Source organism: Leuciscus leuciscus (genome assembly GCF_965113295.1).
Source record: "Leuciscus leuciscus genome assembly, chromosome: 10".
In the NCBI taxonomy this organism is placed as follows: domain Eukaryota; kingdom Metazoa; phylum Chordata; class Actinopteri; order Cypriniformes; family Leuciscidae; genus Leuciscus; species Leuciscus leuciscus.
This window is the reverse complement of record NC_138734.1, coordinates 39,728,868-39,838,931: the sequence shown is the minus strand read 5'-3', so window position 1 is coordinate 39,838,931 and position 110,064 is coordinate 39,728,868. Positions and strand designations below refer to the sequence as shown.

General features: G+C 37.6%; 4 protein-coding genes and 1 long non-coding RNA gene across 6 annotated transcripts in view; 1 reads left to right on the top strand and 4 right to left on the bottom strand.

The window, feature by feature from the left end:
- Positions 1 to 4,657: 4,657 nt before the first annotated feature.
- LOC309507481 lies at positions 4,658 to 6,137 on the bottom strand. The gene is made up of 3 exons (XR_014209155.1): positions 5,859 to 6,137; positions 5,380 to 5,535; positions 4,658 to 5,176 (listed from the first exon to the last, which is right to left on the bottom strand). It is a non-coding gene; the product is annotated as an uncharacterized lncRNA (long non-coding RNA).
- Positions 6,138 to 11,419: 5,282 nt separating this feature from the next.
- On the bottom strand, positions 11,420 to 14,434 carry LOC309507347 (uncharacterized protein; the record flags this gene model as incomplete). The annotated part of the gene is made up of 7 exons (XM_082181515.1): positions 11,420 to 11,902; positions 12,104 to 12,259; positions 12,472 to 12,747; positions 12,949 to 13,104; positions 13,316 to 13,576; positions 13,780 to 13,896; positions 14,087 to 14,434. The coding sequence occupies 7 exons, from the start codon at positions 14,432 to 14,434 to the stop codon at positions 11,834 to 11,836; spliced, it is 1,383 nt and encodes a 460-aa protein (XP_082037641.1). The 3' UTR covers positions 11,420 to 11,833.
- Positions 14,435 to 17,607: 3,173 nt separating this feature from the next.
- Positions 17,608 to 24,411, top strand: LOC309508694 (uncharacterized protein). Its single transcript, XM_082183167.1, has 4 exons — positions 17,608 to 17,806; positions 19,762 to 19,835; positions 19,954 to 20,127; positions 24,281 to 24,411. Exons 1-4 carry the CDS (start codon positions 17,635 to 17,637, stop codon positions 24,341 to 24,343), a joined length of 483 nt encoding a protein of 160 aa, XP_082039293.1. The 5' UTR covers positions 17,608 to 17,634; the 3' UTR covers positions 24,344 to 24,411.
- A 2,885-nt stretch (positions 24,412 to 27,296) lies between these two features.
- Positions 27,297 to 67,850, bottom strand: tspan18b (tetraspanin 18b). Its single transcript, XM_082182625.1, has 9 exons — positions 67,439 to 67,850; positions 48,234 to 48,306; positions 34,646 to 34,741; positions 30,336 to 30,530; positions 29,782 to 29,856; positions 29,590 to 29,688; positions 29,276 to 29,452; positions 28,519 to 28,602; positions 27,297 to 28,127 (listed from the first exon to the last, which is right to left on the bottom strand). Exons 2-9 carry the CDS (start codon positions 48,234 to 48,236, stop codon positions 28,080 to 28,082), a joined length of 777 nt encoding a protein of 258 aa, XP_082038751.1. The 5' UTR covers positions 48,237 to 48,306; positions 67,439 to 67,850; the 3' UTR covers positions 27,297 to 28,079.
- A 36,101-nt stretch (positions 67,851 to 103,951) lies between these two features.
- The window catches only part of cd82b (CD82 molecule b), a 25,499-nt gene continuing 19,386 nt past the window's right edge, over positions 103,952 to 110,064 (bottom strand). For both annotated transcript variants that reach the window (XM_082182626.1, XM_082182627.1), the window contains exons 6-9: positions 109,877 to 109,975; positions 109,433 to 109,606; positions 107,085 to 107,168; positions 103,952 to 105,795 (exon numbers count right to left, since the gene is read on the bottom strand). In XM_082182626.1, coding sequence (XP_082038752.1) covers positions 105,718 to 105,795; positions 107,085 to 107,168; positions 109,433 to 109,606; positions 109,877 to 109,975 — 435 coding nt within the window. In that variant the 3' untranslated portion in view covers positions 103,952 to 105,717. The remainder of the gene's footprint in view (positions 105,796 to 107,084; positions 107,169 to 109,432; positions 109,607 to 109,876; positions 109,976 to 110,064) is intronic.

Genomic DNA, 110,064 nt, shown 5'->3' with positions numbered 1-110,064 from the left:
CCCCGTAAGACCTTCGTTCATCTTCGGAACACAAATTAAGATATTTTTGATTAAATCTGAGAGCTGTCTCACTCCTCCATAGGCTTCTAAGACACTATAACTTGCTGGCCCAGAAAAGTTATTAAAGAGATCGTTAATATTGTCCAAGTGACTACAGTGGCTCAATCTTAAGTTTATAAAGCGACGAGAATACTTTTTGTGAGGAAGAAAAAACAAAAATAACGACTTTATTCCACTATTCATTTCCTTCTCTCTGGGCCTCGAGTTTTTTCACGTAGTGTAACTGCGTAGCGCTTCTGTGTTGCACGTCATACGCATCACACACATGACCAGCGTCGGCCAATAGTGAGCCTACGTGTGACGTACAACACAGACGCGCTGCGCTAAAACACTACGTGAACTCACTCGAGGCTCAGAGAGAAGGAAATGAATAATCACTGTAGTCACTTGGACGATGTCTTTAATACATTTTCTGGGCCAGCAAGTTATAGTGTCTTTGAAGCCTATGGAGGAGTGAGACAGCTCTCAGATTTAATCAAAAATATCTTAATTTGTGTTCCGAAGATGAACGAAGGTCTTACGGGGTTGGAACAACATGAGGGTGAGTAATTACTGACAGAATTTTCATTTTTGGGTGAACTAACCCTTTAACTTTACTCTTAATAATAGTTGCAACTTGCACTCTTTGAAAATTGCTAGCTGATAAAACCTGTGCTCCAGGGACCATATTCATATAACATAAAAGACTTAATGTAGCCTAGCTCTTAACTGGCTGAGTTAGATGGTGATTAGCACTATACAGTAGAAAATCCCCAGCTGTAGAAGTCATTGGCTGTTAAAGGCTTGTGTTGCTTACAATAAATTGACAGGTTGATGACAACACATCGCAGTCTTTCATAATGCTCTCAAATACTGTACATGTAGATGCATACTGTATGCATTAGGGACGGGTGAGTATGAGGCCGGGAGGGGAAAATCCCAGTATACTCACTACAGAAATGTATGTCCATTTATAACAGTTCGTACTGTTCTAGTTGTTTTGAATGACTGTTACTGGTTCACTGCCAACCAGCACTTCGACACATCCGTCGAGATGTATTGACAGTACAATAATGGAAATAAAGTATTGTTAAACTGAATTAAATGTATGCCATATGATCTGAGATGACAAATGGTTAGCCTTCTTATGCTTGTCATTATTACAGTAAACCAAATAGCATACTTAAAGCTACACTGTGTAATTTTTTAAGTTGATTCTTAGCAAAAAACACTTTGTTCTTTCAAAATGATATGTGCTCATTAATGTGTAATTACTTCTACCAACTAATCAAGTATTCTCGTAAGCGTAGAATCTGCCATTTAGAATACATACGAGCGAGTCGCTATGTTGCGCCTCCATCTTGAAAATACATTAGCCAAAGAGGGACATACTTGGAAATTCAAGCTTCGCCTTTTGCGGTTTTACACTCAGTGGCACCGTGACGAATGCGAGGGGGAGATTACTCGCGACCATAGATATCATATAATAAAGGCTAGATGTCTCGTCCGCGCTGCTGGCCAATGGAGGTCGACGTCCGCACACGGCGGCCATCTTGCCACAGGGAGCTCGCTCACTCGTAACATCGTGTTTTAATGGTGCATGTACTTTTAAATAACTACAACTTGCAAAATTTTCGACCGATTTTCAAACGGTTTGGTTTGTTATAAACGTCAGAGATGTAGTTATGACACTGCATACATATGAATAATTAAGAAAATCTGCAATTTCAACATGTTCCAGCGTTCAGAATTATAGCCACGTTAAAAACGTTTGTAAGAAACCAAACCGTTTGTAAATCCGTCAAGATTTCAGCGAGATAAGAGGATCTGAGTTCGTGCTGATCACTCACCTTATTTCAGATACCACAGAGCTCGCCAGAAAGTTTCCCTGTGACAAGATGGCCGCCGGTGATGCTGTTCGAGACTCCGCCTTAAGACATCTAGCCTTATATGGATATCTATGCTCGCGACTGCCGGCAGATTTGAAATAATACGGCCACCGTAGGAGTTAAAACGCCCTCGGAATGGGAGGGGCTAGAAAGTCATATTCAGTTGGTAGTCATAAACAATTTCACCACTAGATGGGAGAAAATCGTACACAGTGTAGCAGGGCCGTGCACAGACATTTTGAGGGGCAGTGGCTTAAACCAAAAAATGGGGCACTATAAGGAGTTTGAATGAGGCAGTATCATCTTAATATAGAAAATTAAAAACAACTCTTTTATATGGGCAACAAGATTACAATTAGGATTTAGTGCAAAATCAATTTATGTTGTTATAATTACTCTTCCAATTAAATAATTCAATGTCAATGCCAGTTTAACTGTCTGATGCTCAGTGGGCTCTCACTCTCTGAGCTGCCTCGTCCTATGGAAGTAGTATAGACATTTAATTTAATATTATACAGTTAAAGTATAAATTGAAATGATATACACTATACAGGTTACAACAGTTATAAAGTCACACCGGGGTAAAATGCGCATTTGACTTAATTCTCTTTTATACCACTCAATGGCACAAATTCTGCTCAGCACTTTTTTTCATAAACGCTTTTGATGATGGACTTGGAAATTTGGCTGATCAATGACTTGATCAAAGTTGATTCTGTGCTAATTTAATCTACTATTTTATATATTTTTTAATGTTTTAGACTTATGTAGCAATTTAAATACAAAGATCTCAAGAATCTTGTTTCTGTATTTTTTAAATGAAAATTATGACAGATAGCCTATATTTATTGAACAAACATTTATTATTTAATTTATCAAAATAACTCCAAATTTTTTATAAACTTTGCTAAAGTGATTGGTTTGAACAAGTATCAACTTAGACATTATTAAAAGATTACCTTTCGATTTATTTTCACACAAAATCTGTTGCTCCATCAATTTTCAAACATATATTGTTCTGCAATCATACACTGGGAGTAGTGAAAATTAGAATTCTTGTTCAATCAAATTATTTAACCTGATCTAATCTAATATAAATAACACTAATAAATAAATCACGAATAAATAAATAACATTTTCTGTTGTCTGCAGATTTTGTAGACAAAAAAACAATGCCTTCACAAAATTAGAAGAACAGAGTGAGAAAGAGCAAAGACAAAGCCTATTCAACATTGCAAAAATTGAATCAAAGTTCTAGAAAGCCAGAGGGTAAATCATGTATAGAATATTTAGCAGACAGTTTTTCACACTTTAACTCCTGTAAATATATTTCCCATTATAATCAGTTGCCTTAGTTGATATACTAGTATCTATCTATAACATACATCATATTTATAATATTTTAATGAGACCATATTAACATTATACATAATAAAAAGGTAATATACTATATTATCTAAATGTGTTATAATCTAAATGAATAGAATCCTACCTTAGCATAGTAGGTTACAAGGGGGGCTAACGGCACGAAACACATTTGCTTTTCTTCCAAGAACATGGATGTTGCACGAGTTGTTATTTGAAGACCAGGAGCAAAACATTTTGCGACAGAAATACAAAAACATATTACCAAAATACTAATTTTGTGGATCGACTACTGTCTGTAATGTGGATTGTAATTTTTAATCGAACTGTGAATGGGACGACATTCTATTCTGAAATGCTTGTCTACGAGTGACGCTGCGGAGCGAGCAGGAAAACATGGAGCGGATGAGCGGAATCAGTGGATCTTTAGCGGAGCGATAACAGAACGTTTTTATGGGAATCTTCTGGAGGGTTAGGGAGGGGGGCGAGAGGGGCACCTCAGCTGATGAGGGCAGAAGGGCAGTGGCTCTAGCCACCGGGCCACCCCCCTGTGCACGGCCCTTAAAGTGTGAAAAACTGAAACCCTCTGGCTTTCTAGAGCTTTGATTCAATTTTTGCAATGTTGAATAGGCTTTGTCTTTGCTCTTTCTCACTCTGTTCTTCTAATTTTGTGAAGGCATTGTTTTTTTGTCTACAAAATCGGCAGACAACAGAAAATGTTATTTATTTATTCGTGATTTATTTATTAGTGTTATTTATATTAGATTAGATCAGGTTTAATAATTTGATTGAACAAGAATTCTAATTTTCACTACTCCCAGTGTATGATTGCAGAACAATATATGTTTGAAAATTGATGGAGCAACAGATTTTGTGTGAAAATAAATCAGAAAGGTGGTTTGTTTAAAAATCGTATTAATGTATGAGGTGGCAAGGAGGTACACACGGGGTAAAACCAGCACGGTAAAGACACACAGTATTGATACAAATACTTAAGCTAAATTAATATGCTTTTAATAATGTCTAAGTTGATACTTGTTCAAACCAATCACTTTAGCAAAGTTTATAAAAAAAATTTAGTTATTTTGATAAATTAAATAATAAATGTTTGTTCAATAAATATAGGCTATCTGTCATAATTTTCATTTTAAAAATACAGAAACAAGATTCTTGAGATCTTTGTATTTAAATTGCTACATAAGTCTAAAACATTAAAAAATATATAAAATAGTAGATTAAATTAGCACAGAATCAACTTTGATCAAGTCAATGATCAGCCAAATTTCCAAGTCCATCATCAAAAGCGTTTATGAAAAAAAGTGCTGAGCAGAATTTGTGCCATTGAGTGGTATGCGCTCAAGTCAAATGCGCATTTTACCCCGGTGTGACTTTATAACTGTTGTAACCTGTATATCATTTCAATTTATACTTTAACTGTATAATATTAAATTAAATGTCTATACTACTTCCATAGGACGAGGCAGCTCAGAGAGTGAGAGCCCACTGAGCATCAGACAGTTAAACTGGCATTGACATTGAATTATTTAATTGGAAGAGTAATTATAACAACATAAATTGATTTTGCACTAAATCCTAATTGTAATCTTGTTGCCCATATAAAAGAGTTGTTTTTAATTTTCTATATTAAGATGATACTGCCTCATTCAAACTCCTTATAGTGCCCCATTTTTTGGTTTAAGCCACTGCCCCTCAAAATGTCTGTGCACGGCCCTGGTCTGAATTGAAAAGGATATGATTTGCATCCCAGATTAAATTATTAAAGTATTTAGTTTCTAAATCTTAGTAAAATTGAGAGATAGGAGGACTTTGATTTCCATCCGCTGCTTTTTTCGTGGGGGTGACCAGTCCTCTCCTGCACTGTCCTGTTGAAGGAACAGACACAATCATGTAACGCTGACCAGATTTAATAAATGATTCTCAAAGAAAATCTAAAGAAAAATTGCTTCTACCATTTTGATATGAGGCGTCTGAATTGAAAAGGATATGATTTGCATCCCAGATTAAATTATTAAAGTATTTCGTTTCTAAATCTTAGTAAAATTGAGAGATAGGAGGAGGGTCTAACCAATGCTCTTTTCCGGGTCAATTGGGACCCGGACTGAAGTCTGTTTGGAGTCCCCGGGTTCGGTTGTGAAGTGGTTATCTGAGGGGCTGGAGGGTTGTTGCGCCTCAGTTCCACACACAGTTTTTGTGGAGGTGCCTGACACAGACCTGCGTTGTCCTGTTGAGAGAACAGATATAATCGTGCAATGCTGGGCAGGTTTATGGCTGCTTCTTAAGCCCCTTTCACACAGAGATTCCGGAAAATACACGGATAAAGTGACCGTTTGATTTTGGTTCATTCACACTGCCAGTGATTTTCCGGAATCAGAGAGTGCGTTCACACACAACCCGTAAAAATCCCGTAAAGACACGTGACATCGATGTGACTTGTAATGTCTCAGCAGCGTCTTAAGTTTGCTTATGAGCTGAGATTTCTCTCTCAAGAAACCACGCTTGTGCATTTTTTTATCTGATTCGATTATAAACTTGTGCATTACGTACCGTTTCACAGCTGGCGAATGATCCCGGCTTCAGTGTCATCACTACGACACAGCATTATTACGGCTTTTGTTCACACAGCGCACGTTCCGGGACTGAACACGGCAATATTACTAGGTCCCCAACCCGGCATCGATGCCGGCATCAATCCCGGTATGGAAGCTTATGGGTAGCAATATTCAACTTGAAATGTAATATGCAAAATGACAATGCAATATGTAAAATGGCAATGCATTTCTGTATTTAAATTAAAAATTTTCCATCATTTGTGCAACGTTTGGTGCAAAATGAAAATTCAATTATATAATTTACATTTGCCATTTCATACACTACTTTTAATATGGAAATTGAATACATATTTTAACGCTTTATAAGTAGCAAAATTAAAATTTAAATGTATTACAGAAATGATTAGATATGTTTAACATGTTCAAGCAAAAACTGTGGCAAAATTGTAATTTAAATGCAATTTTTTTCTTAATTGCATTTACACTCACAGTTACGACACTTGCGATTGCATTTCCATTAAGTGTCCCTCAATGAATGTAGCAAAATTCAATGTGCAATTTGAAAATGCATTCTGAGCCGATCACGTGCCCGCCCCGCCCTGTCAATCACTGCGTGAAGGCGGGGCTCGGCAACAGGTAAACACACGCTATGGTGCGTATTTTGAGGTGTTGGAAGGAAACAGGGCGGCGGCAGAGCTGATACGAGCGTTAAATTCACTAGCAGATGAAGTGGAGCGTGGACAAAGAAATGTATTCCCGAAGATTATTACGCGCCTGCAGGTGATAGAACCAGTACGATGTTGGACCGTCTGGGTCTGGGAGAATGTTCTGCCTATCAAGCGTCGACACCCATGTCAACATTCTGCTGCGCTGCTGTTGTCTGATGCTGGACTGTGTTGATGTTTTCGTTTTGTATAAAATATTATCATTGTCTGATACATGCTTATCTTTATTATTAGCCTACTATTAACTGTAATACCCAATAATGTTGGAGATCCTATAGTTTTTCCTTCCAAATGCATAGGCCTATTACTCTGAGATCACAAAGCTCCGTTGGTATTCGGTATTAATAGCTAAAAATCACAAAAATGTGACCGCTCTTTATTTATAACTGACTGTAATGTTCAATAAAGTGACGAATGTGATGTGTGACCATCTCTGTTTATTCAGCTGTATAATCATAAAATATGAGGCATACATGCGAGTCCCTTTCCATTTTATAAAGCATATTGATAAGGTATTAATACATATGAACATGGTCACGGAATCTGACGGGTCAAATTCATCGACCTAGCCTTTTTTGGGTGAATGTGGAGCATGTCGAGGGCGGGTGACGTCATCGTCTATAATTCAGTGTCTAATATTTTAAACAACGAAGCAGCACACGATCTTTAACCGGCACAAACTATCGCACAAACAAACGAGACTATTTTGGGTGAATGTGGAGCAGGTTGGGGGGGGTATGGAATGCCAAGTCTGCCAATATTAAAAATAAATAAATACATAAATAAATATACAAATAAATGTAAAAACGAAAAAATAAATAAATAAATATATAAATAAATATACATAGAAAAGCAAAAAACGAAAATAAATTATTATTTATACATTTATTTCCTTATTTATGTATATATACATTTTTTTCCATATTTATTTTTTTATTCTTTTATTTATTTATACATTTATTCATTTATACATTTATTTATTTTTACATTTATTTATTTCTACATTTATGTATTTCTACATTTATTTATTTAGTCATTTATTTCTTCCTACATTTCTTCCTGCATAGGGTAATGAGGAGGGCGTGGTTTACCTCAGACATAGCAATCGAGCTCAGAGTAAGCGAAGGCGAAGGGTTGAGGCCACAGTGACACCCTGTGGCGAAATACAATAAGTATTACTCACTGACGTTGATACGGTCTGTGACTGCGAGGTATATGGTCAGAATCCTAAATCTTACTGTGTGACATGGATAGGCTACTCTTTATTCCGGACATGGCCGTAGAACATCGTTTGGTCTGGATTTGTAAAATGTCCTGGGCTAACAAACATGAAACAGGGACTCTGAAACGGAATTGATATTTTCCATTTTTCGGTCAGAACTCACAGAAAGGAAGCAGGGCACATATAGGCTACAGTGAAGTCGACGCAAGCATATTGACCAATGCTTTTGAAACGAGACCATTGCATTTGAATGTAGCCTAATTTCCAAAAACAATACTGACAGCAACAGAAACCAGGGCCGCGGGAAGAGGTTTTAGGTTGTGGGTGCTCACCACTTTTGAATAAGAAACAATATCAAGACTATAAAACTCGTCAAAAAACGTGCACACACTCCAACCACCTGCCGCACATTACATTTTTGACTTTATTGATTCTGCTTTTATTCGTAATGCAATGGACCGGTCAATGGGACATAAATTAATCCTTAAAGGATGGGACTTTATGGGACATTTGCACAAAAAGAATAAATAACTTACCGTAGCCTATTTTATAAGTCGCTCCGGAGACGCATATCAGTCAAAAAATGCGCCACGAGGAAGAAAAAAACATATATAGCCTAAGTCGCATTGGACTAAGTTGCTTTTTAAAAAAACAAATTATTTCACAAAAAAAAAAAGTTACAGACAGTTCTCCGCTACGGACGTGAGCGCTCTAAAGCAGCACTAAAAGAATGTTTTAAAACTTTCACAGAGACCTCAAACTGAAAGCACAAAGCCTGTCTTTACATTTAATTTCGTTTTGTATTAATTGTATCTTAATTTTAATCGATGTTTCATCAAAAAATTGTCTGGTTTTAATAAATAAGAAGGCTATTAGAAAATAGATAATCAGGACACGGAGGCGCTGGCGAACCTGAAGCTCGTCTCATAATGAACCGAAACTCAGCGTAGGCCTATAAGGTAGCCTATTGCCTCACAGACCTGAGACATATAGATAGCTTGAAATGTCTACTTTTAAGCAGAACAATTCAAAACGAAAGAAAACAGACTGCGCTGCTTATTTTTTATGTCAGTGTCGGCTAGACAGATGAAGTTGACGACTCGCGATCTTCGCAGCGCCATCAGAGAGAAATGCACATTTCATACGAATTACATAAACAGCGCAGTCTGTTTTCTTTCGTTTTGAATTTGAATTTGTAGACATTTCAAGCTATCTATATGTCTCAGGTCTGTGAGGCAATAGGCTACCTTATAGGCCTACGCTGAGTTTCATTATGAGACGAGCTCCAGGTTCGCCAGCGCCTCCGTGTCCTGATTATCTATTTTCTAATAGCCTATATTTAGCTACTTCTTATTAAATTCATCAAAATTTGTTGATGAAACATCGATTAAAATTAAGATACAATTAATACAAAACGAAATTAAATTTAAAGACAGGCTTTGTGCTTTCAGTTTGAGGTCTCTGTGAAAGTTTTCAAACATTCTTTTAGTGCCGCTTTAGAGCGCTCACGTCCGTAGCGGAGAACTGTCTGTAACTTTTTTTTTTTTTGTGAAATAATTTTAAAAAAAAATGCAACTTAGTCCAGTGCGACTTAGGCTATATATGTTTTTTTCTTCCTCGTTGCGCATTTTTTGACTGATATGCGTCTCCGGAGCGACTTATAAAATAGGCTACGGTAAGTTATTTATTCTTTTTGTGCAAATGTCCCATAAAGTCCCATCCTTTAAGGATTAATTTATGTCCCATTGACCGGTCCATTGCATTACGAATAAAAGCAGAATCAATAAAGTAAAAAATGTAATGTGCAGGCAGGTGGTTGGAGTGTGTGCACGTTTTTTGACGAGTTTTATAGTCTTGATATTGTTTCTTATTCAAAAGTGGTGAGCACCCACAACCTAAAACCTCTTCCCGCGGCCCTGGTTTCTGTTGCTGTCAGTATTGTTTTGGGAAATTAGGCTACATTCAAATGCAATGGTCTCGTTTCAAAAGCATTGGTCAATATGCTTGCGTCGACTTCACTGTAGCCTATATGTGCCCTGCTTCCTTTCTGTGAGTTCTGACCGAAAAATGGAAAATATCAATTCCGTTTCAGAGTCCCTGTTTCATGTTTGTTAGCCCAGGACATTTTACAAATCCAGACCAAACGATGTTCTACGGCCATGTCCGGAATAAAGAGTAGCCTATCCATGTCACACAGTAAGATTTAGGATTCTGACCATATACCTCGCAGTCACAGACCGTATCAACGTCAGTGAGTGATACTTATTGTATTTCGCCACAGGGTGTCACTGTGGCCTCAACCCTTCGCCTTCGCTTACTCTGAGCTCGATTGCTATGTCTGAGGTAAACCACGCCCTCCTCATTACCCTATGCAGGAAGAAATGTAGGAAGAAATAAATGAATAAATAAATAAATGTAAAAATAAATTAATGTAGAAATAAATAAATGTAGAAATGAATAAATGTAGAAATAAATAAAAGAATAAAAAAATAAATATGGAAAAAAAAATATATACATAAATAAGGATTTTTAACGTTTTTACATTTATTTGTATATTTATTTATGTATTTATTTATTTTTAATATTGGCAGACTTGGCATTCCATACCCCCCCAACCTGCTCCACATTCACCCAAAATAGTCTTGTTTGTTTGTGCGATAGTTTGTGCCGGTTAAAGATCGTGTGCTGCTTCGTTGTTTAAAATATTAGACACTGAATTATAGACGATGACGTCACCCGCCCTCGACATGCTCCACATTCACCCAAAAAAGGCTAGGTCGATGAATTTGACCCGTCAGATTCCGTGACCATGTTTATATGTATTAATACCTTATCAATATGCTTTATAAAATGGAAAGGGACTCGCATGTATGCTTCATATTTTATGATTAAAATATATACATAAATAAGGAAATAAATGTATAAATAATTATTTATTTTCTTTTTTTTGCTTTTCTATGTATATTTATTTCTTTTTTTCTTTTTTCTTTTTTACATTTATTTGTATATTTATTTATGTATTTATTTCTTTTTAATATTGGCAGACTTGGCATTCCATAGGGGGGCTGAGTGACCTCAGAATGACCAATAAATATTATTTTAATATTTAAGAAACCGAAGCAGCACAAAATAAACGTTTATCGGCGCAAATTAGAACAAACATATGAGTCTATTTTGGGTGAATGTGGACTAGTTTGCCGACGTTTTGCATTGGATTGGGGGCGGGGCCAACTTCACGCAGTGATTGACAGGGCGGGGCGGGCACGTGATCGGCTCAGAATGCATTTTCAAATTGCACATTGAATTTTGCTACATTCATTGCGGGACACTTAATGGAAATGCAATCGCAAGTGTCGTAACTGTGAGTGTAAATGCAATTAAGAAAAAATAACATTTAAATTACAGTTTTGCCACAGTTTTTGCTTGAACATGTTAAACATATCTCATGATTTCTGTAATACATTTTAATTTTAATTTTGCAACTTATAAAGCGTTAAATTATGTATTCAATTTACATATTAAAACTAGTGTATGAAATGGCAAATGTAAATTTTATAATTGAATTTTCATTTTGCACCAAACGTTGCACAAATGATGGGGAAAATTTCAACCCGATCTCACGGGAAAACGTACAAATTCTACGAGGTGGCTAATTCGTACGAATTCATACGACCTCACTCGTACGATTTTTGCAAAATCGTACATATTTTACGAATTGCCCAATTCGTATGAATTCATACGAATGACCTATCCCTGACCCCGCCCCTAAACCTACCCATCACGTGGGTTTAGACAAATCGTACAAATTCGTACGAGTGAGGTCGTACGAATTCGTACGATTTAGCCATCTTTTTATCATTCGTACGAATTCGTACGAATTGGTCGTGAGATAGTGTTGGAAAGTTTAAATTTAAATACAGAAATGCTTTGCCATTTTACATATTGCATTGTCATTTTGCATATTACATTTCAAATTGAAATTTGCTACCCATATGCTTCCATAATCCCGGGTCGTGTTTGCGTTCACACAGAAGGCGTTCTGTTGACTTTGATTTCCATCCGCTGCTTTTTTTGTGGGGGTTCTGCACTGTCCTGTTGAAGGAACAAACATAATCATGTAACGCTGACCAGATTTAATAAATGATTCTTAAAGAAAATCTAAAGAAAATGTGCTTCTACCATTTCGATATGAGGCGTCTGAATTGAAAAGGATATGATTTGCATCCCAGATTAAATTATTAATGTATTTCGTTTCTAAATCTTAGTAAAATTGAGATAGGAGGAGGCTCTTACCAATGCTCTTTTCCGGATCGGCTGGGGCCTGGACTGATGCCTGTTCGGAGTTCCCGGGTTCAGTTGTGAAGTGGTTATCTGAGGGGCTGGATGGTTGTTGCGCCTCAGTTCCACACACAGTTTTTGTGGAGGTGCCTGACACAGACCTGATTTGTCCTGTTGAGAGAACAGATATAATCGTGAATGCTGGGCAGGTTTAATGGCTGCTTCTTAGACTAAATCAAAAGGCGTATCTTTTTTGATCATTTTGAAATATAAAAGGATTTTAAATTGAGGACCTAGAAAACATAGTAGCATAGTTAAAGGCAATGTTTACTTGTCTGAATACATTTTAAAATAAGTAAAAACAAGAGATATAAGGGACTTACAGAAGCTTCTGTGCTCCTCTCTGAGATCATGTTAATAACAGGTGCTCCCTGTGAGCAACACACAGACATAGCTATCTGAGGCTCAAGGATCATTTGTTTTTGCCTCTCTGAGATGTTGTCAGGCATGGTAATATCTGAAATTACACAACATTTTGCAAACATGCTACATAAATCGTCAATTTGGTCTAAGGTGCCTGGGTCCGACTGTTGGCTGTTGACTTTGATTTCCATCCGCCGCTTTTTTTGTGGGGGTGACCAGTCCACTCCTGCACTGTCCTGTTGAAGGAACAGACATAATTATGTAACGCTGACCAGATTTAATAAATGATTCTTAAAGAAAATCTAAAGAAAAATTGCTTCTACCATTTCGATATAGGGCGTCTGAATTGAAAAGGATATGATTTGCATCCCAGATAAAATTATTAAAGTATTTTGTTTCTAAATCTTAGTAAAATTGAGATAGGAGGAGGCTCTTACCAATGCTCTTTTCCGGATCGGCTGGGGCCTGGACTGAAGCCTGTTTGGAGTCCCCGGGTTCGGTTGTGAAGTGGTTATCTGAGGGGCTGGATGGTTGTTGCGCCTCAGTTCCACACACAGTTTTTGTGGAGGTGCCTGACACAGACCTGCGTTGTCCTGTTGAGAGAACAGATATAATCGTGAATGCTGGGCAGGTTTAATGGCTGCTTCTTAGACTAAATCAAAAGGCGTATCTTTTTGATCATTTTGAAATATAAAAGGATTTTAAATTGAGGACCTAGAAAACATAGTAGCATAGTTAAAGGCAATGTTTACTTGTTTGAATACATTTTAAAATAAGTAAAAACAAGAGATATAAGGGACTTACAGAAGCTTCTGTGCTCCTCTCTGAGATCGTGTTAATAACAGGTGCTCCCTGTGAGCAACACACAGGCGCTATCTGAGGCTCAAGGATCATTTGTTTTTGCCTCTCTGAGATGTTGTCAGGCATGGTAATATCTGAAATTACACAACATTTTGCAAACATGCTACATAAATCGTCAATTTGGTCTAAGGTGCCTGGGTCCGACTGTTGGCTGTTGACTTTGATTTCCATCCGCCGCTTTTTTTGTGGGGGTTCTCCACTGTCCTGTTGAAGGAATAGACATAATCATGTAACGCTGACCAGATTTAATAAAGGATTCTTAAAGAAAATCAAAAGGAAAATTGCTTCTACCATTTCGATATGAGGCGTCTGAATTTAAAAGGATATGATTTGCATCCCAGATTAAATTATTAATGTATTTCGTTTCTAAATCTTAGTAAAATTGAGAGATAGGAGAAGGGTCTTACCAATGCTCTTTTCCGGATCGGCTGGGGCCTGGACTGATGCCTGTTCGGAGTTCCCGGGTTGCACCTCAGTTCCACACACAGTTTTTGTGGAGGTGCCTGACACAGACCTGCGTTGTCCTGTTGAGAAAACAGATATAATCGTGCAATGCTGGGCATCTAAAGGCATATCTTTTTTTTTTTATCATTTTGAAATATAAAAGGATTTTAAATTGAGGACCTAGAAAACATAGTAGCATAGTTAAAGGCAATGTTTACTTGTTTGAATACATTTTAAAATAAGTAAAAACAAGAGATATAAGGGACTTACAGAAGCTTCTGTGCTCCTCTCTGAGATCGTGTTAATAACAGGTGCTCCCTGTGAGCAACACACAGACATAGCTATCTCAGGCTCAGGGGTCTTTAGTTTTGGCCCATCTCCGGAATCAGCCTTCTCAGATGCATCACTGAAGACCAGGGATGTGGGACATGATGTTTCTCCTGTCTCCACTGTTTCCCCACACTGCCCTGAGATGAGGTACCCATACTCAGGATGCTCAGATATGAGGACTGAAGCTTCCACTATCGCCCACCACCGCCCCGCAGCAAGGGCCGTAATGAGCTCATCGGAGATTTCAGAAGAGGAGAACTCCTCTGCACTCTCAAAAAGGGTGTGCATGGTTGACATACTCATATTGATGTTGGATATGATGTAGAAAATGAACTAGAAGTGAACAACACTTTTTGCAGTTTATATCTGTAAAACACTATGAAAGAAAGAGAAAGGGAAGAGATGATTTGAGTAAACATACAGTACAAGAACCTGAAATCTTGTTGTCTTAAGCCCAACTTAAACTTATGTCATCCGCATTCTGCAATTTTTGTCATCGGAATTTCCACGGACATCCGTATGTAGCCCAATTTTTGTTCACTAACGGTGCGTGCACAACAACGCATACACTAGGTGATTGTTAAGACAGAGGAATGTTGACACGACTCTGTACTGCTCTTTGACATCTGGTAGAGTAAAATTAAGAAATTGTGCAGTGTCAAACTGGTCCACCAACTAATAGCTGTGAGGACACGACTGTGCTCGAGATGGAGCGGAACGCGGAAAATCAAGTATACCCGGGCCTTTAATTTTCTAAAAATAAAAATAAAAAATGTATACAGTGTAGGCTATGCCCAGTGGCAATCCATCAGAAGAGGGAAGGGAGGCTGAGAGCCTCCTTAAAATGCATTTAAAATGAACAATGAAGCTAAAAAAGTTAATTGTTATTTTTATTAATTTCCTTACTAATGTGCATAACTCAGATGCACACAATGTAAATGTAGCCTATAGCCTATAGGGATGGGACGGTATGAAAATTTCATATCACGATAATAGTGACCAAAATTATCATGATTATCAATATTATCACGGTTTTGTTAAAACGAGATGAAAGTGTTCAAAAATAACTGATGCTCACACTGAAAACATTTTAACAAGTTTTATATCTGAAACTTTTATAGCCTAGAAAACATTTCATCAAGTTTTATATTTGTTGAATCAACAAACAACAAATAAAACAAGCAGCTCTATGCCCTTTTTTAAGCAAGATTATATTCTGTGGCATTTCCTTCCTTAAAATGACCGTCGTCAATAACAACGCATTATAACACAGCGCACATCTCGTTTAACTTGCCGTCTTGCGTCTCCGTTTTCGATTGTATTGAAAATGAAATCAGAGTTGATTTATTGTTTACTGAGTTTGATCATATTTTTGTGATCATGTAAGATTTAAAACATCAATCTGCCTTCCACCATTCCTCCTCGAATAAAAAAACAACAACATTGCGCGCTGCACGGACAGGATTTACAGTGAGTTATTAAAATCACGATAATCAAACACGGTTTATAGTGAAACCTGTAGCACTAATCGTCCCATCCCTAAAAGCCTATAGTCATTTTTTATTATGCCCGGTTGTCCAGGCAAATTTGATTGCTAACTCGAATCAGCTTAAGGCCAAGCATATCACTTAAGTGTGTCATCAGATCTGCTATCGTTTTGTCAATGAAATATAAATTATCAACAATTATATATATAACTGTTATATATATATATATATACGATTTGATCAATATTGATTCACATATATCCTCTCATTTCCACAAAACCCACCACTCTGTAGCCTACCATGCCTATATTTATCAAAATGTAGCTACAGCAAATCGAGACAACAACATATCACAGTTTAAGCAGATAAATGCAAATTATGAAAATATTAAATTCAGATCCCCAAAACCCTGCATACTCACACAATCGCCAACTTGCTACTAAAAGAAATAATCCGCTACACTCATAATAGCCTACTCACTGTCTGAAGAAATTAGAACGCGCCTATGACGTAACAATCGACCACAAAAGTTTGTGAGGGATAGAGACAGAGCGCAACGCGTCATAATCTGAAGAAATTAGAACGCCTCTATGACGTAACAATCGACCACAAAAGTTTGTGAGGGATAGAGACAGAGCGCAACGCGTCATAATCTGAGGGGGGGGAGGGGGGGAGTCCAACGTGAAAGTTCTCCCCCCGGGTGTGGGCGTGGCCTAAATACGCTCTGTCTCTATGGGAGACTGTTTCGTTGTATTAAAACTGAGCATGCAATACAAGCAAAGACTGACTTAGCTTTTTTAATTCATGATTGTTGATACAAAAACTAGCGCTGTTTATTATTTATTTTTAGCATTTGCAGCTGGTGCACAAACGGGCGCAAGTGAAGCTGCGGATGGGCATACATTTTATTATTAAGCATAACGACCACTCAACCAAACTCAATCACCAGATATGGCAATAAAAGCCCATTTCTGAAACAGAATAGAATTCACAAAAAAGTTCCCGTTGGCTGTCCTTGTTTTTTCTATTTACAACAATAGCCTAGTAAGCAACTAATCAGACCAGGATTAGGCATGACATTGTGAGTTATTTTGTTTTAAGTTTGATAATAATTTAAAAATTATTTATTGATCAAATCTAGTAATTTAAAGGTAAATACAATAAAAAAGAACAAAAAATATCCAAAAAAGCGTTCTAAACAAAAAACATAAGTAATTGTATGGCTTCGGGTCATTTTGACCTGCGAGGGAAACATATGTTACAAATTGCGAGGGAAGAATGAGGGAACCTTACATTTTTGGGTGAACTATCCGTTTAAAATGTAATCGGCTGGGGCACAAAACTAACCATGACCTGAAATGATAAAAAGTGGAGAACGCATAGAACATAAGCCTATTGAAAAACAAAGTATAAAAATTTGCAAAATCTAACAAGATGTGTCTGGTTTTGAACTGATGAGATCTATGATTATACCTATGGATTATACGGACGTGTGTATGACAGCATATGGAGCTGCAGCCAAATCAAATTTAGAGAAATTACAAGTAAAACAACATGACGTTTTAATAGAAATATACACTTCACTTCCAAATTTAGAAAAACTAGGTCAATTGATCCCAGCTCAGAGGAATTCAAAGATATGAAATAGATGAAAAATTGAAGTAAATCTACATTAGTTATAAACTAACAATGAAAAATACTCCTACTACAGCACTTATTAATCTTAGTTAATGATAATCTAATCTCACAAATTTTGAGATCAAAAGTTTATTAACATTAGTAAATGCACTGTGAGTTACCATAAACATTTGTAAAATTAACATTAAAGTTAATAAATGTATAATAAAAATGTTTTTTTGTACAATACATAAATAACTTAAAGATCGTTTTATCAAAAATCACCAATGGGAGTTATGGCATACTTACATTTGTACATGAAACTGTTCTTATTAGGAGAAAATAAGCAATGAAGCCTTGCTTTTACATACTCCAGTATCGTAGATGGCAGTATGCTATGGTATGCACATGTCACGGTCCCGCCAAAAGAAGAAGAAGAATATCGCGGGAATAATAAATGTGAATTTTCGCGCGCTACAGATTGAGTTTAAACTTAAACTGAAGAAAATGCCGAACGCCGAAGTGCAAAAGACAAATGCCAGATACAGTCTCAGAGGTGAGACAAACGTGTTTCATTAACACTTCATAGCATTTAACTTCATGACAAATGATTTTAAATGCAAGTTTACGAGGAAAACAGATAAGCACAGATATAAAAACGAATGCAATGTGTTTTCTTATGTTACGAGTATCTTATTGATCTTCTGTGTGCGAACCTACTTTGTGATACAACAGAGATAATATATAGCCTGTTGTGTTTCTCGATGTCTTGCTATAAAAACTTGAATGGAAAGCAACAGGCTAATCAAAAATGTATTTCATTTCGTGGCCTAAACATCAAAAAAGCAGTGAGAAAAACGTTAATTTCAAGTAAAATGTCATTTTCAACGGTTAAAATGGTATTCATACATAAAAAGTGACTTAAAGGGAAAGTTTCCCAAAAACAATAGTCCATTCCAAACCCGTAACGTTAAGTCTTTCATCTTCGCAACACAAATGAAGATCTTTTTGATGAAATCTGAGAGCTTTCTGACACTCCATTGACAGCTAAGTTACACATCTGAAACTTTGACGCTTCAATAAGTTATTTAAAGATGAACAGATTTAATTTAGGCTTCTATTCACATTTCACATAAACATTGATCAGTGAACATAAACATAAGCTCAACCAAACTTGCTTGACACATGAGAATGAATAAACCTCATTGGTTCTCGCACGTCAAGCGAACATGCTTGAGCTTCCATTTACCACAACTGATGTGTGAGTTGATGAATGTTTATGTGAATAAAGCCTAAATTCAATCTGTTCATCATATAAAGAGATGTGCCTCTTCAGACAATTTGGACTAATCCGTTCAATTCATATGAATTAGTTCTGTCATCAAATTATGACAGAATTTTCATTTTTGGGTGAACTAAAACCCTTTAACTCTGTAAAGTCTGACATATGAAATACATTTTTTTATTATTATTTTAAATGGAACAATTTGTTGAACATTTAGACAAAAAATAAAAAGATATCTTTTAAAAAAAAGTTTGCTTGTGGTTTTTGTTGAGTATCATATACAAAAGCCTTTTATGGCTCATATAATATGATATAGGCTTGTGAGAATATGGAGCTCATACTCAAGGAGGATAAAACACCTCGATTTAAAAATCAAAAGACCCAAACTGAGCAAAAATATGCAATTTGATGCAGTTGCTGATATGGTCAAAAAGTAAGATGAAATTCTGATAGCATGTAATGTATAGCGGTCTACTTGCATAAAATGCATATAAATATCAGTTGTCTCTATAGAAATAAATATGTATACTGTATATTGTATACTAGGTATATATAGGCTATATAGAGAGAGATATCTATGTAAATATGTCTTAATGTATGTAAATGCTTAGTTTTATGATCAAAGCTCTGTAGTTTTAAAACAATGCAATACAATGATGATTGAGAGATGAACAAATAAATGTGCCTCAAAAACCTAATGTATCATATGATACTCACATTTTAACAGGATTTTTACAAAAAATGTTGATAATCAAGTAAACCTATGTTGCTTCAGTCCAGTAAGTGTTCATTGTGAAATATTAACTATATATATATATATATATATATATATATATATGAAGAGTTCAGATGCAAAAGCCTCTAAATGCCATCTGAAATTTTCTCATAGAATGATCATTTTTATCAAGCTTGTATATTTAAATTCAATAATTTCACTTAAATGGCAATGAAGATTACCTATTAATTGTAATTTAAGTGAAATTACTGAACTTAAATATACAAGCTTGATAAAAATGATCATTCTATGAGAAAATTTCAGATGGCATTTAGAGGCTTTTGCATCTGAACTCTTCATATATATATATATATATATATATATATATATATATTCTTATGCACAAGACATCATCATCATATCATTTGAGAGGCTCTATAGGATTAAAGGATCAAACTACTGTTGAAATGTTATCATAATTCAAAAATTGGTTTCATCATGCGCCTCGCAGATCAGTTTCCTTTGCTGACGACCAAAAGGGTTTTCTGGAAAGGCATACTGGAGGAGCTGCTGTGGTTTATCAAGGTACAATAGGAAAATATTCCAAACTTTTTGTATCTTATTTCTGTATATAGTATTTTTTTTTCTTTGGTTTTTGTTCATTTCGCATTTTTTAAATGTACTTTTTGTTCATCCAACTTAGGGTTCAACAAATGCCAAAGAGCTGTCACAAAATGGTGTGAGAATCTGGGATGCTAATGGCTCCAGGGAGTTTCTGGATAAAATGGCTTTACTGATCGTGAGGAAGGAGACCTGGGCCCAGTGTATGGCTTTCAGTGGAGGCACTTTGGAGCTGAATACAATGACATGCACACTGGTAACTATCTCTCTCTCTCTCTCTCTCTCTCTCTCTCTCTCTCTCTCTCTCTCTCTCTCTCTCTCTCTCTCTCTCTCTCTCTCTCTCTCTCTCTATATATATATATATATATATATATATATATATATACACACCATTTACATATAGCAACAATGTATACTGAATTATTAACATATTTTAACAGTAAACTATATTTTAAAGTGCCCCTATTATGCTATTTTGTAGTTTCCTAATTTTGTTTTGTAGTCTCCTACAATATGTTTACATGCATCTAAGGTCAAAATACACTTTAAAGGTGACATCTTATGCCCCTTTTCACAAGATGTATTATAAATCTATGATGTCTCCAGAATGTGTCTGTGAATTTTAGCTCAAAATAACCCCAAGATCATTTATTATAGCTTGTCAAAGTTGCCCCTTTTTGGGTGTGAGCAAAATTGCGCCGTTTTTGTGTGCATCCCCTTAAATGCAAATGAGCTGCTGCTCCCCGCTCCCGTTCAGAAGAGAGCCGATCCTTTACACGAGCTTCGATACTCCAGCAATAACAAACGCGAATTTCAGTCAAATCTCAGAAATAACGAGTAGCGGAGGCAGATTGTAGAAATTGTAACTTTTAGACGCACCTGGTCGTTTCTGAATGGTTAGTGGATACATTTATGTAGTTGTTGTGGAATTACATTGATTAATCTCATCGACTTGCATGTACTGTCATGTTTAACTTCTACACAAGTTGACAGTTCCCTGAGGTCTTTATAAGACGTGACATTTTTTGGTCAAATAGTGTTCTGTGCTCGTCTGTGCAGCAACGACAGAACAGTTTGCATGCTTTGCTTGAACTTTTGCCATTGCGTTTTAACTGGTTACACTGTTGTCGCTTGCGAAAACCAAATGGTGGCGCCGTGGGCGTAAACGTGCAGATTAAGGGGCGGTGATATTATAATAAGATCCTCTTCCTAGTCAGAAGGGGAGCGAAATCTGATCGGCTTAAGTTTTGACATGCTTGCAGAGAAAGGCTCACCAAAACAAAGTTACTGGGTTTCACTTTTCACGTTTTCAGGGTTGGTAGATGCACAGGGGACCCGATTATAGCACTTAAACACGGAAAAAGTCAGATTTTAATAATATGTCCCCTTTAATTTTCTCATAATATAAATTGCAGCATCATCTCTTTTCTCACAGTGTCTGAATTGGTTTGATCAAGGATTTTTCTAAGGCTGGAACTTTTCTATCAATAGAGCTGCACGATTCTGGATAAATTGAGAATCACAATTTTGTTTTGTGTAAAATGAAGATCACGATTCAAAAAAATAAAAAAAATAAAAAAACTACATTAGACAAGTACACAAAAAAATCATGCCATCTAGAGTTTCTGACAAAATGTTCATTGCTTTAGTCCATTTAAAATTATATTAATTTGAACTAAATAAAAACCATTTTAATGGAGTCCATGTTTCATTTATAAAGACTTGTTTCTTTATTGGATGAATCAGTGTTTGTGAATAAATCTTTCAAATGAACGATTCAATGACAAACTCCTTTTTTTAAACACTCGCTTGTCGCCACCTCCTGGCGTAACGATAAACAATACAATACACACAAGTGTCAAAATACTTTTTTAAAAGATCAATAACGTGTTTATACCCAATATAAACTTTTATCCCAGTATACTTTTATCCCCTGTTATTTGTAACCCATAAATAACAATAATGTGTGGTTGTAAAGACTGTGTGAAGCTGCTTACTGTACATTTACATGGCAGCTGCTCCCTTCAGGGGCTCATTTATAAAACTTTGCGTAGGATCCTTACTAGAGGTGTGCGTGCGCGCAAAAGCTAAAAATGACGGACGCAAAATAATATTCAGACTTATAAAACCGTGCGTAAGCAAGAACCTGAGCTGAATTCTCTTTATAAATCCCAGTCAGCGGAAGATTGTGCGCACATGGGTCTCCCCGAAATAACCATATACGGAGCTTACAACGCCTAGTTTTACTATGCATATCCTCATCTGCATATCATTTGCATATGCATATTCATCCACGTGATAACATGTTTAATGGTACAAGACATTTGGAAAATATGAGATACAGATGTGCCGTCACATTACATTGCTAAAAATAATTTAGTAGCCTATCCTTGCCTTGTTTTTTAATAATAAATCAAAATAATATAAAATACATTTCAGAGAAAGGTCTTATCCACTGGCCAAATAGTATTTTTAATATCTTTATATTTTTAATGGAAACGGATAGGCCTTATTGTGCATTATTGATCATTATTTGCGCGAAAATATTTTTTCAGACCAAATCATGCGCTAAGCAAACCCCGCTGTAGTTAAAACATTAAAACACAGCATGCCACAGGAAAAGTGTTCAAAAGCATCACATCCACTTCGAATATTTATTATTATTATAATATAATTTTTTTGTAACTTCTTGGTAATGATTTCATGTCATTTAAGTGCTTAACTCCATTAATGAGAATGGCATATTTAATATAAATGTGTATATCAGATGTAGCCTAAAACATAGTTTAAATCATTATTTTATTTATTTAAACTGTTATTGTGAACATGCACTGTATTTATGATTAGGACTCAATGAAAAAGTTAAAGCTGCAGTCCGCAGTTTTTCCTCTGTCGCCATCTCTGTTCGAAATCTGCAATTGCAGTTATTCGCAGAATTATCAACTTTACGTGCGTTGTGCCTCGGCATGGCACAGCGCGGATGAATCCAATGTTTTGAGGAGAATGTGCAGCTGTCAATCACCGCGCTGGTGGTGTGGATACTGTCATTCGCAATCACAGATTCTACTTGTTGGAAGTTTGACCAACATAAGAATTTTTACCGGAAAATGTCATCTGAACAAGTAACATCCACTTTTGTTCTGACCAACCAAGGGAAAAAAGCATTGCAGTAAATCGCGCTGATTAAATCTAACGATCGCTTATCATTTCACGTCAAACCGTACAAATTATACTTTGTTCTCAAATTGTTAATGTTAACAACATCAGCATTGTGTGACTACATTTAATGCCCTTCCGATATTTATCCTTGTTTTTTGCATGGGCCCGGTTGCAGTCTCTTTTTTTCGAAGTCTGAAGTCTTTTGCATTTTACGACGGGTGAATCTCTAGTTGTCACTGGTGATTGTCATTTTAACTTTTCTGGATCCGCCATCAAATTGATACGTTTAATTATATCAAGTGCTGTGAGAAAAGGCTATAAATCTCCACCTCCAACATCCTCACACGCAATATAGCCGACTAGCCGAGACTCCTTCTTTTTGTGTACAGATGTGATGTAATGACGCAAAAGACATGCTCGAATTTCAGATAGCAGATAGTTTTGAACACTGGCTGGTTATGTACAAATTATTCTGGATAATTTTTAACCCAAAAAAGCTACGGACTGCAGCTTTAAAGTTTAAACTTTAAACCTATTTAAAGTGGTTTTCCTTCATCTGCCGTCAGTCACTCAGCTCACCATCGGTGTCGCCAAACTGCTCCGTCTCCAAAATGTTCGTACGCATAGGTCAGAGTTTGCATGCAGGTGCGCAAATTTACCGTCAAGTTTGTTTTTATAAATCACAACTTATGCGTCGGAAGTGGCGTACGCCTCTTTCAGGGCCTGTTTTGTGCGTACGCAACGGTTATAAATGAGGCCCCTGATCAGCGGCTGCGCAAACACAGATCGGAAAGAGTGACCGCGGACACTCTGATTATAGTTATAGTTTACTCTGTCAATACTGACACCTTCTGGTCACTTTAAAGTAGTACGTCGCGTTTAATAATATATCAGCCATTTTGGATTTTAGAGCTCATGGTGTAGAGTATAGAGGTGCATCCACGTACATCCTTCTTGTTTTGCTCTTGAAACGGCACAATCTGTAAGTTTAAAAGACTAATCTAAGCGGTAAAATACGATTACATGTATTCTGATAGGTTATACATATGTTTGAGAACGATTTGCATGTGACATGTTAAATGTAGCCGAGGCACATAATTGTGATGCTTGATTGTTCTTCTTAACACAGCTATCTTCTAAGTTATGTAAGGGTGATTTATGTGCATCTTAAATATTGTTTTGATTTATGTGAACTGAATGTAACATTGTAAGAGATATTTTTTTAATATCATTGTTCATTTGTGTTACAGTTTCACAAATTGGGCTTCAGTAAAGAAAGTTTGACCCTGACAACTGTCTACGACTTTTACTAAGCCTTTGTTTAGATCGCTGCAAAAGCAAACATAAGCTGAAGGCAGAAGATTAAAGGCCCTAAAGTCTTTGTCTTGTCTCTTTTGTTTTTATTCTTTATTTTTAACAAATAAAAATATAGAAACACAATAAGTGTGTTGCAACATACCCTAGGTAAAAAACAATATCTATAAATATGATACATTTTTTTTATCATATTTACCTCATGACGGCCGACACTCTCATTCATTAGCATAGGCAGCGACAAAATATGCGCTGTTCATAAACCATGACAAATACCTTTAGTGTTTTTAAATCATCCCTTCAAACTTTTTTTTTTTTTAGGGTAGCTTTTATATGATTGCCATATTATTATTATTATTAGTAGTAGTAGTAGTATTTATCAGACTTTTGATAATAATAATATTTTGATAATTTCCCAGTTCTTTTTAGGATTCAGTTCAAAGTTTTATTGTTTGTTTTTAAGGCACTTAATGGGCTGGCCCCAACCTATATCACTGACCTTGTACAACCATACTCGGTTCAAAGGTCACTGAGATCCTTAAACAAAGGGCTCCTGCTTGTGCTGAGCTCACGGCTCAAACAGGGGTGATAGAGCTTTTGCAGTTGCTGCTCCACGTCTGTGGAACCAGCTCCCCCTGGATATTAGATCTGCCCCCTCCATTTCTGCCTTTGAATCCAGGCTAATGCCCACCTGCTGATCAAGGCGGGTGAGGAAGATGTTGTGATCAATGGTGTCGAAGGCGGCACTAAGATCCAATAATATCAGGATGGCATTATAACATACATCATATTTATAATATTTTAATGAGACCATATTAACATTATACATAATAAAAAGGTAATATACTATATTATCTAAATGTGTTATAATCTAAATGAATAGTAGGCTACCTTAGCATAGTAGGTTACAAGGGGGGCTAACGGCACGAAACACATTTGCTTTTCTTCCAAGAACATGGATGTTGCACGAGTTGTTATTTGAAGACCAGGAGCAAAACATTTTGCGACAGAAATACAAAAACATATTACCAAAATACTAATTTTGTGGTTCGACTACTGTCTGTAATGTGGATTGTAATTTTTAATCGACCTGTGAACAGGCCCGCCCACAGAAATGACTGGGCCCCTGAAAAGGTCCAGTGAATGGGCCCTCCCCAAATCTGCTATAGGCTACTCATATCATGCGTGTGCTCTCTCTCTCTCTCTCTCTCTCTCTCTCTCTCTCACATTAACACATACATTTAACTGAGAGAGACTCAGGGGTGGGTATGCAGCAACAATTTTATACTTGAAAGAGTATATTTATATACTTCACATTAAAGATGTGATTGGGCCAGCCCAGTGACCATCAAGAAAAGAACCAATGGGCCGCTGATACGCGTTTCATGGGCCGGTGTGTCAGAAAAAAAAAACTAACGCTGACTTTTTTTGACCAATGCATTACACCGGCAGTAACCCAGCGCCGCCGATTAAGCAAAACAAAACTAAACAAATGTACAGTTTTATGGGCCGTTAAGACAAAAAAAGAAAAAAAGTATGAGATGCATCGGCCCAAAAAGCACGTCGGCCCACTGGGAATCTCCCGGTAGTCCCGATGGCCAGTAGCTTACATGCCTGGACGTCACACTTTAAATCCTACCTGTTGCCTTTCACCATCCACTTATTTAGCTGCTGTTGCATCAATTGACATGCCATCTCCTTTTGCCTCTTTCTTTTTCTATTTTTAGCCCCCGACAGCTTTTTTGCTTTATCCATCTTTTTCGACGACAACTCACTACTCCTTCCTACTGCTCGCTCAGCGCTCACGGCGCCCGCGCCCGCTCGCCAGCCTGCTCAGACCATTTTCAGGAAAGGGGTGTTTCATTATGAAACAGGCTATATTTTACTCGAGCAAAATTACATAAAATGCTTTTTTTTTTCTCTCACTTTCAACAATTAATGTTGCTATTTTGGTTCAAAATTAAATATGGTAACCTTTGCTTATATTTGGGATGAACATAATTATAGCTGGACTGCATGGGCCCCCCCTAGCGGCTGGGCCCCAGAAAACGTTCCCCTTTATCCCCCCTTATGGCGGGCCCTGCCTGTGAATCGTCGGAGAGCGGGCACATGCTTGTCTACGAGTGACGCTGCGGAGCGAGCAGGAAAACATGGAGCGGATGAGCGGAATCAGTGGATCTTTAGCGGAGCGATAACAGAACGTTTTTATGGGAATCTTCTGGAGGGTTAGGGAGAGGGGCACCTCAGCTGATGAGGGCAGAAGGGCAGTGGCTCTAGCCACCGGGCCACCCCCCTGTGCACGGCCCTGCAGTGTAGCTTTAAGCCACACTTAAAAGTTTATGAATGTCTTTATGAAATAAACACCAATGGCATAAAAAGAATATACCACAAACACACTTGTCAAGCAAAACAGTTAACAACAACAACAAACTCTTTTTTATGTTTCAAATGATTATTGTTCCAAATGAAGACAATGTATTTGGACACATTCTGATTGTCAAACGTTAAACATGTTCATAATGTAGACACAAAAGTTTTAGAACTTGGCTAAGACAAGTATAGTCTAACACCTAGTTTTCAAATGCTACTTGGTTTGATATTTTGTATATAATGTAATGACATTCATACATTTTCAGTGACTTATATCCATTGCTGTGTGCTATTTTCTATGGCTTTTGAGATTTTTTGTTGGTCTCACCCTCAGCCACTGCATTATGTGCCATGTTACCGCATTTCTTCTTAGACTGCAAAAGTTTAAAACAAATACATACTCAAAAAATACGTTAAGTAGAGAGAAACATTTCATGATGTATGTACATGCTACAGTAACAACACATTTCTTTTTCTTTTCTTTTTTTCTTTTTTGGTTGTGGAAACCATTATATAAATCGGACCTTTGGGAGTTCAAGTTTTATTTTTATTTTTAGTTAAGAAAAGAATCTGAACAGAAGGTTCATCAGAGATTCCTTTAATGTTAGTCATCAATACAAATGCATACACATCAATTTCAGCTAAAATCACATAAAATTACTATTGCAATAAACATCACAATACGAAAAAAAAAAATGCTGGTCTTCAAGCAGGGAAGAGGTACACACACACGCACACACACACACACACACACACACACACACACACACACACACACACACACACACACACACACACACACACACACACACAAAGAGAGAGATCTCCAGCACTCAAACAGGAAGAGATAAAAATGGAAATTCACATAACTATATAACACTAATATAATGTGCTTGTGAAAGCTTGCATTCAATGACTGTGGTAATGTGTTGGTGAGAGGAAATTGTTTTTATTTTATTTTGTTTTTTACTAAAAGCACAAATGCCTATACAAACAAGCCAGCATTACTCAGTATAAATATTCTTCATCCAAAATCAGTGCAGCACCTTCTTCATCTGTTGTTCAGGCTTTATCTGGTCTATTTAACACCTGGTCAAAATTACGCATGGGCTTTCTGACAAAAAGCCCATTAAATCTTCTCAGTATTCAAAGAATGTTCTTTTTTTGTCAATGTTTTATTTTTGTTACCTTGTACCTCAAAGGTCCAGCTGTGAAGTACAGGTCAATTAATCTTTTTTTTTCCTTTTTTTTTTTTTTTTTCCTTAATTTTAGAGACATAAAATGGAGTAAAACATTCTTTGAAAAGTGGTTCAGTTTTCTTTTGAGGTGTTTTCCTTTTCGAAAAAGTCTTTCGGTGAACTTGATCTATTGGATTCCCCTGAACAGACACATGGCAAACACCATGGCAAAAAGCTGTTGAGAAAAGAAACACAAACCTCTCATGAACATTCATATGAAAGTAAACTAACAATTATGAATCATTTAAACAGTTTTGCTTGACAGATTCAATCTTAAGGGACAGCTTGATTCAAAGCATGCAAAATTTCTTTGGGCTCCTCACGTTAAAAAACATTTGGCTTCTCTGCTAAATTAATATGGTTCTCTTAAATTTGTATTGTACACAGAATGATGATTTCAAGATGTCTACCTCCAGCACATTACCACATGAGGGCAGCAGCCATTCAATCTCAATCTCAAACTCATGTATCTGTGGCCATTCCTTCAAGATCTGTCCCATCTGCAACAGTTTTACACTAATTCTCTGAGATAATATCAATGAAATGGACATAACGTAATACTGTACCTCAATTGTGAGTACAACAATAGCCAGGGCACCAGCAACATAGATGTACATCTCAAAGTAGTCTACAACCGCTGAATAGCAGCCCTGCCGATCCAAACACACACACATAAGAAAAACATCATAGTTTATACAATTTTGTCAAATTATGCCATTATCTACTCTCTAGTGTGGCTGTTTCTGCAACTGGCGGCAGGTCAGCTGTAATTTTCTGGAATGAACAGCTCACTGAATGAGAAGATTATCAGTGAACATTGATTCAAATTTTAGCCTGTTCTTCACACAATGATGATGACTCGAGGAATATAGCACACAAGTCAAATGGACCATTTTTATAGAGTGATTTTTTCTTCATTTTTGAAGCTAAATAGTTGTGGTCACTATGAACTGTCTGCAGTAATTCAAAAATTGAATGATATATTTCATACATACTGCTCATGTGGGTTTGGAACTAGGTGAGTAAATACATTTTTGAGTCCACAACACAAGAATCAGAACATAAAAAATAACCTTCAGCTGAAAGTTTTAATACTGATCTAAATGACTATTACTTAAGTTTTCCCGTCCCTGCTCGCTTTCACAGAAACCCTCGCACACGCTCACATTCCCCAGACACTGAGAACATGGAAAAGCACTAGTCAGCAGTGAGAGAGGTAACACTATTCCCCCTCTTCCTGTTTTTCTGCTCTAGTTAAACCTGAGCTATGAGCTTCAGACCAGGCAGAAGGGATGTGACGTATACAGTGGTGTGAGAGCTCACCTTGTTGTTCCGGTACAGCATGCTGCCTGACAGGCATTCCTCTCGGTTACTGAAGCCTACTTCTCCAAGATGGCTATTCCTACGGCAGCAGGACTCGGGCACCGCTTCACCGGGGTTAATAAACCTAAAGATGCTGTCCTCGAAGTCTTCTGGACTGTTCACTCCACAGCAGTCAAACTAGAGGGAAGCACAGATGGGCAAATTCCAGTTAAAACATGCTCATGCTGTCAATGAAGGGGCTCCTGAATATTATTAATAACTTTGGTAAATGCTGATGTACAGCAGTGCATGTTTAAGGAATGAACAAGACATACTGTGTTCATAATGGCGTTCCATGTTGATGTGAAGACATCAGTGTTGTTGTAGCCTTGGTAGTGCCTCTTCAGTTCCTTAGTAAAGTATTCTCTGGTCAGCTGTAAACATGCACAATTAATATCAGAGATATTAGCAGCGCACCAACACTGAAAACATAAATCTGTCTCAACATGACGGACATGGTCACTCACATGTTCCCGGAAGACGAAGGCGAGAATGGCTGCCGCCAGCTCTGCCAGGAATATAATGAGGATCAGCATGAAGAACTGCAGAGAGAGCAAGATTGTGTCACACAGTCAGTGTTTGGGTCTTCACCCAGATATAAACGCAGCTGTCGGTTAATGAACATTTGACAGATGAATACGCTGCTCGATTGGACTCTTGTCGTATCAAAAATGATGACTTTTCCGTTTTATGGACGTCGCCATCTTTGATATTACTTTGATCGCTGTCGCTATGATGGCTGGTAAGAGAATACGGGCTTGACTCCCATTGCACGTTCATACAGACAGTAATCGACTTGCTGTTTGAACGGGACATTTCGAAACTGTAAGTACATGTGGTTGTCAATCCCAAAAACTGACAGTGTGAAGGTAGCCTAACAGAAGATAACCGTGTTTAGCACTATAAAACAGGACTGGCAACCGGATTCTGCTACTGTATTTCAGCCTGCAGTAAGTGGCACCAACTTTATTGGTGTAGTGTTATTGATATATATTGTCCTCTCAAATATACTGTGACTTACAAAAAGCAGCAGACACTTGTTTTCTCGTATGGCACCGCAGCATCCCAGGAACCCCAGCAGGAAGAGCATGCCCCCCATGGCCAGGATGATGTAGACGCCAGTGAAGAGAAGGGGGTTGGCTGCCACTATCTCCCGAAAACCTGTGGGGTCCACCACCACCCACACCCCGACACCAAGGAGGAAGGAGCCGCCCAGCTGAGGAGATGGAGACAGACAGAAGACACTTAAGATTATGACAGTCAAGTTTGTGCCATTTTTTCACTTTGCCACTCACACACACATACATACAATACATACATACACATACACACACAAACTTCTCATTTGCATAAGAAATATTCCATTTTGAAAAAACTTTTTATAGTACATATACAGTAAAATAAGTGAGGTTTCCCTACGATAGATAAAAAGGGCAACAGTAATACGGCAACATTTGTCACCATATGCAAATAGTTTGACCCATCAAAACATTTTGGGAGTATATAAGTTCAGGCAAAAAAAATCTGTCATCATTTACTCACCCTCATGTAGTTCTAAACCTGTATGACTTTTCCTTCTGTGGAACATTAAAAGATATTGTGAAAAATTTCTTAAAATGCTATGGAAGAAGTCAATGGAAACCAAAACTTTTTGGTTACCATCATTTTCAAAAGTACCTTCTTTTGTGTTCCACTGAAGAAAGAAAGTCATAAAGGTCTGGAATGAGTAAATGTTGACAGAATTTTAAAGGGTTAGTTCACCCAAAAATGAAAATTATGTCATTAATGACTCACCCTCATGTCGTTCCAAGCCCGTAAGACTTTCGTTCATCTTCGGAACACAGTTTAAGATATTTTAGATTTAGTCCGAGAGCTTTCTGTCCCTCCGTTGAAAATGTATGTACGGTATACTGTCCATGTCCAGAAAGGTAATAAAGACATCATCAAAGTAGTCCAAGTGACTAGAGTGGCTCAATTTTAAGTTTATAAAGCGATGAGAATACTTTTTGTGCGCAAAAAACAACAAAAATAACGACTTTATTCCACTATTCATTTCCTTCTCTCTGGGCCTCGAGTTTTTTCACGTAGTATAAATGCGTAGCGCGTCTGTGTTGTACGTCACACGTAGGCTCACTATTGGCCGACGCTGGTCATGTGTGTGATGCGTGTGTACAACACAGAAGCGCTACGCAGTTTTACTACGTGAACTCACTCGAGGCCCAGAGAGAAGAAAATGAATAGTGGAATAAAGGAATAGGAGGTCTTACGGGCTTGGAACGACATGAGGGTGAGTCATTAATGACATCATTTGCATTTTTGGGTGAACTAACCCTTTAAGTTTTGGGTGAAGTATCCATTTACCCATAGATAAACACTAGTTCAATAACTATTGTTGGTCCAGGCATATTAATCTCAAATGAATCTTCATTGTGATTGGAGCAGTTAACATGGGGCCACTTCACACACCCTTCACACAGCAATCAACTCCTGACCAATTACAGAAAACTATTTATTACAATTCATTCTGCATCTTCCCCACTTGCCAGCCAACTGTTTTTGGCCACAGTCGGTCAAAACCTTTTCATGGGGGTTAAGCCTTTTTTCAAAACAGTATGATTTCAAATAAATTTTTACTTAATCGGCAGTAAATGAAAAACCTTGTAAAAAACAAAAAATCTTAAGCAAGACTGTACAAAATAATGTAGTTGGCCTTGAAGTCGGCACGAAATCGAAATTGACCCTATTTACTTAATTATGTGATGTGGTGAGCAATTCATCCGTGCAAGCTGATTCACAATTTATTTTATTAAAAATGTTTTGGTCTTTGTAACCTTTGATCAAAATCTGAAAATGTACTTCCTCTCTAGAATGGGCTTCCTTCTCTGATGACATCAGTTCGACTGCTTGGATAGAACATCCCATCCAACTGTCAGTCTGAATCAGCCAGAATGGAACGCCAACTTTTCTATATCCAATCAATTCCCAGCGGGAATAAACAATCCACCATGGCCTCCATTTTTCTCATTCAATAATATGTTTCACTCGGAAAATACATCACTATACTGACGTAAAGTCGGCTGCAACTTCCGGTTCAAGATGTCTTTAATGTTTCATAAAAATTCCTTTTAGTGTTTTGTTATAATCATATACATGTCCCATACTAGTATTTACATGATACTTATACATGATACACAATGAATACCATGGTATTTTCACCATAAATACCCAAAAAGCATGGTATTACAATGGTATGGATCCAGAAAAACATTTCTTTGGCATTTTGTTTCTTAGTAAATGCTTAAAAACAGAAAAAAGAATTCTACCAAGGGCACAAAACAAAATGCACTCTTACATTCAAGACACATTCTCTGAAACCAATGTCCAATAATATCCACTTAATATCCTCTAATAAAAAATAAAAAAACCTGAAAAACTGATTATTTTGCAATGCAGGATTAATGATCGTGATAAATATGAAAAATTATTGTGCACCGCAAATTGCTGAGATGTTCGCACATTACTTGGTAAAGTGAACACAAAGGTTAACGTGCCTGCGAGCAGAGAGAGAACTAATGGGCTCTACTGCTGAAAATAAATCATTTTTGAGTAAACGGCTACTGAAAGTGAACGCTTCCCGGGAGGAGGGGGAAGGTGAATGGATAGAGGAGCATACGGAGTTTTAACAGGCGACTCAAAGACAGCCGAGTGGGGGCTGGGAAACACGGCTGCTTCTTTTGCAGCTTCCCACAATCCTCTACCTGTCAAAGTGATACCCTTCCACCATCCCGTCGGTCACAAACACACACAGATGAAGGTTTGAGCAGACACCAGACTGGTGATTAAGCATCTCAAGGTGTGTGTGTGTGTGTGTGTGTGTGTGTGTGTGTGTGTGTGTGTGTGTGTGTGTGTGTGTGTGTGTGTGTGTGTGTGTGTGTGTGTGTGTGTGTGTGTGTGTGTACGGTGGGTTTTGAGATAAGAGCCTCACACAAAAACATGTTCCTCAGTCTCTCTCTCTCTCTCTCCTGTGAGTCAAACCTGGAGTTCTTTTCATGGATGGCATTAGCAATGTGTCTGTCAAGCGGAGTCCTGTCACAGCAGCTATTTTTGTCATAAACAGATCCAATAAACAGCTTGACAGTATCACTAAATTGCTTTTGTAATAGTTTTTAGGGTTGAATTAATATGAGCAGCTGTTTTTAGCATATTAAATGGATTTCAGAGAATTATATTAGCATTTATTTGAACTAAAACAAGATATTTTATTGTTAGCGTTGCACTTACGTGTGTACATCACATCATTCTCGCTGTTGGGGAAATAATGAATTCAGTCAAAAACGAAATGAGTCCAAATCTTCCTCTGTCTATGCCAATCCCACAGTGGGCATTTACGGCGTCAACCTAGATAGATGATCAAAGAAGCACTTTCTGTCTCTTCCCCTTTCTCTCTCTCCGTCTCTTCCCCTATGTTGCTTTAACATGCTTAAACAAGTAGTTGTTCTGCCATAAATCTGTGAATCATAACAGTCTACAGGATGAACGTTGGGGGAAATATACTGTGTGAATATAAAATTCAAATTACATACTTGTGAAAAAGAAGCATATTTTTAAAAGGAGTGCTAATTATGAATAATAAACTTTAAAATATTAAGCCACAAGCTGAATTTATAGGCATTTTACATACATTTTACATACATTTTACAAATTTTACATACTTGTGAAAAAGAAGCATATTTTTAAAAGGAGTGCTAATTATGAATAATAATCTTTAAAATATTAAGCCACAAGCTGAATTTATAGGCATCATAACTCTAGTCTTCAGTGTCACATGATCCTTCAGAAATCATTCTTATGATTTTTTGTGTGGGAAATAATGCTGATAATAAATGTTTTCAGGAATCTGATAGAATGTTCAAAAGAACGGCATTTATTTGAAATACACATATTTTTTTACGTCAAAATCAATTTAATGCATCCTTGCTGAATTATTTATTGCTTTAAAAATCAAATTGACCCTAAACTTTTGAACGGTCCTGTATGTACAGTATATGAGAGCTCAAACATAAAAAACGAAATTCTGTCAAACTTTTCAAGCTTAAACTAACTGAATTAATTTGGCGGCCATCTTGGTAACACTCGCAAGCAGTTCCCGGTCCAGCTATGCTAATGTGCATTCAAGAGACAACGGACACTATCAAAAAGGTGATGGGCTGTTGAACTGAAAGGCAGTTTCTCACATTCATTTTTCTCTGAGTAGTCTGTCTCGTTCCCTTTAAACTTCTCTGGAAGATCAAATGAAAAGTGTACATCAAAGCCATACAGATAAATACTCACAAAGATAAGGAAGTTGAAGACGAACATGAGGTACTTGATGCAGCTGAGGCAGTCTCCTTCCATGCTCGTCCCCCTCGCTGAAGCCTCCCCGAGCCCCTTGGAAGAGAAACAAACATAGCGTCATCTCTGAACTTAATCTGAAACATTCACAATCCAGCCTTTCATCTACACATATTGACACTCGGCACACTAAAGCGCTCTCTTCAAACTTAAAAGGTTCACACAATTTTTTACAGCTCTGAATAAAGCATCAAAAAGAGCTTTTCAGCAAAAACCTGTATTTTAAGTGCATTCAAACTAAATAAATTCAGGGTTCCCGTGTGCATACTAAAATGGCCATACTTTTCTTTTTTAAAGGCACAGCCTCCCTTTTAGTGTAATTAATGATGAGAGGCTCTTGTGTTTCAGCAGACCATCCCTCTACCTGAAAAAGCACTCTCTAGGATGAAGGCCTATTACGGTGCCACTTTCCTTAAATGAAATGGGGCCTTTTTCATTAGTTCTCGGAGAGTGCTAACAGCCAGCACTAGCAGAAATACCCTACCATTACTCAGACAACACGAAGAGGGTGTATTACATTAGGGTGTCATCCTTAAATATATGTTTGAGTGCAGCCGCATCTCGCTGTGCAGTGCTAATACCACAAGTCTTGTTGCAACCAACAATACATGATGGATCACAAGTGTTATTAACAGATATAGTAATCATAGCAGTGAGAAATCTGTGGAGGAGAAAGGCTGGGGAAAAACACTTTTGTTGACTTGGAGCCAGAAATAGAATGTGGCTTGATGACAAGTACACTAACCATGACCTTTCTTTTTGTTTTCCCCACTTCCATCTTGTTTTCTTTGTATTTTTCCTATCTTGTCAGAAGCAATCCTATTATGCTCTGGCGGAACTTTCTCAAAAGACTTTATTTGGCTCACCCTGTGTTGTTTTTTGGCTCACCTGGTCTCACCCAATATGGTTTCCTAGAGCTCTATAGATCTTTATTGAGGAGTTAGTTCTGTGTCTGGCAACCACAAAAAAAAGTAATATAGAGCAGGTTTCAAATTAGTGACTAGAAGGGGAACAGAGAATAAATTGAGAGGAATATATAGAGACATTTAAACAAATGTACAGTATACATGCACTATACTTGTAAGGGTTATGTTTGGTTTAGTTGTCTTTCCATTTCTCTGTTTCTGTTTTTTGTGCTTCATTGCAGTTTAGTTCTGTTTCCTTTGTTACTTATGAGATCCTTGTTTGTTACTATGGTTACCTATGATTTACACCTGTGTCTTGTTTAATTGCTTGTGTTTGTATATATAGCCCTGTGTTTTTTAGTTGTCTTTTTCGCTTATTGTCTTAGCTTAGTGTGACTATGTGTTCCTGTATCTCCGCTGCTATGAGACCAGGGTATGTTAGTTTGTTTATTAAAGACTATTTAGAAAGTATTTTTAATTTGTGCATGTTGGACACTACCTGACAACACACACACACACACACACACTTATACAAATAAATATTTATATAAAAGGTATTTAGTAAAGTTTATAAAGGAAATAAAAAATGTCTTTGTAATATGACACTTAATAGTAATAATCCTTCACTTCCCAAAGAAATATAGAAAGTGTTTAATAAATCCTTTCAATTAAACTGAAGGCCCTAGTTTCAAACGTGTCAGAAAAGTGCTTATAGCACCCAGAGGGCAATTAGTGTTTTAATTACCCTCATTCTTAATAAAGGCCGAACCACAGGGTTTTAATTAGGGTTTGCATAGATTAAAGCTTTCATTAGTAGCATCTGATGACCCCTATTGCGTAATTCGATTGTTCTTTGCAGGTCGGCACAACCATTAGCATCTGGACGTGGGAGCGCGGGCAGAGAACTGCGTAAAAGCTTTAAAAATGTGGGCCTGCAAAATTTGGATCCACATCTGAGAAGCCGTTTCTCTGGTTATGTGTAAAAACTTGCTTGCTGAGTGCGAGAGACCAACACACTCCCAGTTGGAGCGCACTGGTGTAAAGCATCTTGGATGCCAGTATAAATCAAACTGCCTGCGGATCGGGGCTGGCTGTGGAGAAAGTGCAGAATAAACAGGGAATTTTCCCAAGACTCCCACAGCACTGCAGTCATCATCAATCAAACATACATAGCTACATATAACAGAAAGGTCCGCAGTGAAACTACAGTACATGCTCGTTGCGCCACATTTCTGCAGTCCAAAGAGCTTCAGTGGTGATACACACAAAGCCAACAACATGATCAAGACTCATTATTCCAAAGCATGGGGTCTCTGATAATGAGACCAAAAGCACAGTTTGGTTGTTTAGGTTCCAAGACTCGTCTTTGTAGTCTCACACACAACGAAAACAGAAACACACATCCATCAAATATCTAAAGCAAAGCAAAAGTGCATGAGGGCAGATCAATAGCATGTGTGGATATGAAAAGAGACAGTTGCTTGTTGCTCTCATACATTAGTTGACACGTACACAGTCAGCATCCACAGAAAGAAACAAACATTCCCTACCCCCACTATCGCATGAGACTAAACCCATACAACTCTTTTCATGTGATACACACTCACAAACACAAAATCTTCTATTTTTGCTTTACTGACCTAAAATCTAGAGCGAAAATAATTCCAGTTGCTAATATTTATATATAATAAAAAACGCACATATACCATCTCAAATTAACAGCAAAAATGTAGATAAGAGCTTACATTTCGAAGGGAAATATTTTCATGAATGTGTTTTAGATTCACAACCTCAATAATGATCCCTTCACTGTAGGGTTTCTATCCAGGAAATGTTGGTAGTTACTATAAAGATTCACAAGTAGAGGTCAATTGTAAGGCGCTCATTAGTGCTATTGTTTTTCATCCGTGTAAACTTTTCATTTCTGCAGTGCAGAGATTGAATGCTTATGCAAATCAGTTTTTTTTTTGTTGCATTAATAACATTTTTCTTTTTATTCTGTGCAAACTTTGCATTTCTGCAATTCAGAGATATACAGAGAATACTTATGCAAACCAGTTCTATTTCTGCAAAGAATATTTTCTAAAATAAGACAATGGTACATTACAATACTTTGAAGGTTTCATATTTAAATATATATTTAATATACATGCTTTTCTAGTATTGAGTCGGAAGAGGTGTGCTATTACTTACGTAAATGCAATGCAAAAAATGCAAATGTAAACCTTAGATTTCAGCCTTTAAAACCGTTTTAAAGAAAATGGAAAAGTTAAAATTATAAATAATAATTTTTTCCATATAAAGACCAATTCACACTGAAACGACAGGCGCAGACAAACAGCGAAAGTCACCAGAACAGCAAAGACCAGAACAAGCACTTCCAACTTCCAAGACCAACAAACGCAGATTCATCATGTTCAATCGGCGAAAACAACAGATTCCGACGAGGGTAACACATTGATCCGATAAAACCTGACAAAGTGTCTGTCACCGTCCGTTGGTGCAGTGTGAACTGGCCCTATAATAGGTCTCAACAAAAATGCCAGACAGGCTGATTGAAAATGCAAATTCACTCTCTGACAGTAGGTGGCGCTTACAGAAAAGCCGAAATACAGCAGTTACTGTTGTTACACAAAGCATCACTGGCTTATTAACACCACATTATTATGCATTATACAGAGGTAAGGTGAAAAGAAAATGCCATGGATACAGTTATTTGTTTTCAGAGATACGTTCATATAAAGCCACTCACCCACACACAAATAAAAGCATCCTAGCAATGGTCTAGAAACTAGAGAGCACCGAGAACACCTTAGCAACTGCACAGCAACACCCACAACATCCTTGCATCGTTGCTGAGAGTTCAAAGGAAATTACCACGCCCACATCTATCAGAAAATTAAGTCACTTATTCTCTCTGAGGTTTCTTTTTGAAAACCATACTTTAACAAACAGGTTGAAGAGACTCTCCTTGGGGTTGACACTTTTAACTTGATTAATCCACTGTCCGCTTTAGTCATTCTTACCCTGCTAACTGGGACAAGATCATTAGCTCAAGGACAAGGACACTGTGTGCTGGTCAGCCTTCCCCCATCAGCCATGAGCTTGCATACATAAAGAGCAATAAAGCATGAAACACAGGATTCACAAGAACACTGAACTTCTTCACCCTCAGTGAATAAGATGACTCCTAATTGTTCTATTCAATGCACAGCTTGAATAGCTAGTCACAACTACACTATGTATATGTGAGTGTGTGTGTGCGTACATCAATAGTGCACCATTTAAGGGAATTTAGCCAATCTAATTGTCCATGTAGGCATTTTTATAATACATGTGGAACTGGATAACATGCTAGCTGAGACTGAATACAGTGCCGGGGAAGGGGCATGACAGCATGGTCAACCCAGCAGGCATATAAAGTACCTTAATGAACCTCCAATTTGGGCAGAATAAGTCACATGCTTCTCAGCTTTAGAGTCTGCAAAAGCTAATGTAGCAACAATATGTTCATGAAGACAGTTACCCCACATATACAAGGGAACATACTATAGTAATGACTAATTGCCATATTTGGCTGTATAATTAATGAAAACTGTAGTCTATAATGAGCCTAAAGCTTTTAGTGGTTCATCAGTGATCATTTGGATAGGACAAGTGATAAGAACCAATGGATTTCTTGTCCTTTGAAGGAGAATTTAAATGTTGAATTGGGCACAAAAGGCCTGCAGTGCCAAAGCTCACTCACCAGACCAGCTGACTCATACACAATGACCTGATTTAGATTTAGAGAAAGCCTCCAGTGAAACAGAAAAATTACTTCTTGATGAGATTCAGAAAACAGCACAATCGCCAGTGTAATGTTACTTTTAAACAAAAATTCAATAAACAAGAAGCAGTTAATATTTTGTAACTTACACTTTAAGCCCAATGTCGCCAGTTACTTTGTTTTTGCTCAGCCAACGCAAATCCAAACAAAGCACCACCAAGCAACACACAGTTCCTGAATGAATTGTCATTTATGAACAAATTGGCTGAATGAATGATTCAATGACTCACTCATAAAGAGCATATCTGCATCTAAAAATCACATACTCTCTGAGTAGGTACTTTTTTAAATAAGTACGTACCTCGTCCTTGTCATGTGACCTATCAACGTCATTTGCGTTGCTTCACTGCCATTCACAACTCCGCTCCCATGGCCTCATGGGATAGTAAACTGTCCATTCGATGCATACTTCAGAATCTCGCCAGAAGTAGTGGGTCATACCTACTGTTTTATGAATACTATGAATTTGGACATAATACTCTTTTCACATATTGTATAGTATGCAAATTTTTAATGCAGCCTGTCAACTGTTTAGTTCCTGAGCTACTCTGCTTTTTTTTTTAACTAGGTCTAATTGTTGATAGAAAGAATTAGGGGTGTTGCGATATACCGGTATTGACGATAACTAATATTTAAAATGAATAGTTCACATATGATAATACCACATGCAGACACAGATATTTTGACTAATTAAACACCAAACTAATTAAATTACACCATTGCGACAGTATATGGTTTAACTGTGTTCTCCAAGCCATCTCGGGTATTTTCGTAAGGGTAATGTATTAATAATGCAATGGCAATCAACATAGCTTTTATCACAGAGAATACTATAAAATAAAATAATTTTTGCCACATTCTGTGATAAGAAGCCAAATCAGTTCACAGAAGGAAGTTATTTCAAACAGGTTGCCATGTGATTCTTCAGAAAAAAACAAAATAAAAAAAATAAAAATAAAGATGAATATGATTGATAGCATTATTTATTTTTTAAAGATTTCTATATATATTGTGATATATCGTTATCCTGAATTATTTTGACGATAATAGTGTAGTGAAAAATCTGATATTTTGACAGCCCTAAAATGAATCATACATTTAGACAGTCCAGTGTTTTTTGTTTTTGTTTTACAAATTGCTTGGTTGAATGAGGATGCAATGACTCACTCATAAAGACTTATTTCATTCCTAAATGCATCAACATTTTTGAACCAACTGGTTGAATGATTAACTTGAATGATTAACTCACTGACTCACTCAAAAGACAGTCAGTTGTCACTTACAGACTGTTGCATAACAGTAATTATTATTCAAGTGAACTACATTTACAATGATACTGGTTACTGAGCATCTCATATGAGATTGTGTGTAATAAGCTTTCTGAAATGTTCTGCAGTGAGGAATGGAGTTCATTACAGAGATCATTGTTAAGATGCAGGTGCAGGTTTCAGATGAATAAAGCCACTTCATCTTTGTCAGTAGGTCAGTGAATGCTGCATTCACTGAGGAGAGAAACCCAGTGGAATTGGGAAACGGTCAGCGCCGGCCAAGTAAAGAAAATTAACGAGGAAAACTATCGAAAATTGCCAACCAGCAACTTCTTCTATGAGTTATGAATGCCAAGCAATTCAATATAATGAATTTACTACTCAAATGCTGAATGAGGTCGATACAAAACTTAATTTCACATACATACTAAGCAGGAAAAAAATCTTTGTTGTTAAATAAAATAACACTGTTTAAATGCTTCTGCAATCCATATACTTGTATCTGCTTCTCTGGTGAAGTTATCAATCCCCGATGGAGAAGATCATTATCTCAGCAAGATCGATAAGACATTGATCGGTTGAAGTCCTTCGTCTTTTGTCTTCAGAGCCTCTTTCTGTCTTTCAACAGTGTGGATTCCTCATCACACGGTGAGTGTGATCATATCAACACTAGTTAGGGATTTCCCAAGGCACTGGACTTTCCCTTTTTATTAAATTAAACCTTAAGTCACTAGTACAGAGTAAGTGGTTATTTAGCTAACACTCTTATTCTTTCTTACCATTTATTATTATTTCTTATTATTAATATATCTGCCAAGTTGCGTGCTTTTAAAACGTTTATTTTGTGTTCTTACCCTTTAAGTAGAACGTCATATTTTTGGTCTTGAAAGAGAAGTTGCACAATAATTTCCTTGGTAAATCAAAAACATCCCACAGCGCATAAGAATCTGATATAAGCCGAGCAATAAATGTCCAAAAGTGAATGAATTTCCATTTAGGGAATGTTCCCAGGAACTTTGAACCTCAAAACCTCAAATAAAATGGAAGAAAACATTTTACACAACTAAAATCCCATTACAATGGATCTCTGTCTTCATCATCTGGCTAAAGATACAGCATGTTTACTAGCACAGGAATAGAGAACATTTCACTGACTGTTTGACTGTTGGTGACACAAAAGCAATTGTTGGTGATGCAAAAAAAGTTTTTAACGGTATGCAAATGAGTAACAACGTGTGGGAATGCAGACAGTTATTCGCCATATAATACCACAACCAATTATAAATGGCTTCCAGAAACCAACAGTACAGCTATTTAATCGCTGTCAGTGAGAACAGTTACCCGTGATTTAGTGTAGGTCAGTTTGTTTCCTATAAACATTGACGGTCAAGCTGACCTGACCTATAGAGTAAGATTGGCATTAGTGCTGAATTGTTATGTGAAGGGAGAAACACATATGGACAGTTTGACCACAAACACTGTGTTCGGCATGTCAACACAAAATAATCAAAAGTCCACAAGATCTCCCACAGGGTAAATATCTTCTCCCCTCTTTCTCACCTCTTCTCAAACGTCTCACAAACTCAAGAACGTACAGTTCAAACAGTACACTCCTCCACACTTAAGCTCTGAAGTTCATGTCTTGGCTGATTTTGGAAGCAGGAAAAAAGCTAAAGAGAGAGAAATATCACAACTAACAAATAAATATGTTCTAAGAACATTTTGTTAACATTCCCATTAAGCTATGAAAACGTTATTTGTGAATATTCCCTGAATGGTCAAAACATCCAGTTTATATATATATATATATATATATATATATATATATATATATATATATATATATATATATATATATATATGTTTTTTCAATGTTAATGGAATATTCCATTTTATCATTTTACAAACATTCCGGGAACGTTACTTTTGAATGTTTTCTAAACATTCTAAAACAAGTAGTAACATTTAAAAATGTTAGATGAACATCCAACTAAAAAATGTTCCCTGAAAGATGAATAATGTTTTTGTGCTAATGTTTTGAGAACATTAAAGACCAGATATATTTGAATGAACATTCGATTTAATGTTACTGGAAGAATGTGTGTTCATAACTTTGAAAGAACCTTGCCAGAATGTTAGCCAAAGTCCTGAGAACATTCCCTGTTAGCTGGCTCATAAATATGAATAAATATGACTTCAAACATGGAGAGATTTCAGCATATTTTTATGACAGATTCCCCAATCTAAGTTGAAATGGTGGGGGTTGGGATAGGTGGACAGCTCTTTGTTTCTAGACGGGTGTCTGGCGTTCCTACTTAACACCAGTTCCTGTCAGAGCAAACACGGAAAGCAGCAGCCTTCTGCAGATGGAGCACAGCTTGGACTAGCGTTTGTCTAATGAGTGATCACTCACAGGCCTGTCAAACATGCCATCTGGAGGAGGACCTCTGGTCTGCCGTGAAATATGGAGTTTGTTGACGCTCCGTGTTGAATCAGTCCCTTAGTGCATATGTTTGGTGATGACAGCCATAAACATAATTGCAGACAGAAGATGACAGTGATATAGTTATTAGAAAATACAGGGGAATTTAGTCTTGGTATGCATTATGGTATGGTAATGTATAATTACTCTATTAGGAGGAAGCATTCCTTTAAGAAACATTACATTTCTGGAGCATTTGTGCCACAATAAACATCTTAACTCAAATCATGTGCTTCTCAGGAGACAAAGAGCTCACAGAAAGACTTTATTATACAGACTTACTGTATGATGAAAGATGTTCTAAATAGGAAAAAGCTCCCAGAATCTCCACTGTACACAATAAAAAGGATAAAAATGTCTTATTCGGTTTTTAATCCACTGACATCATTTTCCACTTGAACATATACATATATACATATGGTGCTTTTCCACTGCATGGTACGGCTCGGTACGGCTCACTTTTGGGGGGTTTTCCACTGTGTACAGTAGTACCTGCAACTTTTTTTAGTACCACCTCAGTTGAGGTTCCAAGCGAGCCGTACCGATACTAAAATGTGACGTGTAAGCACTGCAGATCACTGATTGGTCAGAGAGATTCGTCACTACCAGCGCCATTGGATTTGCGACACGAGACACCAAACCCGCTAGATTTAGATAGTCAGCACCAGCCACCGCAGTATCATCATTTGTTCGCACAACTTGAAAAAAGAAATGGCTGTATCGTGGTCAGTGGACGAGGTGGCGGCGTAACTGTAATGATCAGTCTATAGACCTTATGTAGCCCCGCCCCTTTTCAGCGCTGCGCTCGTTGTCTTTTGACTTCCGGTCTGTATTTTCACAGCGATTTTGCGTGTTTATTAAAGGGATACTCCACTTTTTTTGGAAATAGGCTCATTTTACAACTCCCCCAGAGTTAAACAGTTGAGTTTTACCGTTTTCGAATCCATTCAGCCGATCTCCGGGTCTGGGGGTCCCACTTTTAGCATAGCTTAGCATAATGAATTGATCCGGACAAGACCATTAGCATCTCTCTCAAAAAAATTAACAAAGAGTTTCGATATTTTTCCTATTTAAAACTTGACTCTTCTGTAGTTACATTGTGTACTAAGACCGACGGAAAATGAAAAGTTGCGATTTTCTAGGCTGATATGGCTAGGAACTATACTCTCATTCCTGCGTAATAATCAAGAAACTTTCCTGCCGTACCATGAGTGCAGCAGGCGTAATGATATGACGCAGCGCCTGATAATAGTCCCCAGCTCGGTAGCCTATTATCAGGCGGCATGCGCAGTGTCATATCATTACATCATTGTAAAATCTTCCCAGTCGACTGACATTTGTTAAGATTAGATTAGATTAGATTCAACTTTATTGTCATTACACAAGTACAGGTACAAGGCAACGAAATGCAGTTTAGGTCTAAGCAGAAGTGCAATAGCAGCAAGTGCAGGATATACAGTGGTTCCATAAGTGCAGAACATGGATATGTACTGAATAAATATAGAGTTGAATACTATTATAAACAAAAATTTACAGATAGATTTGTCCTATGAATATAATATACAGATAACTATTACTGTGAACAGAATTTACAGCTAGATATGTACTGAATATAATATACAGATGGCTATTACTATAAACAGAATTTTTACAGATAGATATGTACTGAATATAATATACAGATGACTGTTACTATAAACAGAATTTTACAGATAGATATGTACTATGAATATATATACAGATGGGTGTTACTATAAACAGAATGTGAGCATAATATACAGATGGCTATTACTATAAACAGAATTTTACAAATAGATATATGTATAAGTTAGGCTAAAATGAGCAGTATAACAATGGATTTAAAGTAGTGCAAATAAAGTTTGGACAGAAGCTATCCGAGTGAAAGTGCAGTGGAAAGTAATTGCATATTACAGTTAAAGTACGGTATTGCAAATGTATATGTAAACAGTCGGTACTGTAAATAAACAGTCGGCAGTGCAAATTGAGCATATTCCAGTCAAGGTAGTAGTGCAAGATGCATATGTAAACAGTTGTTTCTGTAATAACAGTCAGCAGTGCAAATGAACATTATAGTATTGCAAATAACAAAATGGAGGCAGGTGTGAGGAGGGAGAGGAGAGTCAATCAGTATATGAGGGGAGTGGGATCAATGAGGGTTAGAGTTTAATAAAGAGACAGCTCTGGGGAAAAAACTGTTCTTTAGTCTGCTGGTCCTGGTCCGGAGGCACCTGAAACGCCTGCCGGAGGGCAGGAGAGAAAACAGTCTGTGGGCTGGGTGAGAGGAGTCCTTAAGGATGCTGCGAGCTCTATGCAGACAGCGTTTCCTCTGGATGTGCTCGATGGCAGGTAGTGGAGTCCCAGTGATGCGCTGGGCGGTTTTCACCACCCGCTGCAGTGCCTTGCGCTCTGCAACAGAACAGCTCCCATACCACACTGTAGCACAGTTGGTCAGGATGCTTTCTATTGCACAGCGATAGAAGTTCACCAGGATAGTGGAGGAAAGCTGATTCTTCCTCAGTGTCCTCAGGAAGAAAAGGCGCTGGTGAGCCTTCTTGACCAGGCTGGAGGTGTTGGTTGTCCAGGTCATGTCCGCCGAGATGTGGGTCCCCAGGAACTTGAAACTGGAGACACGCTCAACAGCCATTCCATTGATGTGGATGGTGTCGTGTGTGCCTCTTGACACTTTCCTGAAGTCCACGATGAGCTCCTTCGTTTTGGTGGTGTTGAGGAGCTGGTTATTTTCAGTGGCTATTAACTTAGTTGGGATGACAGTGTTGAATGCTGAGCTGAAGTCAACAAACAGCATGCGTGCATAAGTGTTCTTATTGTCCAGATGTGTGAGCACAGAGTGCAGTGCCATGGAAACTGCATCCTCTGTGCTCCTATTGCTACGGTAGGCAAACTGGTGTGAGTCCAATGTGGATGGAAGAGAGTCTTTTAGGTGTGCCAGGACGTCTGCTTTAAACATCACAGTCCTCATGATAACTTTCGTTAACTTTGCATTAAGTAAATCCACTTCAAAAGTTAATTACTCCTGGACAGCAATGCCATAGAAATATACAGAGCGACCGCAAAAACGGAAGTTCAAAGACAATATTCTAAAGATGGCGGCGCCCTCGTTTCTCTGGCGCATAAGGTCTATAATCCCACCAACCTTGAAGCTGTACTAAACTGCAGTGGAAAAGCAAACCGAGCCAAAGTAAAGCGAGTCGAGTCGAGTCGAGCCGAGTCATCCCACGCAGTGGAAAAGTGCCTATAATATACAGCATAACTTCCCCTTGCTTTTCCCCTGACAAGTATCTCAGAGAATCATAAATTAACAGAATTAAATGTATTTTGAGCTCCTTCAGTGAACACATGATGAAAGTGAAAATATTGTTGCGCAAATTCAGAAATTACAGGCGCAATAAGTGGCCACTTGAGAGCTCCAATCTCCAGAAAGCATTGTTATAGATGGATGGTGTGCAGATGATTATTATGGAGAGTTATAAAAACCATCTGTTATAAAGCACCATCAGTTTAACTTGAAAAACTGTGTTTGTCGCATCTACAAATTGCAGTAAGCACAAGATTGCCGATATTCATTTCCATCTTTGCAGATGCTTTCTTTACCAAAGCAACTTAAACGGCACAAAGGGCATAAATAAAAGTCAAACCACAAATCTTCATCAACATTTTGCTTATTTGGCATTTGAGGGTGGGCTTTCATGGGGTGAACGGAGCATCTGATGCATCTCTGTCAGCGGGACCTTTAACTTTGAGCACCGCGTATGTGTGTTGCTGGTATGTGTGTGGAATCTTAATGCACTGAATTTTTATGCAAATCAGTTCCCCACAAAGACCGGCTCCCAGCCATGACAGAGAGAAATAATAGATTCTGCTTCAGTATAAGACAATCACCTCCCTGCTGCTGACAGTGTCACAATGGCTTTGTGCACCAACAGCCCTCCGCCAGCCAAACAACGCTGTCAACAAGATGATTTCACTGCATTTCCACTCACTTCATTTTTTTGCGAAGCATTTCTTTCTTAATGAAGCTATCTGCTGGATATGCTGCGAGAAAAGTGTACTGTGTGGACAAGGCTGGAAAATGACTTCCATGTGCATGGACTGGATTCATGTTGTATTGACTGATGAATTTACAAAGCAATTAATATGTATGGCCAAATCTCATCTATACTGGTAACAGGCCAGAGGTATTGATTATGATTATCATAGTGGTGAAGAGAAAACACATTCCTAAGCACAAAGAGAGCATGTACATAATGCAGAATACACAAACTACTGTAAATTTGCATTTGGAGGCACGGTTATAAGGGAATAGTTAAAAGGAACAAGAAATTCTCAAGAATCATTATTCGCATTTTTCCTATAGAATTTGGCAATATTTGTCAAACTCAAAAAATTATTTAAAAAACATCATAAAAAGAACCATAAATATAGATCGTAAGAGTCTTTTGAAGTCATGTCACATGTGTGAAGAACAAGTTCTTATTCACTTAAACATTTTCTTTGACACCAAATACCTTTGTGTTTGAATATACAGAGAGTGAAATCTAAGCGTTGTAGAAAACTGGAAATATTTTCAGTGAATTATAAGATAAATTTCAGTCTTTTCTTTACACAGAGATATGGACAGTTCTATGGACAGCATTTATGGTACTTTGTGTGATACACTATGAGTGTATGAGTGTGTGTGTGTGTGTGTGTGTGTGTGTGTGTGTGTGTGTGTGTGTGTGTGTGTGTGTGTGTGTGTGTGTGTGTGTGTGTGTGTGTGTGTGTGTGTGTGTGTGTGTGTGTGTGTGTGTGTGTGTGTGTGTGTGTGTGTGTGTGTGTGTGTGCGCTTGTACATAGGGTTCATGAGGACACAAATGTGTATAATGGCATGGGTATCACGACGTAAACATGGTTTATGAGTTTAGAACCGAATGAGGGTGAGTAAATAATGACAGGATTTTCATTTTGTTGAACTATCCCTTTAAGAACACACAGACTGTCTATGTTAATAAGCAAAAGCACCTACCATGAGTTCTTTGATGTAGTTCAGGATTCAGGTCAAACGATAATGCGTCTATGCTCCTTCTTTCCGTCTGTTACTGTTGAAAAGAAACACAACCAGAGGTCATGGCACATATTTAAAGGCACCAAACAAACAGCTACGAGAATCCATATCCACAAAAGCACAATAAAACATGCAAGACAGAGAAAAAGCAGCACTCCTCCACACTGAAGACTCAGAGGAGAGCTTGGCACAGGGCAAGTTGTAAGTACGAATCTTGGAGTGCGACGAGATTGAGGATTCATTATTGATGGCATTCCCTGTGGTGCACTACTCTGAAACAGCATGTGCGTGAATTTTTCACTTTGCAGCTTCAGTAAAGAAATGAACTGGGACAGAATGAGCATCACACTAGCTTTAATCAAACTAAACCCACTACTGAAGCAGGTGAAATATTAATGGCTGTTGTAACTTATCAGATCCGTTGCTTGGTTAATTGCTCTTTATTGTTCGACGCCAAACTGATTGCATTTTGCCTGTTATGCTCGGTGCTACTAATCTTGATTAGTGTCTGAGGTCATGAATAATTTATTAGAAACAGCATTCCTTGGTAATTACCTGTAGCTGATTCTCACTGTTGGAGACGATCACCAACCGTGTGCATCTAACAGGCCTAAATGCTTTAACTTCCTGCTATTCATTTTGTTTTGCACACAAGTGTCTCCCAGTTGCAATAAGCTACTAGCCAATTAAAATAGTGATGTTCCTGGCATAGCCACAAAAGCATTATACATAGTAGCACTGAAAGCTTTGCCAAAACTCAAAATAGGGATAGATGAATGAGATGACATAAAAGAGACATAATAAAATCCAGGATGTTCATGTATTATCTGATTTTAAGAAGGCAAGTGTTTTGTAGACGAATTCTGTGTGGTTTCCACTATGACCTGGTAGACCAGAATTCCCTTGTGTTCTCCAACCACCACTAACAGCCTCCCTCAAAAAAAGTGGTAAGGACATCCATTACTGTTCAGTGTCTATAGACACACAGAAGGAGAAAGTAAAGCCGTAAAACAATGCAACAGCCACAGTGTTTCACATTAATTACCAGGACTGTGGCCACAGCTCAAAGGAGGAAACCCTCATGGTGAAAGGTAGACACTTTGACATAAGATTTCTTTTCAGTCTGTTTGCATCTCAGAAAGGCTCAGTTTACCGTGAATGAATGCAGTGAACTCCATTACTAGCGTGCATTTGGAAAACGTACTGGGCACCAGCTACGCATTATTTTCACATTTGCATAATTTACCAACATTTTTGTGAGAGCATTTTCATGAGACGTTTGTAAACCTGTTTTCAGAGAAACGGTAGTTACTGTCATGTGAATAATAATAATATAAAAATGTATTATTATTAATAACTATTTGTTTGGCTTTTTAAAACACCAGTGTAAATGTAATGTAGACTGAGACTATATGTGACCCTGGACCATAAAACCAGTCACATGGTTAATTTTTATTAAATTGAGATGTATGCATCATATGAAAGCTGAATAAATAAGCTTTCCATTGATGTATGGTTCGTTAGGATAGGACAATATTTAGCCGAGATACAACTATTTGAAAATCTGGAATCTGAGGCTGCAAAAAAATCGAAACATTGAGAAAATCACCTTTAAAGTTGTCCATTTATGTTGGCGATTGTGCTGCATTCTCTCACAAAAATAAATGTTTTATATATTTACGGTATGAAATTCACTAAATATATTCATGGAACATGATCGTTACTTAATATCCTCATGATTTTTGGCATAAAAGAAAAATCGATAATTTTGACCCATACAATGTATTGTTGGCTATTGCCACAAATATTCCCGTGCGACTTGTGACTGGTTTTGTGATCCAGGGTCACATATATAACAACTAAAAAGAGGTTTACCCTTTTTCAAAGTTCAAGTCCAAATCAATTCACCAACTTTTTTCTTTGATCAATTTGCACTCTAAACATAGGGTGGAGCTCTTCATTTTGAACTCTCAAGTGCACCAGATAAATGAATTTAACTATAAAATACTCACAATCCTGAAACGAGATAGCACTTACAAAGATTGCACATCAAAAAAAGTGCACTTAATACTATTCAAAGTTTTGGGGTCAATGGTATTTAAAAAAAATAAAAATTAGCTAGGGTGAATTAAAAGTAAAAGTTGAAATAATTTGAAATTTAAATTGAAACAATATTTCACAATATTACTGTTTTACTATACCAAATAAATGTAGCCTTTGTGAGCATAAGAGACTTTTAAAAACATGAAAAAATCTTACCGACCCCAGTCTTTTGAAGTAATCAGTATCTCATCACTCTCAATCAACTTTTATATTGAATATTCTGCAATACACTTCTAATATATCATCTTTTATACTTCTATACATTGAATTATACTTAAAGGTATAGCGGAGGATGTTTTACTTCCTGGTGGGTAACCTATACTATTGGTCCTCCTAATTGTCAATCATTCTGGTGAATCAATCAAACTTTTCAAAAAGTGGAGAGGGCGGGTCTTATCTAAAATTTGGAAAGATCCTCCGCCATACCTTTAATATTTCTATATTCTCTTGTTGTTGCTTCTTCGATTACATCATTCTCAATGCTTCATGAGACGAGTAGTTAGTGTTTCCTCTTTAAAATATCTTGTACCTTTGTCTTTTTCTTTTTTTTTAAGTCTGAGAAATAATCTAAAAGCTGGTTGCCTTGGTCTAGATATCTTGTTTTTAATCTTTGGAAAAAATAAAATTAAAAACAATGCATCTACTCTAGAGGCTTCCTTTACACAAACCTCTTCTACTCCCAAATCAGTGGCATTCAATGGCATTTAATATCGACCACAGAATACATTGATTGGTCATTGCCTGGTAAATTGATTTGTTTCTTCTGACCTTACAGTCTGAGGGGACCATTGGCTCTTTGATTGTGTTCTCTACACTTGCAAACATTGTTTCCTCCATCTAGAATCAACAAGGGGTTTAAACCATAGATCTCAAAGGGCATCTGCATTATGCTTATCTACCTCCAAGCTAAAGGTCCCTTTTCAATCTGAAGAACATTTGAACAATGCAGGATGACGTAAAGTTCAACGCTAATAGAAGATCATAGAGGGATGGGCAATAAAGGATGTGCTTGTTATTTGTCATTATACACTCCCTACACTCTTCTCCTCTCAGTTTATGATCATGCTACATTATTCCCATACACGATGAGTGACACATCCTACAGGACATCCATCCCTCTGGAAGGATATGATGTCCAGGCTAATCAACTGTCCAGTCATTGGAGGCATATGCCGATTTTTCTCAAGTTCTTCCTCTAATAGAGGTGTGTTCAGCTCATAAAAAAAAATAATTTATAAACACTGAGTTTTTATGTCTGTTATTATTGGTCTATTAATTGGCTATTACATACAGTTTGAACTGTAATTATATTCAATTAATTTTCAGCATGAAAAGTGTCACATGATCCTTCAGAAATAATTCTAATATGCTGATTTGCTGCTCAAGAAACATTTCTTATTATTATCAATGTTGAAAACAGTTGGAAAACATGAACATATAAATGTATTTACCGTAAATTTTTATTAATTTAATGCATCCTTGCTGAATAAAAGTATTAGTTTCTTTTAAAAAATTAATTAAAAAACGTTCTGATCCCAAACTTTCTGATCCTAAATCTGAAACAGAAATTAAACCTGTTTGTTGACTTTGTGGTCAGTTTCTCTCCATCTAAATGTTAGTGTCAAACATTTGCCATAAACTTGACTAATGTTTCTTAGAAGCACTCATTGCACATTTAAACAAACTTAAAAACACTTGGGGAGTCAGTGACAAAACTGTTGAGTGCAAAGTGCGTATTGGACTTTAGAAAGCCGAAAGGTTAAAAAAACATAGTTTAACAAATACATATGCGATTCCTGATTTTTTGCAATGCCTGAGGCTCAGACTAAGGTTAGTGGGGTCTTTTTAGGTTTAGCTCCAGTAACATTGAGAGATTTACTTTAAAAACAATGACACATCGCAGATATAATGTTTCAATACTTAATCAAGGGTGTTCCAATATTTCATTAAACGATGGGCATTCACAGATGTCTGGACCGAGCCCCAAATACTCTGAATTATACTGATAAAAACCAATCAGGTATCAACTCAAAACAGATTTAACCCACTTCTTTGCTTCAGACAACTGATCAATACATTTGATTGAGATATTGCAGTATTTCCCTCATCCAGGTGTCCTCTGACCTGGCGACAGGTGTCTGACAAGGGCAATCGCGATCCCTTGAGAAAAGGGAGGCTGTCAAAGTGTCGAGAGAGTCATATGGTACAACTCCTGGCACAACACTCAGTGCTGTGATAATGACCAGCTCTGAACACACTTTCTTAGTGTTTTCTCTACGCAGTCTGTTCTTGTCTTTCATTAAAACTTCTCTCGCCCTTTCCAGGCCCCAAGGCCAAGCAGACCTCAGTCTCTGGGGAGAGACGAGGTTCAGGGCATCAAAACAAGCCTTTGAAGCCAACGACTAAAAGGGGGGAGACCTGTAGGAACGGGCCAAAAGGGCTTAAAGGTGTGGGGGAGTCGGGTTCACCAATTAGGCATAAGAAAGGTTGTTAACATGCAAGCTAAGAGGTCCGTGAACCTCTGTTTTCACTCAGAGAGGGTTATGCAAACAGCATTCAGACAGGATGAATGATCTGATCATGTCAATAAAGAGTTAATGATTGCTGAATTTTTTTTCATTCAAGTCAATTTGATCTTGAATCAGTGTAAAATAACCATAAAGACACTGCACTGTTACAAATTGAGCTGTACTACCCATTTCTAGGGGCGTTGAAATACATTTTTGCATCGATGCATCGCAATGCGGACGTGGACGATTCTGCATTATTGCCTACTTACGTTTCTCTGGCGTCATTCGTCACATACGCACTTTTCGCCCTGGTGTAAAATGGTGGAGGGAGGCGAAACACAAAAGCGAGTAATAAAAAAAATGCACCCACTATTTAAGAATTTGCTAGCCTAGAAATCTAGACGCACCCTAGCGGCAGCAAAAATTATTTTTCAGCCAGGGTAGTCTAGCAACTCTCCGTTGACTTTCGTGCTGGAAAAACCTAAATTGGGTCAGGCCAATCACGTCGTGTATAGAGTAGGCGGGGCGGGCTTAACATAATGACGACAGAGTTGCGATGGTTCCCCTGCTACTTGAAAACAAAGAATGGCCGCTGCTGCTGGAGAACAGTCTTTCGAATCGGCTTTGGCCGCAACTCTGGAGGACTTGGAGTTAAGTTTTTCTTTGAGAAAAGAGCAAATAACGGCACTTAAGTCGTTCTTAAAAAAGGAAGATGTGTTTGTAGTTTTGCCGGCCAGATTCAAAAGTTGAATCTATCAACTAACGTTAGCTCCGCTGTTGGGAAAACGCTCTGGTTGGTTGAAGCGCTGTCCTATTGCGTGCAGAGGGAATTTGAAAGACCCGCCCCTCGGATTGAGCCGTGTCTATGGTGAGTTGCCAGACCTAACATCTTGATGTAGGTCTGGCTTGCCAGGCTAAGAATTAGCAGCATGTTAGCTTGAGTGTGTGCATGCACGTGTGAGTGTGTGTGCGCGCGAGTCAAGTGCGAGTGTGTGCGTCCGAGTGTGTGTGAGCGTTATTGTAACTTAAGTACACTTGACAGTTTTATGCGCTTTTACTAGTGTTTGTTCTAAATGCCATGGTACTGTCGTCTGCTGTGTTCAGACTTAAGTTGTATTTGATGTTTGCTACAGTACATTCAGGAAGTAAAGGGAGTTCATATATCTGACTGCTTGTATTCATTGACAATAATGTAGGCATGTGCAGTAATATTGAACAGTAGTGAGGATGCAACGCATTGTGATATCGAATCGAATCGTGAGACCATTGACGATTCACACCCCTACCAATTTCCTGCATCAATTGTAATAAAATTAATATCATAGCTGGAATTCTGGATAAACATGATCAAATATAAGGTTTAAATCGAAACACGAAACCACTGCACAAATCTTGGATGAAAACAAATAAATATCGATACAGTGTTTTTGAGAATCGATACAGTATCGCCAAACATATCGCGATATTCACCTGTATTTATATTTTATTACACCTCTATTTTTTACGATGAGTTTATGTGAAGTATGTGAAGTTAACAGTAAACGTGCATGACATTCTTGAATGAATTGTTCACCGGTCGTTATTGTAGAGACATCGATATTAGCCTACATTTTCACACCCCTAAACATGATTGATTGCTTTACGTCGGTCGGTCCTTGGCCAATGAAAACTCTGATTATGCGACACTAGTCATCAACAACACAGGACAACCAAGAAACAATCCAATATCAATTACTTATTGATTACCTATGACCTTTTCTCATCAAATAACCTTTGGTTAGCGATATAATTAATCTATTCATTTAATCCTGAACTGCTGCCTGTTCTTAAGCAAACAAATATTTTAATCACGGTCCGCCACATTTATTCAGCTCTGCATCGGACAAGCTTCTTAAGTATGTGCATACATCTGTTGTCAATTTCAGGTCTTTGTTTAAAAAAGTGCCAAACATTATTGGGGATGTTGCATCTACTGTCCCTTTATTCCACCTTCTTTCATTATAAATGAAAATAATACATGTTAATAATCAAAAGCAGCATTATGTGACTTTGGTGAGATGTAGTCCAGTGTTAACCCTTCTCTTGTTGTATCCTTACAACAAGAGTACATTGTTTATTTTGTTGTGCTGAAAAAACCTGTCGTAAAAATTCAAAGCACAATCTGTTGGACAGGAAGCACTTGGTTCCCTGAGTCTTTCTTAATTAAAACCAGAGGAAAAACTATTAGTTCCTTACACAAATACAGGACTTTCCTCTAGCCAGTTCATATTCCCAGAGCAATTGGTCTGAAAAATGAGCAGATTTTGCTGTTTGGTCTCAGGAACAGCGGGGGATTTGGAGGACTAACCAAGCTCCATGCTGTGTCAACACCAAACATTCTCTGCTGTCAGTGTAATCCCATTCACCATGGGAAAACAGCACGGCAGTTCACGACAACAGAATGAGAGTGGGATATGACCGAAAAGGGGCAACAAGATACCAACTTAAATCATGGGTTGACGGTTCCCTTTGTAAATTGACTTAAAATGGACTCATTTTAGTTCAATCAATCACTTTAATAGCTACAAGTGAATTTAGGCATCAAACAGTTTAATCTACAGAATGAAAAATGGACATTCATGTTGAGATTTGCCAAAGATCACATTAAACATGGTTAAACATTTAACAGTGTTACTGTTTTTCACGGCAACTTATAAGGTGGCACCCATTTGAACTACATATAGTGTTACTTGGTGTGTCTTTATTTTACAACAATGGTCAGAAACAATTACATTATTCGAAACGTATCACACAATCCTTCAGAAATAATTCTAATATGCTTGTTTGGTGCTCAAGAAACATTTCTTATTATTATCAATGTTGAAAACTGATATTTTTGAAAAAAACATGACCATTTTTGAAGGATTCTTTGATGAATAGAAAGTTCAAAAGAAGAGCATTTATTTTGTAACAATGTAAAAGTCTTTACTGTCACCTTTGATCAACTAAATGCATCTTTTCTGATTAATATTAATATCTTAAAAAAAACTTACAGACCTGAAAAGTATTAATATGTACAGTATCTATTTTTTCACCTCAACATACACCAAAAATGACAAAAACACCAGACCGCAATCCCCTCTCCGCCCACATCCTCCTCTCAAGACACCTAATCAGTGGATTTCACGTGTATGAATATGAGATTTTGATACATGCAAATAAAACCGCAGAATCTGTCAGACAGAGATTTAGAAGAGAAGCTGGATGTTATAATTGATCTAGACTGAGATTTGACACAGCTGGAGGCTTGAATGGTAATGCTGCACTGCGCCGATTTCACGGGCACGACCGGAGGAGCAAAGAGAGCAGAAGCCGTGCTGGGATATAAGCACATCCACCCTTAGAACAGGATCATTTGCCTCATCAGGCAGAAGCTCAACAGCGGGACCTCCTCGTAAACAGGCACATTTTATTTAACCCCTACACCTCTGTGTGGTTTTCTAAAGCTATGGCTGCATCCAAGAGCTGAAAAAAACTTAGCTTTTCTATCTTTATAATAAATCTGGTGTTTCAAAATTCAAGACATTAATTCCACCAATTTAACTTCTCTAATTTCACAGAAAATGACATACTTAGCCGTTCAAAGCAAAGCCTTTGATACGAGATGATGAACTAAGGGCTAAATGGGATTCACTGGGGTTCTTTAAAAAAGTGACACGTGATGGAGTTTTATTGACCAAACATCAATAAAACTTGTATTTTTCTTATAATATGTTCATAAAATGTTTCTGCTTTGCAATTTCCCAAAATCCCATTACCCTCAGGATGCAAAGAACATGACATCCCAGGGTACAGATATCCTGCTTTTTACAGGATCTCAGGAGGAGGCTATCCGGGAGGAGTAGGTGGCAAAACGACCAGACATTTTTCCACAGTAAGGCCTCGTAAAAAAAAAAAAATCTCTCAGTGCTTTTAGAAACATTCCTCTCCCCTGGCCATGGGAGCACAAGCGCAGAGACGTCAGGAGGGATCACACTCAACACAAACACAAATACTCTCAGAAAATCAGAAGGAATCTTCAGGCACAAATGCAAATACCAGACATAAACACTCTTCGAGAGATTTTACAATTCTCAAAATGTGTTCAGTCTTATTCGCCTGGATAAACACTGCAAAAACAGTCCATAACTTTAAAGACCCCAGGCGGAATAAAGGGACATTTCAGAAATAAAGACAGTGTGTGCACATCTGAGGAATATGAGAGCTCAACGCAGTCATTTCTGCTCTGGGATGTAAAACCCGAGGTTAACTGGTCACTACGCAAGACTCTCTCGGAGAAAAAAGCACTTCAGCTCACCAGCTGTGGGAACGGCAGTGAGAAAGATTACATCACAATGATTTATGGCACATAAGGAAGAGCCAGAGAAACTATGGAACATGAGATCATTTGGAGGGCATCCAATAAGTGGTCTCAATAGGAACACAAGTCAATTGGTTTCCACCACAAGAGATGATGGATCAGCAGCGGGACAACAAATGAACGTGCTGAGAAAGTTAAGAGAACACATCTCAAGACTCACACGTACTGTATCACAACACACATTACTCTTTGCTTTTAAGGAAATGGCATCCGTAATTCCAAAATATCAGTTTCTGTGTTTGGACGGGTATCAAATTAATTAATCAAACTTTATATAGATGAAACAGGTCAAAAAAGTTGAAACAGGATTCCAGAGTTGTACCTTGAAACCAACATGACATATTACATAGTCAGTCCATTTAAAATCTTATTTTTGTCTGCATTTAATATGCAAAGGATCACATGGATTTTCTTTAATGCTGGTTTTCTATTGTAGTGTAATTCTGGGTGTTACGCTGCCGCAGTTGTTCATTAGGAAAATGCTGTTTACAACTGATCTTGTAGGCTGATGCTTGTTCCATATGTCTTCAATTGCCTCTGAAAGCCTCGAGCCAATTCTCGAAATTCAGTTTCTGCCCTCCAGAAGCATAAATAGGGCCACACAGATTATCTGACTCATTTTGACTCAGTCCAAATATCTTTTTGGACTGCATTCTGCTGACTGACACTTCTCATTGAGCTCAATGATCTGCATGGTGGGAAAAAGAAAGGAACAAATCTTTCTTGTTTCATACTCTCCAAATTCGCATAGTTGTATAAAAACTATGATAAATGCTCAAACATAAAGGGCCCTATCTTACACCCGGCGCAATGCAGCGCCAAGCGCGACGCAAGTGTTTTTTGCTAGTTTCAGCCCGACGCAGTTATCATTTTCACTCCTGCCACATTGTTTACATAAACACAATGCCACATTGTTTAAATAGCAACCATTTGCGCCCATTTGTGCACCCATGGGCGTGGTGGTCTGAAAACGAGGTGTGTTCTGGCGCATTGTTGGCGCGTTGCTATTTTGAGGCATGAGAATATTGTTTTTGTTATTTAAAGAGCGCGTTAAAGTGCGCCTATAGGCGGGTCCACAACGCGCGTACACTCTGCTTATTAAACACACAGGGACGCACAGCAGCACACAAACATGCCAAATATTTAAAATAAAAGGATTACAATGTAAAAGATTATTATTGTGTACATAAAGATATGGCGGAATCCGGCTTGTCCCGTAGATGGTCTGCTTGCGCACTTTTACCCTGCGCACGAGCAGATCCGTTTGCGCTCTGGAGACGGCTTCGGTCTTTCCACTATCAAATTCCATCATGTAAATAGTGAATCTGCCATGGCGCGAGATGAGATGAGACTCTGATTGGTTTAACGCACTTAAATCCCCAAAACACACCCATTAATCATTAAGAGAATAAAGACAACCGGTTTAGTCAATGCGCCTGGCGCGCCGACCATTTTTCCTGTCGTTAAACTAGCAAAAGTGGATTCGGACACACCAAAGTGAACTTGCGCCGTGCTAGACCATGCGCTTAGATCGTTAAAATAGGGCCCAAAATCTTAAAAAGGTAGTAGTTACCCTAAAAATTAAAGATCTGTCATCATTTACTCATCTACATGTTTTTTTAAGCTTTGGAATGTGAAAGAAAGACAATGGCATTTAAGGAAAATGAATAGGGACCATAAATGTATCCTAAATGTAGTCCATACAACTCATGCTATACAGTATATTCAAAATACTCCAGAACCAAAGTTAGTCAGAATTCACTGGAAAACTTGCCTTCTGCCCAAGCTTCCAAATATGGCCTGTAGCAGGATATTCGGTTACACTTTATTTTGATGGTCCATTTTAGACATTCTGCTACAGTAACTATAAGTAACTTTGAAACTACATGTCAACTAACTCTCATTAGAGTATTATAATAGGGTTCGGGTTAGTATCAGTTGCAAAGTTACTTATAGTCAGTAGAATGTCTGTTGGGAGCTTTAAAATCAAGTGTTAGCAGATATTACGCAGACAAGACTAATAATACTCTAATGAGAGTTAGTTGACATGTAGTTGCAAAGTTACTATAGTTAGCAGAATGTCTAAAGTGGATCATTAAAAGAAAGTGTTACTGGATATTCTTCACAATGAGGTTGAGCAGGCAAGATGACAGGATTTTCATTGCACTTTTAAATGCTGCAAATCACATTTCATAAGGTATTTTAAAAGACACTGACTGTGTTCAATCTTCAAAGGCCAGGTAAGTTATTCAAGCACAATAGTTAAGGGCTTATGGAACAGAACTGAAAAGGGTCTTTATCGTTCCATCAACTTCAAACTATAAAATTGAGCTTTGATCAGTGTGGTGTGACAAAGATATGAGTGATGAGATACGAGTGAACAGTTTTATGCATGTCCTGCTCAGTGCTAGAATGTTTATTAAATAAATAAATAAACTAAAATTATTTAAATACAATTTTGATGAATGTGTTTCAAGGATAGGTACTAATATGGAAGAAAACACCGTATAAAGAAATAAATAAAATATGAGGATAAAAATGTTGTAGGGGACAGCTGGATGGGACGAAAGGCCCGAAACCATATTCTAGGCTTAGGTCCATCATGTCTTGACATGCATTGAAAAAGAAAGACATTATTTGAATGAAAAAAACAAAAATGTATTAAATTTATTACAAGTTTTCACAGCTTAACAGGCAGACAATTCTTCAAGACTAATGACGGATGCATTTTTCCACAAAGAAATCAACCATTTAGCAAACAGCAAACAGAAATCGTTCACTTTCCCAAATATTAATTACAACTCTGTTTATTTCCTCTTCATTTTTCCAAATGTTAGACAAACAATGAAGCCACTGAGTTCCATTTCTATTGTTCTATTTTAATGGAGCTTATCTGAGGCCTGTGTATTTCTGAGGGCACATCTCATATTCAACTCAAAGAGATGTTGGCTGGCAAGTCTATAAAAGCACAGCACTAAACTATCCTTTTTCAGTTGATTTACACCATCTCGGATGCCATGGTCTCGCAGGACCCAAGAAAAACATCACAACTTGCCAATCAAAAGATTATCACGAAAGCGCAAACAGCTGGAGACTTGCCTCAACTGATGTCTGATGTTTTCAGTCTTACCGTCTCAAGCAGGTGGTTGTAATTAAGTCAGTGCAATGTGGCCACTCGCTGGCAGAAGAACATGTGACTAATTATTGGGACACAAGCCCAGGTTTATTATTTCCTGAAAGCTCCCTGTCTTTGACCTGCATGAGGATTTAAGTTGCCAATCATAGCCCAAAATTCAGCACCAATTCAAAATAAGCACCTTGTAACCCTCAGTCTCGAACGATCCTGTTCTCTCCATCCTTAAAAAACGCAAGCTGGCACATTCAATTTATGTTAAAATAATCAGCAACATGCAAATGATGCTCACACAAAGCATTTACTACCTTTGAAGAGTGCTCAGTCTTTTCCTCCGGCAGTTTTCAAATACGAGAGATTAGGAAAGGAAGAGATTAGACTTCATGGTCTATTTCATCCATTCTCCAGCCTAATCAGTGGGGAATGATATCATTGCCCTAAATATTTCCTCAGCAGCTTGAATGTAGAAACGTGCAGTTTCCTCTTATTGACCACACAATGTGGCAATCCTGTGATCACGTTATCTCATGATTAAAGAGGACAGTCTTCTTCATGGTCCTGCATTGAACTGAAGCTGACTGACCACTGCTGTCTTGCAGGATGACGCCTGGGGCTTCACAACACGCCCCCCTAAAAGCCACAAGATGACTTCAACGTTAGTGACCCACCAAATCTGATGAAAGCCACAAGCCTGTCTGAAAAATTTATAGCAGCTCATAAAAAAATCATGAGAAAAAGTACCGGTGAAAGTACAGAACATGTCAACTTAATCTGCTGTTAAACACCAGGCCTAAAGTGGCATCTGATGTGGCAGACTTGTAGGAGGAAGTTGTCAAATACATTATGAGGAGACTGGGGAAATGTTCTTTACGATCGGGCATGTATTTTGTAACTGACATGAACACTGACATACAAATGTTTTTCTCAATTCAATTGTGGATTTGTCAGTGTAATTGAAAGCATTGTGGTTCTTTGTCTAGTTCACAGAAATGTATTTTTACACACTACTAGTCAAAAGTTTGGACACATTTTCAGCTGCCGATTTCCGGTGACCGTTGGCGACAGGATGTGGGCGTGTCCAGAGATGTGATTTAACTTTATGCAAATGAGTAGCGACTTTCGGGAGCGACAACCAATAGGAGTGAAGTCAGTGAGTGGAGTGCACATGGAGAAGTTCATTTTAGCAGAACCGGACCTCATCCAACCGCAGCTCTTTTTAAATATGCTATATAAATAAATAAACGAAACGAAACATAAGAAAGAATAAGTTTGAGTGTCCAGACATTTGATTGGTGATGTGTACATGTATATAAAATGCACTCAGCAGTCTGCTAATCTTTTTCTATTAGGCTTGTATTGTTAGCTATTTTTTGGCATCGACCTAATGTTTTGTGAATTTACAGGAAAACATGATTACAAGCATGAATAAATTCTAATGCAGAAACATTTTGGTTATGCAGAGGCATAATATTATGATCCACTAATGCATAATGCATAAAAGTGCATAATGGTGATAAAATCTAGGGGAAAACAGTATATAACCCATTTATGTCTAAATGGTTCATACTGTAGCGCTCATCATCATGTTTGTATTGAAAGGATAGCATATCTCAGCATATTGAGGGGGAAAAAAAACATTTTTGTGTGATTTTAGCGCAGAAAACTTCTATTAAATCATCATCTCCAAATACAGCCACACAATATGGAAACATTGTACCTGTAAGCTTCTTCCAGCTTTAGGTATATAAATTACAGGTCATTCGTACAATGTCCAGAATTCAAGATCCTGAATTAAAATTGTAACAGAGAGCAAAGACCTTAAACACACTGAGCTAATGGACTTGATCCAGCTGTGCTCATTCCACTCTGATGTGAGTGTGTGTTTGTGTGAACACATGCTAATGTCCTTGTATGTGTGGGTGGTCTTAAAAGACAAAACAATGTGTTTCTTGATCATTTAAGAGCACAAAACTGTAGTGAACATCTAAACACCTCTGAACACAGAGAAAGACTAAAACCTACCAAGCGCTTTCCACCAAGGAATGTCTGTCTGTAGAGTAATGGCTTCTGAGTTTGCTACGTGCACTTGAATACACAGGAGCGACCGCAGAACTGTTACCAAAACCAAAAACCCAGAGGACGGGGAAAACAGAGGTGGGTGGGGAGTATAGGGAAAAAATCTGGGGAATAAACTTCTACTGGAATGAGAGAGAGAGAGAGAGAGAGAGAGAGAGAGAGAGAGAGAGAGAGAGAAAAAAAAGAGTGAGATCAGAAGCAAATATGCCTGAGTCAGGAGTAGTGAGGAGTTTAACTGTGTCAAAGGGAAATCAGGCCTTTGCCACACAGACAATGTGAGCCCATACAGAGAGAAAGTTTAAGCCACAAAAATGCCATAAAAAGAGCAACTCGAATCAACAGAGCCCTTTTCCTCAATAGTTCAGGATACACAAGGGTAACTGTGTGTGCTGCTATTATAAACAGGCCATGGTTTTGAGAAATTGAACCAAAACTTTAATTATCAGCAAAATGCAGTGTTATTATCACAGTAAATATGTTCATAATTTTAATGGAATTTTTTATTATGCAACAGTAAAAACTGGTAATCAGTTAACTGTAAATTCCCTTACCTTATAGAGTGAAAACTAGTATTACATTTAACAGAACCATACATGTAATTTTACTGTACCGTACTGTAAAAATTTGTTTATATGTATATATCTTTTTTATTGTTTTATTTTGACTGTTTTTATTTTAAAATTACTTATTTTAATTCAAACATTTTATGATTTAATTACTTAATAGCTTTTCATTAAACTCCCGAACCCCCTGCAGTTCCTTTACAAACCGGGAAACCCTTACATAATGCACTTCATATGTTGATAAAGAATGGAATATATTTTCTTTCTCTTCGTATTTTTATATCAAAATATAGTACAAGATTATCCTATTAAAATCAATGTGATAAAAGAGTTAGATCAAAAGTAATCTAAATGTAATCTAAAAGTAATCAGATTACATGACCTTAAATGTGCAATGGATTACATTACTAACTACAATTTTTGTCATGTAATTTGGAATCAGTAACTGACTGGAATTTGCAAGTAATCGATCCAGCAACGCTGTAAATATTGCCTGTTCAATGTATAGACCAAGGCACAAACAAGGCATCCCATAATGGCCAATACATTGTCACCAATTTTTTTACAGTGCGTTTGGCAATGGGCTGCCAGTTTTTACAGTAAATTTAACAGGATTTCTGCTAAATTATCAGCAAGCATTAACAGCGAGTAAGCATGCACGTTGTTTGCGAGTTGAAAAAAGATGTCATTCCTCAATCCTCTCAAATACTCGAACCAAAAATTAAACCCACTACCAAAGTCTATGCTTTCACTACATTATACAGACTCTTCAAATAAAAGTAAGCCACCTTAATCTCTAAATTTAAGCAGCTTAAGGAGGTTTCGATTCCAAACTTCCCTATTCTTATTATTAATTTCCTGCTTAATCATTGTACCTTTTTATATCAGCAACTAAAATTAAACATTTTAAATAGACACCAGCAACATGGGCTCCTTCTATATACATCCTACATTTCAAGAAGTGGAGTGTGGAGAAATCTATTTCATCATTATACATCTAAAATCTGCATTTTATTGTGGATAAAGATTAAATAATGACTGTGAGACCCTCAGCTATCTGTAGGACCCAGCTTGTAATATGCATACTTTCACCTCATTATATCCTTGACACACCAATATTGAAGGAAATTTCCTGAATAATAGATAAGAATTAGTTCTCCTTATGCCAAGCACAAACAAGCAGTCTGTTTCCTCCTGATAAAGAGGTCCTGTTATTCACCAGGGTCACTGGACATCCCAGTCTTGAATGAACTTTGGAGCCCTCAACTGCATCCTTTAAAGTTTCTCAAAGCCGTCTACAGGACAAAAATCACAAGGAAAAAAAATCTATGCATTCATAATTGTTCTTGTTCAAAGTTCTGCAGGTCATACTTGACAAGCCTCTCATTTTTTTGAAGTATCTATGCGCAAAGAACACATATTCTTCATGGTAATTAATCTACATGGCTCCTTTGCAAATTTCATATGTCTCAGAGGCAACAAGGCCCCAAAACCCATTACTGGGTGAATCGCCCCATGTCACACGCATTAGATGAGAGTCCTCCAGCAAATGGTGGGGAAAAGCAATTTTCTTTTCAAGGCAATAGATACTCTATCTCATTCCAGATCCTCTACAGACTACAAACTGCCAGCTCGTGTAGCTCTGATGCCCGAAACTCGGAAGAAAGTGATGACTTGACCTCCTTTTTTCCCAGGGCCTTAGCTCTGCTGTCAATAAGGGCATTTCACTGGAGGCTGGATAAGAGCTCAGGGTGGAATGAATCACCTGCACCGATTAGAGATCTAGCAACTGCGGTTGAGATCAAACCAGCCCTGACGACCAGTTCATTTGCCGCCATGTCAACTGATATTAATATAACAGCCTGGAGACGAGCCTCTTGCTCTCAACCGGGACTTCCCACCACGAAGAACCAAATATTCATTTCCAGTAGCTTAATGGTTTAGCGACTGAACGATTCTGTGTCTGCTCAAGCAGAACAAAACAGTCTCCCTCTTCCATATCTGCATCAGTCAACCACTTTAGTTCACTCACTACACCATTTTTTTATTATTATGGGAGTATGTTTTACAAGAAAATACTTTTTCAGTCTTTCTACTTCAAAATTTCACATTTAATTCAATGTGCAACTTGCCATTACTATGTAATTGTTTGTGAAATGTACAAGCAATTTCTCAGTGAAAATGGTTTTCAAAGTAAATACTACACTAGATTTTTTCAGTGTAGGTTAGTTTGATACATATTCAAATAATCAATGAAAAGGGTTCATTTTCATGTCTGTAAAATTAATTTTCATTGGATAATTAATTACCAAACACCACAATAGTGACTATTAATAATTTATGAATAATTGTTATTAATTGCTTTATCAATACACCATGAATATGTAAAAAAAAGAGTATTTAAATAGCGGGCAAATTAGGTGTCACGTTGATCTGTCAATCTATCATTTCTAGGCCTCTAATATCCACATTTTAAAGTTTTTTTCTAAAATGCCTCGCAATGGCTCAGAGGAATGTAAAGGTTAAGGCTCTAGTCTTACTTCTGAGCCCGTGTTGAGTTGTGTGTGTGTGTGTGTGTGTGTGTGTGTCTGTGAGTGAAGTCTGAGTTCTGACATCAGCATTTAGCTAAACTACAAGCCACAACTAAGGCCGGCATTAATGGATCCCTCAGAGCCAATATCTTCACGCACAAGTGCTTGACTAATTGAAAACTGGTCTCAGTCTGCTTTGAGGAACAAGTGCAGCAAACATTTATGTCAGTCTACAAAAATAGGGTTCAGAAATAGGTGGACAAATTTGCAGAAACCCGCTAATGGATATAAAGTTACAGTGCACATGAAGTTAGACAGTTGGAATGTAAGATTTAAGGCCTGTGTACTTGCAAATCTTTCAATAGCCACTTGAGAATATAAGGCAGGACTTTGTTTGAAAGAATATCCTCTATCTCGAAGAGATCATGAATTTCTGTTTCAACAACAAGGATGTATTCAAAAGGTTTTCAAGTTCTTCTCAATGACTCGTGATTAGATGAGATTTGATTGCATGGCATATCACCATATTTGATGTAGTTTGACAGGCTGTGAAGTCCTGTCTTGTTTTCTTTCTTTTTTAAGAGCATGTGGGCAAAAAAAAAAAAAAAAAGGTACAGCAAAAATTTACATTGGTGGTTAAAGTGCATTTCATGATTAAAATAATTCAGCTATATTGTACATTAACCTAACCCGTCAATGTTTTTTTGTTTTTTTACTTCTGGAAAATGGCTAAAGATAACACTCATACATCTTTTGGTTTAAAGGAAACTCCCCATAATTCATGTCTAACACAAGCATTGTTTCAAAGCATGGGGAGTTTTGTTAAAAGGAATGTTAAAGGGAGAGTTCAGTTTTGGGCTTCAGAAATGTATGGTACCATTCACTCCCATTATAAAGCTTGGAAGAGCCAGGATATTTTTTAATATAACTCAAGATTGTGTTTGGCTGAAAGATGAAATACACCTAGCACATTTTTGGGGTGAACTAACCCTTTAAATTATTATATCGGAGCTGCTGAACTGATTTGACAGAGAGACAGACAGAGATAGATAGATAGGCCTAGATAAGATAGATAGATAGATAGATAGATAGATAGATAGATAGATAGATAGATAGATAGATAGATAGATAGATAGATAAAATCATTCACAAACTGAAGACATGAACATGTTATCTCTCACACAAACTAAAGACATGAGATAAGATAAGATTCTCGGTTTGATTGATTTAGACTGGCACTGAACTCATGCCCGTCGGCAGGACTGCTGACCTCCATCTGGGGGGATACACTACAGTTATGACGGGACCTCCTGGACAACACACGCTGCCTGCTGTCACACCCCGTGGGAAAACCGCCAGCCTGATGTCTCTTCCCTCCTCATCCCACCCATACTTTCCCCGAGCTTTACTCAACTGATTAGATTTAATAGAAACCGCCGGATAGTGACACGCGCCGTCATCGGTGAAATACGAGCGAGCAACGCGAGGAAACTATTTGTTTGTGGGTAAGAGAAGCGCAATGTGGAATACATAAACTAGTATTTTCTTTTTAAATTATGAGTGTTTTCTGCCTTCAAGCGTCTCAAAACAGTAGTTAGGCTACACTCAAATTAAAATTTACACCGCGCACAAAGAGTGAACCCTCGCATAACTGTCAAATCAAAACACATTTGAGTGTTTTTCTGCCCTGCTTAAGAGATAACCATATATGGCACAGAATGAAACATGAATGTTTTCTAGTTGATTTGAATTTAATTAATCTCTAAAGAGAGCTTCGTATCTCAGTGACCAGCCATTATAAGTTTGCATTCATGTAAACACCAGCAGAGTTCAGTTTACCGAGAATCTCACCTCAAAATCCGGAACAACACGCGTCCTTCTTCGCTGTCCTGAGTTCTCCAGAGATGAAACGAGGGCAAATATGATGGTTGTAGGTCTGCGTGAATGAATGCCGACTGAAAAACTGGTGGACCTGTAGATCTGCTCCGAATCCAGGAAAAAAACAACGAGCTTTAAGCGTCAGCTAATAAATTCCAGAGACCCCCAAACTGCTGCTGCCCTAATCTCGCGTCCCTCTCGCGCGCCGGAGCCTGTATACAGTTCAGCCTGGAGGGAGGGACACTCTCTCTCTGCTACAACTTCAACGCCCAGTTTACTTATTTCACTCTATTAGCGTTCTGCCGCTGTTAATCAATAGATATGCTATTAGAAATTATATATTGCGTTGTTACATTCAAGGATTCTCTCTAACTCCTCCCAGAACACCAATTTAGCGCTTTGCTCTTTCTACTCGTGGGCGGAGATTTAATGGTCAAATTGTTTTCACTTCCCTGGCCCCCCTCAACACCACCACAGATGGCGAGTCAGATAAGAAAAGTATCACGATCCCTTTGTCTACATGCCCTCAAAGGTCGTGACACTGACATTCCCTGTGGCATACATGATATCCCACCGCAATTCACATCTAGACCCCAACTTCTGTCATAACAGAACCCCCTCTAAAGTGCACATGCCACAATGGAAGGCGCTATATATATATATATATATATATATATATATATATATATGGAACATGCCCTGAAAACATATATATATATAACATGCCCTGAAAACATATAGCCTATATATACAGTATATATATGTGTTTTCAGGGCATGTTCCAACTTGCCCCACTATTGGGTCAAAAGGTCAGCATTTACCTGGATTTTTTCTCCCGGGCCAATAATGGTGGAAATGTTCAGTGCTTTTTTTGTAGATGCAACTTTTAGGAATGTGTACTTAAAAATAAAGGTTTCCATTGCACAAAAGGTTCTTTATATTGAAAAAAAAGGTTCTTTAGATGATTAACATGTGAATACACTCTTCAAAGTCGCGATGAAACTGAAGCACTCTAGCAACAGATCTTTTTCACTGGACGGTCCAGTGATTCAATTTTGATTAAATTTACATTAAGAGGAAAAAACATTAACTGTTGGATGGAGGAATTTTTCACAATTAGACCTATCACAAAAAATAGATGTTCTTTTTTAGAACTATGGGAAATATGAGTAATCTGTCAATTACTGGAATAGTGTGTAAGGTGCATGGTACACACTCACAATTTCTTCAAAGGGATGGTGCCTCTTAAAGTCTGTGTTGTTTAACTATATTGGTCCTGTGACATGTGACAGTCCATCTCTGAGACATCTCTGAGCACGTGTGTGTGTGTGTGTGTGTGTGTGTGTGTGTGTGTGTGTGTGTGTGTGTGTGTGTGTGTGTGTGTGCATGTGTCGTCTGCATGTAATTGAAATGTCAGCTCTCTGGTGATTTGAACTGCTTAAGTAGGTAGGAGGTCGATGGCTGGTGGGGGTGGGCAGTAAAGGGTACTTCAGACGTCTGTGCTTTCTTAAGAAAAGACATGAGACATTCCAGCACACAGCCATCCCTGGAAATGAAGATGAGTAAATGATGACAGAATCTTCATGTGGTTCCAAACCTGAATGACTTTCGTCGTGCATTTTTGAATATCCAGGTAACTCGTTTCAGAAAGTGAATAAGGATTGAGGCTCTCAAGTTCCAAAACAAACCTTAAACAAGTGGTCCATAAGTCTTCTGGAGCCATATGATAGTGACTGTGAGACAAACAAAATAATCATTATTTGTTGGAAATCTTGATATTTGCAGTAGCTCTCGGAAGGTACTTGAGAGTTCATGAGAGAAGAATGAGAATCTTTGAGTAAGTTCTTTTCAGTGAATCAGTTGATCCAGTTCACAAACTAGTCTGAATGATTCATTCACAATCATGGTCTTGATCATTTTAAGTGTTTGAAAGCTCTGAAAATTTCTCCTTTTGTTTTCCATAGAAGAAAGAAAGTAAAATTGAACAAATTGAGAGCAGAAGCCTTTTTGTACTCTGTTTATTGCAGTTTATATGCTAAATTATTATTCACAGCTAAAAGATCCCATCTGTCACCACTCCATAAAATTGCACGCTATTGCAGAAAACAATGTTCAACATGGTCACGACATGTAGAAACTGACAGGAAACTAGACCCCCTCCCTATAGCCCACCCCATACTCCATACTCCATACTGCATACTCCATACTGCATACTCCATACTGCATACTCCATACTGCATACTCCATACTCCATACTGCATACTCCATGCTGCATACTCCATACTGCATACTCCATACTCCATACCCCATACTGCATACTCCATACTGCATACTCCATGCTGCATACTGCATACTCCATACTGCATACTCCATACTGCATACTCCATGCTGCATACTGCATACTCCATACTGCATACTCCATACTGCATACTCCATGCTGCATACTGCTTACTCCATGCTGCATACTGCATACTCCATACTCCATACTGCATACTCCATACTCCATACTGCATACTCCATACTGCATACTCCATGCTGCATACTGCATACTCCATACTCCATACTCCATACTGCATACTCCATACTGCTTACTCCATACTGCATACTCCATACTGCATACTCCATACTGCTTACTCCATACTGCATACTCCATACTCCATACTGCATACTGCATACTCCATACTCCATACTGCATACTCCATACTGCATACTGCATACTCCATACTCCATACTGCATATACTCCATACTGCATACTCCATACTCCATACTGCATACTCCATACTGCATACTCCATACTGCATACTGCATACTCCATACTGCATACTGCATACTCCATACTGCATACTCCATACTCCATACTGCATACTCCATACTCTACTCACTCCAGACAGCCTCATTCTGTCAGGGGACATCAGGCTTTGTACAAGAACAAGCACCATATCGTGCTTTGTTGTCCCAAACTGCCTAGCAACTGATGTATAATACAAAAAGAGATTTTTCTTTTACACAATACCAAAGTGTGTTTCCACTAATGAAAGACAGAACATTTGTATGTAGAGTCAACTTAAAAAATAAAACTGACCTTTTTATTTTCTTAATGCATGCTATTTGACTTATTGTGAGCTATTCGGTTATGTTATTCTAAATGAAAGAAATTTGTTCTTTAATCAGAATGTAAAAACTCTCTCTTCCTCTGAAAGGACGGAGGAGCAAGCAAGTTCCTCATGCATTCCCACTTTGAAAAAGGAAGTGGAATGTAAAAATTCCATTTTAGGTTCCACAAAGAACTTGTAGTGAGCAGTTTTTAAAATAAGCATTTTTTTCTTAGTGTAAAATTTGAATAATCTAAAGAACCCTTTTCCAATATAAAGCAATGGAAAGGTTCAATGAATGTTAAAGGTTCTTCATGGAACCACTGATACTAGTAACCTTTTGTTTTAAGAGTGTGAACATAATTTAAATATTGCTGTTTATCACTGATACATTTTTCACAACTCTACATTTATTCTATAATTGCATGTGTTTCACTTAGAAATTTTAGAAAGATCAAATGGGTTGCAAACTGTAAAACAGCTTATTACAGAATTGATTTTTAAAGTGTTGCATAGCCATGTTATGGTGTCCAAAAATGATAAAATCGTAAGCTGTCAAGGCAGCAAGAAAGAGAATCAATTTACAAATATACAAGAATAAGGTAATAGACATCATCTATGTACTGTATACCAGGCTACATTATATTCAGACTTTCTTATTAGCTAATACTTGAAAGATAATTTTTATGAGACAACCTAATTGTACATAACCACCAATGCTCTCAAATATGTATCCTGTTTTGTTTGGGAGAGCTAGCTTTGCCCATCTGATTGAGATGGATGTGCCACTGTTGATGATTGCTGAAGAGCTCTACAAATAACTACTCTTCTTTTGGAGATGAGTACTTATGTTTACCTGTTTCTAAGCAACCGTGTTCAGAACAGCATGGGAAATTAGTTTTGGAAAGAATCATATTTTTGTTATTGTTAATAAAAATTTGGGTTACGGTTGGAGTACTTATATTTACTATAGCCTATTATTTGGTCACAGGCATGATGTGTGTATAAAACATTGCTTCTTAGAAAAGAACACTTCTGGTCTAGGATCAGTTTCCCTATGCCAAAAACCACCAACTTTAGATGGGAAAAATTATAACCAGCCATATTATCTACAAGGGATGTCCACCCAAATATGAAAATTCATCATTTACTCAACCTCAAAACATATATGACTGACTTTCTTCTGTGGAACATATAATAATTGAAACAAATCTCTGTAGTGTGCGTAGGAGGAACACCACCTACACCTCCTAGACTAACTTTATCCTGAAGTTGCTTCATCCTCCATTTTTAACCTGTGATTCATCAGCTTATTAGCACAGATTGATTTGACAATAAAGCTTCTCTAACATGTCGCATGCTATTAATTTCATCTATTCTCACTGTCTACCAGCCCACAGTTTGGGTGAGTAATGGCAGTTTGAGAAAAAGTGGGATTGAATGAGCCAGGCTGCATATCAGTTGGATGCAGACCGGAGCCTGCGGACATATCATAATTGACTGCACTGGGATCTGAGAGTCCCATAGGGAATAGAGAGCAGAATACCCACTGGACAAGACTTCACCATACTGGAACTTATGACAAATACTGCCTGCTAACAGCTTGTACCATGATGAACACACAGCGATTACAGCATCTTCTAAGAGTTGGGAAGAGTAAAGAGATAAGTATTGAATTGCATCTGATATGATCTTTTTGTGGTAAACAGGGGAAGAAGAGTGAGCAATTATGGTTTTTAAAGTGTTAGACTGAAAATTCTGTCATCTTTTCTTTTATGACTTTCTTTCTTCTGTGGAAAGCAAGGGAAGATATTGTGAAGATTATTTTAAACCATGCATTTGGTTAAAAATCTGATTTTGATTGTGAGGGATTTCAAACTAACCATACTTGGATTAAATACAGTCCACCACAATTCACACCATGAAAACAAACAAACCAACAACATCAACAAAAATCTGGTAACAAAAAAACAAGTGAACATGCATGAACTGATTAAAATGTATGCTTTCAATGTAATGTAAGTTTCTTTGGATAAATGCATCAAATTGACCCGCAAACATAACCATAATATGTATGCAAATTTCACAACGCATCAGAGTGTCAACACTTTGCAGGCATTTTCTAAATCAAAAGTCTATAAATCATAAATCTAAAAATCTAAAAACATCAGTATTTCAGACAACTCAAAATCCGAAGTGTTGTTGTCTGTATAAGGAAAGTCAATGGGGTCCAAAATAACAACTGTATGGACAAAAAAAAACCCTCAAAAACACTCAGACATTTATGGAAATATCATTATTTTTAAGAAACATTAGCAGTGTAGACGACGGGAAAAGTCTCTTTTGCATAGCATGATTCAAAGCTGTCACTTTTCGTTTGAAAAATAAAATAAAATATTAAACCTCCACTATAACAATTTGTGCAACAGCAAGACTCTGTGAGGAGATAGCTCATCTCAGCACTTCCAGCGCTTGCCTTCAGCTCACCAACCGAACTGTCACACTGTGCTGACAAAGACACTTTCAGATTGACAAGTGATAGACATGCACATCATTAAGACAATGATGACAGTTCCAGAGACATGATGGGACAGTGAGGGACAGTGTGAAGGGGAACTGAATAAGAAAAGCATCTCATATAACAATGTTAGCAACCCCTCCCTTTCCGGATGTCTGCATTGTGCTTCACCCTCTGTGACAGGCCAAGCGTGCCAGAAAGGCTCTATACCTCCAGCGTTCAGTTCACAAGAGCTGTCTGGATGGTGATAGGAGGAAAGTAGGGCACGAATAGCATGGCTCGTCCCCTTCTTAAGGGCAAGTCTTCTGATTCACTGCAAGGCAACTATCAATTATTTCTGTCAGAGCAATTTCATTTTGCTTGCTTTGACGATATGCTTGCATTGCATTTCTATTTTAAATCCATTCGTCATAGATTTCAAGTTCAATTAAATGAACTTTCCAGACTTTTATGTGTGGTTTACTGCTCAATGTTGCCAGATGTAATGAGAATATGAGCAATTCGTCCACTTTAACTGTGATTTACACCCTGCAGTTTGCATTTAGACCAAAAAGGACCAGTTCTTTTCTGTATCTGGAATGTAGAATTTTTGACAATGTCTTGTCTTGTGTGTCTGTTCACGCAGAGTGGAGTTTCAGAAGACTTTACACTTTATACACAGTAAATGTTTTGTCAGAAATCATTCTAACTGATTTGGTGCTCAAGATTTTTCAAGACATTTTTGTACAAACTGAACTAATACCATTCAAATGTTTGGATAAGATAAAAAAAATATAGTAATACTTTTATTCAGCAATAGAAAGAAACAGAGGACATTTATAATGTTACAAAAGTTTTCTGTTTCAAATAAATGCTGTTCTTTTGAAATTGCTATTCATCAAAGAATCCCGAAAAAAACCTGCATCACGATTATTACAAATATATTAAGCGGCAAACATTTTTTTCCATCTTGATAATAATAAGAACCATTACTAATAACTGTTAACTAATACTAATTGAGCATCTAATCATCACATTAGAATGATTTCTGAAGGATCATGTGACACTGAAGACTTGAGTAATGATGCTGAAAATTCAACTTTGCATCACAGGAATAAATTACATTAAAATATATAAAAATAGAAAATTGTAATAATTTCATAATTTTACTCTTTTTGCTGTATTTTTGATCAAATAAATGCAGCATTGGTGAACAAGAGACTTTTTTCAAAAACATTTTAACCCACCGGTGCCGCTCGTGTGTCGGTCAAAAATGACCGATTTTTAAAAATGTTTTTATTAAATGATACTATATTTTAGTTAGATAATATTTTTTATTTAATATTTTGTATTTTTAGGGGATTTATGGTATTAAATTACATTTATGCAGTAATAATCAATTTATCCACTTTTTGAGCATGGACCTGAAAAAGGACAGTCCATCTGAAACGGTCTGAATGCTTTGGATCACAGACTTAAGGTTGATCTCTTTTTAAAGACCAACTTGGCAGATTTGGCAGATTATTGAAAAACGTTTAAAAAAAATTTTTTAAAGTGAACTTGAAAAAAAGTTTCATTTGTTATGAAAAATCCAAAAATACCATTTTCAATTTTTATATAAAATATATATTTTCCAAAACATGTTTTACTCTTAACAAGTTGTGTTCTAAATATCTCCAAAAGTTAGCTTTCAGTAAGATTTCATTTGGGTGCAGTTACGAATACATGAAATTCGACTCCCATTAATTTCCAATTCTGTCATTTTTGTATGACTGTGACCATGATTTTTATTTATTTTTGTTCATACAGTAAGTGCCAAAGCCTTTACCAAGTTTCGTACCATTCCGATGAAGTAAAAAATACTACCAAAAAAAAAAGTCAAAAATGACCTAACAGCACCAGAGGGTTAAAAAGTGTCTTTTGACCCATAGTGTATAAGCAATATATGTAATATGAGCCGAGGCCGATAAAATATTTTTAATTTATTCATTTATTCATTTGCAATTCATTTTAGTAATGTATTGTATTATTTAATCACAGAATTTCTATTTACTTATCGTATTACTAGTTTCTATACATTTTCTTAATTTATTTTAATCAAAGCTGAAGATTTTTAAAAAGCAGATGCACCTTTACATCCTAATACAGCTCCATAGAGAAGACTGCTCAATCAAATCATTTTTAATATAAATGCATAAGGAGAATATCTGATTATGTCTTTACTCACAACTAATTAATAGAGCAAAATATGCTGAGGATGTTACCTTGCTATTTAATGCTTAGATACTAGCATTTCCTTAGCAACAACATGGCCGACGGCTACATCTGGTAGAGGTGTGCACAGCTGGATACAGCTGTCAGTGTCAGTGGAGGAGAGCTGTCTCACTGTTCATTACAACTCTACACTCCTGAGCTCATCTATGCACTATACCCCTCTGTGCTTTCAGTCAATCAAGTATAAAGAAAATACATGCTGCCATATGGCCAAAATATATGTGGACACCCCGTTTTAATGGATGGGTTTGCCTGATACACCCTTAAATAAAATCAATCAGGCCATGCAATCTCATTAGAAAAACATTTTAACTGCTTACCAAAGTGCTTAGTGTGTCTAATGTGTCCCAAATCTTCGGGATTGAGAGTTGGAAAGTCAACACTGGTGCTTGACCTCATTGAAGCTTTTGTGGTTGAATGGGATCAAATTCAATGCAGCCATGTTCCAACATCTACTATAGTAAAAGCTGTATACTGTAACAGAGAGAGCAAAGAGAGCAAACTGTATTAATGCTCATGGTTTTGACATCAAAGTCATCATGAAATGGAAGTTGCGATAGTCTTTTTTTTTGTTTATTGTAACATATGTGAGTGAAACAGCTTCTCGAACAAGAACAAATGTTGGGTGGGACTTGATTTTGTCTGTGGGGAATTTATTGGATGGTTGTGGTTTTCTATTGGTGGATCTCGCGTGATTGACAGGTTGCCCCGCCCTTGCGCCAGTAAACACATCATCAGAGAAGAGAAGTGGAAGGGGAAGTTATTTTGATCAAAGATTACAAGGACATGTGAATTTGAAAAAAAAAAAAGTATGTGCACGGACAAATCATTTATAATAAATACTGCAATATTCAAAAGAGAAAATAAGGATTGTCAATTTTGATTTCAAGGTGTTCGACAACACATCCACTAAAAAAAAGATTGGTGTAGGATTTACTTCGAAACTAGTTTCACTCAGAAATTGCTAGTAAATTTCACAGGTAATTGCGAAGATTTAATTAAACATGAAATTTTGAAGTAGAAAGACTGAGTATTTTCTTGTAAAACATACTCAGTAATATTTTTACACTGTACTTTTGGCCGTGTAATGGGAAGGTTTGGGAACAGCCATGTGGATGTGGAAATAAGCAACCTGGAAAACACAAGACAACAGCAGTTAACATCAGCTAAGACAATGGTGACATAAAAACGATCCATAAAAGTACATAAACACATGTTGGTTTTTTTTGGAAACGGCGAACACTTGGACATGTTTCTTCTTTCCTGTTCAGACGCCGCTCCAGTATTGTTGGACTGTGTTTCAGCTCAAGCCCTGAAGGGTTTCAGGCTGAAACTAATACGAGTCATTATAATAATAACAGCCTCTAAGGGGAATGCCCAAACAACATTTGTCATGCACCGAGCCAAAATAAAATTGCGAAATTTCTGTAATATGATTCATTATGGCAGCTCCTGTGTGTGAGAGTGTGTTAGTGAGAGACAGAGACAGACATTTCAGCTCTCTAGACTCCTGCTTATCTACAGAGACGACTCAGGCTTACGGTAAATTGCAAAGACAACGATCAATAATTTGGAGCCGAAACAAATAATTCTGCAAGACAACAGATATATTGACTTTTGAAATGAGTAGGTGCATGGGTCATATCATTCCTGGGCTTGCAAGCTGCCTTTCTGTCTTACCATTCAACAACAGAGAAAATACATTATAAATTCAGCATCATTACTCCAGTCTTCAGTCACAAGATCCTTCAGAAATCATTCTAATATGCTGATTTGAAGAAACATTTCTTATTATATTCAACAGTTGTGCTGCTTAATGGCTTCCATACCCTTTTTTATTTTTTTATTTTTTTATAAATGTTCAAAAGATTCTTTGATAAATGTTCAAAAGTTCAAAAGAACAGCATTTATAGGCTATTTCCATCAAGAGGTGCATCTGTTTTGCTCAAGATGTTGTATTGACAATGCAAGAGTCCAGCACTCTATAAAGTCTCCTCCAGCACATCCCAAAGACTTTCAGTAGGCGCGTTTCCGTTACAGATTTGCGCAAAACTTTTGCGATTTTTTCCAAATGTCGACAAAAAACGATTGCGAAATGACGGCGTTTCCATTAACCGATGTTATGCGACTAAAACTTAATTTTTTCCTCTCACGATAAGTAAAATCATTCAAAAAACCATGGCAACGGACGTTGGTAGGTTTATGTATTATATCCCATCCACTTCACTAGCCATTATTATTAATCAAAGGAGATGTATGTGTGTTTTCCAAGCATTAATGGTAAGGAACGACCCTTATTATACTTGTGAGCGTCACATATGAGGAGTTTCTGGGTGTTTATCCCTCATATCAGCTTCAAGGTCTTGATTGCGGCATTTATTTGAGGTTTAGAATCCATTATTGCTGTCATTCTTTTGTCTTATATGAATTTAATAAAGAACTCTGTCTCGTATTCTGTCCAAACACACCGCGTCATCTACGTCAGGTGACCTGGAAATGCGCAAAAACTGTTTCCATTGCAGTTTTGCGAAATATTTCTTTTTCGAATTGCCTGAAAAACCACCTCATGCGAGCGTTAAAACTTTTTGCGATAAATGGGAGTTTTTGCGAAATTGACGTGTTTCCATTGGGCGTATTTTCAATTCCGATTTCAATTTGCGCAATTTGAAGGGTAATGGAAACGCGGCTAATGAATTTAAGCTCTGGACTCAGAGGAGCCGATTCATGTGTGAAAATGATTCTTCATGCTCCTCACAACCATTCTTTCACAGTTTGAGCCTGAAGAATCTTGACTATGTCATCCTGGAATATGGCCATGATGTGTTTTCCTACATGGTTGTTTAAAGGAACACTCCACCGTTTTTTGAAATAGGGCTTATTCACCTTCTTTCCTACATTTAGATAGGTGGGCAAATGCATTTTTGTCTCAGTGCATGCATTGTTTTAGTTTGACAGGGTTGGCGCTAGCTTAGCTTAGCATAATGAATGGAATCCTTTGTTGCCAGCTAGCATGTCCTGAGTAAAAGTGATATAACATTTTTTTAAAAACCACCTAATTACTTCTTGTGGCCTGCGTATTCACAACAAGTACAAATAGCGATGCAGATTAACACTAGGCGATTTCCTATGCAGATTTTGACTTGGGACTATATTAGGGGGAAGCACAGGCGAAGCACTGCTACTTGGGCGCAGAGATATCACGCCCAAGTAGCAGTGCTTCGCCTGTGCTTCCCCCTAATATCGTCCTTAATATATAAGTCAGTATCTGCCTAGGAAATCGCCTAGTGTTAATCTGCATCGCTATTTGTACTTGTTGTGAATACGCAGGCCACAAGAAGTAATTAGGTAGGGTTTTTTTTTTTTATATATCACTTTTATTCAGGACATGCTAGCTGGCAACAAAGGATTCCATTCATTATGCTAAGCTAAGCTCACGCCGACCCTGTCAAACTAAAACAATGCATGCACTGAGACAAAAATGCATTTGCCCACCTATCTAAATGTGGGAAAGAAGGTGAATAAGCCCTATTTCAAAAAACGGTGGAGTGTTCCTTTAAGAAATGAAAAGCTACTCACTCCATCAGTTAGGGTTAGAAGAACTGTTGCCAAACATATAACATGATAGAAACATGATAATCACTGCAATAATGATCCAATCATAGACTCTTTAAGCATTTGCCTATTTAAATCCAAAGTTCCAAACAGCGACTTTATCTATCTATCTATCTATCTATCTATCTATCTATCTATCTATCTATCTATCTATCTATCTATCTATCTATCTATCTATCTATATGTATACAAGTAGTGATGCTGTCTTAGAATCCAGCTCCCTATATGTAGCAAGTAGGCAACGTAGCAGCTAATACATGTTAATATGTGAATTGCAGTATCTCACAGATCTCTATAAAAGACAGGAGCTCATTTTAACTGCTTTATAAGAGGGCATCTGTACCTCACACCTCTAATCTGACGCTCCCGCTGAGACTTCCTTCCTCTTATTAAGCGGTGTACACCGACGAAAACACACTGTTAATTACAGCTTTCACTAACGGACAGTTCTGCCACAGGGCCCTGCTTAATAACTGAGGCACTTCCCGCTCTCTTGCTGATTCTCGTTCCTGAAAACAGGAACAAATCACGGTACATTCTTCTCTGTTTTATAACTCTGACGTACAAATGACAACAGGGGGCAAGTATAGAAATAATGAGAACACACAACTGAGGGTTGACTAACGTGTTTTATTTTGATTCATTTGTTTTTATTTTTGTTCAGGCAGTTAGGCGTTCTTCTTCCACTGAAGCTCAAGATGCTTTTTTGGATCATTACAAATCATGCTAGAGAATATGACAGCCTAAGGTTTGAGTTCAGTGCAGCTCAAGTGCTGCTGCCATTAATGTAGGATGAAACTTTTGTGAAAATGGTCAAAAACGCTGGCGGTGGCTAGCAAAAAAAAACAAAACAAAAAAAACAATACGCTAGTGGGGAAAGACATTTAATGGATTTTATCTGAGTAATGACAGATTCTACTGTCTGCTCTGAAAATCTTGTGATCACATGACAATGTAACAACTTTAATTCATGACATTTATAGATGATCAAGTCCGCTTAAAATAGCAATTAATAAAAATGGGAAGACACGCTGCTTAACTCCACAAATTTTTCTCCACGAGTCGATTTAAAAGGGCTACAAATGAGGAAGAGCCTATTTTTTGTACAATCCTATTAAATAATGTGACACACTTTTAAGTATTGAGGGAGGACTAAATGAAGGAGGAGAAAGTGGCAGAACAGGCGAAGATTAAGTGAAAAAACAGAGACAAACACAAAGGGATAAGACTAAAATGTACAAGTGTTTAGACAGAAATGTGCCTGGAAACATTTGATATCTGTTCAGGATTGTTGGACTGAAATATCAAGACGTTTGTTAACTGCTCTGCGGTGAGCAGATAAAGAACGAACCCAGAAACAGAAAAGGTTAAAGAGGTTTCAGTGTAATCATGTGTTCTGGATTGTGCACTAGCGAATCAATGCGCAGAATATCAACAGCGCATTCAAAGTGACAAAGGCTTCACTGGAGTGGGTGTTTCTGGAAGACTGGAGAATTATAAAAGGGGTTAACCAGCTCTTTAAAATATGCACACACGCTTCATCTTTCATGCATCCATACACACTGAAATACTTGAAGTGCAGATCAAAATAAAACGATATCAGCTACGAAAACCATATTAATATTTACAGTCACGGTTTCCAAACTCATAAAGATACAGCAGTCCTAATGTAAGCTTGTGTTTAAGGGCTATACTTGTCGCCATGACAACAGAGAGTTCACAGTCAGAGCGGGGCTATATGGCTCCTGACGCAGAGCGTTCTCATAACAAAGGAAGCAAAAATTCCATACCAGCAACATGTGTATCTCACCAAACACATGCAAGGCATGCATATTTATGATGGAATACAAACATTTACAAACATTTATCTCGGAATACAATATTAGCTCTTATCAATGATGGCATAAAATAATATTTGTGTGCATTATATTATATGTATATTGTATACATTATTGACAAGTGGAGCTGGGGGAGGTGGAGGGTTTCAGAGGACCAGCTTAAAGCAAACCCAGAACACCAGCATTTAAACAATGTGATTTCTAGCAGATTGCATGTAAAGACCCACACTGTAAAAAATGATTTTTTGGTGAAGTAAATACTACTGAAAAAAAACAATGTAATTTACATGAAAAAGTTAGTTCAGGCAAGAATTAAAAAAACTAAGTAAATTCCATATCAGTTCTTAATTCAAGCGAGTAGAAATGAAAGCGTGAATATCAACTCAATAAAATGAAGTAAAAATGACTCAACTTTTCTGATACTGGGGTTCCCATCATGCACTGGACCTTGAATAATTAATGAGGTTCATTTTTCACTGGTTTCCAGCTGTATTTACACTGTTTTATCATTGCTTTTGTTGTCAGGATTAGTAACTTGCCATTTTGTGACATTTCGAGTAAATTTTCTGCTCAAAATGCCACATTCAAACACAAAAACGGTCCATCAAATGTTACCGTCATTGTGTATTGTCTATCAAGTATTGAGGTCTTTGCATTCACATGATGCTTAACATCTGACATGATGTAGTATAAATTACTTAGATAATCGTAAAACACATACTATAAATGACTGGTATAATTCAATATTATTGTTTGAGTGAAATGTAATGCAAAGGAAATTTCAACTAAATCGATAATAATCAACCTTTTACTAGCCAAGTTAAAATGACTTATTTTCTTTGTTACTTTCACTTAACTAGGTTAAGTAAAGTTTACTTAATTCCATATTCCAAGTAAATTTAACTTAAAGATTTCTAATTAAAGCTACTGATAAATATGTTTAGGTTTTTACTTGGCAAATCTTTGTAAATTTACTAGCATTTTCTGAGTGAAAAAAGTTGCCTAGCTTTTTTCAAGTAAATCCTACTCCATATTTTTTTCAGTGCATCAGCCTGTGTCATCTAGAGTGCCAAAACATTATGGCCACCTGCCTAATATACTGTTGGTCCTCCGCTTTCTGCCAAAACAGCGCCGACCCGCTGATGCATGGACTCTACAAGACCCCTGAAGGTGTCCTGTGGTATCTGGCGTTAGCAGCAGATCCCTCATGTCCTGGAGGTTGTGAGGTGGAGCCACTGGGGATCGAACTGGTTGGTCCAGGACTTCCTACAGATGCTTAATTGGAGATTTGGAGGCCAGGGAAACACCTTGAACTCTTCATCATGTTCCTCAAACCCTTCCTGAACAATGTGTGCACGTTGGAATGGATGCTTTATCCTGCTGAAAGAGTCCACCAGTTCCACCAGGGAACACCATTGTCATGAAGGGGTGTTCCTGCTCTGCATCAATGTTTAGGTATGTGGGACGTGTCAATTTACGTCTACATGAATGGCCGGACTCAGGGTTTCCCAGCAGGACATTGCTCAGAGCTTCACTCTCCCTCCAGTGTCTTGTCGTCGTCCCACAGTGATCCTGATGCCGTCACTTGCCCAGGTAAACGGCAGACACGTACACAGCCATTCACATGATGTAAAAATAAATAAATAATGGGACTCATTGGACCAGGCAACCTTCTTCCACCGCTCCAAGGTCCAGGTCCGATGCTCGTGTGCCCATTGCATTCAACGGTGGACATCGGTCATCATAGACACTCGGATTGGTCTGCAGCTACGCAGCCAAACACAGCAGAGTGTGATGAACTGAACTGTGTAATGTGACACATTCCTCTCATAACCATCATTAAAAAAAACTATGACTTGTGCCACAGACCTTCTGTTGGCTCGGACCAGACGAGATAGCCTTTGTTGCCCTCGCACATCGATGAGCCTTGGCCGCCCAACACCCTGATGGTGGTTTGTGGTTTGTCCGTCCTCAGACACTGTTGGTAAATTCTCACCACTGCTGACCGAGAGCAACACACAAGCCTTGCTCTGACCCAGTTGCCTTGTCATAACAATTTATCCCTAGTCATAGTCGCTCAGATCTTTATTCCTGCATCCAACACACTGATTATGAGAACTTACCATCTAATCTGTCCAGACCATAATATGGCCTTCTTAGGAGATGATCAACAATATTCACTTCACCTGTGACTGGTCATGTTTTGGCTCATCATATATATGGCAGTTTTGTTGTACATATATGCTTTTACATGACTAATATTAAATATATTTATGCACACTGTATATACATTACTGATATACCCTGTATATATGTTACTGAAAGGTTAAAAAACATAGAAATAAAAAATATGTGGCTGTTGATGGTGATGGATGCGTAAAAGCTATATGTGGCATATTTACTTTTGCCAAACATGTAGAGATGAAAAGATTTTGACAAGGAGGCATGTAAACACACACACACACACACACACACACACACACACACACACACACACACACACACACACACACACACACACACACACACACACACACACACACACACACACACACACACACACACACACACACACACACAGAGCGATTGCATACTGAGATATGGCTGCCAGTACTGACATTTTTGAGCAGAAACATGATTTCTCTTTGCTTTTGACATTTCCCAAGGGGAGAAGGTAAAAGCAAGAAGGAAAAAGGAAAAGAGCAAAGGAAAAGGAGAGTGGGGGAAGACAAGATGCCCAAGGACAAGCGTTGAGTATTATTAATGACTGGTAGCACAGCTCTGCTCAGGAGAAGTTACTCTAGACAGTGACAATTACGAAAGCCACTCTGATAGAAATCTGTTTCTCAGAACCACACATCCGACCTGCAGGAGGAAGATAACCGCTTTAATGCAGGAAAAAACAGAGGAGACCAATTAAAAAGAGAAGAATATTTCATTTTCCCCCTCACAATCTTTAATCATGCAAAATGTGTTGCTTATTTTCTACTATAGACGTCCAGACCAGCTCTTTCTTTCCTGCTCATGACTCTCCTCTAATTAAAAGGTTTTCTGTCTCTTTGCACTTCTTACGGAGTGACTGTGAATAGGAAATCCGGACTGAGAGCACAATAATGAGAGGATTTAAAAGGCTGAAGTCTTGCTGTTTTACACACATTCACACTCTGGAAGGCTTAAAAAGCTTAATTCATATTTAATTAAATAGGAAGGGATGTCACCCTATAACAAAAGTGTGATAAAATAAGACGATTAGTGATGAGTAGTTAAACATGCAGAAAAACAACTTCATTCATGGGTGCTGCTTCAACCTTAGGGAATTTTTTATGACCAAAGATTGAAAACAAACAGATTTAAATATATATATATATATATATATATATATATATGTGTGTGTGTGTGTGTGTGTGTGTGTGTAGTTCAAGTTCAAAGTAAACATGGAAATGTTTTTGCTTTCCTGATTATTTTTGCTACTTATAAAATGCCTTCTATACCCATGTCACATACTCCGATTTTCAAACTTAAAATATGAAAATGTATATAAATTATGATTAATATTGATTCTTCAAAGATTAAAACTGTCCCTCAGTTGTGACATCAAGGTAATGAAAATATCACTTGTGAACAAAATATTTTTTGGTAATTTCCAATTAACAAAGAGTAAATATACAAATAATATGTACAAATGTTTAAAATGTATACTGTACAATATTTAAAGGGGTCCTATTATGCGTTTTCACTTTTTCAATTTTAGTTAGTGTGTAATGTTGCTGTTTGATCATAAAAAAGATTTGCAAGGTTACACACTAAAGGGAGATATTCTCTTTAACAGAAGAGCTACAACACACATCTCGTTGGGACTACGATGCGTCTCTTCCGGATCTTGTGAAGTCACAATGTCACTCATTTACATAATCCCCGCCCACAGAATAAGAAAAACGAGGGCGAGGCCTGGTTGAGCTGCGCTAGAGAAGACGAAGAAGAAAACCTGTAGTGTGTTGATGTTGCCATGTCGAAGAGACGCTGTTTATTACGATTATTTTAGTTCATTACAGTGTTGATGTAGTGTTTAGCTATGGGGCTCTTGCTTTTATAACACTGCTCACCGATCTTTAGGAACTTACCACTCTGAAACGTCCTGTAAAATCCGTGCTTGCAAAGGTTCTGCACGATCCTCTTATTCCTACAGTAAATATTCTCAGGGTCTGAATTGGCAGACTGATCTCATGAAATGGCGTATGTATGACACGCCAATTCGTATTTCCATTTTTGGCGTGCTATCAACACGCATAATCGCTTTTCAGCGTGTTTATCAACGCCGTTGACTTAACGTTACATTACTGTATATATAAATATATATGATCTACCCCAACCCCGTCCCTAATCCCTACCCGTCACTGGGGTTAATACCATTTATGAGTCTTCCCCTACCATCCTACACTGTAAAAAAAAAAAAAAAAAAATTGTAGCAAACTTAAAAGTTTAAGGCAACCAGCTGCAGGACATTATTGAGTTTTCTCAACTTACGTGTTTGAGTTATCTCAACTTTTCTCAACTTTTTTCATGTTAAATAGTTGAATAAACTTTAAAAACTGAATTTGTCATACAAAACCTAAGTTGGATTTTTTACAGTGTAGGAAAAAAAATATCGCTCCCCAGATGTATAAATTTTGCTTCGCTTCACTCGGACATTTAACGGCGTAGACATACACGCGGAAGATGACGGTTCGTTTCGGCGTGGACATACACGCGGATAGCTCAAAATGCATATAGATAACACGCCACTTGACTTGAAAGTGGCGTGTATGTTTACGCAAAGTCATGATGTCATGTTGGAATTGGGCTGGAATATGGCAAAATTTATGGCATTGTTAATATTTACACCTGAGCAGGTGAAACTCGTGGTTATGGTGAGGGGCGTGATTTCTGGAACACACTCAAAGTGGTTCGCCAATCACAACACACTGGGCCAGCTAACCAATCAGAGCACATTTTGTATTTTGCAATGAGGGGCTTCATCGAAATGGGAACTGTTTCAGTTGACAGACTGGGAAGAGAGGTGCTGCAATAATGTAAAATATGTGAAAACAAGGTTAAACAAGGGAAAAAATGCATTTTTGAAGAATCAAACATGAAAACCTATACTAGTAGACCCCAAAAAACAAAACCAAGACTTTGTAAAAGTGCATAATAGGACGCCTTTAAGATGGGGTGGAAATGCTCATGCTTGCCTTTCAGAAAAGAATGAAAATCCTCAACACAGATAAATTGTATAAACTAGTCTGAATGTGAAACAGACCAAAAACCCAGTATCCAAACAGTTTAAGAAACACCTCCATACATTACAAAATAAACTAAACATGAGGCCTCAGAAAGATGCGGGATCTTAACAAAGGCATAGGCTTGACATTTATTTATTATTAAACATGACACTTCCAGAGTCATGGTAAAGCTGTTCAGATGTATTTCTCATGCAGAACCCACTTCCACACAAGAGCAAGAGTGGAATATCCGGACAGTGTTCGGGAAGACTGTGAAGACACACACATGTGCAAACAGACACACACTTGCTGAGAGATGTGTATAGCGCTTGGAGTTCAGTAAGAATCAGGGCAAGGATTAAAAACTCCTTTTCTCACACACACACACACACACACACACACACACACACACACACACACACGCACACAGAGACATCACTCAACTCATTCAGTCTTGCACGTCTAGGTCACCAATTAAGCCTGACCCATAAAAGCTGTTGGCTTGGCAACAGTGCATAAGAAGCCCGCATAACCAGAATTGGCTTGAGTTTAGCTGTCACTCATCTGTGACACATGTACACTCTGAGAGCTGTAAAAGAGCCGGGGGCCTTTGGAGCCACATTTACATCACTGATGACTGGAATGAGTTTCAGAAGGTGCTGAACGTGAGCAATTATTTTATTGAACCAGATTTAATCATTTAATTTGAAATATTTGTACTAAAGGAACATATATATTTTTTTAATATTATATGGCTATTCATCAAAAAAATTAATTAAATACGAGTTCATATTCATTTGAGTAGATTTTTTAATAATCTCTTAACTAGCAGCAACAAGATGAACAAAGCATTAATATTACAGCTTGCACCATTTTCTGTACCTGGGTTGCTATGCAGCACTGCCAAAAGATGATTATGACTTTTATCCAAAATGTTTAACTTTTTATCTCATAATTATGAGTATGTCATAATTTTTTTATAAAAAGCCATAATTATGATGTCAAAATGTTTAAAGATTTAAAGACATAATTATAAAAGTTTAAACTTCTGTCATTATTATTGCTTATTTCATAATTACTTTTTATCTCATAATGACTTTTTATCTCATAATTTAGACATAATTATGAGAGAAAAAGTCAAAATTATGAGGAGTCAGAACTTAATCAGTCATAATTATGAATTTTTATCTCAATTTTAATTCAGGATTACAACTTTTTATCTCATAATTTAGACTGTTATAATTATGAGATTTATAGTAAAAATAATAAGTTTCGACTTTTGTCATAATTACAAATGTTTTCATAGTTATTACTTTTTATCTCATATTTAAAAAATAAATAAATAAAATTGTGCGATTTAAAGAAATTATTGTAAAAGTTTTGACTTTGTCAATTATTAAGGTTAATCTTATAAGTATTACTTTTTATCTCATAATTTAGACTGTTATAATCGTGAGATAAAAGTCATGAGATGTCAACTCAAAATTTCAACTTGATTTTTTTCCCCATATTTTTTAAGTCATGATTAATACTTTCTATCTCATAATTTTGACTGACTTTTTTATCTTGTAATTATGTCTTATATCTCATGATTTAGATAATGCCATAATCATGATTTATCAAAGCATGTTTTTTTGGAGGAGAAAATGGGCTTCCATACGCAATCATGTTCAAGTAATATTAATACTCTTGGAACACGGCTCAGGCAAACCAATTTAAAAATGTGATCTAACATGTTGTTTAAAGGTAAAATACAATAAAAGCAGATCAGAAGAATGAGTTGGAATTATTAATTGGGAATCAGGTTCTTCTTAAACTCAGAACTGGCAATAAGAGCAGAAACCCTGTTGAAACGTCCTGAGCATTCAGTGAAATGCTGCTCTGTTTCTATCTCTCTTTCACTGTCCTGCTCTCTTCAGATTCCGTCTATAATCTCTGAAACATCCATCTTGAAATGATTTGTTGGGAGTGTGCAGATTTGGATGAGCTGGGAGAAATTTCCACTCACCCTGGTGCCATGGCATGAGTGCTGAGTTACTGAGCCAAGAAGAACCAATGCCTGGCAGACGCTCTCTGCGGAGGAAAGCGCCAGCTTTCACTGTCCACTTTCATCAGTGTGATCCTTCTGATCAGAAGCATTATGAACAGCTTTATTTTTAGTCTTTCATTCAGTGTAAAGCCATTATAAGAAGATTTTCTGTCGCTTTGACTCTTTCTGGAAGACCTCTTTCCCTAAATAATCTCTCTGTAATCATGTTCTCCGGTGATCTTTCCTTGTCTGTTGTTTTCTGTTATCACCCTCTCTCCTTTCTCTTTCAGCCTATCACTACACTTTTCACTTTCTTCCATTCATTTTTCCTCCCTCTTTCTCTCTGACAGCAGCGGACAGACAGCCTCTCTTTAATGGAATCCAGATGAGTTAGAAAAACAGGCTGAGGACAGGGGCCCATTAAAGTGTGGACCCTGTCATCATTCCTCACATGCTTCTACAGTCCGCTGGTATGAGCTTTACACGGCACAGAGTGTGTGTGTGTGTGTGCAACTGTGCGTATCTACATATGCTTCTTAAATCACAGTTAGTAAAATTATGACATGATTGATTTACAGTCACTCTGACGCAAATGAAAGCGGTTTGATTTTCTGTCAAGTCCCTCTGGAGTCAGGTTAAAGGACAAGTTCGGTATTTTACACTTAAAGCCCTGTTTTCAGATCGTTTCTGATGAAATACAATGGTTAAGATTGAAATTTGGACAAATGCTGCTGGCCCGAGAATTTTCGGTTTCTGTGGTAGCACCCCCCCCCCCCCCCCCCCACCTCCACAATGGTTGACAGTGCACTGGAATAATCCTTCCTAAAACGCATTAAACTTTCGTTTACAAAGACGTGAAACTCACCGAGTGGTCAGGGGTGTTCACTGATATGCTCACACAAAAATCGCTGCAAAAGATGCTTTCCAACAGGTTTTATCGTAGTTTTTGTCCAACTCCATTGACTTGTATTGGATGAAAAACTATGATAAAACCTGTTGGAAAGCATCTTTTGCAGCGATTTTTGTGTGAGCATATCAGTGAACACCCCTGACCAATTCTCGGGCCAGCAGCATTTGTCCAAATTTCAATCTTAACCATTGTATTTCATCAGAAACGATCTGAAAACAGGGCTTTAAGTGTAAAATACCGAACTTGTCCTTTAAGCTCTGCAGATTGACATTTAGTTGATCTGAATCGTTCTGGAAATGTAGAAAATGCATACGGCTTATTATTGGGGTGCAAGCCCCCTTAAAGGAATAGTTCACCTTTAAATTCTTTCATCATTAATACTAACCCTCATGACGTTTTTATTTTTTACACTGAAGCAGAAACCAGCTTTGATCTTGTGTAGGCTGCGTCCAAAACCTTAGGCATCTGACTTGTTGCAGGCAGCGTCTGCACATCAAGGTACCGCAAGAAACTCATTTCGGACAGACCTCTGAGGCAGCGTAATGGCTGAATGATCTACAACACAAATAGAGAGAGCTTTAGAAAGCAAATATTTAATTACTACAATAGTAGTTTCTCGCTAGAAATGACATCCAAAGTGGGAAAAGTAGGCAAAAAGAATTTACATTTACACACAAATTGACCACCAACCACTACTTTCAGATTCCATTTTTTTTTTTTAGCTCAATTGTCATGAAATGGATCACAGGATTGTGGGATATCATAGACAGTGAAGGATACATTTACATTTGTTCATTTAGCAGACGCTTTTATCCAGACTGACTTACAAATGAGGAATGAAGTGATTCATCATAAAGAGGCAATAAACACGAGAAGTGCTCGTGATACAAAGTTTCAGACATCATTTAGAAAAGTACAAACTAGAACAGGGAGAGATTAAGGAATAATGGTAGCATAGGGTAAGATTTTTTTTTTTCTTTCAGCAAGATGCAGTTAAGTGCTGATGGAAAATATACGTTTTAAGCAGATTCGTTGTTCCTTCCGGATAGGGATGGAAAGATCATTCCACCAGCAAGTAACAGTGAACGAAAACATTCTGGAAAGTGATTTCGTCAAGGTCAACTGGTCATCGAAATTGCAAGATTCCTTGCCAAACTTGATGGGATTATTGTTGATGAACCTAGCTGGATGGTGAAATTGCGGAGTACAGTCAGAGTGACAGAAAAGATGAGAAGCTTTGTCTTCTCTAGGTTGAGCTGTAGGTGATGTTCCTTCATCCGTGCCGAGATCCGTCTGAGATCCGTGCAACTACCGTTGGATCATCTGGTTGAAATGAAAAGTAGAGCTGTGTGTCATCAGCACAGAAATGACAGGACTGTATGCCTGTATAATGGGACCCAGTGATGTATAACGTACTGTATATGGAGAAGATGAAAGGTCCGAGAACTGATCCCTGAGGAACTCCCGCCACCAGTTGATGTGCTTTGGAGCCACCTTGAAAGACCTACATGCGAGGTAAGCTGATGATTAACAGTGTCGAAAGCTGCAGATATATCTGTAAGAATGAGAACTGATCATTTTGAATCAGCTTTCGCAATAAGCAGAGCTTCCGTAACCAACAGCACGGCAGTCTTCTGATTTCTGGTTGAAAATAACTCATTCAAGTGTTTTCACAATGAATATAGAATACATCTAAGCTTCCTTCAAAAATCGATCAGATGAAGGTATTTCAGTAGACAATCATTTGATTCGGACACGTCTTATTGTCTTCCTACCTCCCTACCCCCTACCACTGCTGAGCTACACACTTGACATTAAAGAACACAACAATGATGGCAACAGCGGACAAAGGATTTTGTATAATTTATTGTAATAAAGCAGAAACAATATTGAATGCTGTATTGTACATTATTTGAAGGTTATTTTTAAATAAATAGAGTGCAAGAAAGTGCACTGGTCTGGCTGAATTATTCATGGAGATATTGACTTGCCACTGAAAAACTGTCTGCTTGAAATGCACATTTTCACACAAATATCAGTGGAAGTGAGAGACTGAGAAAAAGATAAGAGAGAAAATGAGATAGCGAGCCAGTAAATGGGCTGTTGACCTGTTCGTCATACACTACGAATTACTGACAAGAATGTGAAAGAATAAAAGATGGCCCTTTCCTGTTAAAAAGACTAAGTTAGTTTAATTGCCATAGCAGATTTATTGCATTCTACTGTAATTCTGAGGGGTTTATAGAGGTGATATGACGTAAACGGGTGGTCTATAAATGAGTGACAGATAAAGGCCCGGGAGCAGTTGGTGTAATGTCTTTATTACATTTCTATTCCTCGCAATGTCCTCCAACAGGGCCTAGCTTGACAGGTGCTGTCAGACAGTTGGGACACCTCATTTCCCTCGTTTCCCTCTATGGTTCCTTCCTTCTCACTGGTGTCTGTTCACGCCAGAGTGCCACAATCAGTTTGGTTTATTTTAGACATCATTACTCACAATGATGAGGCAAAGGGACAGTTGTGAGAGTTCATGTTGTCTGCTCCCTGTCACTTTCCCCCTCATTTCTACAGGACAGTCATGAAAAACAGAGGAGAGAGAAAGGCAGCTGATGAGGGAGTTTTCTCAATGGAAACATTAAGTGGCCGCCGCAGCCATAAAAGAAAACACAACAGCAATAAAAAGCTGACATTTCAATTAATGGCCAACTGCTTCTGCTGAGAATTAAAAGGGAATCGTCACAATCTATCTTCCTCCAAGCCCACCTGTGTCACGAAGCTTTTATAGCAGAGCACAGAATGTTTCCTTAATCACATCCATAGGGAGAGACACTTCGACTGGTGGCTCATGCATGCATCACGCTGTCAGATGCCGGCTACTCTCCAAAAGTGTATTCCTAGTTAAATTTCAATGGAAAAATTGCTAAATAAAGCGAGTTTGGCAGAAGCTCTATCCTCACATCCTCTCATAGATGGACACCAGGTGCTAAAAGACATGAGAATCTATTAAAAATAAACTGCTTTTGGGAAACTGCAGTTTTAATATGGTTGTAATGGAAGAGCTCAGTCTAATAAAGTGCATGAAACAATAAGCCCTCTACTCTGCTGTCTTAGTTGAGCTCAGCTCGTAAAAACACCCTGAGAGATTTCATTGGTCTATAGTCATCTGGTTGATGCCTGGGTGGCTTCAGTTTACAGGTTCAATAATGTGTTCAGTCATGCGACAAACATGAATTTAAGAGCAATCAGGAAAGTGATTTGAAGGCTGTTGTGGTCTTTTAATGTAATCGCATAGAGCCACGGGTAACTAACTGTAAGTAATTTAAACGAAAGCAAAACAATCATTATGGTGCATGAATTTGATTTTTTTTTGCTATATTTATAACCTCACAGTTTTCCCGAAATCTTAATAAATTCTAATTGTTTATAAATGTAGTAACTTTTTACTTGAAATCTGCAAACCTACTTAAATCTTCATTTCTGCTTCAGTGTCAAACGTGATCCATTGAGAGAAAATTTGGCATTTGAGACCCGTCCTACAAATCCTCGGGTTAGCACTGCAACTTTAGCCAAAGACACATGAGAGGTGACGCTGAGATTGAAGAGACATCTGTGTGCGCATGGGGTAAAAGATTTAAAGAGCCACGCGAGTCTGCTGTTGTTAACATTAAGTCAATGGAAAGTAAATCCGAGCTCTGAATTCCTGTGACTCGCAGGCCACGGTGAGCACATCCAAATATAGGAATGAGCTGTTATTCATTTTCTTGCATCACGTCTCTCTTTAGTGAATTCAGTTGAATGGTGACCCACTTTGGTTTATTTTTCATGCACGCTCTATCCTTGAAAATACCATTTGCATTCACTTTATCTCATGTATTGCTTTATTAAAAGCTAAAGTGTGTTGTGTTTTTATTTATTTATATAAAGACACTTTCTCCAATTCCAGTTTAATAAGCCATTTGTAGGTTGTAAATACTGTAGCACTACATTTTTTTTTTTTTTTTGAGCATCCCAACCAGCTCAACAGCAAAACTGGTGCAACTAATGGTGAGTTTGTCCAACCAATAACAGATGAGGGGAGTGATTAGGAAAACCCGTTTGAAAACGATCATTATTTTTGAAATTCATTTGGGTTGCACACTTCAGCTGTAAGAGAGGATCAGTATACGCTATGAAGGAATTTAATTGAATAAGAAAATGAATTGTTTTACCATTCAATGGTAATTTAATCTTAACAGGAGGCTTTATCTCTGTCCTTAGAGGCTTACGTCCAGAGTTGCTTACTGTGCGTTATATTGACATAATTGTTTCCACTCCTCCAACCTCATTGTGTGTAAACTATGCCCTTGGGTCTTTTCCTGGTCTCCTCCTCTCATCCTCAAGACTTTGCTTCCTGACGCACGACTACAGCCCTTGAATAAACCAATTGAGTGTGTTCAAGGATATCATTAACATGCTGCTTTCTCTCCACACAGAAACCTAATCTCGCCACAGTCGGCCTCACATCTAAAGACGCAATATAATCCACAAATTATATATATTTTGTGATTGATTGATGTATTCAATATTGATCTAATCACTGGAATCAGCAGAAAGGTCATTGATGAGGTAACTAACTAAACACTGAGGCAACCGTTGAGGTATTCAATGAGATCACAGGTCACTGATGATTTGATCAAAGTGGATTCTGGTGAGGTCATTCACTGATTAGTGAAGTCACTACTGACCTCAAATAACTAGTTCATATATGTCACGAATGTTACGAATTAACTTTTAGATTTTTTTTTACCTGGTAGTTATTAAAAACACGTACTTGATTGTTATTTGTGTACTCTGGTGATCAATATCAGTTGTGGTTTGTTGCAGTAATGAGCATCTTCTAAGAGCTGACACATCTGTAAGCTCTGAAACACAGTAGTGACACGTCCATCACCAGCGCAGCTGCTGCTAGATGAAATCCCAGAGTGCCTTGCCTGTCTGTTCCCTCCTACAGCGGGCATGCGTGAGTCTTGGCACCACTGAACGTACATCAACAACATGGCGATCAGAAGGAGTGATCCCCATGTGAACGAGCCTGCTCTGAACAAAATATTTTTGCCAGTTTCATAAAGAGTCTGGAGAGTCAGATGTGGGACAAGAAGAGACGTGACTCACCAAGGGCTTCATTTTTGTGCCAATGAATATCATTAGCTATCACAGCTTCTCTAATCAGTCTCCAGGAATATTCTCCACAAGCCGTGCGCCGAGCTTCCTCCGCCCCCTTGTCAACCCTCATTTTCATTTAGACTGTGCCAGCACTAATGCATAAATTTTGAATTCCTTTTATTAAGAGGCTTGATTAAATCACCCAGGGAAAGTGGCTGTTTTGCATGCAGGCTGTTGTACTTGATTCTGATGGAAGAGCCTTAACCTTTGTCTGGGTTCTTCTTTTGAGACGTAAATAATGTAGACACAACTGAACATCAGCTCAAGGCTTGAATACACTACGTGACTTTTAAAATCGGAACAGATTTTAAAGTACTAGGCATGATACAGTTGCTGACAGGGCATCATATTATAAACTAGAGGTTTTCAAACTGGGGTCACAGGAATTATTTCTTTTTTTAAATAAATGAAATATTAAAAATAAATAATTTATTAAAAAATCTGATTTTAATAAAGTGAATCAAATAAATAAATATTAGAATAACAAAAATAGTATCTTAATAAACTAATAACAAACAAAAAAAATTCCTGTAACTCAAACAGTAGAGTGTTGGCGCTTGCAACGCAAAGGTCATGGGTTTGATTCCCAGGGAAAAAGCAAGAACTGATAAGAATGTAAATGTGTACCTTGAAATGCTTTGGATAAAAGCGTCTGCCAACTGCATAAATGTAAAAATTGATTGAAATTAATTATAAAAGTTACATGAAAATGGATCAAAACAAATAATACAAATGTAATAAAAATATTTTACACAGTATAGTGACTAGAAATAAAAACAAATATTTTCCAAATAATATTTTACATGTTTATAATATAATATTTATTTTTCTCAGTATTAATTGGGTTTTTATACATAAAAATGTATAGCTGCCTTTTAAATTTTAGGACGAGGGTTCCTCCTCACATCAGAGTGATTATATATGGGGGTCCTTGGCATCAGAGTGATTATATATGGGGGTCCGTGGCATCAGAGTGATTATATATGGGGGTCCGTTGCATCAGAGTGATTATATATGGGGGTCCGTGGCATCAGAGTGATTATATGTGGGGGTCCGTGGCATCAGAGTGATTATATGTGGGGGTCCGTGGCATCAGAGTGATTATATGTGGGGGTCCGTGGCATCAGAGTGATTATATATGGGGGTCCGTGGCATCAGAGTGATTATATATGGGGGTCCGTGGCATCAGAGAGATTATATATGGGGGTCCCTCACATCAGAGTGATTATATATGGGGGTCTGTGGCATCAGAGTGATTATATATGGGGGTCCGTTGCATCAGAGTGATTATATATGGGGGTCCGTTGCATCAGAGTGATTATATATGGGGGTCCGTGGCATCAAAGTGATTATATATGGGGGTCCGTGGCATCAGAGTGATTATATATGGGGGTCCCTCACATCAGAGTGATTATATATGGGGGTCCATGGCATCAGAGTGATTATATATGGGGGTCTGTGGCATCAGAGTGATTATATATGGGGGTCCGTGGGATCAGAGTGATTATATATGGGGGTCCGTGGTATCAGAGAGATTATATATGGGGGTCCGTGGGATCAGAGTGATTATATATGGGGGTCTGTGGCATCAGAGTGATTATATATGGGGGTCCGTGGGATCAGAGTGATTATATATGGGGGTCTGTGGCATCAGAGTGATTATATATGGGGGTCCGTTGCATCAGAGTGATTATATATGGGGGTCCGTGGCATCAAAGTGATTATATATGGGGGTCCGTGGCATCAAAGTGATTATATATGGGGGTCCCTCACATCAGAGTGATTATATATGGGGGTCCATGGCATCAGAGAGATTATATATGGGGGTCTGTGGCATCAGAGTGATTATATATGGGGGTCTGTGGCATCAGAGTGATTATATATGGGGGTCCGTGGGATCAGAGTGATTATATATGGGGGTCCGTGGTATCAGAGAGATTATATATGGGGGTCCGTGGAATCAGAGTGATTATATATGGAGGTCCGTGGCATCAGAGTGATTATATATGGGGGTCTGTGGCATCAGAGTGATTATATATGGGGGTCCGTGGGATCAGAGTGATTATATATGGGGGTCCGTGACATCAGAGAGATTATATATGGGGGTCCCTCGCATCAGAGTGATTATATATGGGGGTCTGTGGTATCAGAGTGATTATATATGGGGGTCTGTGGCATCAGAGTGATTATATATGGGGGTCCGTTGCATCAGAGTGATTATATATGGGGGTCCCTCACATCAGAGTGATTATATATGGGGGTCCGTGGCATCAGAGTGATTATATATGGGGGTCCCTCACATCAGAGTGATTATATATGGGGGCCTGTGGCATCAGAGTGATTATATATGGGGGTCCGTGGCATCAGAGAGATTATATATGGGGGTCCCTCACATCAGAGTGATTATATATGGGGGTCCCTCACATCAGAGTGATTATATATGGGGGTCCGTTGCATCAGAGAGATTATATATGGGGGTCCGTGGCATCAGAGAGATTATATATGGGGGTCCCTCACATCAGAGTGATTATATATGGGGGTCCCTCACATCAGAGTGATTATATATGGGGGTCCGTGGCATCAGAGTGATTATATATGGGGGTCCGTGGCATCAGAGTGATTATATATGGGGGTCCCTCACATCAGAGTGATTATATATGGAGGTCCGTGGAATCAGAGTGATTATATATGGAGGTCCGTGGCATCAGAGTGATTATATATGGGGGTCCGTGGCATCAGAGTGATTATATATGGGGGTCCGTGGCATCAGAGTGATTATATATGGGGGTCCCTCACATCAGAGTGATTATATATGGAAGTCCCTCACATCAGAGTGATTATATATGGGGGTCCCTCACATCAGAGTGATTATATATGGGGGTCCGTGGCATCAGAGTGATTATATATGGAGGTCCGTGGCATCAGAGTGATTATATATGGGGGTCCGTGGCATCAGAGTGATTATATATGGGGGTCCGTGGCATCAGAGTGATTATATATGGGGGTCCGTGGCATCAGAGTGATTATATATGGGGGTCCCTCACATCAGAGTGATTATATATGGAGGTCCGTGGAATCAGAGTGATTATATATGGAGGTCCGTGGCATCAGAGTGATTATATATGGGGGTCCGTGGCATCAGAGTGATTATATATGGGGGTCCGTGGCATCAGAGTGATTATATATGGGGGTCCCTCACATCAGAGTGATTATATATGGAAGTCCCTCACATCAGAGTGATTATATATGGGGGTCCCTCACATCAGAGTGATTATATATGGGGGTCCGTGGCATCAGAGTGATTATATATGGAGGTCCGTGGCATCAGAGTGATTATATATGGGGGTCCGTGGCATCAGAGTGATTATATATGGGGGTCCGTGGCATCAGAGTGATTATATATGGGGGTCCGTGGCATCAGAGTGATTATATATGGGGGTCCCTCACATCAGAGTGATTATATATGGAGGTCCGTGGAATCAGAGTGATTATATATGGAGGTCCGTGGCATCAGAGTGATTATATATGGGGGTCCCTCACATCAGAGTGATTATATATGGGGGTCCCTCACATCAGAGTGATTATATATGGGGGTCCGTGGCATCAGAGTGATTATATATGGAGGTCCGTGGCATCAGAGTGATTATATATGGGGGTCCGTGGCATCAGAGTGATTATAAATGGAGGTCCGTGGCATCAGAGTGATTATATATGGGGGTCCGTGGAATCAGAGTGATTATATATGGAGGTCCGTGGCATCAGAGTGATTATATATGGGGGTCCGTGGCATCAGAGTGATTATATATGGGGGTCCGTGGAATCAGAGTGATTATATATGGAGGTCCGTGGCATCAGAGTGATTATATATGGGGGTCCGTGGCATCAGAGTGATTATATATGGGGGTCCGTGGAATCAGAGTGATTATATATGGAGGTCCGTGGCATCAGAGTGATTATATATGGAGGTCCGTGGAATCAGAGTGATTATATATGGGGGTCCGTGGAATCAGAGTGATTATATATGGAGGTCCGTGGCATCAGAGTGATTATATATGGGGGTCCGTGGCATCAGAGTGATTATATATGGAGGTCCGTGGCATCAGAGTGATTATATATGGAGGTCCGTGGCATCAGAGTGATTATATATGGAGGTCCGTGGCATCAGAGTGATTATATATGGGGGTCTGTGGCATCAGAGTGATTATATATGGGGGTCCCTCACATCAGAGTGATTATATATGGGGGTCCGTTGCATCAGAGTGATTATATATGGGGGTCCGTGGCATCAGAGTGATTATATATGGGGGTCCGTTGCATCAGAGTGATTATATATGGGGGTCCGTTGCATCTAAACGACTGAAATCCCCTGTACTAAATAGTGTCTCTAAACTACGGCTGGAAGTTGTAAATAAAACAAAAATTATTGGAGAACCAAAACACCACTGCATGCTAACTCCAAAACTTACAATCAGTCTAATTAATTGCTGCCAAAAGTAAGTTAGTGAGTCAGAGCTGAACAAAATATAAGCAAGATGTAAGGCTCCTTTTTACCCTAGCACATTTTTTCCCCATTAGCAACTGAAATACACCGAAAGGGAAGCACAAAATCACTCTAAAGTGGCAATGAATTAGCATTATAAATCATTAGCATTAGTCATCTGCTCTAATATCAGAATACAGCAACAAAATAAGAGACATAGAGAAATAATGAGATGTCTCAGATGCAAAACAAAGCTCAGTCGTGAGATTGGAAATGGATTACACACAATTGTTTGTATCATTAGCATGTAATCGCTTTACATCTGCACACAAAATAAAGCTTTACCATTGACATTTTGCCATTGTTAGCCATTAAAGCAAAAATGATAAGAGAAAGGCCACAGTACCCACATCACAACTGTTCATAACAGAGGCATAAATATGAAGCAATATTGTTTCAAGCAATACTGAGAAAGTTCTGTGATGAAGACTTAAAGGGATAGTTCACCCAAAATTGAAAATTCTGTCATCATTCACTCACCCTCAAGTTGAAGAATTTTCATTTTTGGGTGAACTATCCCTTTAAGTCTAAAAAAGAAAGATAAGTGCTAACATGATAGCAAAAATATAATGTTAATGTTTTAGGTGATGAAACTGACAGAAAGTTATTTAATCATACAGCAACAACATCCTTCTTTATTCTTCATTAATGTTCAGCTCATCTTTTTTTTCTTTTATTCCTTTACTTTCTTCTACGCTTCTCAGACTAAAACAATGGGCTGATGGGTAATCATATTATTCTAAAGACTTTGGATTGAAAAATGTTGTTACTGTGGGTAGTGTGTATTGTGAACTAATGATAGCAAAACTGCCAGGAGGGAGCATACAATATGCATACATTAGATAGCAAACGAGTCTGCTGTGAATAAACAGAGAGATATGAAATCTGCTTAGCATAGGGAGAAAAATGATTTCAAATCACTTTCAGACACTGCAAATACTTTATCGCCGCAAATACGTTTATAACGCTACTAATTTAATTGGCTGGGACCAAAACCAGTAAGGTCATGAATGACAGGTTTATGTGGATTAATTTGATAATTTGCAGCTGTGATTAAATAAGACATTTGTGACCCTGGATCACAAAACCAGTCATAAAGTCGCACGGGTATTTGTGGCAATAGCCAACCATACATTGTAAGGGTCAAAATTATAGATTTTTCTTTTATGCCAAAAATCATTAGGATATTAAGTAAAGATCATGTTCCATGAAGATATTTTGTAAAGTTCCTACCATAAATATATGAAACATTTATTTTTCTGAGTGAATGCAGCACAATCGTGAACATAAATGGACAACTTTAAAGGCGATATTCTCAATGTTTAGATTTTTTTGCAGCCTCAGATTCCAGATTTTCAAATAGTTGTATCTCAGCCAAATATTATCCTATCATAATCAATGGAAAGCTTATTTATCCAGCTTTCAGATGATGTATAAATCTCAATTTCACAAAATTGACCCATGTGACTGGTTTTGTCACATTTGTATTTAAATTACAAAAAAAAAGTAATTTTTTTTGGAAAGTGAAAATATGGATCAGATTGCACAGTGTATAGTACGACACATCATATAAGTTCACCTCAAAATAAAAATTCTGTCATTATTTACTTATTTTCATGTTGTACCAAACAATCTTAGAAATAAAGCATCCAAAAATGAGGTTATCACAATCATGCAATAGACTAGAGAGACCGCGTATGGATGCAAATAAAGAACCTTTATTTATTTATTTTCGCTATTATTATTTTTTTAGTTTTTCTGTGGAGCACAAAATGAAACATTTTTTATAAAGGTTTCTCGCTGCTTTCTTTTATGCAAAGAGAAGTGGATGGCGACAAGGAACTCTCAAAATTTAAACACGTATAACAGGCTTACCATAGTGAATCAGGGTAAGACAAAAACACGTTTTGGAAGAAGGATTGATGATGCATTGACTCATTAAAATGGAGTTAATTTTGAACAACAAAAAAATAACTCTGCGTTATCTCAGGCCATCATCTTTAGATAAGCTCATTTATGGATTTAATAAGCATCTTAACAGTCTCCAATAGAGCAGGTAAACACCTTTTCACACTCTCCCACTCTCCCACTCTCCTCACCCACATGTCCATCAACAAAATGAGTTCAGACAGGCAGACGACAGATGAGACTCAAAAAAAGGAAGATATTAGGAGCCGAGTAACCATTAAATGGGGGGAGAAACTGTCAGGATTTGCTAAATGGCAAAAGCCAGCGCACGGGCCCGGATGCGCACAACACATTTGTCAGAAGTGATAATGCGCAGGTATGCAAAAGTAATGCTAATCATGTTATCTGCTACACAGTGGAGAAACCGTCGTGTGGCTGAACAGTGATAAAGTAGCAGTACAGACTCTGCATTTACATTCAAACCACAGAGATAGAAATGTGAGAGAAAAAAAAGAAAAATCCTGATTCAACAAATTCTTTCACCTACTTTACATTCGCTTCAGAGTTATCAGCAGAGTCAGCTCATTTAATGCCTGACTCAAAACCAGAGAGCCTTAATCCGGAAAGTACACCCTGATGGCCTTGCCCATCACTTAACACTGGACTATGATACACATGTGCCTTCAGGGTCTTCACACTGGTTTTGGTCATGGTAATCTCGTGTGTTGCGGTGTAGATCACTGTAACTCACTCAATGAATTGCAGCAGTGTTTTTATCTTGCTCGGTTTGATGATTTGTGCTTGTTGGAATCAATTAAAATGAGAATGCATATTAATACCAAAAAATGTAATGTTAAATGATATCAATATTACATACGTTGAATAGTAATAACCATATTTGAAATGTCACCAACCATTTATTTAATTGATATATTATATAATTAAGCTACCGTAATTTTTTGTAATGTTTCTAAATCTCTTATGCTCAACAAGGCTGCATTTATATGATAAAAATACAGTATTATTGTGAAATATTTTTACAATTTAAAATACCCGTTTTCTTTTTAAATATATTTTAAAATGTAATTTATTCCTGTGATGCAAAGCTGAATTTTGAGCAATATTACTCCAGTCTTCAGGGTCACATGATCCTTTAGAAATCTATATTTGATCAATATAAAGATCAAAACAACAATTTATTTAATCATTTATCTTTTGTAACAATGTGAAAGTATTTAATGCATCCTGGCTGAATAAAAGTATTCATTTCTTTAATGTCCAGGAACATAGATCCAGGAAAATGTCTTGGCAAAATCATGGTGACCATAAACAGTGACAATTCAATTCAAATTCCAACTCATCGATTGGCTCATTCATAAATTGTGAATTTTGCTCAAACATGAGCCAAATGTTAGTTTGAAATAAACTGGTGAAGGAAGGACTCGAATGTATAAAAAAATGCACCCATAATGAGTTCAAGGACGCCAAGATGAGTAAGCTTTAAAGTTCACTTAAACAAGTGTGTCATAGAGCTCTAGATCTCACAGTGTGAGTCAGTGAGAATGCAGGCAACCAACATACGAAAACAGGAAGTCCAGCGGGGCGTTCCGGCAGGATGAGGAAGAGGCCATCAGGTGGAGGTGACTGTGCTGATGTGGATGAGGAAAACCATTCCCAGGAAGGTCTGTGACTGAGGAAAAGAGCACTCAAAGGATGCAGAACACACGTTTATGAGCCAACATCCATGTTCTGTTGCGTTTACTTTCAGACCTCTATTCATAAAAGCTGACAAAAACATTCAACATTTGCTACTATATGCAACTACATCCTGTGGGTGTACAAATCACAACATTTGAAATGCAAAGCAGATTTGGAAACTGTAGAGGAAGACAAAAAATGTAATAAAGGAAAGGAAAATGGCAGCATTTACATTATTTATTGGATATGGAACTAAAAAAAAGAATTTGGGTCATGGATTTAGATCATATGCAAAAGCAAACCACCAGCTTGCATTCAGATGCTGTCAGTGAAACTTCGGACCCAGAATTCCTGGCAGCGGTTCTGAGGTCACGCAGCCAAGAGGTTTCTTCATTTCTCTCAACGGGACCGCAGAGGTTCATCGTCGTCTCAGAGCACATTCTTGATCTCCCATTAGATCAGACCACTGACTGGACCTCAGAGGAGAACAACAACTGAGGCCTTCTGGGAATCTGAGAATATATTATTAACCACAAAAAACATGCATAACCCTTTCATTACAAATACATCAGAAGGAATCGAAAATTCTGTATATTGTCTGTAATTATTCATATATCTTTGTTAGATAAAAGAATGATTTTAAAACACAATACCAATTTGACATAAAAAGCATGAAAACCATCAATCAATTGATTAAAGTCCACTATTTTCATGTACTGTAGTAATAGACTACACCTATAGAACATCCCTGATGATCCTGGAGCAAAATTCCAATTAACCAATCAGATTTGAGTTTACTTAGTCAGGTTTAAGCTTATAACCAGGGTTAGTTACTTCAACATGGGTGTTATTCACATATATCACTTATAACCAGGGTTAGTTACTTCAACATGGGTGTTATTCACATATCACTTCCCTCTGATTTTAGGGATAACTTATGGGTAGGGTTAGGACTACATCTTCGGAGCATTTGGGAACCTCACTGTTAGATTTACAAGATCTCGTTTACCAATAGCGCCCTCTTCTGGTTACAACTGCCAATGCAGCAACAATGAAGAGTTCTTGCATAAACGTCCTTTCTGAATATGGCATTTGTTTTTTTTAAAGAAATTAATACTTTTAATTACTTGGTAACAATAGACGTCTTAAAAAACGAATACAATGCTGTTCTTTTTAACTTTCGATTTATCAAAGAATCCTGAAAACAAATGTTTCTCTACAAAAATATTAATATTTTCAACATTGATAAGAAGTGTTTCTTGAGCAGCAAATCAGCATATTAGAATGATTTCTGGAGGATCATGTGACTGAAGAGCGGAGTAATGATGCTGAAAATTCAGTTTTGCCATCACTATATTATATTTCAAAATATATTAAAATAGAAAACGGTCATTATAAAATGTAATAATATTTCACAATGTTTGCTGTTGTTACCTTCATTTTTAACAAATAAACGCAGCCTAGGTGAGCAAGAGACAAACATTTAAAAAAAAAACGTACCGACCATTACAGTACAACGTACGTTAATGTACTATTTAATGAAAGCAAGGTAATGACTTTGGTCTCTCAGTGTTGCATTCAAACTGAAATACAGATCAATAAAAGACAGATCACAATGGAACGCATATTGTGTCAAAGTTTTCTTTTAATCAACTCTTAACTGTTGCATAGACATGTTTCATAACTACTGAAGAAGCTGGTAAAACCCACTACAGAAACATGGCTTCCCAGGTAAACATTACATGTTGAATAAGAAAGTAGAAAAAGCCCTTCACTTTACCTCGGAAATACACAATTATCCCAATGATATGGAAGCTCGTTTTCGCCACAGAATATATATATAAAAAAAAAAAAAAAATACAAAAGGTAATTCTGACTTATTATCTCACAATTCTGACTATTCTTCTCGAAATTACGAGATATAAACTTGAAAATCTGAGAAATAAAGTTGCAGTTGCGAGAAAAAAAGTTGAAATATATATATATATAAAAAAAGAAAAATTGTGAAATATAAAAGTCCAATTCTTTGTTAAATTTTTTCCGCAATTCTGACATTTTAATGCGAGTTTATACAACACAAGCTTCCGTAAAACGTTGGTATGTTTTCAGATAAAAAAAAAAGCTCTTAAATAGCTAAACTAGAGTTCTACAGGAGACAGCATCTTGACAAGATACAAAAAAAAGACGTTTGACAAAAAGTATTAAAAGATCTTCAAAGATTTAAATTATTGTAAAGGACTTAACTAGGAAACAAAGATTTTGTTCTTAAAAAGCAACAAAGTGTTTGGGAAACGGCCTTATACAGACAGCGTCCGGGTCATTCCTTTCTCGTATCTTCTCAGAGGAAGCTTCGTTTGCTTCGGTTCTGAACTAACACTAAAACGGCCCAAATTATTCCTCAGAAACGCCTTCGAATTAAGCAAACCCAGGCTTCCTCAAATCAAAAAGCTGACCAGTTTACATCAGCTTCGAACGAGGTAATAAAACCATAAAAGCAAAAATATCAAAAAGAAGAAACTCAAAGATATTAAAAAGCCTGGCACAGTTTTGGTTCAGCTGAAATGGGTCAGTAATGTCACATCTGGTGCTGCAGGATCTGTATCTAATGCGTGCTATTGACATACTTGCACAGATGTTTCACCCACTGGAACTGTGGGATACGCACACAACCTAAAATCCACATACACACCCTGATCCACAGAGCGAAGTAGGCCGACTCGCATGTAAACCACAAGAAACGCTACACTACTCCGATCTAGCCTTCAGTCTTGACAATGCTCAACCACAGCCATCCTTACCCAGACTCCACCCTGAGTGACCCAACCCGGCTAATAACACACGCAGAAAAGACATCATTAAGTGCTGCGATAACTAGGATGTGGTTATTCACTCAGAACAAACCTCACTGAAGTGTGTCATTCGTATTGATATATACATACATAACTGAACTGAAAGTACAACTCTCATTATAAAAGGTAAACAAACAAAAAAACAGGTGTAGATTTTCCCCTCTGTTTTATACAAGTATTTTAAAAGTAGCTAATAGCTCTTCCCATATCAAACTCTCTATTCACTAAAGTGCTCTCACATTCAACTAACGATGAAAACCATAAACGCAACAGTATAGCTATGCAAGAGTGAGATACCAAATATAAAGCTATTTAGACCTTGCAGAGCACTAACAAGAAAAAGTTTCTTTAAAAGAAAAAGATTCAACAATCCTCATCGAAAACGTTGATCCTAAACAGCGTGATGTTTCAATGTTTAAAGGAGATAATAAAGTGAAAAGTGTGTATGTGTGTGTGACCAGATGCCGTCTGGCCTGCTTTGCTCCAGTTGTTCTGCTGGTGTGGAGAGTCTGTAACACTGAGTCACTGAAGGGGGGGTTTGCTCTCAGTATTTAGGTACTTTGGTGTAATCCTCCTGTTGGACGCTCTTGCACAGGCACATGGACAGGATCATCCCTAAAAGCTGGAGTAAGCACAATAGACAGAGATCACAATCTGCTCCCCCACCTCTCTCACACACACAGAAACACGTTTACAAGCTAATGGCTACATTTATGCTGCAAGTCTTAGTGCTCAATTTCGATGAACTGATTTCGATTTTTATTATTTATTTTTTATATACCAATATCAGATTCCAGTGCGAACAGATCACGGCCCTGAACTGACTTTTTGGTCTCTGAAGCGATACCACACACACGCATACTGTACTGTTCAAAAGTTTGGGGTCAGTACGATTTTAAAAAAAAAGAAGTAATTAATACTTTTATTAAACGACAACTTAAAATTAATCAAATCAAAAGTGACAGTAAAGCCATTTGTAATGTTACAAAAGCTTTCTATTTCAAATAAATCGGGATGCAAGATATATCGGCCACCATATCGGTCTCGGTTGATACATTTTTTATGTTATCGTTATCAGCACGATAAGAAAACTTGGCCAATATATTAAAGCCGATAAATAATCAGCTTAGAGACACTTCAGATGCGCGCTGTTCGCCATGATGGTTATCAATTGCTTGAAATATGATTGGAATGAAAATACGGTTCAGTGCAAGTCTGTCATATAGGCTACTTAAAATTATAATGAGAACTATAATTGTGTGCTTGGGACATGGATTTAATGGAGAGACTTTTGTTTTTGTAATCAGGCTCTCAAAAATGATATAAAAATTTGGATTTAGATTTGTCGGTCAATATATCGGTTATCGGCTTTAGAATATATAGAATTATCGGTTATAGGTATCGGTTAAAATGCTCATATTGGTGCATCCATACAAATAAATGCTGTTCCACTTGAACTTTCTATTCATCAAAGAATCTTGAAAAAAGTATCACGTTTTGCACAAAAATATTAAGCATAAACACAACACTGATAATGTTGGAATGTTTCTTGAGCACCAAATCAGCATATTAGAATCATTTCTAAATCTTAATAACCTCAAACTTTTGAACAATACTGTATATTTCCAATAAATGTAATTCAATTATTTGTTTGACCATATTTTGATCATTTAAGTTAGCTATAATTAATAAAAAAATTATAATTGAATATAAATTCAAACAAAAAATAATTGGTTTTGGTTTTTAGTGTCTAATGTGCAAAAAATTTAAAAAAAAAATTTTTTTTTTGAATGGGACACCAAAGTGCACCGTATTTGTGGAAAGTGCCAAAATAACAGAAATGAAGGTTAACGAAAGACACAGTTAGTTGAATTGGGAATGCATTTCACGAGATATGCTTTCTAGATTTACCTCAATCACTGCTATTCCGATACAGACTCCCAGAATAACTCCACAGTTCCTCAGGAGCCAGTCCTCCACACTGGATACACAACCCTGCAAACAGAGAATGGAGACAAATGAAATAAGCAGAACAACTGGGAAAAAGAGTGAAACGAGATATGCGTGGTTTGGAAATGATCCTAAACTGACAGAGCTCTGCAAAGATAGCATCAGAAGAGACTAACTGAACATGCCAAACTCAAGCTTGGCCAACAGTCAGTGGTCTCGTTTACAGGAAACATTTTGATTTACAGTAAACACTTTGTTCGCTTAGGGACTGTTCGTTTTTTATTTAAGGGGCTACCGGAGGAGTTTGGAGATCTATAGTCAAAATAGACTAGACCCTCCCTTCGCCAGCAATACATTTTTCTATGACCCCCCAAAATGATTATGAAAAAGGGCATGACCCTCCCCAATAATTTATTGATTGATTACTTATTGATTACACTTGGTTGTACAAAAACAATGGCTATCTGAACATCTTTGCCATGACAAACAACTTAACCTCTACTTTCTCATCTTACACATCACACTCCACTGTTATGGTGGCCATTTCAGTAGATTTACCCACTAACATTTGGCGCGTTTCCATTACAGATTTGCGCTTTTTTCTAAATGTCGACAAAAAACTATTGCGAAATGACGGCGTTTCCATTAACCGATGTTATGCGACTAAAACTTAATTTTTTCCTCTCGCGATCAGTAAAATCATTCCAAAATGGAGGTTTATGTACTAATCCCAGCCACTTCACTAGCCATTATTATTATTCAAAGGAGATGTATCTGTGTTTTCCAAGCATTAATGGTAAGGAACGACCCTTATACTTGTGAGCAGCACATATGAGGAGTTTCTGGGTGTTTCTCCCTCATATCTGCTTCGAGGTCTTGGTTGCGGCATTTATTTGAGGTTTAGAATCCATTATTGCTGTAATTATTTTGTCTTATATATAATTCTTAAGAACTCTGTCTCGTATTCTGTCCAAACACACCGCGTCATCTACGTCAGGTGACCTGTAATGCGCAAAAACTGTTTCCATTGCAGTTTTGCGAAATATTTCTTTTTCGAATTGCCTGAAAAACCACCTCATGCGAGCGTAAAAACTTTTTTGCGATAAATGGGAGTTTTTGCGAAAATTATGCGTTTCCATTGGGCGTATTTTCAATTCGCAATTTCAATTTGCGCAGTTTGAAGGGTAATGGAAACGCGGATACTGTTGTTGAAAGACATTAAGCATGGAAACTAAAATATGGTAGTATCGTGCAACAGCGCACATTCTATCAGTTGCAGTGCTGGCGCCTCAGTCCCAATACTGTAAAACTCGACGTACAATCACATCACATTTGAATGCAGCGGTAGAGTTACACTCACAGGACACTGCACTTATTCGCAATCACAAAAGTTCATTATTTGCTCGTGCTTTAAAGCTTTACCGGGTAAACATTTCATTGGCGTTCTGTTCTGACATGAAGCACTTTTTCTGAGCGTGTACGCCGAAGCACGCGTGCACTGTCAAACAGCGCCAAACTGGATTTTAGTTGGGTCAGACCCATCTGCTAGCGATGGGGGGCCGAGACTGAGAGAGCCACATGGAGCTACATGGGAAAATATGCACCAAACAAGCTACTTTGAAATTTTGCTGTTTTCATGACTACAAAAGTTGGATGACCCTCCCTCTAGACTAAAAAAAGTTGGATGACCCTCCCCTCAACAAAGAATAAAAACACATGACCCTCCCCTATTTTCCTCCGGTGGTCTATTCCATAAATACCGAACGGTCCCTTACTCAAACAACTAGACTGTGTATATGCTACTAATATGATACAGTTTCCAAATGAATTAATGTAACAGCATAATGGGAAAGCATTCAGAATTCCCATTTAAATGTATGTATATGAGGTCTGAAAACTGGCCTGGCCTTCGAGACCTAATGAGCAGAAGCACAGCCTGTACCAGAGTCATGAATCAAATCATTATTAATAAAAGTGCCAAATGGGAACTGAATGGGGACTCAGAAATACTGGCATGGACTGGACATTAGCTGTTCTCAGCCTGCTAACCATTCAGTCTACAAAGGAAACCCATATGTTGCACTAAAAGCAAAAGGAAGGAGGGAGAGAATGCGGCACAGATGGAGAAGGAAATCTCACAAGCGTGTGAAACACAAACGCCAGGTTTGAGAGAGAATTATTGCATTAGCAATGAGAACGGAGAACTACAAGGGTTGAAGTCTTAGCTATTGGGTTCAACACCAGAATCAGGAAAGTTTACACAGGAATCTGGATGTGTCAATGTGTGCAGTAAAGCTGTAAGTCTGTACCGTAGTGTGGACAGGCCAATCAGAGGACAAACTCTGACACAGGCCTGTTTCTTGAATATCCGTGCCACCAATGGAGTCATTTCTGCAGGAACATGGAAACAGAGTCTGAGAACCGTTCTTTATCAACACGTTCTCCGTCCAGTTAGATGGTCCAGTCCAACCACAGCACTTCATCTGTGAGAGAAAGAAAAAAGCAGGAAAGAAATTTTACACCACAGTAAAAACAACAACAAATGGTATAAAAAACATTAATGAAAATAACCTTAAAAAGCTGCTTGTTAATAAACAAGAGATAAAAAGCCACAATAAAAATCCTAGTGATCTTTTGTCATCTGAAAAATGCTTTTAACAGATATTACTGTAACTTCACAGTAGGGGAATGATGGAAAATAACATTGAAGAGGGAAACGGCAGACAATAGCTGAAGGAAAACCTTGTGCTCACCGTTCTCTGGAGATAATCCCAGGCATGCTCAGATGTCTTGTTATGACCGGTGTAGTTCACCAGAATTTTGTTCACAATAGTGGACATCTCTTGTCTCAGCTAAAAATAAGCACATGGAGAAATTTTAGGATGGATCTGCGATTCGAACTTTCCTGTGAACTGAATGACACCCATATAGGAATAACATA

Coding starts and splice junctions, on each gene's coding strand:
- tspan18b (XM_082182625.1), bottom strand. Junction 30,531..34,645: donor TCTTCAACTTCCTTATCTTT/GTGAGTATTTAT, acceptor CCATCTCCTCAG/CTGGGCGGCTCCTTCCTCCT. Junction 29,689..29,781: donor CCTTCGTCTTCCGGGAACAT/GTGAGTGACCAT, acceptor GCATGTTTACAG/CTGACCAGAGAATACTTTAC.
- LOC309508694 (XM_082183167.1), top strand. CDS start 17,635: ATGGCAGTATGCTATGGTATGCACATGTCACGGTCCCGCCAAAAGAAG. Junction 19,836..19,953: donor AGCTGCTGTGGTTTATCAAG/GTACAATAGGAA, acceptor CATCCAACTTAG/GGTTCAACAAATGCCAAAGA. Junction 20,128..24,280: donor ATACAATGACATGCACACTG/GTAACTATCTCT, acceptor TTTGTGTTACAG/TTTCACAAATTGGGCTTCAG.